Raw genomic sequence first — 114,777 nt, forward strand, 5'->3', positions numbered from 1 at the left:
AGGTTTAACTATCGGACACATAAAAGATTCGCCATAATCAAAGTTTTTAAGAAAATCTTTCTTCGAGAAAGAAAGATCTTTAAAAGAACGATTGGCGTCAAACTAATCCATAATGGACTGTTGTGAATTTATTGAATAATCCACCTGAGAAATTTTAAGATTTCGAAGCGAAATTTATTCATATAAATCAAAAATGCATAAATAACTTGACGTTATTTGCGGGTCTCATGAAACACTTTCGTGCGCTCTTTTTAAATCTAAAATAGCATAAATACATGCGTGTTTCGTTATAAACAAGGTTAAATTCCAAACGCACATGAAATATGGAGCCTGTATCTCACACGATATACACATCTTGAATTTTCTCTACGTAGGCCCTTTCCAAATGGGAATTGTTCAGTTTTTTAACGGCCGACATTCAGAGGCACCTAAAAAACCGGTTGTATAGCACTTGAGATTTTCAGTGTAGGGCACATCTCACATCGACTCGGCTCGCGGTCGGTTGTTTAATGGGAACACATCTGGTTGTTACTAGTTTAACAGTTGACGAATTCAGAAAACTTTTTTCAAATGTCTTTGATAACTTTTTAAACATAGTATTCCTCTTAATTACATTTCCCTGATTCCAAAGATGTTTTTTCATGAAAATTGCTCCAGTTATAACGGATTTAAACATACATGTAAAATGATTATTTTTAAAATATTCAATTTTCTCCGATTATGAAGAAATTCTGACACAATATCATCTCCACTCGACACATAATTTTACTTCGGCGCCTTTGAAGGGAGTGTCACTTTTTGTTGAGTTCATATTTAGTCAATAAAGAAGATATGCCTGATTCCTTTTTACAATTCAGATTTCGACGGATATCATCAAATTACTAGAAAGGGACAGCAGCTTTCGGTCATCCGCAAAAAAATACCTAAAATGCTCTCCTAGGGTTATGGAAAAACATGTCACGAAACATACGGAAAATCCTTTGTTTGGTAGACTGAAATTATTGAACTCTTAAATAGCAACATTCAGAGAAACAAAAACATAAGAATATATTCTCGCCCACCCTTTGAAAAAAAACGTGATTTCAATTGAAGATGACACGTAGCCTCATATCAAATGATATGAACGCAACAGAGCCTATTCATTCTCTTTACGAGGATGGGTCTCCACATTAATAGGATACGATACGAGATTCGTGGGTACGAATGATGAATACAACTGATAAAGCGCCAATATCACTGATTCTTGCACATAAAGGTGTTTTAGAGTAATCTAGTTAACAGGTGTGTTTTAGGAGTATTTTGAATTTAAACTCAAATTTGGGTTCATGACGAATATTGAGCATTCTAGGGCTGGAGCAAGAAACGTGTGGGATCGTCCGCCAATGGTATCACCAAAGAAATAATAAGGAGCCAGTCCGTGGTGGCTATTGAAAGCGACGACCGCATGTGAATGCATTGATTGAATGACATCTCAAAAGTCAGATTTTATAAAATTGAAGATGATATATGGATAGGTTATTCAATATATACTGGTAAAAATGATGCCCGATATGTGACATAAATGTTCAATTAAAAAGTAGAAACCGAATCCATACTTCAGTCTGATATTGTTATAACATCAAACAGTCAAATTTAATCCTTTGTTAGATTGGTAGCCAGTGTAGATGAGCAAGAATAGTGGTCCCTAATTTTAATGTGGACTGTTCAACAAGTTGGAGTTTGTGACGAGATGAATGAGTTTAAAATGGAGTGGAATTTAGATAATACTGTTTGAATGTCTATTACTCAATCTTTTTATTGATCATAAAAAATTGTGGTAAAATATTTGACTCTAGGGTTGGTTTTAGATTGTATCTCTCCACCCCAGAGGTAATCACGGATATTGGACTACACAAAATTCCTTGTGTACAGCTCAACTTTTTAAATCCCTGGAAAAGCTCGCCACGGATATATCTCAGTAATGATTAATTTTCCCACAAATTCTCCCCTTCGAAAAACCTAAACAACCAATGTACGCTTGCTCTAAGTTTGCCAATGCACTATTGTTACCTTTTCTAGCTATTTGCACTAGCTGTTTGTCGCAAATAGATTGCATCCTCTATTACAGGAGTAAAGGATACAGCTCTGGGACCCGTTTCTCAAAAGATAGTTTAAATTAACCATCATCCAATATGATACATGACTAAATACATTGAAAAAGATCAACTATGTACACATTTCAAATTTCAAACCATGTTTTATCATTAGAAAATTACGACACAACGTTCGATCTCTCACTAGAGATAATCTTTTTGAATTTGTACACTGAGTTTTCGTACCGTATTATCGTATTTTCAATTCTCTGCTTTTGAGTCAACAAGTACAAAGTTATCTTAGCAATGAAAATTTAATTGTCATTATAAATGTTAACTAACCACTGGTAAACTTACTAACTTTTGGCAACTGACCTTAGATCGTGGAATGGTCTCAGGTGGCCTGCTGATCCCCTCTTTATTTATACTACTGAAGAAATATACAGTATAAGACGTAAAAAGTATATGAACATATTATTTATCTTTATATCGCGATAATTCGTGTACGTATGATTGAAAAACGATATTCTATCGAATCTCATGGTACTTATGATTATTGTGTATTAGCAACCCTCCACGGATACGAAGCAGCCTAAGTTTACATCCTACCAAAATTATCCTCGGAACTCGCAGCATTATTTCAAGGGTCGGTCTTAGAAAATATACGAAGGACGTGTTCACAGGTTAACGAGGCCAAAAATCTTCCCCAAAATTTCAAATTTTTACAAGCAAAGATAATATACTTCATGCTTTTGGTGCAAAAAAATACATGTCCACAAAATGCAAATTGTGTTTTCAAAGTAAACGATTGAGTGTGGAATTGTTTCGAATTCAAGGTTTTCCCATTAACACTCCGGTTTTTTCAATAAGATAAGTCAAACTATTGTTGTGATGGCCAGTTGAATACTTCATCATTATATTGAAAGATATTTTATACTTAATGCATATTTTCTTAGGACTTACAGCTTTCTCTATTGGTTAGCGTTGTGATCACTCAAAATTAACCATAAGTTTGAATTCTCACTGATCTACTACATCTCTATAACAAAAATATATTTCATATCAGGCAATTAGCTTTGATCTGTGGTCAGTGGACAGCAGCTACGAAACATTTAAAACTACTACATTATCATTCCATCTATTCATGTATATATAATATGATATGATATCTTCTTTGTTCAGTTTAAAAGTCTTGATCGTAAAAGTTTGACAAGTCTCGCATGTTGGTACCGATACGCACGTTCACGCGAGTGAAATGTGCACGTTACAGGCTCAAATGCGCACGTTACAATTACAAATGGAAACGTTGTTCGTTCAAAACCCTACGTAAAAATCTTATGCATTTTAGCGGAATTTCAAAGTTAGCTCGCTACCTACAACAAAAATCGGACAAGACTTTTTCAAGCGACAAATTTAAATGTAAGAGCTAGTAGTACCAACGAAGGATTCACTAAACATATAAATTACTTATGGGGGTTCTGGTTAGCACTGGTAACTGGTCAGTACTGGTCAAGCATTGGTCAGTTAAACAATTTTTAGATTAATGCCCACATCATATCTAGTTATTTGACACCAAACAACTTAATTGTTTGCAAACAAATAATTTACTATATGGTCAGTACTGGTCATGCATTGGTCAGTTAAAAGACCATGGTCCACGCCACATTTGTTACCAAACATGATTGGATTGTGTCGTTTCGAAAATTTATCTGTTGGGCAATTTGTGGTCAGCCCTGGTTCGTTAGGTTCTTATTTTGCGGGCATTTTATCTCGAACCACCGAAAGACCGAATCACTAATTAATTCACCAGATCGTTAATTGCTGAAAATGAAGATTAGTGTTTAACTAATAGTCCTTGTCTGAACAAAATGTCTCTAGTATGGGTCCTATGGAATCATGTCCTTAACTGTACACCGTACTGTATATTTGTACTGTATCTTTTTATGTTCACTACTACCGTAATTGACTATGATATTTTCAAGTGGTCTTAAGTACCGCTAATAGCCGAAAGTCGTTGATTTATGTGAAATTTACATACAGCGCCACCCGTTGATAGTAAAACTAACCCGAGCAATACGGGTGTTAAATAGATACGCTAGCAAACCGGCATTCTCATAATGTGCTCGAGTTAAGGGGTGGGAAGAAAGAAGATGAAACTGTAACTCTGTAACTGTAAGTTTTGATTCATTTCTGAAATTTGGGCTTGATATATTATAAGCCCAAATTTCAGAAATGAATCAAACCTCATAATTCTTTAATCTTATATTATAAGATCAAATGAAATTTAATATTTTAATTTTTGTGAGAAAAAAAATTTCTTATAAATCAGGTCTCGGTACCACTGTCTACTAAAAAGATTATTCTTTCGATTTAGTAGATAAAGTGTCATTTTTTAATGGTTTAAAACTCTTTGTGAAACCATAATGTAACCAATGATTTCGGTGGGAACTGAGAGGGGTTTTTGCAATATTGAAGAATTTTGACCTGGTAGAATTTAGAAATTAGCTCCATTTGGAAATAAAAGGAAGATGAGAGAAGATTACAACGCATTTCTATGGAAGCCCCTAGGTGACATACGAGAAAGTTTTTTCACAATTTCGACTTAGCCTATTAAGTCGAATTTCGACATAATAAGTCGAATTTCGACTTAATAAGTCGAAATTCGACATAACAAGTCGAATTTCGTGTTAATTAAGTCGAATTTCGAGTTAATTAAGTCGAATTTCGAGTTTTATTTTCATGTCGAATTTCGACTTATTAAGTCGAAATCCGACTTAATTAACACGAAATTCGACTTATTAAGTCGAAATTCGACTTAATTAACACGAAATTCGACTTATTATGTCGAAATTCGACTTATTAAGTCGGAATTCTACTTATTAACTCGAAATTCGACTTATTATGTCGAAATTCGACTTAATAAGTCGAAATTATGAAAAAAATTATCTCATATGTCACCTAGGGGCTACCGTACCTGGGACATATGAGATGATCACGATAGGTAGAACACAATATCCGTGTTGACGCGATGAGGAGAGAATCCCACAATGATAATAAAAAGTCCGAAAATGAAACTTCGAGATATATGTGGGTACTACGAAGTGTCTTCTTAACCGATTCTGACTAGCTGACAAAGTCAGAAACAAGAAAATTAACTTTAATAAATTATTTGACGCCTGCGAAAAAATGTAGAATTTCTGGGATAAGCTAATGTGGAATTGCAAATTTGAAATCGAAGTTTTAAGAAATTTGGGGAATTATGAGATTTGGCGATTGGGTAGATGATACAGTCTTCGACTGGTCTAATTAAAAAAAAAAAATTGTCAACTTGTGACCGACTTCGATTCACTTTTGCTCTAAGCTGATCTGCAACTTCATTGCCTCCATGGTTGAAGAAAGAGCTCTTCTGATGTCTGCTTCATCATGACTTCGAGCATATCGTGTAGCCAGCCGGCCCGGTCCCGGTTGGGTTTGGCTGTCACTCGATCCTAGACTTGAGTCTGGGTTGAAGTAGACATCGTCATTTAAATAACTTATTCATGTTATTCTGTATGAATTTCCCATGTGTCTTGTATTTTGTATTTTCTTATTCTAAAATTTGTAACTTTATTGAATTTGGGAATTTCATCCCGGAATTTCAATGTAATAAGGATCAATAAAGTATTGAATTGAATTGTCACCTTATACACATGCCATCAGTGGACACGGAGCCGTATATGACAGCTATGCTATTATAGATTGTTAATCTCATGAAACCTGCATACCCCTAATATCGAACATATTTTCTAAAACATTTGAAAATTGAAATTATTTGTTTACATAGACCGCTTGACCGATGAAATTCACGCCGGCCCTACTCAGATCGTAGATAGCTTCGTCATTCCACTAGCATCCCCATGTCAGGGTCTGACTTTTATATCAGACTTCCAAATCGTGTATACATCCGCCATTTAACCGAATAATCCGATTTACTTATCATTTCTATTTATGCCTGCCGCTCCTGATATAATCATACATCCTTTACTATTACAATACGTCTTATCATGATATTCAATGCAATATAACATTTCAACGTTCAAATAGAGGTCATTATATAATCACAGGGAGCCATTCTACATCTTTATCAATAATATTTTGCCAAATAGCTTGTACACATAAACCTGTGACGTTTTGCACATCGATTTACGGTTGTCGTTTGTAAAATGACGCTGAATGGTCATTGTTTAGGTTTCATAATGGTAACGTTTTATAAGACGTCAAAAAATGTCTGTTCGTAAAAACAATTGTTTTTGGATTTGGAAATACGACTCCAGCTCTGCGTTTCCACCCGAAGCTAACAAGCAACTCAAATTCGCTATAGATCGTGCTAAGGAAGACTGTAACTATCAGTTCTACAAATTCCGTCAATCTCAAAATTATTTGAAGTCACACGTACCGGACCTATTCCTCTGGAAATCGCTCTCCACTATTGTTCAAGGCTCTGGAAAATATCATCAGCACAGAAAGTCCGTGGATCTTACCAACCAACTGAATAAACTCATTGATTCCAGCCCTTGGACTAGATTTAGCAACACCGAAAACATAGTAAATTTGTCTTCAACCACGTTATCTTCTACTCAGTGTCAACTTCTCGGCTACGGTTTGAATTTTTCTCTTCCTCATCAAGATAAACATGTTTTAGACTTTGTCACCCAATTGGAATATCGCAAATCATCTCCGAACAGTTTGGACTATAACTTTATATTCATGAATCTACAGGCTATATGCGATCAACTCAGGAACCTTTTTGAATATCTACCTCGTCGATTTCGGCTCGCCCTCCAAGAACTACGGAAGTTAAAGACTATTAAAATATCTAAGGCTGATAAAGGTGGCAAGATTGTGATTTTAGATCTGGATAATTATAATGTTAAAATGCAATCTCTCTTGGATAATCCTGGTGTTTATAAGAAACTTAAAACGAATCCTCTTCCTCGTATGCAAGCTAATTTCAACAGAAGTCTTTCGGATATTATTAAACGTTTCCCCTCCGCTAAAGAAACTCTGAATAAGTTCCATTCACGTCTTCCCTCTTTACCATATATCTATGGATTGCCTAAAATTCATAAAGATAATGTTCCACTGCGCCCTATAGTCTCCAATTGTAATTCTCCTACATACTGGTTATCTAAATTTCTCGCGAAACAGTTATCGCCGGTGCTCGGTTCGTTCTCTCCGTCGCACCTTCGCCATAATCAACACTTACTTGAACGTATTAAGAATATTATCCCTGGCAACGACAAATTTATATCATTTGATGTTACTTCCCTTTTTACCAATGTTCCTCTTGGACCTACTCTTGATTTCTTAAAACGCAGATTACCATCACTTAACATTAACTTCGGCATTCCTACGGATTGTATCATCGACCTTATCTCTATTTGTACGACGGACTCCTTTTTTGAATTCAACAATTGTTTTTACGAACAGACATTCGGTATCGCTATGGGAAATCCTCTTAGTCCTATTCTAGCTAATTTATTCCTAGAACATGTTGAATCTGAAATATTGCCACTTTACACTGATATTCACCCTAAAATCTGGCTCAGATATGTTGACGATGTTCTGGCTTTGGTTCCCTTTGACTTCAATGTTGATAACTTTCTTATATATTTAAACTCCCTTTACCCGTCTCTGGCTTTTACGTATGAATGGGAATCTAATAGTAAAATACCTTTTCTGGATGTTTTGATTTTTAACGGTGGATCCTTTTTGAAATTCGCGGTTTATAGGAAACCTACCAACGCTGAATCCTACCTCCATAACTTCTCTTTTACTTCTCCGGATATTAAACTCGGTTTAGCTCAAGGATTATTTCTTCGCGCTATGAGAATTTGCGACCCCTCATTTCTACCCGATGAAATTCACCATATTAACCAATCTCTCAAAAAACTTGCCTACCCCGATTTCCTATTGAAAAAAGCTCTACTTAAAGCTCGTACTACGCATTTTAGAAATAACAACCTTAGAACTCCTACGTTGGCTACCGATAAACAGCCTATCATTGTACCGTATGTACCTTTCCTCGAGAATTCTAAAGTTTCTCTTCGGTCACTAAATAAACAACTTATCTTTAAATACAATAATAAACTTAGTAACATATTGATTAACAACAAACCGAAAACCGAATCCCTAAACTGTGGAATTTATAAAATACCTTGTAAAGTTTGCGACAAAGTATATATAGGAGAAACAGGTCGGAATCTTAATCAACGCATAAAAGAGCATAAATTAGATGTAAAAAACTTTAAACCTGAAAGCGGAGTTGCTACTCATGTTTTTCAGACTTCACACAATTTTGATTTTGCTAATGCTGAATTAATTTACCCTTGCAGCGATAAAACTAGAAGACATATTTTGGAATCTGCATTAATTATTGAAAATTCGAACAACGTTGTAAACCTTAACAATGGTTTTTCACCCCATAATAAACTTATATCAAAATTCCTCTGTAAACTGGTTAAACTCAACACTTGATTTCCCCTTTGATTATTTGTTATTTGTTCTCTCATCAATTTCGTCTCTGACTTAACTTGTATTCACCTTTGTTTTAATTTAAGTGCCCCCTAGTTTGTCTTTCTTTTTACTACTGACTTTAAGTTTCATTTATATTTATACTCACTATTGTTGTTTATAATCACCCCTTAGTTTGCTTCCCTTTAATCTATTTTAGCGTGTAACTGTTTCTACGTTAATTTTCCTTTAGTTTGTATCATCTCTGATTACTTGAATTAGTCTCTTTGTCTCTGGATTGTATATATATCTCATAATTTCTGTAGTATCTCATTATTCCTGAAGATGACTATTAGGATATAGTCGAAACGTTGAAATAAACTACTATCTCGAAGTTTCATTTTCGGACTTTTTATTATCATTGTGGGATTCTCTCCTCATATGAGATGATTTTTTTTATAATTTCGACTTATTAAGTCGAATTTCGACATAATAAGTAGAATTTCGACTTAATAAGTCGAATTTCGACATAAAAAGTCGAATTTATTAAGTCGAAATTAAAAAAGTCGAACTTATTAAGTCGAAATTCGACTTATTATGTCGAAATTCGACTTAATAAGTCGAAATTGTGAAAAAATTTTCTCGTATGTCACCTAGGGGCTTCCGTACATTTCTTTCTAATCCGCCTGGAATACGGTTCAAAATAAGCAGTGCACGCGGCTAGCGTTTCCGAATTCCTTATTAGGTGAAGAAGGGGCGGAGACTAATGTTTTTGCCGACCGCGATGTTGCTGCTGCTCGAGAGCGAGACTACGCCGCCGTGCCGATCCGCCGCCGCGCTGGCCGAGAAATTTTACGACTCTAACGCGACTCTCACCGCAGTTCTTAGGGTCGTTACTTTTGATTAAAAAAGTGTATTTCAGTGCTGCCGCTGAGAATGACAGCTGCGCGCGCGAGAGCGTAATTCTCCGGGATTCGAACCTGCGCGCCGAACCGCGTGGCACCGGGCCGCGGCCGCGTTTTGTTATTATGAATTCGCCCCTGTTGCTAAGGGAATTTCAGCTATTTTCAACTCGATCGATCAACGCTGTTCATTGTTAAACTATTCATCAACCCAATCTTGTTCGAAATTTCATGAAATAAATACATTCTGAAATAACCCGATCCATAAGTTACCGTATTTTAGTTAGTGGAATGCCGGGTTTTAGCTTGACGTAATTCTACTTCCGATTTCCCCATGAACTTCAAACCGGACGTCAAGTGACGTCATTTTTTTGACGCCTTATAAAACGTTACCATTATGAAACCTAAACAATGACCATTCAGCGTCATTTTACAAACGACAACCGTAAATCGATGTGCAAAACGTCACAGGTTTATGTGTACAAGCTATTTGGCAAAATATTATTGATAAAGATGTAGAATGGCTCCCTGTGATTATATAATGACCTCTATTTGAATGTTGAAATGTTATATTGCATTGAATATCATGATAAGACGTATTGTAATAGTAAAGGATGTATGATTATATCAGGAGCGGCAGGCATAAATAGAAATGATAAGTAAATCGGATTATTCGGTTAAATGGCGGATGTATACACGATTTGGAAGTCTGATATAAAAGTCGGACCCTGACATGGGGATGCTAGTGGAATGACGAAGCTATCTACGATCTGAGTAGGGCCGGCGTGAATTTCATCGGCGGCTACAAGCGGTCTATGTAAACAAATAATTTCAATTTTCAAATGTTTTAGAAAATATGTTCGATATTAGGGGTATGCAGGTTTCATGAGATTAACAATCTATAATAGCATAGCTGTCATATACGGCTCCGTGTCCACTGATGGCATGTGTATAAGGTGACAATTCAATTCAATACTTTATTGATCCTTATTACATTGAAATTCCGGGATGAAATTCCCAAATTCAATAAAGTTACAAATTTTAGGATAAGAAAATACAAAATACAAGACACATGGGAAATTCATACAGAATAACATGAATAAGTTATTTAAATGACGATGTCTACTTCAACCCAGACTCAAGTCTAGGATCGAGTGACAGCCAAACCCAACCGGGACCGGGCCGGCTGGCTACACGATATGCTCGAAGTCATGATGAAGCAGACATCAGAAGAGCTCTTTCTTCAACCATGGAGGCAATGAAGTTGCAGATCAGCTTAGAGCAAAAGTGAATCGAAGTCGGTCACAAGTTGACAATTTTTTTTTTAATTAGACCAGTCGAAGACTGTATCATCTACCCAATCGCCAAATCTCATAATTCCCCAAATTTCTTAAAACTTCGATTTCAAATTTGCAATTCCACATTAGCTTATCCCAGAAATTCTACATTTTTTCGCAGGCGTCAAATAATTTATTAAAGTTAATTTTCTTGTTTCTGACTTTGTCAGCTAGTCAGAATCGGTTAAGAAGACACTTCGTAGTACCCACATATACGCGTTTACCAAAGTGACGTCCCCCGGGCGCCTTCGGCGCCCGGCGTCCGTCTAATATGAAGTAGATGAAATCTAAGTGACGGACGCTTCGTCACTGCAGCTTCATTGAATTGTTCATACTAAGATTAAGAAATCATAACGATTCGAAGCAACCTCGATCACGTACGTATGGAGTGTAACAAAAACACTCAAAATAGTGTCAGTGACTAAAGGAACACCGAGAAAATTAATTGTTGTCAATGAAACTGGAGAGAAACTCTTATTAACTCTTAAAGTCTATCAATTTTATTTCGATATTGAAATTGTTCTGTAGATTTGGGCCCCGAGCATTAAATTATCGAAGAAATTAAATCAATTCTTATAGTTAAGCTTGGAAAAATGAAAACTAATGCAATATAGTTAAGTGGTGGGGGAAAGAAGATGAAACTTCAACTTTAAGGTTCGATTAATTTCTGGTTATCAAAAATTTTGGCTTATATTTCGATTAGGAAAATTATGACGAACCTGTTCATTTGATCTCTAGATAAAATGAAATTCAATTTTCTATGAACAAAACTTGACCAATTTCTGAACTAAATATAAACTGGTCTTTGGCTACCAGGGGTAGGTCGGTTTACCACTGCTAAAAAGATTACTATTTCGATTTAGATTGTATCAGGATTTTTTTATGGTTTAAACAACTTTGTAAAACCCGAAATGTAAAAACCGACATTATGGTGAAACTGAGACGGTTTGCAAGATCGAACAATTTGACCTGGTGTAAATTTAGAAATTAGCTCCATTTGAAAAGTAAAGGAAGACGAGAAAAAATGAAAGACACCTTCATTCGCATAATTTTTTTCTGCCAGAAAAAAAATCATATAAATTATCAGCAGTAAAATTCAAATGTCAATACAAAAATTGATCTCTCGCGAAAAATATTTATTTGTTTCTATTTCTCGGGGAATGTCGAGTACCGGGAATCTATGGCCAGCGGTACCGAATTCCTTATTCGGTGAAGGGGTGGAGACTAATGTTTTTGCCGACCGCGATGTCGTTGCTCCTCGGAGCGAGACCGTGCCGATCCGCCGCGCTGCCGTGACATTTTAAGCAAATCGTACGACAACGCGACTCATCGCAGTTGTAGGGTCATTAAATTTGATAAATGATTACATATTTCAGCGCTGCGGCTGGGGTTGACTGTCGAACGCGCGCGCGAGAGCGTAATTCTCCGGGATTCGAACCTAGTGCGGCGAACCGGCGGGCGCCGGCGCGGTGGTTTGTTTATTATGAATTCGCTCCGTTGCTAAGGGAATTTCAGCTATTTTCGAACTCGTTCGATCAACGCGGTTCATTGTTAAACTTTTCATCGACCAAATCTTGTACGAAATTTCATGATATAAATAAATTCTGAAATAACCCGATCCATAAATTGCCTTATTTTTAGTTAATGGGCTGCCGGATTTTAGCGTGACGTAATTCTACTTCCGATTTCCCCATGAACTTCAAACCGGACGTACTCTAATATGGAATACCTCAAGGGCCATACGACTTACGAGTTACGTTTTACGACTTACGAGTTACGTTTTACGAAAATACGATTTACGTTTTACGAGTTACTTATACATTTCCTACAATACGTTACGATTTACGACTTACGTTTTACGAATTACACGTTTTTCACTAATTGGCTTCGGATATCCGAAGCGCGTAATTCAAAGAACGGGTTTCAAAATGAAGTCGAATTGTCATTTCAAACAGCATAATAAGAGTAATTTATTGTACATAGTGAATCAATCTCGACTGCAGTGGTCTATTACAGGGCAGAAAATCTGCGCGTTGGCCATATGCTGTGCGAACCTTCTCAAAATCTATCAAATGCTGACAATACATTTCACACTGACTGATGACTGCCCCGTTACGTGCACGATGATTTTAATAGACGATATTTCAATAGATCTTAGCTGGAAATTATTTTAATAATTAGAACAAGATTCATCAATTTAGAAAAAATGTATTTATTTTTTTGAAAACACTAGGCTGCATCCATCCATCATCGTTACAGTTATTCGTCTAATAATTACACCCACACAGTGAAATGCCTTCCACGTGGCCACTGTCCTTGAACTCTTGCGAACCGAAACTCCAACACTTAACTCGTAAATCGTAACTCGTAATTCGTAAAACGTATTTAAGTTGTAATTCTTAACTCATAAAACGGAAGTCGTAACGAATATTCAAGGAAATGTATAAGTAACTCGTAAAACGTAAATCGTAACTCGTAAAACGTAACTCGTAAGTCGTAAAACGTAACTCGTAAGTCGTATGGCTCTTGAGGTATTCCATACTCTGACGTCACTTTTTTCTGACTTCGTCAGTAAGTCAGATTCGGTTAAAAAGACACCTCGTAGTATCTACATATACGCGTTAACCAAAGGGACGTCCCCCGGGCGCTCGAGCGCCCGGCGTCCGTCTATAATTAGATTTACATATAAGAAGTCGGTGACCAGCCCAAACAAAAGGGCTTACAAGTCACAATTTGTAAGCTTGTTTGTGACAATTATACAAGTCATAAAGAACATCAAGATTAACATAGCGACAGTCATTGGCCAAATATATACGGAAAAAAAAAAAAAATCAACTACGATAGGCAGATAGTACAGGAGAAAAAGTGATTAGACTTGTTTTATTTAAACACGAATTCATGTTTGTCCACTAGGTAGGCTGATGAGATATAATTTGAAAATTCTTCATGTTTAATTTGTGAAGCACTTATGTGAATATTCACTTTGTATAAACTATAACAAGGAATTATAGTACTTATCCTATCCTATGGGATCATTTCAGAAGCAAATTAGTTTTTATTTGACAGTTTTGATTGTTATGGTAGGCCTACAAAAAGCGAAGTAGAATTGGTTGATTTAGGGGAATGAGTTAACTTTATATGAATGCAATATGCAGAATGCAACGTATTTTCCTTTTAACGTAGCTTTTGTTTTCTGCTGATTTTTGTTTCTTGACATATTTTAATTTTTTTGTGTTAAGAACCTATTAAAATGAATACCATAACTTTTAAACTGCAGGACTGTGGTATATAGTTAAATAACTGATTCTTGGTTCCTTGTAAAACAGCAACAATTATGGGGTTACATACCAAGGTGTTGTGTCTGGATTCATGGATATTACGTATATACATGTGTGCACGAAAAGCATTCAACTGTGACTATCCATCACAATCACTGTCTCCAACTTTTGACCAGCCAAAGAACTATAAAAGGCCACATAAATCTATTATCTTGGATAACATTTTATTCTAACAATTAAAATCACATAAATCTATTCAATAACACTTAGCCTATGTAATCACTATCATTATATATAAATATAAGGATAATAATAAATGAGCCATTTATGATTCGTTGGGAATTTTACATACATTAGCTTTAGAAACTGAACTCCTAACAAATCAGAAATACAGATTTCAAACTCTTTTAGATTGACTTATAAATGAAATGAGCGGAGCTTCACTATTTGCAACTCAATGTTGTCACTGGTACACCATATTCTAGGGAATCATCTTTAAATGGATACTTCAAAATAAAACTGGACTGAAATGTGACAAAATTAAAAGTTTGTCATCAAAATGCAAATGTAGATTTAGAATGCAGAATCATTCTCTTTAACTACCAAATTTTGGTAGAAATACAGTCTTAGTCCCTTATAATGCCGCCCTTATCAATGCCACTATGCTCACATTTCTCAAATTTTCCCAATCTAACTCAAATTCAATGGAAATACTATTCTTTATAATGCCAAGTGTTTTTCATTGGTCCCAACAGTGACATTATAAAGGACTTATACTGCACTAAATTCCAATTTTCTATCACATGAACTCTGACACTTGACCACAGATAGATATCTATTATACCACTTAGAGGCTTAAAAAATTGGTACGTGTCAATATCAGTAACCCATTTCTTTCAATCGAATCAGTTACTCAGTTTAAACACTAAATATTTGACAAGTTTCATGTTGACACAAGGAAGTGAAACAAAGCAAACCTAACAATTATTTTGATTCAATCTCATCTTGAACGCAATATGCAAAGTCTACTTTTAACTCACAGTGACAAAATATTTCATTTGTTATATCTGTTCGTTCTAAATGTTCAAATTGTTTATAGTAGCCTCAGATATAAATGTATTTGAACATATACCTGTGGGTCTGCTGCCCTTATCATCAATGCCATAATAATCAATATTTTTGTTGACCAATAAATTGATGTTCTTTTACTGGTATTGTACTATATGCTATCAATCTATTGATGACAATGATTCATTAACTACGTACACAATCAACTGTGTTTATGCCTGTTATATCCATACAGAATAAATCAATTGGGACACATGCAACATTTTTGATGCGCAGAAAATAAGAATTTGTTTGTTACTTCAAATATTACAAGTGTTTCATATTTATGATAAAGGGGTTTATATGTATCTAGCAGGAAATCCAACAAAGCTACTCTAAAGTATTACAGACGATGAACTGCTCCCTGGACCAGGGGTCGATGGACAATCTGGGATAATTTCAATATTCAATGCCACCTGGTGAACATATAAAGCAATCAATGATCTTCAAACTCAACACAATGATAGATCATGTGATGAGCTAGAATAGGCCTATAACAATTGATTGTGGTTACAATATATGCCGAGGTACGTTATTCCACTATTCAACATCCTGGTGAACATACAGAAACAGATATCCTAAAATTCACAAATTCATATTAATGACAAATAAATATTCTGCTTATGATCAGTTTTATACAACTCATGCAGTTTATGTTCCTACAAATCCTTGTATTTATCAGTTCAGTATATGTATTTTGTTAGGGGATCATTCATTTAATACGTACGCTTAAATTTGAATTTTTAAACCCCCCTCCCCCTCAGCCATTTTTTCATATACATTAAGCATTACAGTACGCAATCAGGGGCGGATCCAGGGGGATGAGTAGACAGTATTGGAAGGAAATTTAAGGGCACCCTTCTGATCTTAGGGCACACCCAGTATCCAGGTCAATGCGAGCGCCGAAAACTTTGAAAATATGGTACCATTTAAAGGCTTTTAGAGGGCTTCTAGAGGCTAGCAGCGCAATCCAGAATAAACGAATCCGAGACAAGATTTCAACAGATGCGGATAAAAAATGAAGCTGGCGAACCCATGAAAGAATGGTTGTCGCCAACTTCAAGATCAACAATGAATTTCACAGAAGACACCCATGAAAAACACTGGCATTGTTTTTTATATTTTCCCTAGTGCCCCTATAATCTTTAAAAGTGCCCCTTAACAATTATACAGAATACGGCTAAGTTGCCCCTTCATTGTTAACAATCGGCAAAAATTGCCTCGTCTTCACATTTATCCGTATGTCGTGTGCCGTATTCCAAAGCAAAAGTGCCCCTAAAATTTTAAAAATTAGGCAAAAAAGTGCCTTTTTCTTCAGCATTCACCGCAAATTAAAGCCTGACCCTTGAAAAGGCAAAGTGCCCTTTTCTTCAACATTTTCCGCGTAGTGCCCTCTTCTAAAGTACGAGTGCCCCCTTTAGTCCTCCCTGAAAATGCAAGGACAAGGTGCCCTCATCTAAAGCATTAGTGCCCCTTGAAAAAGGAAAGTGCCCTTTTTAATTCATCATGATTAAAGGCCTAATATCAAATATGATTATCGCTCCTCACTTTCTCGGCAGCAGTATTTACCGATTAATTTTATAATTATGCCCGGATTCCGGACACGGAATTAGCGGTTGCTGAAATAATGCCGTCAAAAATATTGCCGGTGAAATTTCGAAGGGCACTTAAAAATTCTAGACCGTATTGGGCAATACGGCTAATACGGTCTGGATCCGCCCCTGGCAATTGCACTGACCCCTCCCCCCTCTCCTAATGCACACGTAATAAATGAATGACCCCTAGGGGTCTAAGAATTCATCGACTTGCTGGTTGGAGGGGTCAGGAAATTTTAAACTAGGGGTCCAGGGACACCATGCCCACTTGGAAAGTGGTTTCAGATGCTCAACAATCTAACAATTTCAATATTCAACGCCCCATCAAAAGACCTTGAAAAAATCCAATGACCTTGAAACTCGTCATTTAAATTCGCTCCATTTGTATAGTAATAGGCTCAGCCTACGGCTGGCCTAAAAAGTGAAGTGTCTTCAAAATTTCCCAAAATAACTGGATTTCGTCTATGGACATACAAATGGATAAAAAGTGAACACCATAGCCCGCCGAGACAAAAATATGGCTGTCAGATGTTCAACCCTACATCCCAAATCTTAAGCATTACTACCAGCTATGTATCTAAAGAGGTCAATTTACCTCCCATAGATGCTTACATACCTATGAATTGCCCCCAATAACAACAAGATCAGTCAGTTTTTAAAATATGGGCCTGCTGGTACAGTATTCAACCAAACCATTTTACGATTACGAATACAGTGAAAATGTACTGCGCCTCACTGCCGCTGATAAAAACGGGTTCGGATCTGGTTCTTCCGTCATTATTTTCACTTTAACCCATTCTCCGCTGTGACTGGACTTGCGCACAGCATCAATGACCGTTTGAATGTACAACGCGTCCTCGAACGTTGCCGCCTGACTGACGGGGGTTTTTGACCAGCCGTGTCGGTCGGCAACCGATTTGAACGCGTCCTTCACCGAATCGATCAACCGGATCAAACCCTTCAGATACGGAATCGGAATATCGGCGCGGATGTTACCGGAGACGTTCGATTTTTGAACGTCGAGTAAATTAACCGGGTCGTGGTAGATGAGCTCCTCTTTGTGGGCTTCGCACTTCTGTCCGTATAAATCTGCTCCGCGCGCAATCAGCCGTCCTCTCGTACCGCAAGTCAGAACCTCATGAACGAATTGTCCCGGTACGTGATTATTCAACGTAACGATCGCGCAAGAACCGTTCTGCAACTCCATCTGAAAGCTGCAGAAATCGTCGCTGGTTATTTTTCGTATGCCGTTTATTTTGGTCGTTTGTTGCGTGAACGTTTTCAACAAGCCGTGAACTTTCGACGCTCGTTGATTCGTGACGAAGCTAATAATGTCTATAACGGCGCCACCTATTGTGTTCAGTATACCTCCGCCCATAAGTTCATCGCACATCCAATCGAAATCCTCTTTAAGCATGCTACCGCACTGAACGCGCACTTCGCATACGTTGAAATCGCCGATGTAACCGTCGTTGATTAATGTACGCATTTTAGTGAATGCCGGTAAGAAGCGCAGTCCGTAACACATCAAGGACATCAGTGACGGGTAATACCGCGCTCCGTTGACCATCTTGAACGCGTCAGTCTGGCCCGGTCCAGCAGGCGTGCCGCATATCACGTGTTTACCAATACCTAAAGCTTTCACAGCGATTGGTGACTGAAGATGAGGCGGGCAACTAATGAACACCAGATCGACATCTTTACGCAGGAGAACGTCGTCTACTTTATTCGTGCAGAACGGAATGTTTAAATCGCGGGCTGCGTCTTCGGCAAGGTCTTTCGTGCGACCCCAAATCGCCTGCACTTCGAAGCCGCAACTCTTCAATATCGGTACAAGACACCTCACAGCCGTTCCTGTACCGAACACTCCAATCCCCGGCTGCATGGTTCGACACACGATGATGATGATCTGAATACAGCGGAAAAAGGATCATCAATTCCTAGACCTAGTTATGGCCCCCTACGTCCTCTCAATTCCTCAAGATTGAATTGTCAGTTGTAAAAGACAATTCCTAGAATCCTTTAAAGTTGACAGTTGACGTTGTCAATCAATTTATTGTCAACTGATGATTGATTGATATCATTTTTAAATATTTATTGCCGGTTTAAGACAGTAACGTAAGTATTGTATTTTGACAGTTCATATTCCACTCCCCTAACTTCTTGTCTATTGCACCGTTTTCCCTGTTGTGTACCTTATCAATGAAGAAAGTTTGTATGTTTCAACGCAGCAGTGAGATCATTTGATAGAACTAGAACCGTTCTACTGAACTCAGCTAAGGGTAAGCCTGGAAAAAAACACTTCTTTCGATCGTCCGCCATGCACAGGGGTTTGGCGATGGGCTTGGATTTTATTTCCGGGTTGTTGATAATCTCGCGAGAATGGCGCTAAATATGAACTGCGAATAAATTCAAAATATCACGGAAATACCTTGTGTTTATATTGTTTATTTATCCGCTATAAAGTTCTGATAAACAATTGGTCGTTAAGAATCATTATCAGACGGTCGTCATGCTTTACTATATAAAATCACAAGGGATGAAACGCCAGGCCTCCGCTGTACTTAAATTTTCAGCCAGAAAGTTGGGACAGTCACGTGACATTCTGATGACGTCATCGCATTTAAAACTTCAACACGAAAAGTTAACATATTCACAGACCGATATCAATTGTCAGATTATGATTCATATGAAATAGATAACTTATAAGGAATAAATTATGACGAAATATATAATTCATAGTAAAAAAATGCATTTGAATGTAAGTTATTCTCAAATATTTTTCGTATCATAGTTTCCATCTTATATGCTTCAGGTTCGCGTTCAGTCAAATAAGAAGCGTTAAGTCACGTGACTGTCCCAACTTTCTGGCTGGCACAATTCTGAAGGCGTTTCATCCCTTGTTCTTTTATATAGTAGCGTGACGACCGTCTGATAATGATTCTTAACGACCAATTGTTTATCGAAACTTTATAGCGGATAAATAAACAATATAAACACAAGGTATTTCCGTGATATTTTGAATTTATTCGCAATTATTCATATTTAGCGCCATTCTCGCGAGATTATCAACAACCCGGAAATAAAATCCAAGCCCATCGCCAAACCCCTGTGCCGCCATGTTGTTGAACCATTTCGAACTTCCCGACGAACTGTCGAGGTATGGAAAAAAGATAACTACGATAACCCTAGTTTTCGCTATCGCTTTATTAGTATTTGTTATAATAGTAAAAGTGCATTCGTATTGAATCTTAGCTGCAAAGCCAACAGGTTACTATTTCAACATAGCTTCCATACAAACATTGTGTATTTGTATTTGGTTGTTGTAAACAAAATGGCGTCCGGTGGTTTATCCGACGACGAATTTCATCGGATGCAGGTAATTTTGGGACTGATAAAGTGTGAATGCAAGAGTCTAAGAAGCGAATCACGCGTTAGAAATTGCCAAAAAAATTATTTTTCCATTTGCACTAGTTGTTAACGTATCAATCAAACGAATCTACCAATTTTTCATAGAAATTGTCGATGATGATGGCAAAAAATAAGACAAAAAAAATAGGCTGCAACTCGTCACTGATTTTCCGTGAAAATTTCGTTGACTGGAAAGCAACGCTTTATTCGGTGCACTCTGTGGCTGCGGAACTGATTAGGTCGATCTCGGCCTGAGTATATCGGTTCCATTCGGAAAGAAAGAGTAACGGAATGCCTCTGTGTTGCCGTTGGCTCGTAGAGGCATTCCAAGTTATCATATAGCCAGGCGGGTGATATTTTGCCAATGCAGCATTATTCCTGTTAACGCTATTTTGCCAATGGCATGTTCTGATTGGCAAATTGAGACCGCGCATGTGCACTTAGGTGCGCGACTTAAAAAATTCATGGAAAGTGTGGAGAACAGAGTTAGAGAAAATAGCAGCATAGAGCGGGATTTGAGCCCGGACCAGCAGATTGCTAGCCTAATGTCTTTCCACTAGACCACCGAGCTCACTCAAAAAGACCTGTTAGTTTTCACTACATATAGCCTCATCTTGCCCTAACCCTATCCCTAGAAAAAACAGACCCTAAACCCCACCCTAACCCTAACCCTCTGGACCTTCTAGACCCTAACCCTATTGAAACCCTAACCCTAAACCCAATATACTGATTTTGCATTGGCAAAACGTCCACTTCCTATAGCGCGTTTGATTTCCTGACTCACCTTTACTCGGGGATGCCCGGGTAACTAATCGAACGCGCCCGGGTTTCCCCGAGTTACGGTGGATAAACAAACGACTTTGGGTCAAGTCAATCAATGTCAATTAAACTTTATTGATCCGTATGAATACAAACAAGGTATACAAAACTAATACACTACATGCAGCGATCATACAGAAAGCGAAAAAAATATTAAAAATACACAAAGCAGAATTATATGTTTATTTTGGTGATGCCACGGCTTATACGCGATATTACGCCTAACTTTCACGGTCCATCTGCTTCCAGATAGTTTAATGTTCGACAATCTGAATCTTAATACTCCATCTATCGGAACAGCTAATTAAATATTATACCATAGGAATAATTCTAAGTAAAGAAATACATTTTACAATATAGCAATATTCAATTTAGTTGCATTTTTTCTAATGCGATGCGGTAACATTCAGAGGCCAGATTTTTCATCGAGTTCGATTGAGATTGATTAAATTCTGGCAGTACATTGCAGGTTTCCATAAAATAAACTTCTGTGGTTGTGAGTAAGGGTGTAAATCGAATCGGATTGAATTTACTCGGGTATACCCGAGTAAGTGTCATGGCATCTTTTAGAAAGAAAAAAACTATTCTGGCGCTTGTGCTGTTTCTGAGACAGTATTCTCGTAGACCTTTCGGGCTTTTATCAAACAGTGATGCACTGTGGCAAAGGTGCCTCGAATAGAAAATTACGTTGAAGAAACCGTCCCATCCTACTCTTTCGACGATTTCAAGTCACATTTTCGTTTAGAAAGAACGACGCTTGAGAATATATTACGACAGATTTCGGTATGCGACGAAATGCGAATGGCAGGTCAAGGACGTGAACCTATACCACATGAAAAACAGCTTCTTCTGTTTCTATGGTACCTAGGTGGGTGTCTCTAGCCCATTCATTTACTGTTGTATAAATCTAATAATGTAATAAAAAAATTTGTTTTGTTCACCAGGCACTCCAGAGTCCTTCAGATCGTTGGCTGATCGATTCAACGTACCCAAATCCACTGCCCATGGTACTATCAAAAAGCTGATATCAGCCATGAAGAATAATTTGATGGATCTGTATATAAGGTGGCCTGATGAACGAAGAAAACGGGCGATATCGGCAGGTTTCGAAAATTCGTGCAGATTTCCCGGCGTAGTTGGTTGCGTTGATGGATGCCATATACCCATTAAAGCACCACGTAAGAATCCATCATCGTACGTCAACAGAAAGAAATTCCACTCGGTGGTTCTTCAAGGAATCTGCGACCACACCCTCAGGTTTACTCACGTCTATGCAGGGTGGCCCGGGTGTACACATGACGCGAGAGTACTACGCAATTCGATGATCTACAGAAATTCAGACGAATTATTTGACGACGACTTTTTACTTGGAGACTCAGCATATCCTCTTGAATCATGGCTGATCACACCATTTAAGGATTATGGGAACTTAACCAACAACCAAAAAGCATTCAATCGTCGACTCAGTTCAGCAAGAGTGGCTATAGAAAGAGCTTTTGGCCAGTTAAAGGGACGATTCCGAAGATTGAAAGATAACTTCGACGTTTCCGACTTCAAACTAATGATCGGCAGCATTTTGTGTGCGTGTATCCTACACAACATCTGTATTGAAATGAACGACGAGAGCATTGATGTAGCTGAATTCGAAGATGTCAATTACAACCTAGAACGACCATATAACCATGGACAGGGTGGTGCAGAGCGACGACAACACATTATTGATCTGTTACAGGCATAGATTCCGCTTGTCACTTCTTGACTTCAATAGAATAATTCGATATTACACTTTTTCAAATTATTTATAAGTTTATTATTAACTTCGACATGTAAAATATTTATTCTAAACTTCAACAAATAAATGCAAATGCATTGTGTATAAAATTAGACATTATTTCTAAAATAACAAACATTACTTTGAACTAAGTAAAACAAGGGTAACATAAAACCATATCAAGCCAACAAACTTTGAAAATTACAATTTTTCTGCAATTTTATTCATTACTGCGAGGGTTTCTTGATGCATCCGTTCAAAGGTTTCATGGATAGATTTGTCTCTTATTTCCATGTATTCAAGGATTTGAGACACAGTAGGTTTCCCTTTCTTGCATGGCTTCTCCCCTGATGTAGTAGGAGCTTTACGCTTTCTTGAGCCATCAGAATTTGAATCTCCATCATCATCGCTATCATTAACAAGATTATTATTTTCCTCCTCTGTACACGAAGATTTTTCGTGGCCCATTTCGGAATGAATCTGCTACATACTCAGGTACCACACTGGGGTCGTCCCCCATGATATCATGCATTTGATCGGCAAATACAAATTTTGTCGGTTTTGACCCAGTTTTATTATTTAACTGTACATAATTCCTATACGCTTTCTTTAAATTTTTCCATTTATCAACACATTTTTCGGATGGAATATTCATCTCCTCTGCAATTTTGCGCCACACCTTTGTTTTGTTGCGTGCAGCGTTGAGATCATCAAAATTGTCCTTTATCACTGCAAGAAGTTTTCTTGTTGACACAACAGTCCAATCATATCTCACTGAAAAAAAATTTTTACAATCTAAAATACAACCTATTGTTTTAATCAAAACCACATGCGAATTACCATATTAAATTAATGCTTACCATTATTTTCATTGAACACTGATGGTGATTTATCTTCCACTTCTGAAACTGCTGTCCGATTATTGCTGGGCGCATTCACTTAAGAGAAATAAAAATAAAAAAAGAAATTGCAGGTATAAATTAACACTTTCATGCAGTACAGTTTAAAGAAAACAAACTGTTTCTTGCTATGATGTGTTGTCAAAGTTCAGATCATTTTTTTAAACTGAACCTTGACTATCTGTTACTTGAACTAGGGGTCCAGGAACACCATGCGGCCCACTTGGGAAATGGTTTCAAATGCTCAACAAAGTAACAATTTCAACATTAGCCCCAAAGGGGCTAAAAATGAAAGGCAAATCATTAAGTTTGAAAAATTTTTTAGAAGGAGGGAAATTGAGGCATAAAAAAACTCACCAGTACTTGGCAAAATATCTCGGGGTACTTGAATAAATATGTGCTCATTTGTTGGTATATCATGGTATGTAGGGTAATCTGCTTTTATTTGTGCTGTAATCGTGGGAATGTCTGAAATGGCAAGCAATCAAGTTAAAATCCATGCATAATTTGTATTAGGTCTGGTATGTATTTCCTCTTAAAACATAAAATGATGCAATATGAATAGCATTATAAAAAAAGTCTGATTCCAGTGGAATTAAGGTATCAGTTTATCAGGTATGATGATTTCGTTATACAATTATTTTCGGTCACAAAGCAACAACCTACTTTCAAGAACTTTTTGCATGTTTATATTTATGATCGATAGATGGCCCTACTAGTAGCCTTCAGCAAATGCCAAGCAATAGAGAGAAGCTGACTTAGCATGTACAATCCGATTGTAATCCTTAAATCTCAAGACCAACACATTGCAATCGAAACTTCTAAAAGCAATATAAATATTAAAAGTTGATTTATAAAACGTTGATCGGTGAAAAAAAATCGATGAAATTTAAATGTTCATTCATTTTCCTGATGTTAGAATATATCAAACGTAAAAAAATAATGGAATTATGAAAACATCGGACCAAAACATCCTTGAAGACCTGGACACCGAGGCGCGTTGGTGATGGTAAACTGATACCTCAACCCCAGAGTCCTAAACAATTTAGTTCAATTCATATTTCAACAACTAAAAATGAATTTTCATTGAATTGAATTGCCCCGAGCAGTTGAAGACTTAACAAATCACCATTAAATTGGATATAATGTTTTGAAATTTATGTTTACATATAGGCCTAATACTTACTATATTTTATCCATAAATATGCATCATTCGACTCGCATATCGCATTTACTACTCCGAATCCCTTTATATTCAAAGCAAATCGAATAACGTCCACCATCTTGCCCGCCATTTTTTGTCGAAGTAACCCACTCGGCGAGCAGGTTACTTCGGGCTCACTCGGGGAAGGCCGGAAGTACCACGTGACAGACAAAACGAACGCTACTCGGGCTTCCCTGAGTTAACTCCGGGCTACCCGAGTAGGATAATCGAACGCCCTACTAATAAGTAATAACTCTTTCTTTTTACGAAAACACCACGTTGTGATTTGATTGATGATTTGTTTTTCAAGCCCAATCTGAGATCAAGATGACGGCACCTTGCGCCGTGATGATACTGTGTTAAAAGTTCATGCGATTAACCAAAACCATCATCATTTTTTAGCCCACTTGGGACTTGAGTCCCAACGGGTTATTGCGTTCACTTTTCGTCCGTCCGTCCATCCTTAGACGGAATCCAGTTATTTTGGAAAGTTTTGAAGATGCTTCAATGCACCGCTTTATCTTTGGGTTACACGTGTATCTACCCTAGACACATCTTCAGCCCCAAAACTGGCCCTGTCAGAATCAAGATGGCCGACTGGCAGCCATTGTTGTTTGCCAAAATCAGCACTTTTTACACGTTTGTGAACTTTTTGAGGGAAATTTTGAAGATGCTTATGATCAATAACCTTAATCTTTCGTATATATTTGAATCCTCCCAGGGCCCCTCAGCATAACAAAATTTTGGTCGATCGGACTCAAGATGGCCATCCTATGACCTCTTTAGTGCCCAAAAATGTCAATTTTGGTCAGAATTCTGAGTCCTGTAGCTTCCTACTGGTTTGCCATTTCTCATTGCAATTTGTGATGGGTATTCTTTGGAAAGGGATGTTTTATACCTGAGACCGGTATTTTTCATCAGCCAATTATGACGCAATTGGCAGCCATCTTGGTGTCATCAGTACTCATTCGTAGGTGGGAAAAAGTTTTTCGACATAAAAATTGATACCTAAGTATATTTTTTTCCACAATGAATTAGAAAGTTGTAGCTTAGAACGTGTTCTATGATTGTGAAGAGTTTCAAGGTCATTGGTTTTTGTATATGGCCACCAGGGGGCATTGAATAATACACTATCTTATTATTTCTATATTATATTTGTACCAATGCATATTTTGTTACCACAATCAATTGCAAAGTTGTAGCCCATGACATCATCTGTGATAGTGGTGAGTTTTAAGGACATTAGTTATTCCATATGGTCACCAGGGCAGAGCTGCCAACCGTCCCGTTTTCATCGGGACTTGCCCTGACAGTATTAAATTGCCCGGGTTTTTAATATATTTAGAAAAATCCCGGAGATTTCTCAAATGTCCCGTCCGATATAATAATTGTCCCGTCTGACATTCCCAATGTGCCGCGCAATCAATAAATCACTGTTTTCCTGCTGCGTTTATCTTTGTACATAGTCCCGTTTAACTATTAGGCCTATGTATGTTTTCATCTACAAGCGAATGAGGTCACGCGTTGATGCCTGGTAGCCTTGGCAACATTTCACTTTTGTTTTGTGATGATTCACAAGCTAGGCCTATGCTCGAGTAGTTATCAATCTAAATTTAGGCCAGCACACCCCGGTGAATCGGGGTCAGCTAAAACAAATTTTTATCAGCGGCATCCGACTCATTGTGCTGGGCATATAATGTACTCTACTATACACAGTGGATATTACGGAGATTAATAGATGGAAAAAACCTTCCGGGTGGCCCCTGGCGGCCCGGGTCGAAGATACAAAAAATAATTTTCATACCCTGGGGTCCTATCGACCCCAGATTTTTAAAGAAACAACCAGAAACATTCCATTTTAGCCAATTCTTGTAATAATTTTCAATAAAAGTTGTGTTCAGAAGCTCAGAAATGCATTTGTTTGTCAAATTGTTTGTTGAGTCCCTGAGTCTCATCAAATTGTCCCTGATTTTTTTCTTCTGTAAAATTTTGTCCCAGTGCGAGTATATATGATAAGTCCCTGACACTAGCTCCCTGAGAAATGTGTCTGGTCCCTGAAAAAAATTTTTATGTCCCTGAAAGGATTTTTCAGGGTTGGCAGCTCTGCCAGGGGGGCGTTGAATAGTTGAATAACTTAGTATTCCCTGATTATGTCCTAGGCATATTTTGTTACCATGATCAATTGCAAAGTTGTAGTTCATGAAATATTCTATGATTGTGGTGAGTTTCAAGGTCATTGGGTTTTGAATATGGTCACCAGGGGGCGTTGAATAGTATTTCAATATTAAGTTGGTATCGAGCCATATTTTGTTATCACAATCAATTACAAAATCGTAGCTGCTGACATTTTCTATGATAGTGGTGAGTTTCATGGTCAATGGTTTTTGTATATGGTCACCAGGGGGCGTTGAATATTGAAATTGTTAGATTGTTGAGCATTTGAAACCACTTCCCAAGTGGGCATGGTATCCCTGGACCCCTAGTTATGAAAATTCGATTTGTTAGCAAAATTTATTCTAATCATTCATCCATGAAAGGAAGATGATCATAGAAAGATCTGAACACACTGTAGGCCCATAACACTGACTTGAGACTTGTCATTTGATCAATGCTAATAATAAGGCTATTAGCATCAAAATCAAGTGACAAACCCCTAAATCCAAATGTAAAAAAGCAGTTTTGAGGGTGAACAAGCAAACTACTTCGAAAATATATTGATACCTTGAAATATAGGCCTAATACATAAGTTGCTTTATATTGTGGACAATTAATAATATGATATGAATTAGGCCTATATCATACTAAGGATCTATAAAGTTATTTTGGATTTGAATATATCGCCAGTGAATTGAATTGATTGGCAACCAGTCTAGCTCTGATATATTGATGATGTAGTGCACATCCTCTCCAAAATATTTATCAAAATCAATCAAATATAGAAATAAGAGATAGAAATATATCTAATCGAAAAATAAACGCCATAATTCACATTTGTGATTGTTAATTTTAAACGCCATTATCGATGACGCAGTGCACATCGACTCGCACATAACCCCTCGAATAACGGATACTAGGTACCAATCTATACAAACATTATTGTAACAGTTTTTGTGGCGTAAAAGAAAATAAATCATGCTCTATAGAAATGTATCCAATAAGTCTTAAAGTTCATTATGCTGAGCATGTTCTAAACACTGAGGTTTTTGACTGCTTATTTTGTAGCATTTGAATGAGAATGTTTAGTTATGAACATAATCATTAAACAGATCCATTACTTATGATTTCTTTTTCTTACGTAGTTGCAGCTTCTTGAGCTGAGGACTCAGAACTATCAATTAGATGATACCTGTAAACGCCAAACCAGAGGTAAGTCCTCATTGCCTAAGGATGATATCAGGAACAAGCTATGACCTGTCACTGTATCAATTAATTGGACTGTTCTGCAGCCTCATTTACCATACTGGTAGTCCAAAAATGGTCTTAAGTCATTAACTCGGTTGTTCAGTCTACCCTCAATATCCGCCAGCATGGTGACAAGGCTAATGGGGGACAATTGAATTGGCGGATAATTGAACTGAATCCAGCCTGTACTGTATGAAAAGCATTTTCATTAACTGATTTTAACTGAGTTATCTTTAACTCACAACTGTGGAACTAGACCTTGTGTTTTGCCCCTTTGTGGTAAAACTTGAATTTCAGCCATTTTCAACCATTGAATCAAAAAGAATGTCACTAGACATAAGTTATGCTCTGATCATGTCATTGGAGAATGTCGTATATTGTGAGATTTTTTCATTCAGGGCTAAGATATAAACTATTAGAAAACTACTGCTCATGCCTAAGATTTCACATGGCAGATACTATGGTTTCTTAAGTATATTAACTGAAATTACTATGGTTTCTGAAATTTTGGACACAAAATGCGTTATCAAATTTTGGGGATGATCAGGGTGACCACTCATACGGAAATCAGGGAATATCAGGGAATTTGATTTTCACCTAAAAAGTCATGGAATAGTCAGAGAATCTTATGTAAAAGGTCAAAATCATGGAAAAGTCAGGGGAAACTGTTTTTGTGCATGTCAAAAATGCATGCCTTTTTCATTGCTGTCTAAAAATTCGAAATGAAATATACCGTAGTTGAGACAACTAAGGTCATGGAATTTTGGTAAATGTTCAGGGAAAAGTCATGAAAAAGTCAGCGTAATTGAGCACATTACGTTTAAGAAATCTGTACACATCAATTTCATTGGTGGCTCGTGAGGATTGCAGATAATAGAGGGTATACAAGGGTATCATAGTTCTTAGATTGGCAATTAAACCAAAGTTGGCATGGACTGGTCTGAATTATTGAAGCAGGGATGAGTCAGTTGCTATCACAGTGAATACTGCTGTAAGAAAATTTCTGATACACTATTATGGACTTGCAAAAAATGATAAATGAATTGTCCCAAATAGCAATACTTACCCACCTAATGACAGTTAACCTTAATGAAATCTTATTTCTTATTCTCTTCTTCAGATATTGACACATTCAAGCAACAAGTTGAAAGTTTAAGCAAAGAATTACAAAAAGCCAATAGGGTAACTTTTCTATTAAACATTGACAGTGTTCGAATTATGTCTCTCTGGTGGAGGGCAAGGAGATATTTTAGCGCGATACAGCGTACAAATCTGAGGGGATTTTTTTAAAACTTGGATGTGTGAGTTGACACTGGGCAGCCCTGTTAAGATAGTAGCTATCCACTGTCTGATATGACCCCTATGGAGATCACGGGAAAAATGTGACTAAATGTGAACATTTCTAATAAGTAAGTTTTGTATGAAAAAAGTGAAAATTTTGGAAACTTATGTGAAATTTTTTTAGAATTCTTGTCAGCAATTTTCTTTTGGCCTTATAGGCTGTATATGTTCTTCATGCTGTAGGCTATGCTTTGTCCCTAGATAGTCCATAGTACGTGTACGTATGTACCCAGTACATGTTCATAGTCTAGTGTCAGTCATTGATTTGTATATCCTAATTTCAGGTCAAAGTTGGTACATTGTCTTAAACATGGTTAACATGGTAACTCTTACATGAAACCTCAACGAAAATGTTATCGCATTAGTTGTATGTCGCTTTTCAAATATTTGGTGTGAAAAATTAAGTTTTTGGCATGAAAAAATTTGGAAATCCTTTTGGTCTGTTTTTTGGTCTGAAGAAATGTAGAAAAATTGAAATTAAACAATGTGAAAAAATGCGAAAATTAAAGAATGTAGCATCTCATCCCAGAAATCTATCCATAAACTTGGTGTATGGTTGGTACAAATGAGAGGTCTCACCCTATTGAAAACGGTAATCATCTTCTGGTGATCATCTTCATATGGCTGCGATGGTGGCCATCTTTAATTTAATCATGCGATTCCTGAAATTTTGTGTATGAGTAAGGAAGGGTGAGAAGGCTAGGCCTTCCCCTGTTGATTATCCTCTGACAAATTTGGCTGCCATAGTGGCCTTGAATTTCGCATTAATGCATTGGACCCTGCAAATCCTAGAGTCTTTTCAAAACTTGGTTTGTTGGTTGGACGAGAATAAGGTCCAATCCTTGAATTTCTTGTTAGCACTATCATGCTTATGACAATTGAAGATGCATTTCCTGGGGAGACATACGCGGCACTTGCCTCATTCTCGTTTGGTGTGTGGGTTTTCACTTTCCTGCATGCTTGATTGAATTCGAATATCAATTGTTTACTGATTATTATCAATTTTTTGGCTGATAGTTATATCAATTTGTGTGTGACTTTGGACTGTTTTACTTTTTTGCAGACTATCAGTAAAAGTAAGAAGGCCAAGGTATGTCAACGGATACAATGTGATACAGCATTCAGACAATTTGATTTGAGATTAGTTCCTTGGCCTACCCTTAGAGCATCTTCCAAATTTACTATTGAATTTTGTGTATGCCTATCTAGGATCAAAAAGTTACATGATATTTCATTCAAACAGAGATATTAGGTTGATTTTTAATAATCAAGGCAATTTGAAATCTTTGTGGGAATACGGTACTTTGATATAGCTTTTTGAAAAACGTCTGTGGTGTTGGACACCTGTTTTGGTGCTTTGATATGTGGGTATATTTCCAGCCTCATTTAATGCTAGTTTTCATGGTAATCATCATAATCAAATTCAAGAATTCATTCCATTATATACTAGAAAGTATCACCATGTCTGATTACATACATGTAAACTGACTAGTTTATTTGACAAACTCAAGGTCTACAATTTAGACAATATGAGTGAAAAATAGAACAATATACAAAATAACATAGATGTGAAGGACAGAGTCGGACAGCAGAATGTATATTGTCACAGAGACAAGAAAATTAATTATGAAAGAATTATTTGATGCCTTAGAAAAAAATGTGGAATGTTTTAGGATACCGCTAAGCTTACGTAGTGATAGATTGAGCAGCAGTTTAATTTTAACAGAGGACTGAATATTTTGCGGATGTATCAAATTCAGTTGCCACTGTGCAAATAAAGTTCTTAAAGCTAAGGGGTTGGTTAACAATACATCGTTCGGTGTATGTAGTTTTCACCAGCTGGGAGCTCGCATAACATGCTTCCTGATGAGTACTAATAGTACTAACATAAAGTCTGTACAATGGTACCGTAAAAACCGGCATATAAGTCGAGTTTTTAACCCTTGATTTTACCACTAAATTATTGACCTTGACTTATACGCCGAGTACAGTTTTCTACGAAGTATTTTCAGGTCACAAGAAATATTGATTCTACCAGACAAAAAAGACAGTGTTCATCTTCTTACTGCTATAACAGTTTGAATAATTATTCATGATAAATAAAGTTATTTAATGAAAAAAACTTCTTTCATTTTGACACAGATTGATTAACGCATTGCAGCAATCAGGCTGACACACGTGGCGGCGTGCGTGAAGGCACACATCGTTATCAAAACAAACTATTCAATACAATGATACTAGTAATTATTCTTCTAAGAGAAGGGACTCGACTTATAAGCCGGATATATGTTAAAATCATGAAATATAGGTCTAAAAATCGACCTCGACTTATACGCCGCGTAGACTTATACGCCGGTTTTTACGGTATTTATATGGCGGAAAACTGTGTCTAATCTTGAATGCACTGTATATGCAAAAGTTTTGTGGATACATGTGTACACGCTACAAGCATTAAGACGGGACGAACTAATCACTTCTAATCGACTTTCGATATTTACATGAATGCTCCATTTTCATTTCATGCAATTGGTTGATTTTCAGGAAATTGAAAGTTTATCTCAAGATAATGAAGCGTTGCAAAGAAAGCTCATTAGTCAAGAAGAGGATTTCCGGCTTCAAAATGAAACGCTCATGCAAGAATTAACAACGGTGAGTTAGAAATTGACTAGTATTTCATAATCATGTATGCTGAAAAAAGATGCATTGTTTCCCGTGATCAGCTGGGCAGAAAATAAAGGGCTTGCAGATTGGGATTTCTTCAATTGGGTTTTAAAGATAAAAAGAATGAATTATGGGCCTAGGGCAGTTGCGGCACTGTTGAACCTGGTACTTCCTCATTGATAAGTACCGGTAATACCCATCTCAGAGCCCTCAATAATGTATCCCTGCAGTCTGTAGTGGTCTTATATAGTCTGTAGGCCTACTGGTGGTCTTACTACATGCTGACAATGAACAAACTGCAATGAAAATGCAGTTATCACTTTTAATGATAGCACGAACTAAAAAGAATTCTGTGGTGGCATGGTTCCCACAGAAGAGGGAACTTGGAAAAATTTGGGCATTTTGAAATAATAATTCCCAGTTTTGAAATATTTGGGAAGTTGAGAAATTTTCCTCAAATCAGGGAAATATTTGGGAAATTCATTATCATATTATGTATTGCATTTGCCAAGTGCAACGATTTCCCATTATAATCACCTTTATCAACCAGTCACCACTAAAATGTTGACCATAGCATGGTGGTATCTGTTAATTTTCATTCGGGAAAATTTAAAAATCACTCTTGAAATACTTGGGAAAAACCTGGGAATTTTTATTTCATGTAACTGTGGGAACAATGTGGTGGACTGACAGACTACCAAAAAATGGGAAACAAGGCACATTTTTCCCTTAGTCATTCCTGTGTTTGCTATTTTATATTTACGTTCGATATTTCAGTAGGCTCTATGTCGACTATTTCAATATATCTCTCCCATAAAAACTCGTACTGTGGGTCTTCCATGGAAACACTTATTTAGCTAAATCTTTTGGTTTCTGGAGACCCACATGATAGTGATTTTTATCACACATGATTATTCCCTTCAGCTTGTGGCAAATAATGAAAAATTAGAAAAGGAAATTTCGTCAGTACCAACAACAAGTGAAGGCAGCCATGAAACGTTGGATTTTAATGATGAACTGCGTCGAATTCAAGCTCAAAATTCAGCCCTTCAGAAAAATCTCACCAGTAAGTTCAGTAACACCAGCAAATTACTGCTAGTAGCAACCAGCCCATCATTCTTGAGTTAGTTCTCTCATAGGTGCTGCGTAAAATTCAATACCTTGATAAATTGATTCATTATATTTTCATAGAACATAATACATATCATAATTTCTCTTACAAAATATTGAGATGAACTATGAAGGACTCATTCAGAGCGGACGAGCCCTGATGACTATGAAATGGATGATGAAAAAATTCATTCATTGAGTTATTTAAGATTTGATTTTAAGTTTAAATGACAACTAAACGTATAACTGTGCCCTTCATTTTCTAGGCCAACAAGAAAAATATGATGAAGAGATTTTACGTTTGCAAGGCACGATTAAAGTGCTGCAGCATGTGAACAATGACTTGGAGATACAATGTCAAAAATTGGCAGGGCAGCGTGGAACACCAGCTGGTGATGAAAACAGGTTAGACAAAATTCAATTTAGATAATGGCTTGTATTTATGAGTGAAAATCTGAGGTCCTTTGAACTCATGAATGTAGTTTTCATTGGAGAATGCCCAGAGTTCACAACCCGTACAGCTATGGCCGATAGCATAGTGTTAGGTTCACTTTTAATTTTGTACAGTTTAAATAGACTTTTGAGGGGCTATAAAATGATTAATCAATAAAACAGTTAAACAGCAGAGAAATGCTGTCAGCAATTCATCTTAGTTAGTAATGAACAGTGAGTTTTGTTCATTTTTCTGTCCATGAACTGCAATAAAGTGTAAATTTGAAATATTTCTTTATATCGTATATATCTTACGTTTCTTCAGTGATACTCGGTCAGTAGAAGGTCAGTCTGATAATGAAACTAGTGTCAATGAATCCGGTGACCCAACTGAACTTGAAAAAGGTGCGTATTAATTCATTGCTTTTGTTTCTCTGCATGCATTGGTACACCTGCTTACCAGCATCTGAAACTTGCTGTCAATTACAATAGCTCTTTTCAGTAATGAAAATTTCAATCTGAGCCTTATGTATGTGTGGCATTCGAGCCACCAACTTGCTCGTAGCGCCTGCAAATATAGCTGCTTCTATGTACTGTCGACCTCGCTTTAATCGTCGGCGTGTAATTCTTCATTCTAGCTTAATTGTCATTTTTCTTCGAGAACAGATAAACACATCGTTATATCCTTAATGTTTCAGTGGTCAATTCGTCATGCATAAGTCGTCATTTCGCTTTAATCGTCACTATTTTGCTGGTCCGTTAGTACTGTTTATACATAGATAACATCGGTTAAAACCGTCACTGCACAAATATATCGTTAAACTACATGTGCAGCACTGAGGCCATACTGCCTCGACACACAGTCCCCAGTTAGCTTTGTAGCGCGCTGCAATACACAAAAAATTAACCTCATCGCACAATGTTCGTTCATTCATAGTAAATAGAGGCTCAGTGCAAAGAGAGATCGACAAAATGATGCTAAAAAGTTTCCAAGAACTTCCAAAGAAAAGCAAAGAAATTTCAAATTCATTGAAAAGAATCCATTCATAAAGTAACGAAATTGTTGATGGTGAACTAGTTGGCAGCCTTCGTCAATGTTGCTTAACTTCTTCAATGAGTAGCTTATCTTGTAGCGAAGTCAAAACAAAGTTATTATTACATATGTAAGTCTTACCAATTTAAATTTTCACCTAATTGTGCATGGAAATTACCTAGCCCAGCAGATACATCCCAGATTACGCGGGTTCCATAAATAAACAAAGACCGTGATGAGTCAGAAACTCAAAATGTACTTAATTCGCCTATCAGATAAATCGTCATTTTAGGGCCAGTCCTTAAAGTAACGTTTAAATCGAGGTCGACCGTAGAATGAAGATTACAGCAGTACAGAGGCATGGAAAAAACATAAGGCCTTTGTTGTGAAAGATACCAATGTGATATCTTGGGGTCCAGCAACGCTATGCCCACTAGATGGAAGCTTCACTATCTGACAATTTCAATATTCACCATCCCCTAGATAACAAATATTGTGACCTTAGTACTTGCCACAGTCACAAAAAATGTCATGAGCTAGGATTTTGTAGTTGATTGTGTTCACGAAATATGCATAGTACTAATACAGGCCTATATGGAAGTACGTGTACATGTACCCATGTTTATCCACTATTCAATGCCCTGATGAACAATGACCTTCTTTCTTAGCAAACCCATGGTTCACTCACTTTTACTATCACTAGCTGATAGCAAGCCTAAACTGAACAATGATGTATGTACTGTATATCAGATCGCAAACAATCACCTTGATACTCACCATAAAGATAGAGCATATGATGATCAACAATTGTTTGTGGTTACAAAATAGGTACCAGTATATATGGAAATGCCATGTTATTCCGCTATTCAACACCCCCTGGTGAAAACATTGAGTACCGATAACCCCATTCCATGGCCTATGACAATGCTAACAATTATCAAATATCAAGACTAAAAAGTTCAAACCTGTTAACATCTTTTCCAAGACAATCCATAGAAGTGTCTTCAAAAGTTTTCAACATTTTAGTCTGCTAATCACATCAAATATAACGCAGTTATTTCGATGATTGAGATTTAAGCTGCTCCGATTAGAGCAAATGCAGAGATTATTCAATTGACTAGTTTCATTCCCTATCACTACCAATTCCCGATAAAGCCCTACTTCCCTTGGAAGCCAAAATATGGAAACTCTATTGAAATGACAGAGATGTCAGTAATACTATTTCTTGTTTGAATGACTGTTATCCAATTTTGAGGTGAAAGTGATTGCTGTATTGAATTTGGGTAAATGTTAGAGCATGCTATACCTACCTGCTGTTAGATTGACTAACCAGAGATACATTGAAAAATTGATAGGTTTTGTTGGTATATTTATTGATTATAAACAAAAACATTGCCAATATATAGAGTGGTGCTTTAGGTTAAGTTTTTGGTTAGGAACCATTAGAAGATCTCCAGAATGCAGGAAATAGCCTCCTTTGTAAAGTAAATTCTCAAGACTTTCTGGGGAGGCCCGTCCGACTCCCCCCCCACGCTTCCACCGTGATTAATGAATATCATTTAAATGTGTGGCCGATGAAAAATTGGTAGCTATTTTGCTGTTTTTTCTGCTGATAGTTTTTTCCCTGATTGTATGCAAATGTCTAATAGTTGCTATCTCACTGCTTACTATTTCAATAGATTGATACAATATACATAGTGAGTTAAGAGAGAAACTAAATAATTGATCTATTAAAACATTTCTTTTTTCAGAAGATTACATGGCGAAGTTGCGGTCGACTTCTATCAATGAATTGATGTCTGACAGTGAACTGAATTCGCAGAAACTGCAAGAACAATTGAAACTTGTTAATGGTATGTAGGAAAGAAAATTCTGATAGTATACAGCCCAGCCTTTAAGAGAATCAATCAGAAAAACGAATGTAGGTAAAAATCTCCCCGGTAAAAATCCCACATCAAATTTAACTCTTATCTGACCACCAGAGAATTTTAGTGTCAGTCACAGACCACTCTCGACTTTCGTCGGAAACCACCCGCTTCATTTTGAACGGCTGTGGCGTTTCATCTGTTGGGTTTTCATTTCTTGTTTTTAGTAGAAGCGGTCGGTAGCTTTCCTGTGTAAACCAGGAAATGAAATTTTTTCTTAAAAATCTTAAGTTTTTTTTACAAGCGTTATTTTTCGAAAAAAGGATGAATACTGAGGCAGCACTTATAGGATAGCACTGAGGATAGTGATTCAAATAATGAAGACTTTATTTCTGAATCGGAAAGTGAGTCTGAAGTCTATAATCAGACGGAAGAAGGTGATTCTGATCAGGCAAGTCATGTTGATGATGCTGGTGCCCCAATTACTGATGATGAGGAGGTAGACGAGGGTCAGGCATTGAATCCCCCGGTTCACTCAATGTCTGAATCAGAAGAATTGGGATTATATCCCCCAAAAATGAACGTATTTTGAAAAAAAAAATTTTTGCATATTGAGGGTCACCACATTAGCTACAAAGTTTTCTTTTACCACTAAGCTCTTAGACTAATATTTTAGGAGCTACTGGACTTAATAAAAGGGCCTTTGTTTTATTGGTATTAGTCTATTGAAAACCTGGTCTGAGAGGGTATTGTTGCAAATAGGAAACCTGGTCAGATAAGAGTTAAGTAAAACCCTAGCATAAATGAAAACAGATAATACTTTTTACAAGAATACTTAGTACATAGATAGGTACACAGATATTTTGCTATTACTTTTAGACTGGATTTCTTCATAGAAATTTTTAGAAATACGATAACATCATTTTCATGCATGTTACTAGCTAAAAGTCACGGAATAATGTCATTTTTATGCACGTAACTTGGTCAAAGTCATTGATAATCCAAGATGAATATTGTGAAAAACATTACGGAAAATCTGAAATTTTGAAAACTACTATAAGTTTTTCAACATAAGAATATTGAAGTATTTTGTTGGATATTGCAGTGAAATCAAATTTGGGGGGATTTTTACCTGTTACCCAGAAAAACATGTCCTTTGTTGTGTAATCCAGTTTCTGATCAGATTTTCGAATACCAGTATATATCAGTGCTATTAATAACCATTTACCCCTTAGGCCATCCCAAAATAATTGTCTGTTTGCCATGACACCGACTCAAGTTTTCAGGACGTTTTTAGCGCCGCGCTAAATGCGTACTAAATAATAAGATAATTCAAGTAATCCCATATCATAAAGAAAGTGATATTCATGTCATAAATCAGTGTTTTTTGGTTTATCTTTGTCAGCAGTATGAGCTTGGCATTGAGCCAATTCATGTAAAATCCCGGTACGTTTTTCTATGTGAGCATTTTTTTCATTGGTTCTCGGGTTAAACGACGTATAATCCATGCGATTGAAGACATGACGAACCTCCGTCGATGACATGGTCAACTTTGTTAAAATTCGACGAAAAACTGTTTTTGGCGGGAAAATTCTTAGCTCTTGCGTATAAAATTGCAATGACCTCGATTGGGGGGCGTCGTCTCTACAAGCGAATGTGATTGGCTGTTTTTGGGAAATACGGGGAATTCCGACGCTACTAAAATAATTATGGGAAAGCCATTAATGGCGAACATTTCATTGGACTTGGTGCCGTATATGTGCGAATCTTAAATGCTCATTGCTGGTGAGAATATGATTATTTCACATATCGCCATAGGTATTGTTTCGTTTTAATACCCGGTGATTGTGTTGATAGAGATCGAAGTGAAGCAAATGTTCACTACACAAGGCCTCCACGTGTGCGCAGGAGCGCTAACATTAGACTGTTGCACACACGAACACACGCTTATACATACTACTATATGGTGATGCTGTAACGCTGCTTGGCGCGTGCACGTTTGGTATGATAACAGGCTGAATAATCGTCGTAGCAGAAGATGAGCGCTGTGTTTTCTGTTTGATAGAATTTGTAAATTGTAATTTCTTGTGACCTGAAAATACTAAGCAGCAAACTATGGGTATAGGTCGAGGTCTGAATATTGTAGTGGTAAATTCCAGGATTTAAAACGATCGAATACTATGCCCTGGTGTTTTAGCTTCTGCGGCCATACATTGGAAGAGGTTTCGTCTCCAAGACTCAATATTCAGCCACCCTCTGATATGTGACATCATATGAATTTTATTTGAATATTTTTTCATATTGTGAAAAATTTTTTTTTTTAAATATAAGATAGTTTCCAATGCGGCGCCTACCTGTACCCTACGAAATTTTGGACGTAGACCATAAACAAATGTTTATCTTTGGTCTCATTTTACTACAAAATAATTCTTTAAGAAAGATAAAATACAATATAAACTTCTAGAACTTTGAAGTCACGAATTAAAAAGATTTTTCAAGCAATGCCCTTACTCCAAACAACCTCTAGCTTTCAATTTATTTAATCTGAAATCAGTACACTAGCCGCTATAATCAGTTTTTGAGTAATGACACATGCGCATTGACGACGAATTAAACGCAAATAGCGCCGAGTTGCCCGCACACGAGAGCGCAGTTGGTGCTGCGTGAAAAAATATCAAACATTATAGATATTTGGCGAACGACAAAATGCACTCGACAAGGCCCCCGCACACGAGTCGAAAACTTCGCTGCGCCATTTGTGTACGCAGTTTTCGGCTCGTGTACCGGGGCCTTAAGAATGATTGGCAGCTTATTGGAACACTGCCAGTTTCCTGGAAAACTTAAACTAGGCCACATGTCAAGGCATGTTTTCACACTTCATACATACATAGCTCATACATCGGAAGTGGGTCGGTCGGCCTTTTTAGCCCACTTGGGACTTTAGTCCCAGCGGGCTATTGCGTTCACTTTTTGTCCGTCGTCCGTCCGTTCGGCCGTCCGTCCGTCCGTAGACGGAATCCAGTTATTTTGGGAAGTTTTGAAGACGCTTCAAGATAATGTCTTGATTTTTGGGTTACACATGTATCTACCCTAGACACATCTTCAGCCCAAAAACTGGCCCTGTCAGATTCAAGATGGCCGACTGGCAGCCATTGTTGTTCACCAAAATCAGCACTTTTTACACATTTTTGAACTTTTTGAGGGAAATTTTGAAGACGCTTTGATTAATTACCTTGATCTTTCGGATGTATGTGAATTCCCCCAGGGCCCATCAGCATAACAAAAATTGGGTCGATCGGACTCAAGATGGCCGTCCTATGACCTTTTTAGTGCCCAAAAATGTTAATTTTGGCCCAAATTCTGAGTCCTGTAGCTTCCTACTGGTTTATCATTTCTCATTGCAATTTGTGATGGGTATTCTTTGGAAAAAGATGTTTTATACCTGAGACAGGTATTTTTCATCAGCCAATTATGACGCAATTGGCGGCCATCTTGGTGTCAGCAGTACTCATTCGTAAGTGGGAAAAATTTTTTCCACATTATATTGATACCTAAGCGTATTTTGTTACGACAATCAATTAGAAAGTTGTAGCTCATAACGTGTTCTATGATTGTGGTTAGTTTCAAGGTCATTGGTTTGTATATATGGCCACCAGGGGGCGTTGAATAATGCAATATCTTAGTATTTCTACATTATATTCGTATCAATGCATATTTTGTAACCACAATCGATTGCAAAGTTGTAGCTCATGACATCATCTATGATTGTGGCAAGTTTTAAGGACATTAGTTATTCTATATGGTCACCAGGGGGCGTTGAATAGTAGAATAACTTAGTATTTCCTTATTATATTGGTACCTAGGCATATTTTGTTACCATGATCAATTACAAAGTTATAGTTCGTGACATGTTCTATGATTGTGGTGAGTTTCAAGGTCATTGGGTTTTGAATATGGTCACCAGGGGGCGTTGAATAGTAGAATAACTTAGTATTTCTATATTAAAGTAGTAACGAGGCATATTTTGTTATCACAATCAATTACAAAATCTTAGCTGCTGACATGTTCTATGATTGTGGTGAGTTTCAAGGTCATTGGATTCTGTATATGGTCACCAGGGGGCGTTGAATATTGAAACTGTTAGATTGTTGAGCATTTGGAACCACTTCCCAAGTGGGCATGGTGTCCCTGGACCCCTAGTTTATCAAAAGTAAAGTTTATTTCAATGAATCCCAGAAAAACGTTTCACTCGGTACCATTGAAGTCGGGTCGGTCGGGTTACGGCAAACAGACCATTATTTTGGGATGGGCTTATGATGAAAATTCTGTAAGTTTAAATTTGCTATACATTGTTTATGAATTCCAGAGATGAAACTTAGTCTTGACACCGAACATGAAGAAAATAAAATTCTCAAAGATCAGATAGCAAATTCACAGGTAAAATCACTTACTTTCATTTAAGATTTGTCGTAAGCCCTCTTAAAGCAAGGCTGAGACCCTAAAAGACTATCGTGTTGACTTTTCATTCATCCATTTGTCTGTAGATGAGAGTCAAGTTATTTTGGGAAGTTTAAGAATGCTTTGATGGATTGTCCTGACTTCAGATTATATGTATAGGCCTATGTATCTACCCTAGACACATCAGCAGCTGAATTGGCCCATTCAAAATCAAGATGGCTGACTGATGGCCATTGCTGTTCGCCATGTTTTCAAGGGAAATTTTAAAAGCACATTTATCAATTATCATTGATATTACTTATTATCATTAAGAAAAATAATGAAATTTGAGATTGAAAGCAAATTTGTAATTTGAAAATGAGATGGTCATTTTGTGGCCTCTTTGGATCAAGATAGGTATGAATTCGTAGGCTTATGTATGTGTCTTCTTCAAAATGCGCCATATAATAGTGAAATTTCGGATGGGGAAAGATCTTTATCATATCAGACAGGTTTTCTGAGCAGTTGCTTCTTTTGCAATTGGCTGCTACTCAATTAGCATGTTAGTTTCATTAATTTTCATTGATTGATGGTTCAGGGGAAAATACCAACAAGTATTAAGTATTTACTATACTAATGATATTCATTAATTGTTCATCATACTGGGGTTACCCTATGTATTGTTCTCGCTGTTAAATACGTTTATCTTTTTGGTATCTGTGCATATTTAGGACCCTGTGCCTCCAGCTATCCCATGGAATGCTCATGGATAGCGCACAGCGATAGAACAATTCAAACAAACTTTTGTTTTCAATTAGTTTTCATCTGGATTTTCAGCCTCCCAAATGAGGAATCTGGCAAATCACGTCTCTTGAAAAAACTTGTCTTAGATTGTTCTTTAGGGTTCATGTTATAGCAAGATCTTAATTATTCATCATTCATTGAATTTGAGAAATAATGAGTGATCTCGATGGAATTTGAGAAGTATCCGGCATAATTGTCTGAATGCACATTGTTGCTACATGGTCGATCCTGGCCTGCAACAGGGCTGAATCGCTTGATTGCCACAGTCGACTGTGAAGTCCTCACTATTACACAATTATAGATCCTGGCTGACATGTTCTATGATGTTTTGATGTGATTGGTTTCTGTTTATGTTCAACAGGGGGTGTTGAACGTTGTCATAATATAATTCATGTAGGCCTACTTCCATTAAGTTTTTTTATCCACAGTCAATTGCAATGTTGCTGTGTTATGTTCTATGATTGTGTGGAGTTTCAACATCATTTGCAGCCAGGGGCCAGTTGCACAGTCGTGACTTGAGTCCAAAAGTGGTCTTAAGGCTGGCTTATGTCGACAAGCAACGCGACGCCTACCGATGCAACTGGGTTTATCGCCGATTAGCGGCCTACAAGAGGCCGCCAGTTGTTGCTCTATCGGTTCGACATAAGCCGGCAAACCGACGCCTACCGACTCGTCGCAAGCCGTATCTGGCTAGTTGCCGATGTTCTACTCCGGCCTACGGTAGGCGGACAGTTGCTTTCAATCGCAACCGACATAAGCTCATCTACGACGCGATGGAACTGAGCGCAGGAGTTACAGCCAATAAGAGACCGCATATACATAGTACAAATTATGACCGCTAGTTAGCATCATTGATAATTAGTTATAAACTTTCAAATTCAAGTAGTTCAAAACGTAAACCAAACCTTCAGCATGTCAGATGACTGGACCGAAGATCTAGAAACGAAATTAGTAGAATTATGGTGAGAGTGGCCATCTTTATATGATGTCACTAGCACATTGTATTCAAAACAGAATCAGAAAGATAAATAGCTTTAGTAAAAGAAATAAATTTCCCAATAATTCAAAAAATTCAAATGTATTCTCAAAATGCTTATCACGTGACCATCTGAGCCAGTGCAGTTGCTAGTAATCGCAACCGACATAAGCAGGGAAGCAACTGGGAGGATCTTGTATCCCACTAGTCGGCCTCAGTTGCTGGAAATCGGAGCGCAGTCGACATAAGCTGGGCTGCGATCACAGTTGCTCTGGGTTGTGTCGGTAGGAGTCGGTAGGCGTCGTGTTGCTTGTCGACATGAGCCAGCCTTTAAATCTTTAGACTGGTCTTAAGTTTTTAGATTGGCTATAGAAATAAGTTGGTCTTAGACTTGTCTTAAGTCTAAGCCATGACTATGCAACCAGCTTTGTGGCATTGAATACTGAAATCATCAGATTGTCAAGCATTTCAGTATCTCTTCCCAAATCAGCATGGTGTCCCTGGAGCCCTGGTTTTTAGATTCAGCGCAGCTGAATCTATTAGTATTAAACAAGTTTTGAATTCTTGTTGACCGCTATCTCCTACGAGTGAAATGACTCACAGGCTAAGGTCTGCATTAAGTTGGCTGTTATATTGGCAGCTAAGTGGCGACCGCTTTTGAAGTAGGCTTTTTATATATTACTGATACAACATATAAAATTCTTCAATGAAAACTACAAAAGAAGAAATAAAATTGATGGGGATTTTTCATTTTTCTTGTACTGCGCTGAAAATTGCATGTGGATGCGCGGCGCAGTTTGCAGTGTTTACTGCGGAGCTGTGATGATAGTGCCCTCGTATTTCCGTCGAGTACTGTACCCTTTCCTATGGTTTTTGCCAATATTTTCTAAATTTGGATTGATCGCCAATGGTTTTTCTATACGACCTGGTATTGCATTTAGCCACCGGCGAAATCCGCCATCTTTTTTCTTGGCGTTCTAGCAGTAGAACGCGTTGGATTTTCTTGCCATAAAAATCTGGGAATTAGGATATTAGGGAGTTTTCACTCTCATAACGGTCCGTTCGGTTTGGGGGTTATCCCTGGTTTCTATTTTTCCGTAAGAATTTTATTTACAAATATAATTTGATTGAATTGAATTGAATTAATTATTGTGACAGAATAATTATGCCTCCCCCTCCTAAGGGTCAACATCGTGGCGGGGAGGGATGCGGGCATTTGTTTGGCGCCTGGGACGATCACGATTCGTGTGCGTCGTGCAGGCGCAAATCCGCTCAAATATGTGCAAGTAGCAATCCTTGCAAGATTTGCGAGGTGTGGACCGAGGACCATTGGCTTCGGGCCGATAAGGCTCTTAAACTAAGAGATCGTCGTCGAGTTAATAGCAGGGATTCGTCGGTTTCGGCCGATGTGCCAACCGACGTCTCTATTTCTATTTCTAATTGTATAGCGGAGCGGTCGTCGGTCGTTTTGGTACGATCGGCTTCCCAACTCCGTTCACCGGGGAGGAACGCTGGTTCACCGGCACCGGTCTCCGGTCATTCACCGGTCTCTGGTCGTTCACCGGTTCAGCCGGTTCGGCCAGTTCAGACTACATGTTCTGAACCGAGCGCGCGCCGCGGTAGTCGGGAACGGCCCGCACTGGTTCGGTCGGTACCGGTCCGGGTTGGGCATCGGTCCGGTTCGGGCACCAGTCCGGACCAGACGTCATCCGGTTCAAAACATCCGGTTCGTTCATCGTCTGATGAGCTCGCTCTCCCACCAGATCTAGACGCCGTGAGCGTAATAAACGAGCAAGATCTTCTCGCAGATCAAGGTCGTTATTGTAGGAAGTTTCACCGTCGGTCTTCTCATCGTTCGTCGACGTCGGTTAGCGATGAAGGCGATTCTTCTAGTAGGTCTCGATCCCATTCGAGGGACCGTCACCGAAGTCGGCATGATCGTCGGGATACTGGAAAATTCCTGACTCAGAAGGATTTCCATGTATTTGAAGAGAAAATTTTAAACTTGTTATCATCGTCGCAACAAGTCGCTGCAACCTCTACAACAGGTAAGCCTATTCCTGATTGTCCGGTTAGAAGTTCGCCAGCCCACTCAGTTCTTCGGAATTCTGACTCTGAATTCCTGGATGCTGCGGTAGGGTCTGATTTCAATGAGGATCCAGTCCCAGAGGCGGCAATTCCTTCTGGGGTCGTTCCTGTCGCGAGCAATTGTGGGTTGCCCCAGACGATGGGGGCTTCCCTGACTCGCAATGTATCTCCGTCCCGTTCAGTTTTATCCGAACCAGCGGGGGACATGCCATTTAGAGCGATGATAAGTGAGTTCTTTGTCAAGCACGGGGCAACTCGCGCTAAGCCCACAGCAGCTCCTCTGGTCGGTGAGTCAATGGAAGCTTATCGCCCTCCGGACTCCGATCTTAACGTTTTACGGGAATCGTCGGCGGTTTCAAGAGAATGGGCTCGATTGGATACGCAATTATGGGGTGAATGTCGGCTTGGAACATTTTCATTTTCCCCCTCCAGAACAGGGTATGAAATCTGGGAAATATTTTAGTTCAACCGATCCACCTATAGGCGCATTTCGCTCGGCGTATTACGCAACTCCAGGTGCTGTGGATCACAGTCATAACTGCCTGGATGCTGATTATACTTTGATCAGCCCGGATACTGTTACAGCACAGTCGGGTATTCGTTTGCCTAAGTCCGGTTTGGTGGCCATGACATCAATCCTGGACAATCTTACCAGGGTTGGTTCGTTTCAGGATATGGCACTTAAGGTGTTGACGGGTGAGCTTCGCGAGACTCACGCCGCCGTTCATGCGGGCTCCGACCCAGAGTCAGTTGCCCTAAAACTGGAGGGAATGGACCGGATGATCCAATCTTTGGCTCGGTCTGTTTCGCATGTAATTCCGTTGTCGGTTCGGGGTCAGGCTAATCTTGTGTTAGCCTCCCGTCAGTCAGTGATGGACTCCAGTTCCAAAACTCGTCTACCGGATATGGTGTCCAATGCTTTGCTGAGAGCTCCATTGGGGACGTCTGGTCAAGTCAGTTCAGAAGGTACTTCAGTCAAGGGGTGTTCGACTGTTCGTTTACCTCGACGACTGGTTAATAGTCGCGAATTCGGCTCAGGAATGTCGGGAGGCAATGACCTCATTCTTGGACTACAAAAGAAGAAATAAAATTGATTTTTCATTTTTCTTGTACTGCGCTGAAAATTGCATGTCGATGCGCGGTTTGCAGTGTTTACTGCGGAGCTGTGATGATAGTGCCCTCGTTTTAGTAATACATAAAGCTCACCAAAATCAACGATGCCGTTAATCTTAGATAAAGGACATTCTCTTGATAAAAAAAAAGATTTGTTTGAAAATATTTGAACTAAAATTAATTATGCATACGCCCGGGATTATCTTGACGAAAGAAATGTTTGTATCGATATGCAGATGTATTTTAAACAATTCTAATTCGCATTAAAAACACCATAAAGGTCGACCAATATTGTGTAGTATATACTAGAATTTGAACGCTTCATCTGAACGCTTCAGAATTTGAACGTCTTGTTGACCTCTGCGTCTCTTGTGCTGCGACTTGATGCTAAGGTTTATGATGAGACGAGTACATAGCAGGGTGGCCGCGATCCGCATGCTCTCTCATACGGCGTGGTTTAAACGGCATTGCCGATAGAATGATACTATGAGGGAATGTGGACTGTCGCTTTTGTCCGGCGAATAAATATCGCTCACACGTACATATTGTTCATGTTGAACTCATCTATTGTAGTTTGAGAATAGATAGAGAATTCATTGGAATTTCGAACTTGTTACTAACCCAACCACACAGATAAAATCTTTTTAGTTGTAAAATGTTTTATCGGTTCATTTCTAAAACTGCCGTGTCTGTTATAGTAAAATATCATTGATCATGGTTTAAAAAAATAATGTCCAGGGTAGATAGGTGGCCGGCCGTGTCAACTTTTAAGCTCAGCAATGAATGGAGAGACAAGGTATCAATTTTTTAGCCTTAGGTCTTGGCTTTGAATCCTGAAAATCCTGACAGAGTTTTTTGTATGGAACTTAGATTACTTTCTCATCTCCCGATACAGCTAGATTTGATTTCATCTTCAGCAACAAATATATGAATATGACATCTGAGATGCTTTTGATATAACGAAACCTTATAATTCATTAGGAGGCTTATTATTTATTATGATTATATGTATTTCATATCAAAATATACTAGGCCCACTTAAAATGTGTTACGTATTTACCTTCTCTTCTTTGTATAAACAACTGTTTGTCATTTAAAATCTAATTACCTTATACTTTTATAACATGCATTTCCTTTTATGTCAAGTATAAGCTGATAGAGCACCTTACTAAACCAATGTATCTAGTCTAGTATGATTATATGATTAACTCCTTCAATTCACTAACTTCTGCGCTGAATCTAACAGACCTTGTTTCATTTGGAATGCAATATTGGCGATACAAAAAATTATTATTTTTTCAGAAATGTTTGCATGAACAGCTTGCATTGCGCAGTGAAGAAGTTGAAAAACTCGCAGAAAAACTAAAGAAAAAGCAAGAAAAGTAAAAATAGATTTGAATTGTGATGTATTTAGCCATGTTTTCAATTCCAAGAAATTCATTTACACGTAGGATACAACCTATAAGTTCAGACTTGATTTTAACTACAGCATTGCAATAAGAAAATAAGAGATACAGATGCAGATATAATTGCAGTATCATTCTACTGAAGAATGCTTGATGGTATTTACCATTTCCAATGCTCGGAGCTGCGTTTTTCAATTTAGTGTTAAGTTAAATTTCATTATCCCGGTGATTGTTATATCAGGGATAAATCCTTGTTTTCAAATGCATTTTATCTTGGTCTTGATAATAATAATAATTGACATTTATATAGCGCAGGTATCCAAACTAGAGTCTGTTCAAATGCGCTCCAAACTAGGTAGTATTACCCCCAGCCTATAACTCTATTCCATGTATCAGTCATCTCTCCCTGGGTAGAGGTAACATCCGAGCAGCTGCTAGGCGCTCAGGAGTCATCTATCAGACCAGGTACCCATTTACTCCTGGGTGGAGAGAGGCAATAAGGATAAGTGTCTTGCCCGAGGACACTATGGCAATGTACGGTGTTCGAACCCGCGACCTGGCTTCCCAGAGCCGAATGCTCTAACCACTCGGCCACACCGCACCACGTCTTAGGCATCAGGCTTAGTGAAGCTATTTTAATAATGTTCCTATTGCTACATTGAACGCGTGTTGAGATTTGTCATGGGGCTTTGTTGGAAGTCCACTTTCACTTTCTTTTTACTTGAAAGACATCTCAGGTCATTTGGGCTCTCTCATGGCACTGAGTCCAGTTGATATCATGCTGTAATTCTGGAGTTTCCTGGATAGAACCAGTGGTCCCAGACCATGTTGACCGTGCGGTCTATTAGACTGAACTTTATTGTCCAGGTTGATAATGATGAACTGTGATGTATCCCAATTTTATCGCTGGGATAGAGCCAAACACTGCTTTGAAAAACGTAGGCCAGATGTTTTTGTCATAACTAGGTCACATTTATTTGAAATTAGATTGACTTTGTGGCATGAATGTGCTTTTCAAGCCCATTAATCCCTTAGTAATAAAGCGGTGTACTGTGTATTTAGATTAATATTTGAATCTTAGAATTTACATTTTTATTTTTTACCAGCTTTAAAAAGTTGCAAGATGAAAAGGAGAAGATGTATTGCGAGTTCACGTATGTACTTAAGATGCAATTTAAAAAATTTTTCCACCCTTACTAATTACTAATTTGCCCGGTTGTACTGTGATGATACTCAAATCACGTTCATTTACTTTAAACCGGACATATATTTTGATTACTTAATAAGTTATTATGTTCATCTACCAGAGATTGGACCTGAAATAAAGTTTAATTAAATTTGCATGATAAATGTATCTTTTGAGGTTTGTGGATATACCTATGTCCACTGATGCCATTGGAATAAGCAAAATGAGCACCGAAATCATGATCACACAAGCATTTTAAACCGGTATTAGATTTTGCCCATGCCAAGACTTCAGGCAGGTGCAAAATTCTTGGTTGATGGAGGCCCAATTTGGGTAGACCAAAAATGTCAAACCACGCCTGTGCCAAAATCTTAGCACAGGTCGTATTGCATCGTGTGAATGCTAACTGGTTCTGGAAGTGACTTACCTCACTTGCCACTGCATCATTTTGATAGCATTTTAGTAAAAACTAGTGAGGGACTTTCGTGTGAACATGCTCTCTGATTAGACTCAGACCAAAACTCGCCATGTGATAGAAGTTCAAGTTTCTTTGCAGAAAATCATATATAGATTGATATATATTCTAATCATATAGGCAAAAGTTGGATGAGTCGCAGAAAGCCAAAGATGAGGAAATAGCAGTTTTGATAGAGCAGAATACGAGAATGCAGGATGAAATTCACAAAGCCAATAAGGTATGTTTTTGATTAGCAGTTCAGTTGATCCAGTTTTAATTAGAGTTGTTAGCCTATGATTTATTGCAATAATGTGTGTGTTGTAGTTTTTTGAATGGCTGCATGTTGTTTGATGCAAGTGCAAATGCATGTAAAAGCATGATTTTATACATGCCTAAACTAGTTGTATGACTACTCATCCCCCAAATCCTGGACTGATTACAATTACCTATAAAAGACTTATTAATTGAACAGAAATATGCTTCTTGATTTGACAATTTCAAAATTCAGTTGTTAATTTGAATATATTATGTACGTGTAAAAAATATCTGTGGCATTGCGTAATTATGACCTCCCCTCCCCAAAAAACCTAAAATAAGAAATTGAATTGAACATAATTGAATTGATATCAATGTTCCGATTAATAGAAACGAGCTGCTGGACGCTCATTTTAAGAACACTTTGATTTAAACTCACAACCAGAATTAAGTCCATCTACCAGCAATGTTTTTAATCGATATGCATAATTTATATTTGAAAAACACTGGAGCCTTATGTTACTCATTGGTTTCAATTCTTTTTGAGAAATCTGCGCGTAGTGAAATCACAGTATTGCGCAGTATTGCGCAGTTGTTGAACTGTCAATTATTTTGATTTTTCGTACTAATTCTTTGCACAATTTCTTTATCCATTTTTTAATCGAAATTGCTAACACATCCATGATCGTTAATTAGTGCATGGATGATTATAAGGAGAAGGCAAGTAAACGTATCCACGAGTTAGAGGATGTAGTATCCAGTCTCAACAATCAGGTCTGTATTGCTCACAGTGTGTCATCCATGCCCACTACTGCAGCTCACTGTCAACTAGATTTTATTTCCATACTTGGATACTAGAATTCAGAGATGCCATGGAGGGTCACAATCCCCTGAATAAAATCTGTGTATTACAGTTACAAATCTATCTGTGGGTTATCATAACCATGCCTGTAGCCAGGGGGATTTGAAGAATTCTCACAAGCCGCTGATGTGTGCATTTTCCAAAAATGATACAAAATTCACATGAGGGCAGATGTTAGAAAAAATCCTTGCAAAATGGTTGAAAATAACAATAGTGCTCGCTCTGCGGCCAAGTGTGGACTTTCTTGAAAATCCTGGCTATGGCCTTGCAATTACTAAATCTAATTCAAGGTCAATTTTCAGCCTTTAAATCTCTCCTTGACTCGATGTACTATTTGCACTAGAATGCATCAAACAGAATTCAGTGTAACGTCATATTTGAAATCTGGTATTCCAAGAATAGACTGAAATCTTGACGACATTTTTCTGGTCACTCAAATAGCTATAATTAAAATACTAATATTTTTTCCATATGAAGTCTAATACACCTACCATATTGTGAATCATTGGTTGAGAATTTCCCAGCAAATGCGCTATCGAAAATTCCTGTCAGTATATCTTTCAAAGAATACACCAAGAACAATGCCCAAATCATTTCAAGATTCATGAAATTTATTTCCATGTAAAATTGTACAATGTAATATGATGTACGCAATTGAAGTATACATGAAAAGCATGTTTGTATCTCTGTTTTTAAGGCATCAAAATATAAATTTCTTGTAGCCTTGGTAAATAGAATATACTTTTTCAATCTTGAAAATACCAAGTCTCTTGATATAAAGTAACCAAACTCCTACCTGGTTCTTTGTCAATTGAACGACATAGCTCATTTGTATTCATTATGAGGCTGAATCCTATGCATCAAAAATAAGATTTTTTACTTATAAGACGCTTTCGTGAAGAATAAGATATGATATCGGATGAATAGATTTGTATTAGGTCAAACAGAAATCAGTTGTAGACTATTGTAGACTTCATTCATAGAACGTGCAACAAAATCAACATTCTATTTTCTTCAAAGTTCTAGAATTAAAGTTGATGTCTCTATTGGTGCCTCATTGATTGTAATTACTCTTAATAGGTTATCAGGATTTTACCCAAGGTAAAGTAGTAATACTAACATATGAACTTCTCATCTTCCCTCAAAAAGGTGCACCGGTAAATTCTGACCACCATGCTGGAGATTATTTCTAGAACCGAGTGGGCTTCCGTCTTTTATTTGTCTCAAGATTGATTTTTCTACCAGAACAATTCACCGCCCATATTTTTTTATGAAGATTTCTATTTGAATATTCTCTCTTTACATAAAACATGGTATCTGATTTCATGGAGAAAAGACACATGATTCATCTGTTAAATTGTTCTTATTATCTCCTCCAGCAGTCAATGTGGTCAATGTGTTCCTTTCAATCAAACCCCACTGAACATTCTTTCAAACACTCAAAAGGATTTAACAGGCGTGCCGCATGCTTCAAACGATTTGCTAATCATCAATATTTTTTGTGACAATTTTAATATTTTTTAACGCTCGTGCTTCAGAAAGTAGACCAGTTATTCGTGTGTAGTTTTGTAAAACTTATTGCGCGAACCCTGATTCAATATTTATTTGCTCAATTTTTTTCTCTTTTAAGTTTCATGATTATATGAGTTTTTACGGCTGTGGATTTGGAATGGATTACTTTTTATCAATGCTGTTTTGCTATCTTTCCATTATTTCTGAATGTTTGTACATGTACCTTGGTTTTGCCTATGCATTCCCTTGGCTGTTTATCCAAGTACTCCCTAAATAGCAAATGAACTGATGCAAGTAAACAGAATAGATTTTTTCTGCCGATTACTGTACCCTTTCCTATGGTTTTTGCCAATATTTTCTAAATTTGGATTGCATTTAGCAAATAGCAAAATCCGCCATCTTTTTTCTTGGTGTTCTTGCTTATGAACGCGTTGGATTTTTTCGCCATAGAACTCACTTGATGAGAAACAACTCCCTCCGAAAAACTCATTCATCAGTCAGTTATGGACTCCAGTTCCAAAGCTCGTTTACCAGATATGGTGTCCAATTCTTTACTGAGAGTTCCATTGGGGATGTCTTCGCGTCTCGTCTCCGGTTGGTGCGCTCCTGTTTCCGCGGAGCTGAGGAAGATTCGGGAGGTCCAGACCAAGCCCACCGTCCGAACTCCGTGGAAAAAGCGTTCAGGTCCGGCGCCGGCGGCGCAAGGTTCGGCATGGACTAAAACAGGACCAACTCAAACTTCAGCGGTTTCTCAGGCGGCTTCAGATGCCGGTTGGAGAACTAGCGCACAGCTCCAACAATTGCGTCAAGCCTCGTCCGGTCATAACAGTTCCGGTTCGTATCGGGGCGAGGGGAAGGCTCCGAAAAGGGGCTCTTCCTTTCGGAAAAACTCGAAATAAATTCTCTGGACCTGTGGGAGGTTGTCTGCAGCAGGCAGCCACCCACTTGTCCGACTTTTCGGAGACAGTTGGCCCTCCCGGTCCATCTCATGTGGCTACTGTCTCCGTTTCCTAAAGCGACCACGCCTGACGAGGTCACCTCCCAACATGCAGACAAAACCAGGTCAGGAGGCCTTAATCTCTCCAGCTCTCGAGGAAATGGTCGAGAAGGGAGTGATAAAACCAGTTTGCAACGAAACTTCTCCCAGCTGGTTTTTTCAAATATTCATGGTACCAAAGGCCACAGGGGGTCATCTGTCATCCCTCAATAAGCACCTAGACATTCCAAGGTTCCGGATGACCAAACCCAAGGACGTGATTCAAGGGCTCCGTCCGGGTCAGTGGGCAGCTTCATTGGACCTGAAAGATATATAAGACTTATTTTCAGGTTCCAATTCACCCAAAATCTTGGTGATTTTTCAGGATGAAGTGGAAAGGCCGCCAGTTCCAGTTCAGGTCTCTTCCATTTGGCCTCAGTACGGCCCCGTGGGTTTTCACCAAGTTGGTCAAGTCCGTTCAGAAGGTACTCTAGTCAAGGGGTGTTCGACTGTTCATTTTCCTTGACGACTGGTTAATAGTCGCTAACTCGGCTCAAGAATGTCGGGAGGCAATGACCTCAGTCTTGGACTTAGTCCATCAGCTAGGGTTCTGCGTAAACAGGGAAAAATTTCGGTTGATGCCGGCCCAACAGTTCACTTATCTTGGCATGGACTTTGATCTCCGAATCGGCAAAGTCTTTCCGTCCATGGATCGAGTGGCCAAACTTCAAGAAGCTGTAGCGGGAGTGTCCACAACCCTGAGAACAGCTCGTTACTGGTCGCAGCATCATCGATTGCTGGATCAAATGGAGAGATCAGTCAATTGCAACATAGTTCTGGTAGCACCATGTTGGCGCAGAAATGGTATCTACCACTTCTCAACCTTCTGTGCGACAACCCCAGGATTTTTGCAAATTTCCCATCGATTCTGACTCAGTGGAACTTTCGGCATCATCCGAACAGCTAGTGGTTCTGCTCGCCTGGCCATTGTCCAGCGATCCTTGTCAGCTTCAGGCTTTTGGGAACAGGCTGCCTCCTTTATTGCAGGATCTAAACGGCCATCGACAAGTACCATTTACGACGCCAAATGGGGTCATTTTGCAGATTGGTGTGCTACAGGGGAAATTGATCCATGCTCGCCCTCTGTAGCTCAATTGGCAGATTTGTTACTGCATCTATTTGTAGTGAAAGGTCTGCAGGTTATAACTATTAAAGGTTACCGCTCCGCGATTTCCCATACATTGCGTGCTTCTGGACGGCCAAATGTAATGGCGGATCATCGGATATCCCAGCTAGTTGCAGGGGTTTCTGTTTCCCAGCCTCGGGTATCGAGGCTAGTTCCACCATGGGGTCTGTCAGTAATTTTGAATAAGCTAATGGAGGCTCCATTTGAACCTCATTCCGCAGGGTCATTTGCGTCATTTGTCAAAAAAGACTGTATTCTTGTTGTTCTTGGCTTGCTCGACCCGTCGTTCTGAGATTCATGCTTAAGAACTGCATGAGAACTTTCAGTTCGACAAGGTCATATTGTCTTCGTGCCAGCGAAGGAATTTGTTTCACTCCGGCCTGCTTTGGAGTTTTTGGCAAAGAATCAACGGCCAGGCTCGGTCGGTCGTCAATGGCGAATTGAAGCCCTAAAAAATCAAGTGGAACCGGGTCTTCTGGCCAGGACATAATGTCCTGTACAGGCGTTGTGTTTCTATTTAGATCACTCTGCTCCACGAAGGGGTACGTGGGAGTGGTTATTTATTCCGCTGTTGGATCACCTGAAGGGTGATATTTCTCGGGACACATTCTTCACTGATCAAGGACATTTTATTGAAAGAGAATCTTTCTTCGGAAGGAGTTGTTTCTCATCAAGAGAGGTCTATGGCCACTTCCTGCGCAGCCTTTTCAGGTGCTCCGTTGGAAGAAGTCTGTCGGGCCGCCTTTTGGAATTCTCCATCGACATTCACGTCCTTTTATTTACGGGATGTGTCAGGCCAGTTAGGCTCATTAGCGTCGCTCAGTCCTATAGTTATGGCTCAAGGTGTCCGTTCTTTCGGATCTGACTCGTTAGCCTAGAATTTTTATGTTTGCATTATCAGGATCACGAGAGGTGTATCCATGTACATAGTTTGAGCTTGTGTTCGCAAGTAATAATTTTGCAAAATTGGGGGGCCCTCAAGCTGGATGGACTCACTGGTCAACCGGTCTTCCCTGTGCTACAGTACTCCTTTCCGTGCTAGGGTAAGTGCTCTCTTTTTTCCCTTTTACCTTGAGTTTGAGCGGTCGTTTTTCTATCTACCTTTCCCATCATCCTTGTGCTAGGCTAGTCTAGCAAAAACCATCGGAAAGAATACAGTACTCCATAGAGATATTACAATTTTTGGAACTAAAATTTGTATTTCCGAGTAGTACTTACCCTTTCCTATGGCGGGAATCCCGCCCACCTGCCCCGCATAGCTGCATTTTTGGGTCTGCTATGGCGTAAAATGATGGCGGATTTTGCCAGTGGCCGGTCGTATAGAAAAACCATTGGCGATCAATCTAAATTTAGAAAATATTGGCAAAAACCATAGGAAAGGGTAAGTACTACTCGAAAATACAAATTTTAGTTCCAAAAATTGTAATTTCGTTTAGTTGATTCTTTCTTTGGCATTCAAGAATCATTGATGCAAGACCTGTATACAATGTACTCTTTGTCATGGTACGCTATTTGTAGAAATTTTCAAATAATTGAATTCTCTCTGCTACAGTTGTATTTGAATAATTGGCCTGGTTAAATACATCAAGGGAATGTATAATAAAAGTCCTTATATGATTTATGCAAATCTTTTTGCCTTATTCTCGTATCATTGTGTCCATCAGTCAGCAACTTTATAATACACTAATGAAATATGCGTTCAAGGATGGGTTTGTAATATAGTACATAAGTTAGACTTCTAGGAATACCATTTTACCCACAATATCACGAATATAGGTAGCCCTGTTAGCTGCTGTTGGTATGTCCATTTAAAATGACGTTATCTTGTGTTTGATCCAGGTTGGACATATAAAAATTTGCTATGATAAATCGTCCGACTTGCTTGTATATCTTGTACTATCTTAATTTTAGATGGGCCGGAACTCCAGGAATTAACCAACTATGGATCTATTTGTACTCTACTGTACTGTTGAACTTTTTACAGTATTGCTATGTGTATACTTAGCAGTAAAAGATAGGATACAGATTTCGATATTCAGCATTGCGAGAGCTACAACAGCGATGTGTTACAACTATCTCATGCAAAACCCGACAAATTTTTGAAAACCATTTCTTGAAACTAAGCTTACGATTCCTTTAAGACCTTACACTGGTATTTCCTGAGCAACTCCTCAATTCGCTAATACCTAAACTTGGTCAAGTGATACCACGTACTGCATTATATTGTAGATGTACCATAAAGTTGTTGTCTGGTAGATAGTTGGTAGAGTAAATTATTGCCTGATTTCTCTTGTCTCAATAATAAATGTGGCAACTGTTTATGTGGGAATGATAACTAGTCATCCTCATATCGAATTTTGGCTTCTTGATGGTGCAAGGTGTTATTATAATTTTATCATGGGGAATTGATGTATATGTGAGTGCATGTGTACCCTGGATCAGGTCAATTTACTTATTCTTTTGCTTTGTCCCCCAATCTTACAGAAGATGTCCTATTGAAACTATCCTAGCCTATTGTCATATAGATTCTAAATATTGGATAATAATCAATCTGAATGATATGACTAACCATTAACCTACAGTTATGTAGAAATTAGATTCGTGATGTCATCAGTCTTTAGATAAAAAGTTTTTATCATTAATGGCACCTCGCTGTCAACCATAGATGCTAAAAAAGTTTTGAAAAAATTCTCAAACTCTTATCCATCATCAATGGGCGGTGGTCAGTAATGCTCTACAACTGTGTATTTGATTTACAATTTTGTACCATACTTATTATTTCACAATAACTTTCAGTAAGTTTTGGATCAAAAGTATTAATTAAGGTGCTCACAGTATGTTAGATATTATTATTATTGTGTGTTATAGCTACTCAACTTAGCATGATCGAGGTTAGTTTGAGTGCTATGAAAATGAATTTGTTGTTCCATGACAGCTTGATTATAGTCATCAGGCCTATAGTTTTTGGTGAATTTTTGATATTGTAGGTAGACGCTGCCAGTTTGGAGACTAGTCTTGAAGAGCAGAATGGTAAATACCAAGAACAGTTGACGGAGATGCAAGCTAGTCTTAATCAATCATTCCAAGATAATGATGACATCATGCTTCAGTTGAAGGTAACTCACGTGATCCATATATTGTTCAAATGTAATATTTGCGACGTTGGTCTGGATTTAGCATTGTTATTAGTTAAACTTAGTCCCTATAGTCCGCAGTTTGTAATTGTGAATATTCTTCATAGAAGCTTGGAATAATCTCAATGATTACTCCAAGGTTGAAGTGGGTGGTTCTGCATGGACTTAAAACATTATTAGGGTTTTCTGTTACATCACAGAAAACCCTATTGAGATTCGCGTGTTTCTTATTATTATTATTATTATTATTATTATTTTTTTCCACACATTTTTTGTCAAAAGTACATAGGCTTTTTTACATTACCGCTGTTGCCGATACGATCCGTTTGATATCATTCAGCTCACTTCGATCTACAAATACTCCGTGCAAATTTTGAAGAATCAACGTTACAAAAGCACTGTCAAGCCGTAAACATCGAAAATTGAGCCCCATTCAAAGAGCCGACATGTTTTTCTAAGTCGTCTTTCCGAAATCTACCGCACGTTTCTTGTCACATCGATTATCAATTCAAGCATAAATTAACAAATTTATTACCCAAAAATTGCACATTCTGTCGCGGTTTTTAAAAACTAATTTTAACAATAACCCATTTTCCTCATCAAATTATAATACCAATACACAGGAAATTTACTACTTTAGACTTTAAAAGCGCTGTCGAGCCGTAAACATCGACAAATCGACGTGTGTCACTACATCGTCGTTCCGGGAATCAGCTGCGAGTTTCTTCTCATTCTGAGAATCAAATCGAGTACAAATTAATTTATTACTACCAGTGATTTGGCTGCGGGCGTCAAGCAGTTAATTTAGCAATACCTATTTTTCTTTACCAAATTTACCGTGTTTTTACTGAGATAAATCATAAGTGTACCGGGGAGTCGTAGGCCTAAACTAAACACGCCGAAGAGATATAGCGGAGAAAAGCTGTTATGTCGACGAGGTATCAAAATAAAAGAATATATTACTTTATTCGGCCCCGGGCCTCCATATCAATACCATCAATACTCTATATTTCCTACAGTACATACCGATCATTGTCAAATCCACAAGGTATTTACTAAATACAAGTATAAAACACACTCCTATCCGTATGCTGGACTCACACTTGACATTCGGAGTAAGCGTTCGCTGTGGGGGAAAGGAGATCGTTCGCTGTGTCGCTTGAAGTGTTTATCGAGTTTTACGCGACCTTAAAGCTTTAGTATGGTGGCTGATAAGATAAAAAAACACGAATATGCAAATGAGGGCGACATTACGACAAAACGACAAAACTAAAATAATGTGAGAAAACAATGATTTTGATTTTGTCGCCCGCGACAATTCATTATTTTGGTTTTATATTTTGTTTTTGTCGCCCGCGACAATTTTCTTTTTTAGTTTTGTCCCCTGCGACAATTCAATATTTTGGTTTTATCGCCCGCGATAATTCATTATTTTGGTTTTGTCGCCTGAGAAAATTCATTATTTTGGTTTTATCGCCCGCGACAATTCATTATTACGGTTTTATCGCCCGCGACAATTCATTATTTTGGTTTTGTCGCCCGCGACAATTCACCATTTTGGTTTTGTCGCCCGCGACAATTCACCATTTTGGTTTTGTCGCCCGCGACAATTCATTATTTTGGTTTTATCGCCCGCGACAATTCATTATTTTGGTTTTACCGCCCGCGACAATTCATTATTTTGGTTTTGTCGCCCCGACAATTCTTTTTTTGGTTTTGTCGCCCGCGACAATTCAATATTTTGGTTTTGTCGCCCGCGACAATTCATTATTTTGGTTTTATCGCCCACGACAATTCAATATTTTGGTTTTATCGCCCGCGATAATTCATTATTTTGGTTTTATCGCCCACGACAATTCATTATTTTGGTTTTGTCGCCCGCGACAATTCATTATTTTAGTTTTATATTTTGTTTTTCTTTTTCTTTTTTAGTTTTGTGCTCGCGACAATTCAATATTTTGGTTTTATCACCCGCGATAATTCATTATTTTGGTTTTGTCGCCTGAGAAAATTCATTATTTTGGTTTTATCGCCCGCGACAATTCATTATTACGGTTTTATCGCCCGCGACAATTCATTATTTTGGTTTTGTCGCCCGCGACAATTCATTATTTTGGTTTTATCGCCCGCGACAATTCATTATTATGGTTTTACCGCCCGCGACAATTCATTATTTTGGTTTTGTCACCCCGACAATTCTTTTTTTGGTTTTGTCGCCCGCGAAAATTCAATATTTTGGTTTTGTCGCCCGCGATAATTCATTATTTTGGTTTTATCGCCCACGACAATTCATTATTTTGGTTTTGTCGCCCGAGACAATTCATTATTTTAGTTTTATCGCCCGCGACAATTCATTATTTTGGTTTTATCGCCCGCAACAATTCATTATTTTGGTTTTGTCGCCCGCGACAATTCACCATTTTGGTTTTGTCGCCCGCGACAATTCGCCATTTTGGTTTTGTCGCCCCCGACAATTCATTATTTTGGTTTTGTCGCCCGCGACAATTCATTATTTTGGTTTTGTCGCCCGCGACAATTCATTATTTTGGTTTTGTCACCCCGACAATTCTTTTTTTTGGTTTTGTCGCCCGTGACAATTCAATATTTTGGTTTTGTCGCCCGCGATAATTCATTATTTTGGTTTTATCGCCCGCGACAATTCGCCATTTTGGTTTTGTCGCCCGCGACAATTCATTATTTTGGTTTTGTCGCCCGCGACAATTCATTATTTTGGTTTTGTCACCCCGACAATTCTTTTTTTGGTTTTGTCGCCCGCGACAATTCAATATTTTGGTTTTGTCGCCCGCGATAATTCATTATTTTGGTTTTATCGCCCACGACAATTCATTATTTTGGTTTTGTCGCCCGAGACAATTCATTATTTTGGTTTTATCGCACACGACAATTCATTATTTTGGTTTTGTCGCCCGAGACAATTCATTACTTTGGTTTTATCTCCAGCGATAATTCATTATTTTGGTTTTGTCGCCCGCGACAATTCCTGTTTTTGGTTTTGACGCCCGCAACAATTAATTATTTTGGTTTTATACTTTGTTTTTATACAATTTTTTTTTGGTTTTGTCGCCAGCAACAATTCAATATTTTGGTTTTGTCGCCCGCGACAATTCATTATTTTGGTTTTATCGCCCGCGACAATTCATTATTTTGGTTTTATCGCCCGCGACAATTCAATATTTTGGTTTTATCGCCCGCGATAATTCATTATTTTGGTTTTATCGCTCGCGACAATTCATTATTTTGGTTTTGTCACCCGAGACAATTCAATATTTTAGTTTTATCGCCCGCGACAATTCATTATTTTGGTTTTATCGCCCGCGACAATTCATTATTTTGGTTTTGTCGCCCGCGACAATTCACCATTTTGGTTTTGTCGCCCGCGACAATTCACCATTTTGGTTTTGTCGCCCGCGACAATTCATTATTTTGGTTTTTTCGCCCGCGACAATTCACCATTTTGGTTTTATCACCCGCGACAATTCATTAGTTTGGTTTTGTTGCCCGCGACAATTCAATATTTTGGTTTTATCACCCGCGATAATTCATTATTTTGGTTTTGTCGCCTGAGAAAATTCATTATTTTGGTTTTATCGCCCGCGACAATTCATTATTACGGTTTTATCGCCCGCGACAATTCATTATTTTGGTTTTATCACCCGCGACAATTCATTAGTTTCGACAATTCTTTTTCAGTCCACTTGGAACTTTAGTCCCAGCGGGCTATTGTGTTCACTTTTCGTCCGTCCGTCCGTCCATAGACGGAATCCAGTTATTTTGGGATGTTTTGAAGAGGCTTCAAGGTAATGTCTTGATATTTGGTTTATACATGTATCTACCCTAGACACATCGTCAGCCCTTAAACTGGCCCTGTCAGATTCAAGATGGCCGACTGGCAGCCATTGTTTGCCAAAATTAGCACTTTTTAAACATTTTCGAAGTTTTCGTGGGAAATTTTGATGACGCTTTGATCAATTACCTTGATCTTTCGTTTATATTTGAATCTACCAAAGGCCCATCAGCATAAGAAAATTGGGTCGATCTGACTCAAGATGGCCGTCCTATGACGTTTTTAGTGCCCAAAAAATGTCAATTTTGGCCAGAATTCTAGGTCCTGTAGCTTCCTACTGGTTTGCCATTTCTCATTGCAATTGCCGATGGGTATTCTTTGGAGAGGGATGTTTTATACCTGGGACAGGTATTTTTGATCAGCCAATTATGACAAAATTGGCGGCCATCTTGGTGTCATCGGTACTCATTCGTAGGTGGGAAAAAGTTTTTCCACATTAAATTGATACCTAAGCATATTGTGTTACTATATTCAATTGGAAAGTTGTAGCCCATAACATGTTCTATGATTTTGGTGAGTTTCAAGGTCATTGGTTTTAGTATGTGGCCATCAGGGGGCGTTGAATAATACAATAACTTAGTATTGCTATATTATATTTGTACCAAGGCATATTTTGTTACCATGATCAATTGCAAAGTTGTAGTTCATGACATCGTCTATGATTGTGGTGAGTTTTTAAGGACATTAGTTATTCCATATAGTCACCAGGGGAAGTTGAATAGTAGAAAAGCTTAGTTTTTCCTTATTAGATTGGTACCTAGGCATAGTTTGTTACCATGATCCATTGCAAAGTTGTAGATCATGACATCGTCTATGATTGTGGTGAGTTTTTAAGGACATTAGTTATTCCATATAGTCACCAGGGGGCGTTGAATAGTAGAATGGCTTAGTATTTCCTTATTAGATTGGTACCTAGGCATATTTTGTTACTATGATCAATTGCAAAGTTGTATTTCATGACATGTACTACGATTGTGGTGAGTTTTAAGGTCATTGGGTTTTGCATATGGTCACCAGGGGCGTTGAATAGTAGAATAACTTAGTATTTCCATATTAAATTGGTAACGAGGCATATTTTGTTATCACAATTAATTACAAATCATAGCTGCTCACATGTTCTATGATTGTGGTGGGTTTCAAGGTCATTGGTTTTTGTATATGGTCACTAGAGGGCGTTATGTATTGAAATTGTTAGATTGTTGAGCATTTGAAACCACTTCCCAAGTGAGCATGGTGTCCCTGGACCCCTAGTTAGGTTTTGTCTCCCGCGACAATTCATTATTCTGGTTTTGTCGCACGCAACAATTCAATATTATGTTTTTGTCGTCCGCGACAATTCATTATTTTGGTTTTATCGCCGCGACAATTCAATATTTTGGTTTTAACGCCCGCGACAATTCATTATTGTGGTTTTATCGCCCGCGACAATTCATTATTTTGGTTTTATCGCCCGCGACAATTCATTATTTTTGTTTTGTCGCCCGTGACAATTCAATATTTTGGTTTTGTCACCCGCGACTATTCATAATTTTGGTTTTGTCCCCGTGGTTTTGTCGGAACATTAAGTTTTTTGGTCGAACAGTGTGTTAAGGTCGTTTTGGAAATTTACTCGGTCTGGTATATTTTGGATTACTGTGTATGTCATTTGTCAGGACATTAAACAGAAGACGACTTAGGATACTACCTTGCGTGACTCCACTAGTTAGACCGTCTCATTCCAAGAGGAGGCGTTCTGTTGATTTCGGTTACAAGTTTCTGTTCAGAGATAGCTGCTGAGCCATTTTAACGACCTATCATTGATACTGTTTCCTAATAGCCTCTTTAGTAATGGCTGATGTTGAGCCTTATCAAATGCTTTGTTGAAATCCACCGTTGAACAGGATTCTAAGACTGTGCAGAAAACCCGTTATCGCTGCTTTGCAGCTATATTTAAAATATTGTTTCTGTCTACAGGAGAGTCAGAAAGCATGTGCACAGACGCTAGAACAGCTCCACGAGGCACAGCTTGAAAGGGATAAACAAATACAAGCATTGCAAGAAATGACCAAGGTAAACAATAAGATTAAAATTTGTCTCGCTAGAGTGTAATTTTTACGTTAGGCATGAGATACTGGTGAAATGAGACATCCTATTTTCTTCGTCAAACCTAAATATCAAATTCGCCTGTGAAAACTTCATTATATGTTTGCCAAAGCAGCATTCATATTTGATATGTCAAATTCATTCATCAGAGATGAGAATTCCCCGCGGATCCGCGGTTTCCCGCGGATTTCAGTATTGAAAAATATCAATTTTCCAAATAGTCCAAAAATGATGTAAAAGTATGGGGGGGGGGTGATCTCACTCAATTGGTCCGGCGCGATCGGTAATCAGGTGAACCGTAAAAGCGTTCAGTGCCTGTTTTACTTATCATCACGTAAAAGTATCGCATTTCAATGCATATTCATTGCAACACAGTGATTTTGCATGTACTTGTACTACGATGAGTTTGTATGTATTTTATCGATCGGTTGCAGACACGCACGCACAGCAACAGTAGTAATGTATATAGGTCTACTTACTGTTGCTGCGTGTGTGTGGCGAACGCTTTCGGATATTATACACTACTTGGTGATGATTTTTAGTGAGCATTCATCGGCGCATTTTTACTGCAATAATTCAGGGCTCGACCCGTAATGCATGAGATGCTGAATGTCATCAAATGAGGATGTACCACATTGGAACTAGCCATTACCTTCCAAAATATAATAGTCGTTCATGGGTTCGAAATCGCTCTAAGTGCTCGGAAAACGTATTTAATTTCTAAAATTTTCTTGGGGGAGGGCCCCCAAACCCCCCCGAAATAGCTTCGCGCCTTCGGCGCTCGCTGTTGCTGACGGCTAAGCCGTCAGCTGGTTCGCGTATGTCACTCAAGAAAAATAACCCGCGGATTTTACAGGTCAGCGTTCTCATCCCTGATTCATGGATAACCTGTGCAAACTGATACATAATATAAATCCTATTCGTCCATCGCCTGTCAAACTTTCATATTTTACTTGAAATCTAGAAGGCACAGGGACCGTTGTTATGCCAAGATCTCTTGTGCAGTCTCCAAAGAGAAGGCACGGTTAGATAGCTAGATATGAAGCAAATCACGCAAGGCTGCCTTTTCATTTTTTCCCTCCAGAACAGGAATGACACAAAGCAATTACTTCACTTCAACAGACCTCATTAGGGGTGTTGGGTACATCATATTACAGGCCTGAATGAACCCCCTAGAATTCTTAAGTGCCCTTCAAAGGATTTTGTGAAATTTTGATACTTTGATGCTTTTCATTTTCTTTTTTTATGCCCCCCACAACGCGTCGTGGGGGGCATACTGTATTGACTTTGTCGTCCGTCCGTCTGTCGTAGCGTCTGTCTGTCCGCAGTGGTTTCCGTGCCCTAGCAGCTAAACCCTTTGACAGATTTTCTTCAAATTCAACAGTTGTGTTGTACTATATGAGTTTATTAACTGATTAGATTTTGGGTCCAGTACATCCAAGGTCGCAAGAAGCCATTTTGTGAATTTCATTTCTGGGCTCTAACTCATTAATGGTTTAAGATAACTTACTGAAATTCTATGGGTGGGTTGTCCTAGGGACCATGGGTAACTGATTTGATTTTGGGTCCTGTAGGTCCAAGGTCAAGGTTGCAGGAAGACATTTGTGAATTTCATTTCCAGGCTCTAACTCATAAATGGTCTAAGAAAACATTGAAATTCTATGGATGGGTTATCCTAGGGACCGTGGGTAACTGATTGGATTTCAGTTCGTGTTGGTCAAAGGTCAAGGTTACTAGAAGCTTTTATGTATTTTTCATTTCCGGGCTCTATCTCATAGATGGGTTAAGATAATTTGTTGACAATTATTGGATGGGTTATTCTAAAGACTGTGAGTAACTGATTACATTTCGGGTCCTGTAGTCAAAGGTCAAGGTCACCAGGAGCTGTTTTGTATTTTTCATTTCCAGGCTCTTGATTCATAAACGGTATAAGATAACTTTGTGAAATTTAATGGATGGGTTACCCTAGAGACCGTGAGTGATTGATTAGATTTCGAGTCCTATAGGTCAAAGGTCAAGGTCACCGGAAGCCGTTTTGTATTCTTCATTACCTGCCTTCAGAAATAGGTTGACACTCGGGTTTTTTTAAAAACACTCAGGCGTTTCACCTGACGTGGGGGCATCAGTCGTGTTCAGCGACATTCTAGTAAGGAAAATGAAAAGCAATCCATTCTCAAATGATATATTCAAGTATCTGGCCTCTTCATAATTTAGATCAGTCCTTTTTCAATAGGAAAGTGGCCCTTTTCACGATAAAAAGTGCCCTTATTCTTGAAATAAAACTGCCCTCCATAAAAGCTTGGCACGGCCTGTATTATATCACTCTAGATGCAGTAGATTATAGTCAAGTCTTGGATGCAGACGACTTCACACAGATCTGTGTTCTGATAGGAGTGGTAGCTCTGACATAATCTTGGATAACCTGTGCAGGTTGGGTCCTTTAAGGGAAATGGCAATTAAAAGTCTTCCCAGCTGTGTTACATGGGACCCTCACAGCTGTTCATGGGGCTACGATCCAGAGTTAGTTGCATAGGAGCTAGAAAATGGATAGGGTTATTCAATTACTGGTCGGGTCTGTCTCTCATGTCATTTCATTATCATCAGTTCACGATCAGGCCCATTTTGTCTTGGCATCCCCATAGTTAATCATTGACACCAGCTCCAAGGTTTGCCTACCGGAAATGGTTCCTTTTGGTTCTTCCTCTCAACACTTCTCTGGGTGGTGCACACCCATTTTTGCTGTGCTCTGGAAGATTCACAGTTTCCTTTGAAGAACCATTCAGAACCGGCTTCAGCCGCACAAGGTTAACACCTTCAGCTTTCAGTAAAACTCAAAAATAAGTACTGCCAAAATAATTGCCTGCAACAGGCAGCAACTCATCAGTCTGACCTGATCAGAGCTTGATGGCCCTCCTGGGTGGTCTCACGTGTCTACCATTTCAGTTTCTTGAAGCGACTGCGCCTGCCTACATCACCTCTCGACAGGCACTAAAAGATATGTCAGGAGATCCTCATCTCTCTGGTACTCGAAGAGTTGGCGGAGAATGAGTGATAGATCCACTGTGAAGCAAAACATCCTCCAGCTGGTTGTCATGAATATTCATGGGTCTGAAGGAGGCCTAAGTGATTGTAGATATGTCATCCCTCAATTTGCACCTGGACATTCCAAAATGTTGGCTCCCCAAACTCAGGGACGTGATACCTGGGCTCACCTTGAGTGGCATCATTCAGCCCAATGAAAGATGCATATTTGCGGGTTCCAATTCACCCCAAATCTTGTTAGTTCCTCAGGTTAGAATCAGAAAAATGCTAGTACCAGTCTGCTCCATTTGGCTTCATTAGTAGGCCCTGGGTATTCAGCATCTCCTTTTGATATTGAAGAAATTAATTGAGCCTGTTTCGGCTGCATCCTTTTTAAATTTATCGAAAAGACAGTTTTCTTGCTGTTTTTACTTTGTTCTACCTGTACCAATCTGAAATCCATTCACTTTTGGTCCAACGAGTGTATTGTATTTTTACCAGCTAAAGGCCACACTTTAACAGGCTATGCAGTTTTTGGCTAAGAATCAGGTCAGGCTTAGTGGGCTTGGAGTGGAGAATAGAAGTCATTTAGCACTGAATGGAACTTGGTCTTCATGACTGGACCTCGTGCCCTGTGCAGGCTCTATGTTATTATTTGGATCGTTCTAGGACCTACGGGATTTCGCGGCAGCGTTCCCCTCATAAGGTTGTTTTAATGAAGCAGATTTTTCCTATGAAGGGGTATTTTCACCAGGTAAAGTCCATAGCCAACTCCTGTGCTTCCTTTTCAGGTGTTCTAGGGGAGTTGAATATTGATTTATATACAAATTTTCCATTTCCATTGGGGTCATTCATTTATTACGTACGCAGTGGAGGGGGGAGGGGTCGGTGCAATTGCGTACTGTAATGCTCAATGTATATGAAAAAATGGCCAATTTTGCGTACAGAGGGGGAGGGGGGTTGAAAAGTCAAATTTTATGTGTGCGTAATAAATGAATGATCCCTTGAAACATATGCATATTTTGTAACCACTATCAGTTGTAAACATTGTAGGTCATGACACAGTCTATGATTTTGCCAGATTTGAGGTCAATGGTTTCTGTTTGTTAGTCATATGTGGAATATTGAAATAGTTAGATAGTCAAGCATTTCACCTAGTGGACATGGTGCCAATGGAGTCCTAGTTGAATAAAGGCCTACAGTAAATACACTCAGTAAATACTGTCATTTCAGGTTGCTGAAAAACGTAAGAGTCTTCTCGATGAACTCGTTATTAAATACCAGACAGAAACTGACCATCACAGAGAAACAATCAAAACACAGGCACAGAAACATACCCAGGAAATATCTGATCTAAACCATAAACTCAATGTAGAAAAGGTAAATACCAGCAGATAGATACAATAATTTTACCTTTCGGTATGTATTTGAAATGTAGAAGAATTGGAAAGGGGAAATTTGACAACTAATTTTGTTTCAACACTGGTTATTACATACAAGGCTCTGTCAAAGATAAAGTCTATTTATGTTATGGTCAGAGATATTTGTTATTATTCAACCACATCAGCGTTGAGGTTTGCCATGATTTGACCCTTTTAAGGAATTATGACCACCAGACATCAGACACATTAATGGCAGCCAGTTTTTAATCGATACTTGTGTTTGCTGCCGGGAGTTGAATGAATATTCGAGCTGGGCAAATTCGAGTGGAGTAAATTTACATGAATTACTAAATACTAAAGAGTATCGATCGCTGCGGTAGGGGGTCCTGGTATACAATGATAGCTGCATTAACCCACTTTGGGCAGAATCTATTTTCAGCACACAAATGTATGGTTATAGCCGACCACGATGTTTTAGTGGTTCGACTTGCACTTCATTTTCCCACTTTTCTCCGTTATCTGACATAAGATAACTTTGTAACTTGCTCAGGTAGTCGGAAATTTGTTTCGTTTTCCTGAGTTTGTTAAAAGAAAGGATGAATTTATTTCTGAAAGGAGAAATTGAAGGAATTCTGTAAAATAATTATTATTTTCCCGCCTGTTGTCATATCGGGATATAGATCTTAGGTAAAGAGTCTAGATAATTCAAGATCCATAGAAGCAAAAACAGTACAAATCTCATTTTCTAATGAGTAATATATATTTATTAAGCGAACTTTTTCGGGAGTTACATTATCCCCTCTTCAGGCATAGCGCAAGTGATTAAATTTACATATCATACTGGTATTTATATAGAATAAGACGAAGCTAATTACAAACGATTTCAAATTACTGAGTGACAAGATAATTACAATACAAAGATAATTACACACAATCTAAATTACTGAGTGAAGATATTTGACTTGTAGTTGATTATCTAAAAACATTGAGGATGAATCCTGACCCGTGTTCGAATAGTTGTTCATTAAGGGAGGGCTGTTGAGTTTTGATAAAAAGTGCTTCTCTAATTTTGCTATCTAAATCAGAAGATCCTTTATCTAAAATTTTGAAATTCTTTTCGCTAAACGAGACCTGACAGTCACGGCAATTTGACAGATGTTGGCCAATTGCTGAAGTCTTAAGTTTGTGCTCCTTAACTCTAGTTACTAGGTGTCTTTTTGATTTACCTATATAGGTAGTGTTTATATCACATAAACAAGTGTACTTGTAGACAACCATAGCTTTCAAGGATTTAGGAGTCGGACATTTAAGTGAAAAGAAATTCTTAATCTTAGTAGTTACGAACGAGCATTGAAGGTCTATTTCGAAATTCGATATGAACAGTTTTTTTTAATTTTTGAGCATATAGAATAGACGGGAAACCCACATACGGTATGGAAATGAAAAGAGAAACTTTATTCTCATCGACAGTTTTAGGCTGGGTAACGAATTTAGAGTCGAGAAATCTTTTAACACAATGATCAAAAACATGGCTAGGATAACCAATAAGTTTGAATAATTTCTTTAGAAAATCAAATTCTTTCGAAAGAATAATCCAATTGCTGCATTATATTGTATGCACGAAAAAGCATTGTGTTGATGAGACAGTTTTCCATTTGTAAGGACACATTGCATTAAAGTTCATAAGTAATCCAGTATTAGAAGCTTTTCTATAGACGCGTGAGATGAAATTAGTACTACCAGTGTCAGTGCTTGAATGAGAGTATCCAAAAAGGGTAAAATGTTCGGGCCAAGTTCAAAAGTGAATTTCAGATTGGGATGCATAGTATTTAATGCATCAAAAAATGAATTGTAGTTGGATTTAATTCATGATAGCGCCATCGTTTTAGTAACACGTGTAGCTCATCAAAATCAACGAAGCCGTTAACATTTAGATAAAGGATAATCTATTGATAGAAAAAGATTCCTTTGAAAATATTTGAACTAAAATTGAATATGCATATGCCCGGGTCATCGTGACGAAAAAAACGTTTGTATCGATATGCAGATGAATTCTAAACAATACTAATTTGCATTAAAAAACACGGTACTGGTAACATTGTGTAGTATATACCAGAAATCGAACCTGTGGATTGACGCGGCTCATTCGCTACGATCCTGCCTCTGTGCGGTATCGACTTGTTGGCCCTACGTCATGATTGGACAGCAATGTGTTGGTATGGTATGTTGATGAGATGATATAACAGAGTAGCTACAGAATGGCGCGGCTGCGAGGGAGACTGAAACCTCGTACCAGTGTACAAGTTGGGTTCTCACGTAGTGGCCTGGTGTTGAATGGTATAGTTCGTAACTGTCACTGAGTGTCTTTGATTGAAATGTTTCTAATCCGACCACATAGAAAGATTCTTTCTAGTTTAGTTTTTATTAGGCCAGCCATTAGGCTGAGCATATTACTATACAAATGGAGCGAATTCAAATGACATGGTTTCCAGAGTAACGGCTCTTTGACTGTGCAACTGACCATATATTCATACAGATCATTCATGAGAGCATTATCCATTCTCCAACCCCTATTAAACTGAATTTTGAAAGAGGGCCTCGTTAAAATTTATACGAGCTTTTTCGCGAAAATCTGATCGCAAAAATATCTGTTTTAAAAAGCCAATCAGAAAGCAAAGACTCCTCTATGATTGGCTTAGTCGCAGCGATCAGCAGGTGTTCATGTGAACCCGCGGTATCGTCTACCGTTTTACTTCCGGGTTTTATTTTAAGATCTAGAATTGTATTTCAATATTCATTTCTGTGAAATCTGTAGTTGAATTGGCTTTTGGGTAGTCTGAATACCAGTCGTTGTTACCGGTTCCCTACAACGTCTGGCGCTTAAGTATCATATAGAGGTTAACTGATTTTAGTGTCAAATCAAACCTTTGTACTCAAATAAATTAATTAGTTACCTTGTTGACTTTGAAAACGTGTTTTATAATAATATTTTTGATGACTTAAATCGCGAACCGGAGAATTTATTGATTTGATTTGAATTGATTGCCACAATCGGGATTTCCAATACGGACTAAATTTATAAAATGTGAAAATTCAATATGTCTCTCTAAAATTACTCTAAATGTTATTTTTTGTTGATAAAACGCATTAATTTTGATAAATTTTGCCATAAGAATTTGAAACAAGAATGATATCTGCATTGGCATCAATGTCAGTCAAAGTTCAAGTACGAATCCGTAATTTACACTCCCATCATGCAACACGAAAAGCCGCCGTATTTGTTATGTTGCTTCACTTCAACTGATTTTTGAGGTGACTGGTCAAAAGTTTTGAGTTCCTACAATCGTCTAAAGCTACTTAGGATTACAAATTTATGCACACACAATAGTTCCATCTGATTACAGAACAGTCAGTTCGAGGTAAGTTGATGGTGTTTTAAAGGATGAAATAGACGCTCAAAGCCTCGTCCCTCAAGTCCCTCAAAATGAGGGACGAAAATTAACATTATACAGGGCCGTCGGAACAGGGGCGGCTTTGGCCGCCCCACTTTTTTGCTTAACAAAATTTTTTTCAAAAGCACGCTGTACCGCGTAGCAGTTCGTCGTTCTCTGTACTAGGTGGTTGGCTCACGACTTCTCATGCTTCTGTGAATGAGACCTGTGAAATGGCCCCAAAACGCATCTCCGGTGATTGAATTTTCAAAATTTTTCTAGGGGAGAGCCCCAGACCACCCTTCAGAAATAAGCCTCGCCACTGAAAAATTCCTTCCGATGGCTCTGTTATATGAGCACTTTCGCCCTAGATGTTGTTTGGGGAACAACGGCTAGGTACTAAATTAGTTTTTGGGGGGATTATTTTTATTTGCACTACAGAAAATATCATTGACAACTGTGCAAAGTCCGGGAAAAATAGCTTTTTCTCATATCGGATGGTTGATATGCTAATGAGCCATGTGCTCAAACTGCAAATTCAATCAAATTTTATTCTGCAAAAAAGTATCAAATCCAATTCAATTTTACTGTATTGAACAAGGTAAAACAGCATATCCAATTCAATTTTGTTTTATTGAGCAAATTCCAGAAAATTCAATTTTATTCCGCATTCAAATCAATAAGACCAAGGGCAAAGATCTGAGGTATTTGTTCCTGCCAGCTCCAGTCGCTGTCTGTGCTACTTATGAACACACGATTGAATTGTGTAAATTATAAGCCTGGGATTGACTAGTCTATGAGCTGGGAGTGTATTTGGACAAATTTAACCCACAGAATGCATCACAGAGATGAGAATTCCCCGCGGATCCGCGGTTTCCCGCGGATTTCAGTATTGAAAAATATCAATTTTCCAAATAGTCCAAAAATGATGTAAAAGTATGGGGGGGGGGTGATGATCTCACTCAATTGGTCCGGCGCGATCGGTAATCAGGTGAACCGTAAAAGCGTTCAGTGCCTGTTTTACTTATCGTCATGTAAAAGTATCGCATTTCAATGCATATTCATTGCAACACAGTGATTTTGTATGTACATTTGTACTACGATGAGTTTGTATGTATTTTATCGATCGGTTGCAGACACGCACGCACAGCAACAGTAGTAACGTATATAGGTCTACTTACTGTTGCTGCGTGTGTGTGGCGAACGCTTTCGGATATTATACACTACTTGGTGATGATTTTTAGTGAGCATTCATCGGCGCATTTTTACTGCAATAATTCAGGGCTCGACCCGTAATGCATGAGATGCTGAATGTCATCAAATGAGGATGTACCACATTGGAACTAGCCATTACCTTCCAAAATATAATAGTCGTTCATGGGTTCGAGATCGCTCTAAGTGCTCGGAAAACGTATTTAATTTCTAAAATTTTCTTGGGGGAGGGCGCCCAAACCCCCCCCAAAATAGCTTCGCGCCTTCGGCGCTCGCTAGTGCTGACGGCTAAGCCGTCAGCTGTTCGCGTATGTCACTCAAGAAAAATAACCCGCGGATTTTACAGGTCGGCGTTCTCATCCCTGGCATCATTTGCCATTTTATGATAAGCTGACAGGCTGGCCATAGTGCCCCTTGGGGTTCTAGTATAGCCTAAGTATAATGAGGCATGGTCACCCTGGACCTCTAGTGTAATCAAATGAAGAGCCTTTGAAAGTCATAGTTTTGTCAGTTTGTTTACCCTATTTATGAATATTCTTCAGACTGAGTTCAGGTATGGTTTAACTAGTATCTTTTCAAAAGATGTTTCCAACGAGTGCTTCTGTGAATATGCGTACAAAGACTTTGGCTTTGGCTATTGATGCCCATCATGAACAACTTATTTTTTTGAAACAATGTGTTGATCTGAATCAATGTTCCCTGTGGTAATCTGACAAAAAGATCAAAGGAAAGCCAGGGAATTTTAGTCAAGATCATTAAGATCAGTTCAATTTTCAAATTCAGAATTTGCATAGACCCTAATCATATTATTGTTAATTTGATATAGGAAAAGACGAAAGAGCTTGAGAAGACCAAACTGAAAGTTGAAGAATTGAAATCATCAGTTGCATCGCTGGAAGAAGCTAAAGGATGGCTTGAACGAAGCTTGAAAGAAACCGAGGTCACTTATATCATAGTTTCTTCTTGTTTTTTTATTATCCTCATATTATTTTTTCAACACTTATTGATGGCTGATTAACAGCACATCTAAATGTCCATTCCATTATAGGACCTACTCACTGCAGCAAATAAAAAAGCAGAGGATGATATCCTGAAACTGAAACAGTTACAAGTTGAAGCTATCAGTCAACTTGAAAAAAAACAGTCAAACAGTTTGCAGGTATTGTATAACCTTATGGATAGTAGGGAGCTTAAGCATTAGCCAATGGCAAAAGTGAATGTATTCTTGATTATATGATGGGTGCAAAATAAGGGGAACTGTAACAAAACTAAAATTTCCCGTTCATATCCAAACTTGTTGTTCAGTATAATGCTAGTTGAAATTTCTATTTTTTCATGAGCAACTCCTACACAAAAATCTTAATATGGCTATCCAGTCCTGACATGACTACGACAACTATCTTTCAGTAGTTTCTACTCTTTTTAAGAGCTCAACTACTCGAAAATATGAAAGTGCTCACAAAATCAGAATTATGAGCTCACTTGGGACTTTAATCCCAGCGGGCTATTGCGTTCACTTTTTGTCTGTTGTCCGTCCATTCGTCTGTCCGTTCGTCCGTAGACGGAGTCCAGTTATTATGGGTAGTTTAGAGGATGCTTCAATGTAATGACTTGATATTTGGGTTGCACATGTATCTACCCTAGCCACATCTTCAGCCCAAAAACCCTGTCAGAATCAAGATGGCCGACTGGCAGCCATTGTTGTTCGCCAAAATCAGCACTTTTTACACATTTTTCAACTTTTTGAGTGAATTTTTTAGGGAAATTTTGAAGACGCTTTAATCAATTACCTTGATCTTTCGTTTATATTTGATACCCCGAAGGACCCATCAGCTTGGCAAGAAAAATTGGGTTGATCGGACTCAAGATGGCCGTCCGGTGACCTTTTTAGTGCCCAAAAATGTTAATTTTTGCCGAAATTCTTGGTCCCGTAGTTTCCTACTGGTTTGCCATTTCTCATTGTAATATGTGATGGGTATTCTTTGGAAAGGGATGTTTTATACCCAAGACAGGTATTCTTGATCAGCCAATTATGACGCAATTGGCGGCCATCTTGGTGTCATCAGTACTCATTTGGAGGTGGGAAAAAGTTTTTTCACATTATGTTGATACCTAAGCATATTGTGTTACTACAATCGATTGGAAAGTTGTAGCTCATGACGTGTTCTATGATTTTGGTCATTGTATATGGCCACCAGGGGGCGTTGGATAATACAATAACTTTTATTTCTATATTACATTTGTACCTGTGCATATTTTGTAACCACAATCAATTGCAAAGTTGTTGCTCATGACATTAAATGGCCGATGTATACACGATGCGGAAGTCTGATATAAAAGTCAGACCCTGACATGGGGATGCAGGTGGAATGACGAAGCTATCTACAATCTGTGTAGGGCCGGCGTGAATTTCATCACTGGCTACAAGTGGTCAATATAAAAATGTCTAAACATATTATTTCAATATTCAAATGTTTTAGAAAATATGTTCAATATTAGGGGTATGCAGGTTTCATGAGATAAGCAATTTATAATAGCATAGCTGTTATATACGGCTCCGCGTCCTCTGATGGCAAGTGTATTAGGTGACAATTCAATTCAATTCTTTATTGATCCTTATTACATATAAAATTCTGTGATAAAATTCCCAAATTCAATAAAGTTACAAATTTTAAAATAAGAAAATACAACATACAAGACAGACGGGTAATTCATACAGAATAACATAAACAAGTTATATTAAATGACAATGTCTACGTCAATCCAGACTCAAGACTCAATTTTTAGGATATCGAGTGACAGCCAAACCCGGGCCCGGGGTCCAGGCCGGTTGGCTAGGCCACACAATATGCTCGAAGTCATAATGAAGCAGACATCAGAAGAGCTCTTTCTTAAACCATGGAGGCAATAAAGTTGCAGACCATTATTGACAATTTTCAATTTAAAATCAAACCACTACTACAGTCGAAGTATCATCTACCCAATCGCCAAATCTCATTTGCAAATCCACATTAGCTTATCCCAGAAATTCTACATTTTTTTCACAGGCGTCAAATAATTAATTAGAATTAATTTTCTTGTTCCACATTATATTGATACCTAAGCATATTTTGTTACCACAATCAATTGGAAAGTTGTAGCTCATAATGTGTTTTAGAATTTTGATAAGTTTCAAGGTCATTGGTTTTTGTATATGGCCACCAGGGGTGTTGAATATACAATAACGTATATATACGTATTATATTATATTTATACCTATGCATATTTTGCTACCACAATCAATTGCAAAGTTGTAGCTCATGACATTGTCTATGATTGAAGTGAGTTTTAAGGACATTAGTTATTCTATATGGTCACCAGGGGGCGTTGAATAGTAGAATAACTTAGTATCTTCTCATTAGATTGGTACCTAGGCATATTTTGTTACCATGATCAATTGCAAAGTTGTAGTTCATGGCATGTACTATAATTGTGGTGAGTCATTGGGTTTTGCATATGGTCACCTGGGGGTGTTGAATAGTAGAGTAACTAAGTATTTCCATATTACATTGGTAACAAGGCATGTTTTGTTATCACAATCTATTACAAAATCGTAGCTACTGACATGTTCTATGATTGTGGTGGGTTTCAAGGTCATTGGTATTTGTATATGGTCACCAGGGGGCATTATATATTGAAATTGTTAGATTGTTGAGCATTTAAAACCACTTCCCAAGTGGGCATGGTGTCCCTGGACCCCTAGTTTTCTGAAGAACTATTTTGAAGGGTTAATTTCCTTAGCTTTGCGTTTGAATTTGGGTTGACCTATATTGTGTCCATACCTACAGCTGACTGGTATGTCTTAAAAACCTCTTCCCTCTGCAGTAGGTAGACAGTTGAATATTTTGCATTGGGAGGGGAACATTTAGAATTAGTAGCTGTTGACATGCACTGACAATCACTAATCTAATTTTTTCACACTGGTTACTTACTGACTCAGTATAGTTAACAGATTAGCACTCAGGAATTTCACTATGCAGTGTCTAATTACTCCTCTGAAAATTCATGGGAAAATCCAAATTTATCACGATACAGAATAGCTCATTCCCAGTTTATTTTACTTTTACAAGTTTGTGTTGTTTTGTAGTAAATAGTCAAGTGTTTCATATGATATCAGATCTAATGAGGTGGGCCACCAAAATCATGTCCTTTTTGCCGCCCGAAATTCATCCATTTCAAGCTCATTAATTACTGCATTTTTCCCCCAGAAGGTGTTGAATATTGAAATTGTCAAATTCTCGAGCATTTCACCAACTTGGCATCATGTCCCTGGACTCCTAGTTTCCTTAATAGGTTTTAGAACATGAAATTGAGTCATTGAAGGCAGAATTAGACGTTAAAGATCAGACTATTGCTCAACTGGAACAGGTGAGGATGGTTTGTATGACATGTGTTTATGATAGTCACTCAATCATGTCTTTTTAAGGCTAGCTGATGTCGGGCTGTGACGGGATGTGTACCGACACTACTGAGATTATCAGCAACTGGCAGTGCATGCCGCCAGTTGTCTTCATATCCGCCTGACCTAAGATGGTTTGGGTTGCAACCCGATGCATACCTATTCATTGATAGCCATATCCTGAGAGTTGCCCACGTTTTACGTACGCCGCCATTTGTTTCTTCACGCAAGGATTCTAGCTACTCAAAGACATATGCACAGAACTATCCCTGCTGGCAGTGCCACAACTTACTTAGATACTAGAATCCTGATGCACCTGAAATATCAATGAATCAGTATTATAGTACATATAAGAAATTTTCATGAAATTATCATGAAATTATGGAAATGAGCTTATGGATTCCTAAATAGGTTCAGTTGCTTTAGTATCAACCTTCACTTTAAGTAACGCATTGTAGCCCAAAATAGCTAGTCTTATGTCTACCATTAGTCTTATACGTTTTACACTAAAGGTTTGAAAATCTACTTTACCAAGCCAATTACTGGATATTAATCATTTTTTGTGACTTATTTCAGGAAATAAAAGACAAAGTTGAAGAAAGGAAAATACATGAAAAGAAAGGAGCAACCCTGGTATAGTTTTTTGTGTCCATATTAGTCAGCTAACATAAACAGAATTACCCATCAAATAAATAACAGGGACGAATCCTATTTTAAGATGAAAAAAAAAACAACTATTATTTGTCAACCATTTTAGAAATATAGGCAGCTGTTATATAGGAATGAATGATTCACTTTTCACCTAAAACTTCTCCCACAATCTGAACGGATGTGAAGTAAGAAATAAAGGCGTTTGACAGCAGCTCAATAGAAAAATTATTCATGTCATTGGTCGCGAATGATCCATGAAAAGTGAAACATGAAAATGAGCTCCTATATAACAGCTGCTTTATTTACTCTTGTAATGTTCCGGAAGTTCAACATTTTGGTCTTCGGTTCAACTACTAAAGTAGTCATTGAAACATTTTATTTTTGTAGCTGAAGGACCTGAAGAGGCAGCTGCACAGTGAGAGAAAACGTGCTGAAAAATTACAGGAAAGATTACAAGAAGTGTTAGCCGATCCAAATAAACGCCAGTGTAAGTTCTATATGATGTGGGCATTATTATTACATATCAGTAATATTTCCTTATGTAAACTAGTTATATTGGTCATATTGTAAGCCCACTTGGGGCATAGACCCTGTGGTTGTTATCTACCTTAGACTCATCTGCAGCCAAAAAATTGGCCGGATCAGAATCAAGATGGCTAACTGGTAGCCATTAATGTTTACCAAAATCAACCTTTTTGTATATTTTTGATGTTTTCAAGGGAAATATGCTTCGAATACACAGTTGAATAAGCTTTGTTATTATTTCGATGTTTGATATGTATAGAGTCTATGTATATGCCCTAGGGTCTGTCATCACAAGACAAGTTGGGTCGATTGGACACAAAGTGTGGCCTTTCTTTTTGGTCTGTTTTCGGAAGCCTGTAGCATCTTTATGGTTTGGTATATCTGATTGAAATCTAAGATGTACTTTGGGAAGTGCTCTTTAAAGTATCATACAGGTCTTTCGATCAATTAATTGGTATGCAATTGACGGTCATCTGTTTTTTAGGAAAAATTAACGGGTATTAGGGGCCTATAGTAATAAGTAACAGTAAATAAACTTAAAGTTTTGACATAGTCGATATTTGTGAGTACTGTCATAGGACATCTCACATGAAATTGGAATTACCATTTTTTGCTCTCCCCTGTTAAATACTTAATTATACACAATTTGTACACAAGTCTTATTGGCTCACTTTTTAAGTTTTCAATGGAAGGGAAATTTTGAAGACCCTTTGATCTACCGTATTTTCCAGCCAATAAGCCGATTTTCTAGCTTCAGATTTCTACCCCAATATATATCATGATTTGCTTATTAGATAAGTGTGTTATTTTGTCATTAGGAGGGGATAGGGATTGGAATTCATATGTATGGTTTCATCTGTCAGCTCTCTCTTAGTTGCTTGGAAGTGCTGAGAGAATATGTGCAAAATTTCTATAAATTTTCTCAATTCTTCTAATCGATGCTTGACCTTGTCTCTTGATAATAGCATCACTGGGAAAGCCTTTCAGCATCCAAGTTCAATGTTAGATCCTGAAGGGCTTTCCCAGTAGCGTCATTATCAAGAAAAGAACATAGTATAAAAAATTCTGCCATGTACCAGTGAGTCGTGGGGAAAACCCGTGTATATCATCAAAGTTGAACATGTATAGGTACTACATAGTGCACCAAGATTTCATCTTTTTACCTATTGCAAATCTCAGAACTATTCGATTCTTGTGCTCAAAACTTAGCCGTACTCAGTTAATCCTACTGGACCTATGGTCCTTTATTTTTCTTCATATTCAATTGCAAATATGAAACCTCTTGCCACCATTGTTTGATGAAACAAAGTTCCTCATAACAAAATATTTCTGTAAATGCTCATGTAATTCTTTTGATCTCTTGACCTACTGCTGAAATTTGAATGCTTTTTTTTTCAGCTATGGACGATTTGTTCCGGGCTTCGGTCGAATCTGACCGATATAAAGGTGACAATAGGTGAGTTGTTGAGCGTAAAAAATTCTGCATGGTGGGTAATCTTTGGGTAGAGATCCCAGACTCAGGTGCGAAATATGGGCTGTTTTCATCCCTGATATTTCCACATCTGTAATATTGGACTTGTTAAGAAAAACCTAGCACAGAACACTTTAAAATCCCCTCTTCAGGCACTTGTAGTGTCTAGACTGGCCTACTGCAACAGTTTGCTCGCGGGTTCATCTTTTGTGATCTTTTGTACAGCTTACAAAAACTCCAGAATCGCGCTGCGCGTCTAGAGTACCAAAGTATGAGCATATATCGCCGGGCCTGATTGATGCCAAATCAGTCAAATTTGTCATGTTCCTAATTAGAGATTTGTCCCGTGCTAAAATTTGGTTCGGGGCCTGGTCCAACGTTTTTCGTGGGCCTAATTAGGCTTAGGCCAAATAGCCACAAGCCCATTTGGCCCCCGTGTGAACAGTCGTTATGGGCCAAACACACTTGTGTGATCTCAGCATTAGTCTCATCAGTCCTTGTTCAGAGATGGGGAGTGTTTTTAGGGAAATATCATGAGGTTTTTAAAGTATAGGCTTGATATTTAGCTCTGGAGGAGCTATTAGTATCGTCAAAAATACGCAAAGAGGTCTTTATGTATTTTTGTATCATTTCATGTATGTCTACTGTGAAACATATCAATTTTACAATCATTGAAAGATTCAGTCAATGAGGTTAAAAATAATGCAATGATTAGTTGTTGTTATTTTCAATTCAAGATTATTTATCAATATGTTGGGTTGAATGGTGATAATACTTGCTCAAAATATTTTGAAAAAATTGTTCAGATAAAAGTTTATTAACAATTCATTCAGATTCATCAAGTCAATTGATAATTGATATTTAAATGTTCTATGATTGTTGTGAGTTTCAAGGTCACTGGTTTCAGTATGTGTTCACCAGGGGGCTTTGAATAGCGGAATATTTCCATATATTAATACCTAGGCATATTCTGTTACCACAATCAATTGCATGATTGTAGCTCATAACATTTGCCATGATTGTGGTGAGTTTCAATGTCATTGGTTTCAGAATATGTTCACTGGGGAGGGGCATTGAATATTGAAATTGTCACATAGTTGAGCATTTCACACCACTTCTCAAGTAGGCATTGTGCCCCTGGACCCCTTGTATTTTTACTGTGATTATGTAATCAGGACCTTGAGAGAACAGGACCTTTGGTCCTCTAGTTATGAATTATTTGCACCCTCATAAGATAAATCTCCTCACTTGGAATTATGTTATTTTTCTCCCCACAACAGGGAGTTGAAAATTTGGTTGTAATAAATTTTTCATTTCAAGAAGTATATTTTTCTAAAAGAATCAATTGCAAAGTTGAATCCCATGACATTATCTGTGACGCTCAATTATGTTGATGCTTAACGTCATTGATTATCTGTGTCGATTGACCAGCCGGCATTGAATATTGTGACATTTCTTAGCATATCAGAAATATTGATCATGCCCACATGCCCAGCATGGTGTCCTTGGATGCCTATTTGATGATTGAATGATCATGTAAGGTTTTGTCCCTTTAAGGCCTTTGAGTCTAGTTTCTATTCAATTTTGACTTAATGTTTCAGTTCTATTTCATCATGGAGTGCCAGTGGATTCAGCCGAGATCTTACACCTAATACAAGTATCAACTCACCGGTAAGTGTACCACAAAATATGTTGTTTAACTTGATACTGCTGCCCCTTTTGGAACTTAACTTATTGGTTAGATCACTTGGACCAAAGGAATGCCCTACTGTGGCAGTCAAGGATTCCACCAGGATGTGATCATTTAAACATTGACAATATAAATCAATCTTTTTGGTAGCTTGAATGATGAATTTGTATCAAGAAGACATTGATTGAAAATGAATTTGTTTCGACAAAATTGACTCTTTATCTATAAGCAAAGTAGTTCATGTGCTTCCTCAAGTCAATTGTCCTGCTGATCTTTATAAAATTTTTCAAAATCAATTGATTCTCTTGTGTTGACAAAGACATATTCTTAAAATCTGAAATCTCATGTGAATGATGCATTTACTTCTCATGTATAGACTAAATGATTACTAATAAATGATGCTTTGTATTGTAGTCATCGCCAAATGATGCAGAAATGACATCACCCGGTCAGTTAGAACAGGAAAATAATGACTTGATTTCCCGAGTAAGTGAATTACAACAGGAGAAGTGGAACTTTGAAGAACGTGTTGCCCATCTGGAGGCAAGTACGGCAGCGATGGCCGAGGATTTGTTACAGAAAACTGCAGTCATTGAGCACTATGTAATGGAAAGTAGAATTGGTAAGTCTCTCAACTAAGGTTCTTAAACAATTGTGACTCGAGTTCATTTGTCATTAATGCCTGGTGCAGACCGGCAACTTTTTCAAGCAACTCTCGAGCAACATATGAGTCAAAGAGAAAAAAAATCTCATCTGGGCTAACAGGAGAGAGAAATTGCTTGTTAACAAATTGATTTGCCCCAACTCGCCTAATATCGTACATGTTTGAAATTGGGCAGTGGGAAATCACTTGCATTCATCATTGAGAAATTGCTCATAGATCAATCTGAGTTGCTGTGTGTGGTTGCTGGAGACATCAAGTGACAAGTATTTCATCGACTAGCCAATGAGTGGGCGGATAATTATCATGTGATACTCATTATGGCGACTTCTGTGGAAGTGGCTTGGCCCTTAGAAAATGAGGATTTCTCATTGAAATGTGGGCCAAATGGCTGTGTCTTGTTTGATACGTCGTCTCCAGATCATTCTGCGCAGCCGGAAATTTGGAGTTCTTAGTGAACCGGCATTACACTTGACAATGTCCGACATGTAGCTGCCTGGATTCGTTATCCAAAGTGCTGCAGCATATTTCTACTGTTCAATGGTCGCAATTGGACAAATCACATAATACAAATGTTTCCCCTTGAAAATTGCTTCTCATCTCCTGTCATAGCAATCCTCTGAGTGGTCAAATTCTCAGAACAGCTTGCAGTTGTCGATTGAGCTAAGCTTATGTAATTCATGTGCTACCTTGAAAAAAGTTTAAGTTTTTAAGTTATTTGTGTGCAGCAATTAATTTCAAATTCCTATATTCCTATTTTATTTTTGCTGTGTGTTTTTCCTCAAGATGTTTCATTACTCACATTACAAAATTATAGCAAATTTTCGAAAAATTCAAGCTACCGTTTGTCAAACATGCTTTCCATTTGACGTATTGATCGGTAATTTCATTAAAAATCAGTTGTTCTGTTTATATGCATCAGTTCATTCAGTAAGGATTTTGCATTCAGAAATAAATCATGAATTCACAAAAACTTGTTTTTGTTTTCATCTATAAGCGATTACCGTATTTATCGAGAATCGATTGCTTAATGCTGAAACACAGCTTCGGTGGCACGTAATGTGGCTCCGCCTACAGTGTTGTGTTATGCTAATGAATAGTTGATGACATCATAGCAATGTCTTGGAGCGTCTGCGGAGCGTTTTTTTTTTAGCATTACGCGAGTGTATGCCGAGTATACTATTGCTGATAAATGAAAACAAAAGAAACTGTAGGAAAAATTGTTTTTTTCTGAAAGCAAAATCCTTACTGAACATATCGATCCTTAATAAAGGTAGATCAACTGGTTATTACAGAATGAAATTAAAGGTTTCGCATGGAGAGCAATTTTTCCCAAAGATAGAAAAAAAGTACATTCACTTTGCGATTGGTGTCTGAAGGGCACTAGAGTTTATTCATTGCTGGGCAAAAAATTTCCCTAAAATTTCGTGTTATCCATTTTACATTTCACTGGATCCCTTCTTCATGTCAAATTTTCATGAAAGGGTTCTTTTAGATAGAACGAAATAGTTTTTCTGACGTATATTAAATCGGCCAGAATGGCATTTAGCAGTTGGGTGTGTTGAAATGAAATACTGTACAGCCAACTTACACCCCACATTGGATGGTTTTCTGATGATAGATACGAAATGTGATTACAGTCGAGAATTGGATTCTGTAGATGCCATTGCATGCTCTCGACTCAGGAATCAAGAATCAGGGGAAAGGGTTTGATTTAAAATTAAATCTAAGGCTAAATTTATCATTCTGAAAACATTTACTCCACTTCATTATACAACTAGTAAACTGTATGGGGTTTGAGAAACATGCACCCTTTGATATCTTACACTTTTATTCTGCGCGCTTCTCTCTACTGTTTTTCTGTCAAGTCTGAAAAGCCTTTCTTATTATGGTTTGATGTTTGTAATTGTTTTACAGTCGATGTTGTGGCCTGTGATCATCCCAAAAGTAAGTGTTTCACGGTGAAACGCTGGCAACAGACAACAAATAATATGTAACAAATAATTTAGATTAACGAATACAATTCGAGTTGTTCAAATGGAATAAAGGCAGACTATTTAGCAACAATACTTAGCATACGATTAAATATTGCCAACAATTGCCATTAAGCCTCATAAAATCCACTGAAGGACTGCAGATGTTTGTAACTTACATCTTTCAAATGAATGAGGAAAGTTGTCAAAATCGTTTAAGGGTGCTTATCAATAAGTACACCTGTTGTTCGTAGCTTGCATACAACCATTAACTGCATTTAAATTGGTATATATTGCTTGTTGTCTGTAGTGTGCGTACACTTTCATCGCAGTCCTCAATCATCTGGACCGACGATATTGTGTATGTAGCATGATAATTTATAGCCTTACTTGAAGAAAATCATCGGATTTGTAAAACCCATGTAATCGAACATTTCATCCATAAACAATTCCTGGAATGTAACTATCAAACTTCCATGCCAGGGATTTTTTAAATCTTTGCCTTGTTTGGAGTTGATATGAGTAATTGCTCCTGATTTTAAAGCCTCAATCATATCAGATAAGTGTTGTGTGCGCGTGCTGAATTTGAACTATAAGTTTTTAACAACTATGTTAATAAGAAATTCAATCACTGATTCCCGTTGGTAGTAAATTCACGCAAATCTGTTCAGGCTCAAGAAAAAGGGTCCTATAGATAATCCTAACAACGGGACACATCTATTCTGATTTTATCACCAAATGAACAGATGATCTATCTGCACTTGCATGATACCAATAATGATGGCATAAAATGTCATCCGTAAGCATCAGGTCCATATGATTATGGTTTTAGCTAGAGTACTGTCATGAGTGATACATGTAATACCGTCACATATATAATATAGTGCTAATACAATATACCATAAACCGACATAAACCATATCTCGTGCCATAAAAGCTGAATATATGGGGCTTACGCGCTTAGAGATGATATCTTTCAAGCCTCTTAAAGCCTGACTAACACTTTTTTGTACTATCGTATCCTTTGCTACTGGATTGATAGCATAGTATCTTATGTACGCAATTACAACTCAAATGACATTTACTAGATATTCGATGTCGAAATATTTGTCTGCTGGGAATGATTGTTTGCTATGTCCGAGCTTCCCGTATAGAGCGGTGAATATATCCAGTACATCGTACATATATGCTATTGAGATTAATCATTCGAAACCTGAGTAGAAACAACAATTGATTGAAATCGGCTTAAAATTTTTTGCGCAAAAGATCATTAATGGTTGATAATGGAGAAATTATCATCTGAATTTGTTGTTTAAACGATTGTCTTAATCCTTGGTAAGCTTTGCGAGATTAGTTCCATCTGGAATACATACATTTCATTAAAAGTCAACAGGAATGAAAGGGGAATAAATTGTTTTCGATTGTTGTCGCCGGGTTTTTCTTATTTTTTTTGGATAGATTTTGAATAATAGGTTGATTTAATAATCTGCACGAATATAGTTTCAATGCCTGCGATGATGACAAGCTCTTCGGGTATTATGTGGCGTGTATTACAGAAATCCAATTTGAATCCGTGGTATTGAAGCAGGTGCTTAACAGTAATAACCGCTTCTGTCGTGTGTCAATATAAAACCAATAACTTACTAAAAATAGACTTCGCTCTCTCTTATCCGAATAAGTGCGTCCTTCTCAGTGTGTATTAACTCTGATGGGTTGTATTTTGCAAATCAGTGTGAGTCTATTCAGTTGTTGCAGCAGGCTCGTATTTAGGGGGGTCTAAACAAAGGCAGATGAAGGTCTGTCCTGATACCGACGTAAAAAATTCACACATTGTTGGCACAATTTGTTCGTTCTGAAATGTATGCTTCTGCGCTGAACTTCGATTCTGGGCCAAATTGCATGGCCAATAATTTCTGCGGACCCGGAAATTTGATGAACCGTAAGAATTTCATCCGTGTTCACCCTCAATATATCCCAAGCAGTCAGATTGCTTCTTTTGCATCTTATTTCCTAAAATTCTGTGGGGCAGTTCCCAGGACCCCCGACTTAAATTACCTGCTTTTCGCTTGTGAACTTTATAAAAGTTGTGTTTTCACGAAAATTGAACCCCCGAAGACAGGGTTCACTATGGGCGCGAGTGGATTTTCCAAGATTTACACTATGCTTTATTTCACTTCGTAAATGCATCATAGAAAGCCCTAGTCCCCTACCCCTAAAAATTCTAATTGAATTCCTGATAACATTTCATTTTGATCATCATTCTGATTGAAAAACGAATCAATTTTCTTGAATAAAGGTGTGTTTTTCTATTTATATTGTTAAATAGCTACGCCTGGTATACTGTTTTTAGATATTGATTATCACCTTTGCAATCAACAAGAATCGTAAATCAATTTAATCAATGAAATATGTTATCTAGAGCTATAGGTGTGTCTATGCTAGCGTTGTCAAGCACCGGTACTCCCTCTGCTATATTTACTGATATGAGGCTTTTACTTGAATTAACCCTAAAGATGCAAACAGCCACAGATGGTGTTTTGCCAACCACGGAGGCTAAAGGCTGGCTTATGTCGACAAGCAAAGCGACGCCTACAGACTCCCACCGACGCAACTGAGAGCAACTGCGATCGCAGCCTAGCTTATGTCGACTGCGCCCCGATTCGCAGTAACTGAGGCCGACTAGCGGGATACGAGATCCTCCTTGTTGCTTCCATGCTTATGTCGGTTACGATTACTGGCAAATGCAACGGCTCAAATGGTCACGTGATAAGCACTTCGAGAATAAATTTGAATTATTTTGAATTATTGGGAAATATATTTCTATTAGAAAAGCTATTTCTTTAGGATCTTTATCTTTCTGATACTGTTTTGATTACAATGTGCTAGCGACATTATATAAAGATGGTCGCTTACACCATAGTTCTACTAATTTCATTTCTAGATCTTCGGTCCGGTCATCTGCCATGCTGAAGGTTTGTTTTACGTCTTGAACTACTTGAATTTGAAAGTTTATGACTAATTACGAATGACGCTAACTAGCGGTCATAATTTGTACTATGTATATGCGGTCTCTTATTGGCTGGAACCCCTGCGATCAGTTCCGTCGCGTCGCAGATGAGCTTATGTCGGTTGATCGAAAGCAACTGTCCGCCTACCGTAAGCCGGAGTAGAACATGGGCAACTGGCCGGATACGGCTTGCGACAAGTCGGTAGGCTTCGGGTTGCCGTCACAAGCCGGCTCATGTCGAACCGATAGAGCAGCAACTGGCGGCCTCTCTTAGGCTGCTAGTTGCCGCTTATCGGCGATAAACCTAGTTGCGTTGCGTTGCTTGTCGACATAAGCCAGCCTTAAGATGATCTAGTACCAATCCATAATCATTGGTGAGCCCTCAACATAGCTCTCCTATTTGATTGAAGCAAATTATTTCAAGACTTTTTTGTTATAAGTAAGGGAGAATTTCAAAAGTCAACATTTTCTCAAAGCAAATAATCTTCAGATGAGAAGGAGGGTTAAAGTCATGTAGACGGATTTCAAAATTGGGTGTGTTGAATAAATTACATCAATATTCTTTAGGCCTATGTCTGTCCTTTCAGTTCGTATATTATTGTTATTAATAAATGATTAGCATATGTTGCGTGCATAGATCTTCAACTTTAAGGCATTTTAGCCCACTTAGGGCTTCACTTTTCAGCAAAACAAAGGATTTTCCAATGGGGTACCTGCTGTACAACTGAGGCAATTGTGGATTCCATGTATGGCAGGCGAGGATCCACCAGAAGTCGCTAGTAGATAGTTGGCCATCCATATTGATTTCATTTAAATTTAATCTGAATGAATTTTTCTCTTAAGCTGTGTTCACAGGACACAGCTTAAGACCAGTCTAAAATAGGTCCGGTCCAAATCCGAATGTCTGTTCGCACACATTTTGCTGAATTGGCTATGGATTGTTATGACTGGGCCCGCAAGATGTTTCTGTTATATCTAATGTGAGATTTATGAGTCCCTGGCAGTCTTTTTGAAAAATTTTGATGATAGCAGTTTATCATATATCTGGACACATCAATCTATGATAGAATTTAGGTAATATTCCATACAATTAAAAAGGATATATACTCAGTGAGCAATGCATGCTGAGATTTTAAATTAAAATATAGCTGCAAAGCAGCGATGACGGGTTTTCTGTAAAGCCATTCAGAATGATGGGAATTGTAGTAAATTGAAATATCGATACATAGAATAAAATGCATTGACAGATTCGAACCTAATATGCAACCACTGTGTAAACGTCAAATATGATTCAGCTTTGAAACCGAACATACGTGGACGTACAATCACAAATATTAATATATTTGACCAGGCACTTATTTTGGCATTCAAACATCATGATACTGTATTATCACCATCCTTAAAAATGGATCTGTCCTATTAAGAACTGATCTTAAGCACCTGCTGAGCCGATAGATTGAGTGAATTCACAGATAAGAACGTATTATGATTTAGAATAGATTAGATTTAAGAAGTTAATGTTTTTATTGAAATATTTGAATAAATACATATATTGTAGTGTAGATTCAATCAATAAATTATGAATTTATTTGGTCTGGGTTTCCGGCTGATGTTGATTTTGGCTTTTATGGATTACAAATTCTACAGTGATAAACAATTGATACCTGCAACATGTGTGTAAATCAAACCTATTCCACTAGTTGCGTAAGTTTCCTAATAAACGGGAGAGTCACTCTTGATCTGAGTTATTAGAACTAGGGGTCCAGGGACACCATGCCCACTTGGGAAGTGGTTCCAAATGCTCAACAATCTAACAATTCAGGTATCAAAGGTATAAAACATCCCTTTTCAAAGAATACCCATCACAAATTGCAATGAGAAATGGCAAACTCAGAATTCGGGCCAAAATTGACATTTTTGGGCACTAAAAAAGGTCATAGGACGGCCATCTTGAGTCCGTATCCCAATTTTTGTTATGCTGATGGGCCCAGGGGCATTCACATATATCGGAAAGATCAAGGTAATTGATCAAAGCATCTTCAAAATTTCCCTCAAAAAGTTCAAAAATGTGTAAAAAGTGTTGATTTTGGCGAACAACAATGGCTGCCAGTCGGCCATCTTGATTCTGACAGGGCCAGTTTTTGAGCTGAAGATGTGTCTAGGGTAGATACATGTGAAACCCAAATATCAAGACATTACATTGAAGCGTCTTCAAAACTTCCTAAAATAACTGATTTCCGTCTACGGACGGACGACGGACGAAAAGTGAACGCAATAGCCCGCTGGGACTAAAGTCCCAAGTGGGCTAAAAATAATGTTCATTTAGTCATAGAAATTCATTGCCTTTTTGGAGTTTCTGTAATAATATTTGTTCTGCCCTAATTTTTATTACTGTATGAACCAATGATATGCTTTGTAAATATGATGTAATAAAATAAATTTGAATTAAATTTGAACATGAGAATCAAGCATAACTTGTGTTTTTTCAACTTGTCTTACTTGTCTTTTGTTAACAGTTCCAGAGTTTCAATTACAATCAAATCCAAATTGGCTAAAAAGTACATAGGACTAAATGAAATGAACGGTTAGTTACTGCAAACCTATTCCAGTGTTATGTCGATCGTGTTGAATCACTTTCCTTGAGTTGAAAGAATCAGATCTTCTATGGTACAACATCGGTCGAAGTGAGATATCTTGGTGTTGACTGTCCTTGACCATCTAACTTCATGCGTTTGACATTGGAATTTAGCATCATACCCATTTGAACTGCAAAATATTCATACAACATGAAAACCTACAGTACATGTATACAGTATTAATCAAACTTTCACCGATGTTGGATATTTGAATGGACATTAGGTTTATTTCAGTACTCTAAAGCAGGAAATAATAAGCCCAATCAATAGGCCCTATTCCCATTGGAACAATTATATAATGCGTACAGCTGTACCGTACACTTATCAGTCAAGAATGGAGAAATCGGTATACCAAACCTACGAACAGCAAAATGTACAGGCCTACAATGATTTCTGGTAATACAAGCCGTGACCACATGAACGTTTTGGTTTGACTATTAATGTCAGCAGGTCAGAGAAGGCCTGGCCAAACTTAATCACATGGCTCAAATCAATTAGCCTTTCTGCGTGTGAATATTTCACTGTATTGTTTTAAAAATAGGCCTATCGAGTGAATTAGTACATAGACTGAATTAGACTTTAGGCTAGTCCTGACCAAATCCTATCCATATTATAATGGCACCAGTTATAGTAACATCACTGTAGGGCCGACGAGAGGGAAAAAGTTGTGTTTGTAGTACATAGGCATGGTAGGCTTGTCGTACTCACTTAATACTTAAAACGCTGTTGTTACCTGTACGTGACTGTACGGTGATTTCTACAGGTTAGCCATATGTGAGTACGTTGACGCTCAGACTTGCAATATTGGGATTCGAAACCAAACGAAAAAAAAATCCAGTAGTAGTCCAGTGATTTACCCACTGTACCACAGAACGTAACTGGTGGGTGGATGAAATTTGATTTACAAATAGCCTAGCCTCACCTAACCCAAACTCTATTCTTTTACGCATGCGCGTTTGCAGATTATAGGAACTCACGTACAGCGTTTTTAGGGAACTCACGTAAGGTTAACCTGTGGATATCACCGTACAGTCACGTACGCGTTACAGTTTCGTACTTAAAATGGTATTGGCTACTAGGAACTCACGTATGGCATTATAGACTTAGTAGGGACCTCACGTACGCGGTTAACCTGTGGAGATCACCGTACAGTCACGTGCGGTTAACAACTACGTACTTAAAATGGTATTGGCTTCTATATAATAGGCCTATAGACAAATAAATACCGGTAGGCTTTCTTATAATCTTAGCTTCCACACTTCACAACCGAACCAACTGACCAACCAGTATATTTAGTCCCAGTACGCACCAACCGGCACAGGCCTAACACTGTTTGTCAACTGTGTGTACCGTGTACCGTTGTAGGCTATCGATAATCACCTGATACTTTTCTGTCGTTTGTTTTCTCTCTGAGACAAAGACGAACGTAATTCTAGTAGCCTTCCGCGAATCAACGACCTTGATTTAAACTTGATCAATTCAAAGTCTGTTTATTGATGCTTTTGGTTACATGAACTGATCAGCAATATACTTAAATAAAATAACCGGAATAACAAGAAATCAAAAATATTAAAGAGGTAACAAACAAATGCCCGTAAACCTGTCAGACACGCGAACGCCGGACTCGTAAACTCTTGGACTCGGACCCGCTGAGCAATAAATTCATAAAATTGACTTTGAAATTGATTGTGGAGAAGAGAGGGAATTATTCGATAGCTCTTCCTCGAAAAGAAGAGAGAAATATCGGTAAGAAAACACAACATGGCTACTAATTGAATGGAGCCAAATTTCCGATGTTTACGGCTCGACAGTGCCTTTATGACGTGGATTTATCAAAATTCCCATGCAGTATCTGGAGATTGAAGTGAGCTGAAGGATATCATACGGATTGTATCGGCGACAGCGGTAAGGTAAGGAAGCCTTTACACTTTTAACAAAAACTATGTGGAAAAGGGAAAAAAAAAATAATAATAATCACGCGAATTTCAATAGGGTTTTCTGTGAAGAAACAGAAAACCCTAATAATAATCCCTCAGCATAAACATTAACTTTTAGGCAATACAGAAATCATATGAAATATAAAAACTATATTAATCAGCTTGACAACGAATTGGTGACAAGTTTAATACAATTGAATTCATACCGCAAGAGTACGATTTAGACTTGACCTGGTACCAGTTTCTGTCCACACGCACAGATTTAGTCCATTCCAAAATTTGAACCGGACCCAAATTTGACAGGTCTAAAATGGACCGGACCAATTTGGAATGTAATTTTTCCTTGTGTGAACACTTGGTCTGGTATAGATTGGACCGGACCAATTTTAGATCAGTCTGAATTACATTGCGTGAAGGCTTATAATGAATCCATTATTTATGATAACTATACCGATGTCCGAGTAGAAGAATGAAAGTATTGTATATTTGGTGGGTGCTGTGATAATGTATGGATTCGGGAGTCTAAAAATCCAGTTCGAAGTTCATTCAGGATGAAATCATTTTGACAACTGAGGACCTACTGCTCATCACGCCATTTGGTGGGATAGCTGGTTATGTGGATTGACTCCCCATTGATTCCATTACGGTTTGTAGTTTATTTTTTGCGATGTTCTACTATCTAGTTTATTCAATTTATACATCTGCTTTACTAATCAATTAATTATACTTCAATGAATGTGACGAAAAATTTGAGTTTTTTCTTTCATTTTCATGAATGTGATGTATGCGGGTATAATTGCCTTCAAGAATTTACCCCTTACAAATATTCAAGCCCTCCACAAGAACTCCCATGATTCCTCAAAATCATGAGTGCTCATTTTCAACCTGCTCATGAAGAGCTCTAATCACATGTAAAGAGTTCAATGATTGCTTGTGAAGAACTCTGATTTTTGATGGAGAACTAACAGATTTTTACTGTTATGGCGATGCCTTACAAATACACTAGGAATTCAATATTGTTTGTTCCTTATTGACATTAACCATTATCATGAAAAACATGTCAGTGGTCTTGTCATTGCAGCTGATGTGTAGGTGTTCAGTTAAAATGTCATATTACTCACATTTCTCAGTAATTTAATAGCTGATACGTCAGCATTATTAGCGCCTTACCGGATCATCGTCGATCCAATACATCATGGTGCAAAGAATATTACAAAGGTCGTTAGCTCATTTAAAAATTGAATTCAGAAATATAGCAGCAAAAAAGTGATAACAAGTTTTCTGCCTAGTAGCATCATTGACTCAAACTTTAAGGATAAATACAGAAATGATATGTATCATTATATATGACCCTAAGAATTGCCTTCTAAATCACAGGGTTCAAACAGGTTTTAACCCTTTCAGTGCTTCTATACCGCATGGCGGTGTATAAATTGATGGACTCTGCAAGTACATTGCATCATGGTGTATTGATGTGATTAGTAATTAATTTTATCTCTACTGAAACGGAAATCTGTGAAATATTAAATGAATGATAAATTCGTGAAATAGTATCTAATGATACACTGCTCTGGGATGTAGACCCACTAGAGCAGTATGCCCCTGAGACTGAGGTTGAATTATTTCGAAATTTTTCGAATCATCTCCAGCACTTCTGGGTATTAATTAGATATTAGAAATGATTAAAGTATTACTCAATAAAATTTCAATCTGAATTGGTGTGTAGCGGATTCAAACCCTAGACAACGGTGTCTAATTTGTCAGAGCGGAAGCAAAATTGAATTTGATTGGGATGTGAACATGATAGTTGATTGAGTGATTTAGTATTTAGGATTTAGTATTCGAAAAAATCGAATGAAGGCAAAGGCCTATGTACTTAACATTGAAATTGTGCTTAACCCTTCAAGTGCCAGGCAACTATACATTTACTACCCCTCGACCCCAGCCATTGTCCCAATAAATTAGCCCAATTGAGGGTTCCCTTTGACAATGTATACCAACTTATGTGGTATAGAGCGAAGGTGCCTAAGAAAAAGTTCTAGCTAAATGTATAACCTATTCAGAGAAACTTTTTAGAACTTATGCCGTTTTCATCTTTTAATTCCATTATCAGTAGGCTGATCAAAACGCTGAATATATGAAGATATTTTCAATTTTCTAAATCAATTTTCTACTGACAAAACATGAAAAGTGACCCTGACTTTTCTCAGAGTTAGTCGCAAGCTACAGGTCTGACAAGGGTGGAGGTTTCAACAAACGATAGACTGCAAAAATATTTGTGATATACAAAATGTGATATTTTAACAATGCACCTATTACAATTATATTAATATCTATTATAAAGACTGGTAAGGGATGATAAGGGTTCCTAGTTCTTCAAGGCTAAGAAACCTGTAACTCAAACGAACGAATATTCAGTATCATACGACATTTGACCAGTATAGATAATTTTGTTAGACGATTCGGTAGATTTAACTGAGGAGTATGCTGAATGCATTATACACTTCATTGTAAGCTCAATACAATCATATTCATTCTACCAGTACTGAGTTACATATAACTGAGTAAGACCTACGAGCAATTATCAATTGCTCGTAGGTAAGACGTAACTGGTATCGTGATACAAATATCGTAAAACCAAGATATTGTAATACTGATATACAATACAGATTTAATCTGAAAAATGCAACACAGGTTTGACAGATTTGTTAAGTAAATTTAGAAATAGATAAAATTATCATTTTGCCAAATATGACTGCTGGCTTTAATCATTTTAATTGCAATAGCAATTGATCAAAGCAAATTTTTTAAAAAAAAAGGTTGCGAAAAAAATCTGGATCCAAATTCTTAAGTGCTTGCCAAGGTGCTAAGCCCATCTCTGTAGATACTGAAAACAATACTGACGTGCAATGTAACCTATACCGAGCATTAATAAATCAGTTAAAACCATTGGATTGTTCATTGCAATGCTACTGTCTGATTCTCAAGGGAAATTTTTTTTTTTAAGTGTACTTAAATAAGTATTCTGTGAATTTCTCTACAATGTTTGAATCATAGAATATTCAAATCAATATTATTTAGATTATATACATAATTTATTTTCTGACCTTTCGATCAAATTGCAGTCTTCAGTGCAAATATTTTGTGATTTCTAAATGAGATAAACTTAGAAATGTATTCAGAAATTACTTAGATAATGGAGAGGAACATTGGTGGTCATTTCATTTTAGATAAAGTTTTTGATGTTACTTATAAAGTATTTTTGCGAACCCTTTTTGTCACTGTTTCAAGTAATCATGCTGTGAAGTTTTGAGGCCAGTTTTGTGGACATGTTAAAACTATTGAATCACTCGAGTTCATCTCAGGCAAAATTTAAGAACTGGTCCCTGAAACTCACCACTGATACCTTTTATTGAATCTAACATAATTCTCTCTCATATGAACTCTTTTCGATAGATTTAAAAAGCAATTCTCAGCACATATATGGTATGCTTTTGTAATTCTAGATAATCATCCGCAGTCGCCATCTCAAGAGAAAATTACGTTGAAACGAGTAATGGATTTTGTGAAAGATAAAGGGGATGAGAATTTGAAAGAGATGAACCGAAAGCTACAGCGTATGCTCGAGGAGACGCTTACAAAAAACATGCATTTAGAAAAAGTAAGTAACTAACGCCGGCCACACTGTATTTGAAATCTGGAGTTTTATGAATAGATACCCGCCTTCCTACGCATTCAGTATTAAATTATTTGATGTTGAATTCCTATCCTTGAGACAGGATAAAAATAGTTGCTACTTATCTCATCTTCTGTGCATCCCTGTTTTGTGTTCATTGTAAAGACAAATTTGAACAAATTGACTAATACAATGCGAATTTTTTTAATTGAATGAACATGCATGTTTTGATAAGAGTAGTTGTTATCATCAACTATGGTCTAAAAGTGTTCATTATTCTCATCACAATTTCACAATACGCTGTGTGCAGTTATGTTGCATGGCGATAGAATCTGAACCCGGAAAATGGAATATTCTATTTGGTCGAAAGAAGAAATTAGTGCAGCCAGTGAATTATCTGAATTTAGATGAATCTCTGTGCGCTGTCATCTCTCTCAACAGCTTTGTCGTGTCTGCCACACGACGTTGATATTGATCATTTGAAATGTCATAGTTCATTTCAAATCTTACATTCTCGCATCCTCGTATATTGCAAGCGTGTTATTCCATGTATCGCAGTTCTTCTCATGCGTCAATAATGTCGACTCCATTTCACTTTCAAGTATTCATATCCTGATATTATTGTTGGTGTTCAGGTTGATAGACAATTCGAACTTACTTATAACGAGCCATCACGAACTGTAGCTACATTTATACAAGGAGTTAGATTCAGTATTTAGTGATCAGTGGACCTAGTTTTATAGTTCTCAGCTATGATTTTAGTCTAGGTTTGAACTATTGGAAGTGCACTAGTTTTAACTCTTGAGCCTATGGAACTAAAAGAAACGATAACATGAGAACTTTTATTGATATTATTGATATCTTAAAAAAATAGCAAATATATTTTCAACAATAAATGATATAAATGATAAATTATTAAATCGTATAATATTAAGGATCAAATTATATAAAATTAAGGCTCAATAAAGTTATTTTGAATTTGAACATCGATTATTGAATCGAATTGACCAGAAACCAGTCTAGCCCCGATATACTGGTGACGTAGTGCACAACCTCGAAAAGATTTATCTAATCAAAAAGAAATAAGAGAATATGAAATATATTTGATTACAAAATAAACGCCAAAATTCACAATTGTAATTGTTACTTATTTTGAAACACCGATATTGATTGACCTAGTACATATTGACTCACACCTTAAATAACGAAAAGCAGGTATCGATATATATAAGAATTATTGTAACGGCTATCACAGCGTCCAAAAAATATTCAAGACCTATTCGAGGCATATTAGATAGTGAGGTCGATAGTAAAAATGTTGTTAGGGTTGAAGGGTTTGTAGCATTAAATTGTGTTTTTTCTTGTCCAGCTCTTGCTGAAATCTTGCATGCAATTGGTATTGAAAATCGGTTTCATTGTCACGTAAATTCTTACGACGGAATACCCTTAAGCCCTCACTTAAGCGTCACTCATCTCTTCTTGCTTATCCTGTCACTTTGGATACAATTCCATCAATGCTGTTGCGGTCTTCCTTTTCAAATAGTTGTCGATCCTAACAGTAAGCTAGCTGTCTAGATTTACATTGATTGTTTATTGTGTGTTTGCTTGGTTGTCCTATGAATAAGATCAAATTCAAGTGATCCCAGCTCTTCCTTGTGCTTTAACTGATGGGATCAATGTCTCTTCGGGGACTCTGGACCGCATTCTTCTCCAGTCTTTCAATGTTAAGCATTTTACCACTAAGAAAAATGATAGATTTCGATCAGTTTCATTGATTTGTTTTTCGCTGTTCTTAGAAGATAATGCTACCTGTAATGATAGTAATGATAGATTTTGATATATCGTTTTGTGTGTTCTGAAATAACTTTCTTGAATGCGTTGAATAAACATCCGTTCACCGGTGCAAGATCTGAAAATAGAACACGCTCAAATATTCAGCGAGTCATTTAGTCATGAAGTTCTTACAGATAATAACGAAGATTAATGGAGAGTTGCCTACTTTCCCTGTTTTTATTTAGAAATCGGGATTGTCATTCTTATTTGTTTGATTTGATTTGAATTGCTTAATGGTTGATGGTTATTTAGTGTCTGTTACAATCCTATTGCACCTACCAGGAACAAAATGGTTATTTGATTTTGTGGAGCGGTGTGGCCGAGTGGTTACAGTTTTGAGCTCTGGTAAGCCAGGTCGTGGGTTCGAACCCCTTACAATACTGTTTTTCAGGCAAGACGCTTATCCTCATTGCCTCTCTCCACCCGGGAGTAGATGGGTACCTGGCCTGATAGATAACTCCTGAGCGTTTGTTAGCCACTCGGTGTTACTACTCCCCAGGAAGAGATGACTGATACATGTTATAGTATTAGAAAAACAGCTGGGGTAATAATGCCGGAAATGTTAAGCGCTCTAAGCAGCTTCCTGGATTTAGCGCTATATAAGACCATATTATTATACTTTTATCATTATTAAGTCGAAATACAGATAAACATGGATGGTCAGTCATATTTACAATATTTTACGGTCTATCATTGGAGCTTATTGTGTGTGATTTAAATTAGACAGTAATTACTGTAAATACGTGCAAATGTCCTCATGAAAATGTGATTAAATGTCGATGAGTTGTTTAGTAAAATACTTAACAACTTAAATTGAGAAATGAAGATTTCCACATGAAATAAGTGAAAATGTGAAGTGAAATTCACTTTGTATTTCTAATTGATACTTCACTTTCAAAGAAAAATTAAACACTCATTGGATTGCTTATGACACGAGCTGTCTACTTTGTTTGATGTAGCTATATCATTTTAATTTGTTATGTGAGCATCGGTTCAAATACCAGTAACTGTAACTGACGTAAGCGGGGAAGCAACTGGCGGGAAATCATATCCCGCTAATCGGACTCAGTTGCTGGAACTCGAAGCGGAGCTGACATAAATGTGAAAATTTTGTTGAGGTATTATTTCTTGATGTAGGCGATCTATTAGTGAATTTTTATTGACTTTTGCGTTAGTTAAGTCCATATTTTCGTCAACTTACTGATTTCCAACTTTTGAAAGCAAAAGCGGAAGCAAAATAACTTTTGAAATTCAATGAATATTCCACCGAAGTAGTAAAACTTTCGAAGCGTGGATTTTATGCTATTCAAGCTCATAGTAATTCATTAACTAATTACAAAGTTGATTTTTATCTCTTCGATTTTGTAGCTCTAGTTCTATTGTGGAGGAGCATCATTGCCATTGGCACGGATCAGGCTCGGGCCAAATTTGGCCCGTGCCTAATTAGAGAGCGCGTTCGCACGCAAACCATTCACTCGATACTAAACAATGCTCAAAGAAAGCGAAGTGGATCATTTCCGGTGCCAGTTGCAATTCAAACGCAATCATTTGTCTGGTGCTAAAATTTGGCTCGGACCTGGTCCGACGTTTTTGGTCGGGCCAAAAATGCTCGTGTGATCGCAGCTATTGACTATTGCTGCTTAGCAGTGATGAGATCAATACGTTCACATTGGCAATGTCGCTTTCATAGACTGAATATTGTCGGGAACAGATTGGCCTTTTTACTGCATATCCACACATTTTTGGAAGTTATCTTTCTTTGACGACCTCTTAGAGCACTGCCCTGGATTTTGCTTGCCTCAGATAGGTTTTATCATTCTGCAAGATCTGTGGCTAAAAAATACGTTGCAAATAATCAATAATCAGAGACCTATATCAACTTTGATGTTGATGAACTTCGTCAAACAAGTCAACAGACAGTAAGCCATAAAATCGTTGGTGGTAAACTTACAATCGGATAGGCCTATGGCTTTTTCACTGAGAACCTTAGCGCCAGTGATTTCAATATGTGATTTCAGCATATACACTAACACGATGAATATCCTATCCGGAAGTTGTTAACACCCACCCAGTCCCGTTACAACTGAACTTATGGATATCTTGGTGAGTAAACTTTGTAGTGTCCTAGAAATTGAAGAACTACCAGCCTCTGATTGATTTAATTATCGTCTTACCTGGTTGTTTCATTAAAGAATACCCAACCCCTCCCATTACTATTAGACTAAGATGTCAGCAATGATGATTTAAAACATTTTTTCTAGGTCAGTAATATGTCTCTCTAATTACGATTCCTAAATACTTGAATGTCTATTATAAGAATTTTTTGCTCGTTTGAAAGAATTACCATGTTGATGTAGCCTTGTTCTAGATTGTAATGACTTCAGTGGAGGGTGAATTGTCCAAGAAATAGCGCATAGTTACCAAGTGTGCCTGTTTGAAAGTTTCATTCCATTATGTCGATAATCCCTGCATAGCTGATGATATACTGATGGGTATAGGTGTGTATAGTAAGCACTCCTCCTGTTTTAGCCAGATTTCCATAAGGTTAAAGACCAGTCCAGTCCAGTATTCTTTAGAGTACACACTCCCAGGTTTATCACTCCCACTTTCATCAGTTTGCCGTGTTGATAAAGTCACCATCAATTTGTCACACAATCACGATATGGTGTATAATCATGTTACTTCTCTCAGGAGCTGATTGGTTATCCTGCTTTGACTGGCCGGGTTTTGCTAGGTGATCACTGTTCAAACTTTTCTGGCAAGTCCTGGCCAACTAAACCATCAACTGGCAAGATATCAAAAATTTTTTCTGATGCCATCATATGTGGCAAATAGGCACTGTTTTCAGTGCACACTTTTCCAAATTTTTGCCAATTTTCATTCAACTTGTAGCTGCATTCACGCTACTTTATTTAGAACGGTTAGAATTTGTTCTGTTCCAATTTAGAATTGAAAAAAGCAATCATACATTCAAAAATTCATAACATGAAATTGTGCATTCTGATATTATATGTTGCCTATCAGGTTTCATGATATTCATTCATATCCTGTTGTTCCATTCCAAATGCTTATCAGTGTGATAACATTTTATAAGATATGAAGATTTTTTAATCAAGCTGTGTTGCAGATATGTAGCCAATGGAATGATACATCCCTTGGCAAAGTTTCAAGGTCACATGATTCTACCCCTGGCAACAAAACTGATATGAATGATGATAATGATGTCACTGACGGCAGTATTTAAATTTTGAAAATTGTGAAGATGTGTTGCAGTATGTGGTCCATGGCTTCCAGGGGAGAGTGTATTGCGGGCATTGTAAGTCTAGTTTACACACAAAAGTACCATGAGTAATATGTCAAACTATCATTCATTATGTTGGCAAATCAGTCAGTCAGATTCATGAACTGATCAGGTCTCAGATGAACTTCTAGAAGGCACACCTGCACGTTCTATTGAGTTTTGGGTTCTAGGGGTGCTCCCCTAGAAATTCTTTAAAAATCAGATGCATAGAGGTGCAATTTCATGATTTTGGATCTACACAATGTAGGTAGGCCTATGAAATTTGTTCAGTTAATAGAATAACTAGTCGCATAAAATCCATCGCTACATTTTCCCGCAATTAAGCCTAAGTTTGGAATATTTTGAATGAGAAGTAACAAAAAAGTGTCATCAATGAATGAATATCTTTAGATAGTTGCTCAAATTTTTTCAGGCTGACATAAAGGTGGGACTTCATCAACTATGTAAATTGCGATCTTTATGTCCTAGCACTTAAACTTCTCTGAGGGACAAGTGTCCTTTCAAGGCTATCTTAGCCTTTCTATCTGCTGATATCTGTTATGGCTGTATATATATATTGATTGAAAGCGACAAACTTTTCATCACTCTGACTGTCACATTCACAGGCAGGTGGCTTATACCATCACAACCACGACAACCGCTACTACCACCGTGCTGCTCTGACAAGATTTGATAAGTTTCTTGATTGATCAATCTGTATCTGCAGTTCTATAAATAACCGTACTCTGAAATTAGATTTTCGTTCATTCGTTTGCTGACACATACGTATCATTCATCCTGGCAGCAGACTCAGTATAGAATTTCAATAATGGTTGCACCGTATGTGTCACCAAGATGCCATCCTTTGCAGCTAGATTATTCTATAATTAGAATTTTTTTTGGGCAGTCTTTCAGTTTTCAATGATCTTCCCTGCATGTAATCTGTAAAATTGACCTGGTGGTTTTAGCTAGTATCATCTTAAGCCTAGCGCACGCAGCAAGACATGAGCCACAAACAGAAATGCTTTTCTCGCTTGTTTTATGGCTGTATTTTGTGTTCAATTGCTGGCGAACTGAGGCATTGGAATATATCAACACAAGTCGGTTTTGGCTTTCGGATTTATGGCTTTACTGGGTACGCAAGTTGTTACACAAGATATCAGTCAATCCTCTTTTATCAGTGACATTTTATCACAAAAACAGAGTAGTTTATATGTAGTGGTTAATATTTCAGCAAAATAGATTCGATGGAGATATTTTACCTGATGAACTTTTTGCATGGCGTTGTAGTTTAAAGACAGGAACTGCTGAAGCAAAGTTTCATTTGGAGTCCACCACATTAAGCAGATGCTTTACTCCAATTTCATAGAACAGCCAGCAGACCATTAAAAGTAATTGATTGATGAAATAAAATCCAGAAGATTTTATTGCTACAGATTTGAAAAAGCTCCAGTACTTTGCAGCATCGGACAATGTTCAGAGCATCATCATTTCTCAATTTCAAATTTTATGATTCCTATAAATCAAATTTGAATTGTTCTCTATTTGAGGTAGGAATGAGTAGGCCAGCTCATGAGTGCTCGGGGATATTTTATGTTGCAATGTTTTATATGATTAAAATCAGCAAATGGATATTTTTATGTTAACACCTTATTGCAATCTGTTGTTTTCATATTTCTTTCTCCGGCCAAAAGATAATTTTCCATTCTTAACTTGGCTTCTTTAAAACCATTCGGCCAAAAAGCCAAGTTGCTGATGGCTAAAGCTGTATTTTGTATCCCAAAGTTGGATTATTTACAGATCGAACTACGCATTAAAGCCTGGTAGAATGATGAAAAAAATGTTTTAATCATATACACTGAACATTTGAATAGATAATGTTGTATCCATGTTAGGGTTGAATACATTTTATTGACCAGGGTTCGGTTTCATAGACATAGAATAATTTGGTGCTAGCAATAAGGGTTATTCTGGGTATCAAATAGATTCCCTGGGAATAATTAGTGCTAGCACCAAATTTCAACTGAGTGCCAAGGAGGCCTACGATTTTCATTTCAAACCTAAATCAATTGTAACTAATCGATGTTTTCAGTGTGCTGTACTATGAAGAAAAGAAATGGAACGTTTAGTGCTTTATGTTAGAATGTATTGAAACAATGTCAATATGGATAAGATTCCTAGCTCTGTTGAAGCTGTATGCATTAAACTTACATGCCTTATTTGGTCAATGGACTGGAAATTTGAGTATGTGTCAAGAGCTGAAATTTATTGCATATGCGGTATGATCTTCATCTGAACATGTTTTAGAGATACGTAGTTGATGGTTTAATTTCTTGTTTGATCGACTATTTTTTGTCGCAAAGGCGCAGATAACTTCAGTGCTGTAATCAAATAATGTAATGAATTGCTTGGCAAAGGAATGGAAGATTCATTGAATGAATCTTGACATGCTTTTAATCTTTTAATCTACAAAGTTTGTTCTCATCCAGTGGCAAACCCCTAAGGGGCTGTCCATAAAAGATGTCAACACAAAATATAGAAAATATGACCCCCTCCCCCTATGTCCACGTAAAATCCATATCAGCTTGACCCCCCTCCCCCTTGTCCAACGGACAGTGGGGTTTAAGTTTCACATTTGATAAGGATTTGATGCAGCATAAAAAAACTTAACTTTTATTAACGTATTTAAATTTATTCCCTTAACCTGGTATTATAAGATGTCCCTAAACTAGTGACCTCTTCTTTCAAGATGGACATCCATATCAGAGGACCCCCCTTGTCCACTAAAGTCCAAAAAATCTAAAATCCCCTCCCTCCTACAGCGTGGATGCCTTTTATGTACGGCCCCTAATGACTCGTGCATAACGCCGGGGAAATAACATCGGACTTACTAAAAAGGTCCTTTCTGGTGCGTAGGTACTTATGTTGAAGCTGAGATAACTGATGGCTGATAGCTCAAATCCTTACCCTGTCCTACAGCGCTGCAGTAACCACATGGCATGGTGCATGTGTATCGGTTAATTTTGGCCACAGGTCCTAATAGCAAGCCTTATGTCAATTTAAGGTTAGCACCAATTCCCATGTACCGATTCCAACTTGGAAGAAGCAAAATATATTCGACCATCATGACTATTGGCCTGTTATTTTGGTTTGACCCTAGTGAATTGAAGTAAGATGCTAATTTGCACAATAAAACTCTTTGTTTTCCCATTAAAAGTAATTCTGGAGGTCTTTCAGTGGGCTGGTTACATAAGTCAGTAAATCCTTTCTAGTTACCAGTAGCAGATTTAGATTGTCTCACATGCTTCATGATGATGTGCCTCTTTTTCGAAAAGTGTGCTTTTTCTTTGGTGAGGCAGTCAAAATTGGACCCTAGATCCGTCCCTGGTTACCAAGCCCATTATTACGGGGAGTTCTGGGGGGCTCAAAAAAGTCGAGGGAATGTGGGATGAGCTGATAATCTTACCTGAATGCAATAACCAATAGTATCTGCTGATAAACCTGATGTAATAAGCTATCGATGAATGTCAAATGATGACATTCATTGCCTGGATACAGCCATTCAATGTTCCTGGACAATGATCTGTTGCCAGTGATACTAACAAGTGAATGGATAAATGTAGATCTACTCAAGGGTTTCTGACAGATGATTAGTATTCTCATCTTGTAGTTGACTACACTAATAGAAACACTTTCTATTACCTCTCCGGTCTCGACAAAAATCTACTTTCATAGTTATTCTCCCTCTTTCCCTGTCCTGCTTCTCTTTTTGTATGACATACGAATCCAAAGGCTCTACAAACCTGGAGCTTGATACAATTTGCGGCATGTCCAAGTCAGCATGTAGTAATTTTGGCTGACCTAAAACGTTAGACCAGGCCCGAGCCAAATCTTAGCACAGGACAAACGATTGTGTTTGAATTGCAACTGGTTCCAGAAATAACTTAGCGTTGTTTGTGCATTGTTTCGATTGAGTGGTTTGTGTGTGAGTGAGCTTTCTAATTAGGCACGGGCCAAATTTGTCTCTGGCCTGATCTGTGCCAATTTGGCACTGGCCAAAATTGTCTCCGTGTGGTTGCAGCTTTTAACAAATAAGCTAGTAATGAATTTTGTCTATGATTTTCCCTAGATTTATTACAAAATTAATTCATTTGAACTTATTTGAATTTCTATATTCGCATACCAGTGGTGATTTTGACGAAAAAAAAACTTGTGTATTAATGCACAGATAAATGCAATGCCATACCCGTTTGCATGATAATAACACCATATACAGGTAGACCAGATTTTGTCGAATACGAGCAACATTGCATTGAAGTGCTGTGACTTGGTGATTGATCGATCCCTGCTGGCCTAGGCCATGTTGCGATAACTTTATCAAAAATGATATGTATGCTGGTTACATGCTAGTGACACGATGGTTTCGGCTATTTAGTTGAGGCTGCTGAGTGGTGTACTTGTGCGCACATCCAGTTCGCTAGTGCGAGACTACAGTTGTTAATGAAGTGTGTTAAGCAGGGGAAACACTAGGCAATTTTTCGAGGCTATTTAGTTGTCCGTAAATTCGTCTAGTTTGTCAGGGACGGTACTTGAAGAATTCCTTTGAAGAGATTCTAAGCTTCAAATTTTTTGTGGTTCAATGCAAATGAAATTTTTCTGATGGTTAGACTTTGCAAGGCCACAGGCTTCTAGTTAGCTAATGACTACTCTAGAATACTATTCTAAGCTTGACTTAAAGATAATTATGTATTATGTATTTGCTTCAAATTTTTTGTGGTTCAATGCAAATGAAATTTTTCTGATGGTTAGACTTTGCAAGGCCACAGGCTTCTAGTTAGCTAATGACTACTCTAGAATACTATTCTAAGCTTGACTTAAAGATAATTATGTATTATGTATTTGCTTTTCAGGGTTTCCTCTACCTACAGCTATTGAGCTGCAGGTAACATCATTCAGCTATTGAATTATTCTAAATGGCACTGAATAGCTCCATTTGCTCAGTTTTTTTATTTTCAGCAGCATCGATATTAGAAAATGATTAATTCATATGAACGTACATGTTTCCAACCTCTTCTGTCGTGAATGAGGCTCCTTTTCAAGTGTTACTGATGTTTTATTTGTTGCATATTTTGCTTATTCCAATAATAATGACTGTAAATGGATATTTCAGCATATACATCCCAACCTGAATTGAAATGGTTATGGTGTCAATTTCATACATAGTACATGTACATGTACATATATTGTGACGACTGGCGGGTGATCTGGAAGCCCATCTGAATTCTACTGTTTTGGACCAATTTACTCATAACTTGATTTGTGGATTTAAGATGGGAGGATGATGTGCCTTAACATTTTGACTGATGTAAGCCAGAGTCGTGTTTGTGCGCGAAATAGGCATTTTGGGCGTTGATCCTGTTCTATAGTCTACAGTTTTGGGTCAATTTTTCTATGAATATTAGGAGGCCCTTCTTATTTAAGTCTTTAATAACCATAATCTTTGGAATTCAATTGTTTTCTTTTTCCAAACAATATCTTGTCCTCAATTCCCTAAACTCACCTAACTATGTGGTTACTCTATACTTTATATATGTACAAAGATGTGAGCAAAACTGGTAATTGATATTATTGCTCATAGACTCATGACAAATAAATAAATTATTAATTCATAAACTGGCACTCTTCGATGATTGATTCAACACAAACTAATTAATCAGGGGCGGATCTGGGATCTGATTCAGAGAAAGGTTTATCTCCAAAATAAAGCATATAATATAATTGTTTAAAAGGAGGGCATCCTGAAAGGAAACTGGTCGGGAAAACGTTTACTTATTTTTCGAAAGACAGAGAACAAGCTTATGAATCTAAACTGTTTATGTATCAGTTTCATATTTTTCATTTTTCCCTAGAATTTCAGGGCAGTAGGGGGTGCACATCCCCTGCACCCTCCACTTTGATCCGCCCCTGATAATCCAAATTAAACTGTTGTGGATCTACTAAGAACTTGTCCGCATGATAATATTCCATAGTCAAAATACAGTGTTTCTTGTGGGGGTATGGCATGATGGAAATGTGCTCTCTTGATTCATTAGATACAAATTACAAACATTTTCATCGACCAAGAGTATTGGCTATAGCATAGCTCTAATTGGTTTTTGGCCTAATAGATTACTACATTAGGATATTTAGATATACAGTATTTTCCTGATGCCAGCTTGATGAAAGGGGTGGATTTGTTGTCGCACGCACCACAGGGCTTTAATTCATGCCAGTCTGTTACCCGGTTTTATTCCAACTGATTCCAATGGCATCACTTTTAATCATTTTCATTATTTGATTTTGTAGGATCTTGAAACATTGTCACAGGAAGTAATGCGACTCAGCGCTAAAGATGAAACCAAGTGAAAATCAAGCAACACAATCCGATTGAAATTCCTCGTAGTTTCAATAAATTTGTGTTTATGGTAGTTTTTTTGGTAATTTTAGAACAAATGTAACATTGTTCAATTGTTTTGTTTTGGAGTCACCAATCGAGAGGTTCCGAAGGTGCTATCTAGAAAAAGAAGTGCAATAGTTGATATTGTCCTGCTAGAAGGCGTATGAGGTTCACTTGGTTCATTTAATTGAACCCATTCTGTAAAACCAGTATTTTGAGTGCTTATGTAACTCACTGAAGGATCTTTTCCGATTTACAGTCATTGGTATCTGTCAACTTTCTAGTTTATTTAGTGTTAACCTAGCAACTAAGATACACAGAATTGCTGAAAACATTAAGACCCTTAAAGCAGCACATTAAGTTTGTTCCAAAGTAATTCAGTCAAGACAATTAGTATGTATGTAAATGACAGTTAGGCTAACTGAATTTCATTTAGAAATATTTCATTCACTTTGCTCTTTTGAATACATGTATATTTTCATTCACGGGTGTATAAATTAAGTACAGTAATGAATATTAGGTAAATTTTCATTAATATTCCGTCTACTACTCATATACATATCTAAATTTCATATTAGTTTTTGTTGAACTGATATTGGCAGTGGCTTAACTTTTTTGGCACGCCCAAAGGGATGATTTAAGTTATGTCTCACTTGAGAAGAATGTTATGAATATACTTGCTTAACTGTGATGATGACTGATGGAATTAATCGGTATATGATTAACAATCATATTCTGCATACAAATGGACCATAATTTCTGCACTGGATAAAGTCTGCATTAAACTAATTAAGCCACTTTAACTCAATTGTTATTTGAAATGCAAGTATATTTGTGGAAGACTTGTATATCGGGTACGCAATAAGATTATCGTTTAACCATCAGCTTATAGTTATTGCATTATTAGTAAATTGTGGACTTGGACACTACTTAGCACCAAGTAGCAGCAGCAGTGCCATATACTAATTACATTTTGATATATCTAATAAGTTTCAATATGTCTAATTTATGTTATCTTTAACCCAAATTCAGTTTTCGTCTGTATATTGATGGTTTCAAAGGTTTTTTGACACGGCCTTAAACAATATCATAAAAAATCTTAGCAACGAATACTATTGAGCGACATATAAAAAGCTAGACATTAGCCGCGATCACACGGACAGGATTTGGCCCGGGCCAAATTGTCATGGATCAGACTCGGGCCAAATTTGGCCTGTGTCTAATTAGAGAGTGCATTCACACGCAAACCATTCACTCGATACTAAACAATGCTCAAACAAAGTGGAGTGGGTCATTTCCGGTGCCAGTTGCAATTCAAACGCAATCATTTGGCTCGGTCCTGGTCCGACTTTTTTTGTCGGGCCAAATTTGGCCAAAAATAAAATTCTTGTGTGATCGCGGCTGATGAAGAGATTAATCAGTGTATACATCGCACTAATTTGCATAATAGATAGAAAGACCATTCAGGTAACCAGATGAACGAATAATTTCTTTTTTTTATGCTTACTAGGCCCATGCACAATCTATTGTCATATAAGGTAATCCTTAAACATTCTACATATTTTTCCAAGCTGTCAAATAATTGAGTTGAGATTAAATTCAAACCCCTATACGGAGTTTGCCCCTGCCAAATGGTTTTTCTCAAATTTGGAATGCATTTGCCTTAACCCAAACTAGCATGTGTGAGATGATTCAGTCCTATTTATGTTACATATTGAATTTGTAGGAAAATATTCATTTCATGGATATATCAGCTTTCTTCACAGGTTTTTCTTATGGTAGAACTGCAATGGTTGTACATGATAATGTAAAACTCTTGTGAAAATTGAACAACAAATAATTGTTGTTCAAGTAAGTAACATTTACTGATGCACTGGTTGTGTAAATACATGTGTACTGCGTTATGTACAACTTTCATTCATTCCAAAAAAATATTCTCGCCATATTCTTTATAGTATTTCATTTACGTCTAGACAACCAGTTCAGTTAGAAATTAGAAATTCTTTATCAAAGTCAGAAGAAGATACATAAAAAAGTATTTTAGACGTGGAGAATAAAATGTCATTTCCATAACGATTTGACATTTCCGTGTCATAGTAACTATGGTAGATTCTTACGAAAATGACATTTTATGACTTTCTGATCCATGGTGCACAAATTTTGGGGCAATTTTTGTGGAGACATCTTTTTGAAGATGCAATATTATCAATGCTATGCTATGCTTTGCTTACTTTGAGTTCCTTAATTGATAATTTACTTAAACACCAAAATATGACCAGTCAATTTTCGGGAAAACTTAACACTGTGTCTCTTAATCCATGGGACTGCGTTTTGTGAGAATGACCCAGAATGTCACTTCCACTAACATCAGCTCCATCATAGAATGAGTTCAGTATTTGGGAGAGCAGCATCCATTCCATATGAGAGCATTCCAAAAACATCCACTTGAAAATTTCACAGAATGTTCATAGAAAAGTTTCCATTCAGCTGTATAGTCATAGCACGCAAAAAAAATTTAAAATTTGCTTCCACTATCGGCGTTTTCTCCAATGGTTTGACACCATAGTAGGCAATCCCTTAAATCAACATCTGATCAAATGGTTTTGTAAATTTCGCCTCAAAGGCACATTTTGATGCAAAATTTTGATAGTAATGTAATCTATATATGGTATTCTGGTAATTGATGATCATCTTTAAAATTGTGTATTCACTTTCGCTAGGTGATCGTAGTTGGCCTATTGGCTTATTATCTTGTACAATGTATAGAAAAAAATATATAAGATCTGGGGCAGTTACAATATATTTCTACTATTGGTTGTTTCAGCCATAGACTTCATCAACTGAGACCTTTTTCCATGTGCTTCGATTTGAACATGTGAGCTCTATTACCTACAGATCCAGGACCAAAAGGAATCTATAGCCGCGATCACATGGGGATGATATGGCCCGTGCCAAACTGGCCCGGATCAGGCCTGAGTCAAATTTGGCCCATGCCTGATGGGATTTTTTTTAGATTAGAAATTTTATTGTCCACAAAAAAATTTGCATTGACAAAAGCCGTTTCAATGGTTAGTGCACGATATCAATAAGTGTTATAAATGACAAGGTGAGATTTAACAGCAGCAGCAGCGGCGGCATCAGCAGCAGCGGCGGCATCAGCCGCACCGGCATCGGGCAGTTTTACATCAATTTTACACATTCAAATTTAAAGGTTACCATAAGCAACTGGTCACTAATTACCTTTGTGGGACTGGCCCCAGTTAAATACAGACTGAAACGTTGAATAGCATTCATAGTCAATCAGAGAGAAACCATATGTAGGATAAATTATCTATTGTCGACCGGACGACATAGTTTGCTTAAATAACATAATAGAGATGTATTCCGGGTTTCAAATAGTTTTTTTTAGATTTTAGAGAGTGCATTCCCGCTGAAACAATTATTTTGCCTGGCAAATTATTTCACACAGGCACAGGCCCATTTGGCACCTGTGTGAACAGTTGTTTTGAGCCAAAAATACTTGTGTGATCGTGGCTTGCAATACAAGACTATACTGTTTTTACATTTTGAATTTAATGATAATGGCCTATATATGATTGTCTTCTCCGTCTTATATTCAATGTTAAAAGTGTACATATTTCCAACTTTTTCGTATTTAGGACAGTTTATGATGTGTAATTGTTGCTAAAAAGTGTTGTAGAAGAGTTAACAAAAATCTGACTATTGTTTAAAGGTTTAAAGGTTGCAATTTCTTTTAGAATTTTAATTGGTACCATAAACAGTCAAACCTCATTAGTGCCTAGTACAACATGTACAACTATTTTATAGATTCCCTGTCATCTTATAGTACAAGGTTTGTTGGTCTTTATGAAATTTGGCACATTTGTAGTATGATGCTACGGTTGTTTAGGTACTCATGAGCTTTAACTGATTTATTAATGCTATTTGTTGAATATTGTAATGACATAATTACTGTAAAAAGATATCCATGTATGTATACCTCAGTACTATACACTGATCTGATAATCCCAGATATCTTGATTATCTCAGATGTCTTGTAAAATAGATTTGAATTCGAAATCAAATATTTCTGCAAATTGAAACAGACGTATTTTAATTTTGAAAGAGTATTTTGTACCCCAGCATAGCAATTTCTAAATACTTTATATTCATCTTATACATTAACCAGGGTCTCCTGTCACAAGATTCCATCGCCGCCTGAAAAATCAGATCCTGCTGATTTAACCATGAAAAAGGTTATTGTGTCTGAGTCTGAGAGGGTGGATACAGGCAGCAGGTTATACCCCTACATTTCTGTTTTGAAAGTTCATTTAGGCTGCAATCGCTATTGACTTTCCTTAACACTGAATAATATTATAGACATTGTTCGTCATATATCTACATCAGCTTGATAATTTCAATCTGCAAGGAATATCATTAGCATGCACTTGTGTGTAAACTACTTAGATGTGTATAAAATTTGTAATGACTCCATTTGTATATTCCTTTGAAATGAGCTGCTGGAGCTCTAGTGCACACACATCAAAAAACATAGAAACAGGAAGCAGATTTGTGTGTATTCATTTTCAATTCACAATACAAGAAACTCCAAAACAAACTTACAGTCAAGTAGTAATTCTATCAAAATGGAAGCGATTTTTTATCACTCATTTGATCTGCTCATTGTTATTCATTGGTATTTGAATGTCAAGTGTTTTTTGTTTAGCTACATGGATCATCAGACATGGTCGACGAGTGTTTCGTGTATTGCAGAACCGACATGTGGGTTTTGTGAAAATGTGTTATGCGTTTCAAGCTAGAAGAGCCTTTCAGGTTTAATCACACATAAATTATGCCGTGATGTGTACTAGGCTTCAGTCTCAATCTAGGCTGGTCCTAGTCACCATTTGCTGAAAGCAATGTTTATTTATATCTATTACCTGAAGTTTTCCCCAGCCAGGTGAATTTTCATTTATTAGATATTTAATTGAAGTTATGAAATTTTATGACCTTATCATTTGTTTCGCTGAAGTACATATTTGTACAGTAAACTTTGTCTAACTTGGTTATGGCTTACTCAAGGCTTTTGAATATCTGATTTCCGATCTTTTTTTCCGATCCTTTACTCGAACCTCACTTAACTCATTAGCCGCGATCACACGGAGAGGATTTCGTCCGGATCAGGCGCTAGTCAAATTTGCCCTGTGACTTTCGGGAGCGTGTTCACATATAAACCACTTGCACAACACTAAACAATGCTTAAACAAATTGTCGAAGTGAGCCAATTCGGAACCAGTTGCAATTCACATGCAGTAATTTGACGCATGCTAAAATTTTGCTCTGGCCCGGTCCAACTTGTCTGGCCAAACAGGCACGGGGCACCCTTTGTACCGTCTGAAAATTTGTTCAGGCTAATTTCGCACAGGCCAAAAATACTTGTGTGATTGCAGCTATTGTGTCGTTGCCAGTATGTCCAAGTTTGAGAAGGTTTATTGTTGTAAAATTATATAAGATTGTTTTTAGTACTCAAATCCTTTCAAGCTAGGTTATCGATTTACTCAAACACAGATCAATCACAGAATCGCAGTATATCAATTCAATTTCTGATGTCACCAGACTTACAAAATACACTGGTTGAGTTGAATGTAGGATAAAATGGCCAAGGAAAATTCATGAGAATTGAAAATGAAACCAACTTGGTATATTGTTGATGTCGACATTGATCTTTAGTTAACGACATTATTTATTAGTTATATATTTGAGTTAAAAGATTAGAATACATATAACGAATTGATAATGACATATAAAGTGGGATGCAGATCAAGCTGAATTTTTCTCTGTGAACCATGGAGTTCTAAAGTGGATGTTGTTTGGAACACCTCAGAGGAAATCATCCATATCACGATTGCCAGCTGAGCACTATATAGTCAGTACCTACATAAATTTCGTAATCATTCATGGGCAGCGACCAAAGCCCGTGTGATTCATTTAGCTGGCCACATTCCCACATTAAACTGACTTATTTTAGTAAAAGAGCATACCTCTTCCTGTTGAAAGACATTTCCAGTGAACTTATTTTCCTGGACAAATTCAGGAATTGACCAATGATCTCAACAGTGCATCTCAAAAGGTTTATGCATTTAATTTATGCGAAATTAATTGAATGGTCGATAATTTGTTATTTGATTTTTGGCTGGCCATTTCTTCCTCGGCGATTTTTCCTAGCCTTGGCCATTTTTTCCATTCACCGGTTAGAAGGAGTCTACTTAATTTCAGACACTCAAATATTTAATTCGACGGCTTTCAAGCGTCTAGCATCTTTCAACCATGTTTTAGATACTAGGATAATGTATGTAAGACACCATCATGGTCAGTCTACTGTTTGCGCTCCTCAGTCAATTTTGCTTTAATCTAGTCACTGATAAAAGTTGTTTTGTACATAGTATATTCTATATAGCTGTATGAAAATAAATGAAAATAGTAGAAAATTTGTTATCTTTATTTCTCGCCTTGTCTTGCTGAGTGACGCTGATGATTTCTTTGCCACGTGTGATGTTTACTAACACAGGAACGTGATCTGTGACCAGTCGTTGATTTCAATGATTTTTTACAGGTATCACAGTTGATGCACAAATGATGTGCTTGTACAGGTCCGTAATTATTGAAACTAACCCATGCTTGGAATGTCAACAATTTTTGGAGGGTGTTTTTAAGGTTAGCGGTAAAAAATCCCATAGGTAATAATCCCCTAGGTAGAAATTCCCAATTCTTGAAAGTTCTATTGTATTTAAATATGAATCAATTTCAATTTGGGAGTTTAAAAAGGCGGGAGACCTTCAAATTCCCAAATTTCTTGTGGATGGGTTAATGCCTACACACAGATGGACAGGGACTCTAAGTATAAACACCACGCGGGAGAGCCACCCTAATCTAAAACATATTTACATAAACACATAGCCTAGGCTTATACAATATTGTATGAATATGAAATAATATTGTGGCCTGAGTTGGCCCGTTGCGAAATAGATTTATTATCTTACTTCGCGCGCATATATAAACGTAGGCCTACGTATAGCGTCACGGTGAAATATTGCCCAGTTGGAGCCTTGTATCCTCAGACTCGTTCAATGAAATGAATCTTGCATCCTCTGGGGAAACTGGATCTCTATTTCGGGCATTCCATATGAAAAGATCATTATAATGATTTGTTTCCATGGTGATGGGCTGTTTTTGACACGATGCTTTTGTGTCGAGATGCGAATTGCAAGTAACTCAGCGGTCTACCGAACACCTGCAAAATAAGGTGGAGCAATATTTCAATCCTTTTTCGGGTGTTTGGTAAGACATGGATTTATAGGACATTACGTAGATACAATCCGTGCTCACTTTACATCAGGTCTCTGCATCAGTTTCCCTGTGCGCAACGTCGGATATTACGCAGATATTACACGTTGATAATATATAATCGGGAATGATGAATTATTAATGATAATGTGTATGCTATGTATGTACATGTACGTATTTTGTACTCGATGTCGACCCATATAATTGTAGCTGAAAGTATCCCACTTTAGAATTCGCTGCGGTGGAAGAGGGAGGGCTTAAAGGTGTGTGCTGCAAATTTTGGGCACCAGACGAAATATCGTATGTCAACAAGTGACATCGATGCAATAAGAGGTCAAACACTCTGATCAGGGGAACTGCATCAAATTGGGGAGATGGAATAGATAGTGATTATTATTCCATTTTTGAGTCTGTTCTAAACGAATATACAAAAACGTTTTGGTGGAATTAACAAGCACTTTAGAATTGCATTGAGTCAACTAGAAATTCGTTAGTTACTACGTTAAGTCAATTCACTCACCATAGTAAATCATTTTAAACTGTTCACGATATACTCAAACATAGCCTACATTTTCAAGAAGCGTCCATGATTGTTACCATAGCAACGAATTTGAGTCCGGCGCCGCCAGTTCCCTAGCATCCATGATGATAAACTCGAGCTATACGTGTACGTATGCAGCGGGGCCTTGTTGATCCCTGCTACGGCCACGGAAGTCTGGAACTGGTGCCAGGGGTGGATCCGGGGGACTTGTACGTGAGACTTGAATAAGTCCGCCAATTTTTTTAGTGCCGTTTCCATTTTGTCTAGAATGATAATTGTTGCATTCGGCAGCGGGAGTACTTTTGCCTTTGCACCATATGATTGAAGTTCTTCAAAATTGGCTCCTGTGGGCTATTGCCTTTTTGAGCATCGAAATGCCTTGCCAAGTTTTTTTGCCTCTGGATCCGCCCCTGCTGTTTTAGGTGTGACCAAGGATCGTAAGAGGGAACCATATTCTGAATCATTTCAATTCTGTATTTCTTTCGATTCCGCATCACTTTTCCGTGCACCATCGTAGATATCAAATCCGAGGTTATAGTTTGGTACATTCCGGTAAAATGGC

The 114,777-nt window shown here is 37.6% G+C and overlaps 3 protein-coding genes and 1 long non-coding RNA gene across 9 annotated transcripts; 2 read left to right on the forward strand and 2 right to left on the reverse strand.

Moving 5' to 3' along the window:
- The first annotated feature begins 6,335 nt into the window (after positions 1-6,335).
- Positions 6,336-9,428, forward strand: LOC141902091 (uncharacterized). Its single transcript, XM_074789732.1, has 2 exons — positions 6,336-7,275; positions 9,310-9,428. Exons 1-2 carry the CDS (start codon positions 6,336-6,338, stop codon positions 9,426-9,428), a joined length of 1,059 nt encoding a protein of 352 aa, XP_074645833.1.
- Positions 9,429-14,404: 4,976 nt separating this feature from the next.
- Positions 14,405-18,884, reverse strand: LOC141901526 (glucose-fructose oxidoreductase domain-containing protein 2-like). Its single transcript, XM_074788828.1, has one exon. The coding sequence runs from the start codon at positions 18,666-18,668 to the stop codon at positions 17,487-17,489; it is 1,182 nt and encodes a 393-aa protein (XP_074644929.1). The 5' UTR covers positions 18,669-18,884; the 3' UTR covers positions 14,405-17,486.
- A 1,233-nt stretch (positions 18,885-20,117) lies between these two features.
- On the forward strand, positions 20,118-112,807 carry LOC141902937 (GRIP1-associated protein 1-like). 6 transcript variants are annotated; one of them, XM_074790910.1, is made up of 29 exons: positions 20,118-20,162; positions 28,187-28,253; positions 29,410-29,471; positions 30,694-30,720; positions 32,172-32,279; positions 33,216-33,357; positions 33,668-33,806; positions 34,159-34,238; positions 36,618-36,719; positions 41,098-41,168; positions 47,452-47,531; positions 48,662-48,709; positions 49,337-49,436; positions 50,150-50,227; positions 51,396-51,416; positions 56,977-57,105; positions 62,942-63,037; positions 67,325-67,471; positions 72,943-73,056; positions 73,165-73,275; positions 76,449-76,523; positions 77,131-77,187; positions 77,593-77,692; positions 79,129-79,186; positions 80,803-80,872; positions 81,306-81,513; positions 83,470-83,499; positions 94,612-94,766; positions 106,240-112,807. In XM_074790910.1, exons 1-29 carry the CDS (start codon positions 20,118-20,120, stop codon positions 106,297-106,299), a joined length of 2,580 nt encoding a protein of 859 aa, XP_074647011.1. In that variant the 3' UTR covers positions 106,300-112,807. The 6 variants fall into 6 exon arrangements, with proteins under 6 accessions (XP_074647011.1, XP_074647013.1, XP_074647012.1 ...); XM_074790912.1 differs by lacking the exon at positions 83,470-83,499; XM_074790911.1 differs by lacking the exon at positions 51,396-51,416.
- On the reverse strand, positions 96,446-99,066 carry LOC141902840 (uncharacterized). Its single transcript, XR_012618957.1, has 3 exons — positions 99,036-99,066; positions 96,647-96,690; positions 96,446-96,520 (listed from the first exon to the last, which is right to left on the reverse strand). It is a non-coding gene; the product is annotated as an uncharacterized LOC141902840 (long non-coding RNA).
- Positions 112,808-114,777: the final 1,970 nt, after the last annotated feature.

This window comes from Tubulanus polymorphus, chromosome 3 (assembly GCF_964204645.1).
Source record: "Tubulanus polymorphus chromosome 3, tnTubPoly1.2, whole genome shotgun sequence".
NCBI classification, from domain to species: domain Eukaryota; kingdom Metazoa; phylum Nemertea; class Palaeonemertea; order Tubulaniformes; family Tubulanidae; genus Tubulanus; species Tubulanus polymorphus.

What these genes read in the sequence shown, in the direction of transcription:
- LOC141902091 (XM_074789732.1), top strand. Translation starts at nt 6,336, where the DNA reads ATGTCTGTTCGTAAAAACAATTGTTTTTGGATTTGGAAATACGACTCC. An exon ending in ACAGTTATCGCCGGTGCTCG is followed by an intron (nt 7,276 to 9,309) that starts GTTCGTTCTCTC and finishes ATTCCTTATTAG; the next exon opens with GTGAAGAAGGGGCGGAGACT.
- LOC141902937 (XM_074790910.1), top strand. Translation starts at nt 20,118, where the DNA reads ATGGCGTCCGGTGGTTTATCCGACGACGAATTTCATCGGATGCAG. An exon ending in GAAGCTTGAAAGAAACCGAG is followed by an intron (nt 73,057 to 73,164) that starts GTCACTTATATC and finishes ATTCCATTATAG; the next exon opens with GACCTACTCACTGCAGCAAA. An exon ending in ATACAAGTATCAACTCACCG is followed by an intron (nt 80,873 to 81,305) that starts GTAAGTGTACCA and finishes TTTGTATTGTAG; the next exon opens with TCATCGCCAAATGATGCAGA.
- LOC141901526 (XM_074788828.1), bottom strand. Translation starts at nt 18,668, where the DNA reads ATGCAGCCGGGGATTGGAGTGTTCGGTACAGGAACGGCTGTGAGGTGT.